General features: G+C 45.1%; 1 protein-coding gene across 5 annotated transcripts; it reads right to left on the reverse strand.

The window, feature by feature from the left end:
* Nucleotides 1–11072: 11072 nt before the first annotated feature.
* On the reverse strand, nucleotides 11073–95689 carry LOC137532215 (CUGBP Elav-like family member 3-A). Of its 5 annotated transcripts, none has more exons than XM_068252466.1 (13): nucleotides 95098–95689; nucleotides 78982–79064; nucleotides 44895–44943; nucleotides 41798–41926; nucleotides 40419–40498; nucleotides 38134–38277; nucleotides 35553–35712; nucleotides 29902–30051; nucleotides 29736–29801; nucleotides 28996–29094; nucleotides 28761–28904; nucleotides 28496–28632; nucleotides 11073–15327 (listed from the first exon to the last, which is right to left on the reverse strand). In XM_068252466.1, the coding sequence occupies exons 1-12, from the start codon at nucleotides 95240–95242 to the stop codon at nucleotides 28505–28507; spliced, it is 1377 nt and encodes a 458-aa protein (XP_068108567.1). In that variant the 5' UTR covers nucleotides 95243–95689; the 3' UTR covers nucleotides 11073–15327; nucleotides 28496–28504. The 5 variants fall into 5 exon arrangements, with proteins under 5 accessions (XP_068108567.1, XP_068108566.1, XP_068108565.1 ...); XM_068252465.1 differs by having other exon boundaries at nucleotides 29893–30051; XM_068252464.1 differs by having other exon boundaries at nucleotides 38122–38277.
* Between the last annotated feature and the right edge of the window lie 48490 nt (nucleotides 95690–144179).

Below are 144179 nucleotides of genomic sequence, written 5' to 3' on the forward strand. Positions count from 1 at the left end.
TTTATGTCTTTAAATCAGCTTATCAGCTCCGATTGTGACTGACAGGCTGAAGACGAAGCTCCGCTTTGTTTACAGCAGGGAACGGGTGCTCGAGCGAGCGCTCATTTCCTGCAAATCTCGTTCCTGGGGAGATCACGCCACCTGGCGTGAGCAAAGAACGAGTAAGCCACTCTGCCACTTGCAATCCTGCGTTAGGCGGTCGCAGAGTGGTTAAACTGATCTGGAACTCAATTTGCACTTCATTGCAGCCATGGCGACAATACTCTTCTGAGTACAAACTGCGTAGAAACTCAAACCTTTTTGGAATTAGAAATTGATTGCCTCATACAATTCCTTTTAAATAGTGCCTGTATGCTTGTATTTAGCTAGCCAGTGAGTGATTAACTTAAGTTAACTGTAGTCAGTGACACACTGATTCTACTGCTCTATTACTGTATACTTGTTAGCTAGCTAAGCCAGCCAGCCAGTGATCAACTTCAGGTAGCTGCATTCACTGCCACTGTTCAGTTACTAAGTTTAGTCAGTGACATTGTACTGTTCTATTAGTGCAGGCAGACCGCTGTCCACTAATTTTTTTGCTCTTTATTATTTTACTGTATATCACTTGTATTCAGCTCTTTAGCCAGTTATCAACTTCAGTTAGTTGCATTCACTGCCACTGGTCAGTCACTAAGTTTAGTCAGTGACATTGTACGTTGCTATTAGCGTGCAGCCTGTTACTTTGCTGTGCACATAGTGCAGTAAGACCGCGGCGCTGTCCAGTGATTTTCGTGTTGTATTACTGTATTCAGTATTTGCGCTGTCTGCACATTTGTCTGTATTTTTCTTTCTTTTCTGAAAAATCTATAAAAGCCCCCTGTTATATTCCATCTGTCCCCAGACCCACACACATATTGACTGTAAAAAGCAGCACACTTTCTCTACCTTGAAATTTTGTGCATAGTATACAGTACATGTCTGGCAGGGTTCGTGGGTGTGGCATGAGAGTAGGCGCTCAGCTGTAGGGGGTGCAGCAGAGAGGCGACTATCCGCAGCACAGCCTGGGCCGAGTCAACCGACGCTAGTGACACCCATTTTCAGCACCTTGGTCGTTCAGGAGCTTGTATCACAGGCATTGATGGGCATGATGATGCAGGAGCAACCCATCATGAGTTTCTCACAGACCTCTGCTGTGAGCAGCACTCCCTGCAGCAGCAGCAGCCAGCGCCCCACACTTAACATCCACCCCACAAGCCAGTGGTCAGCAGCCCTCCCTGGACGAGAGCGTTCTGCCACTCAGTCAGGGCGTCTGGGCAAGTATTGATGGCTACCATTGAGATGATGGGACCTGATGTAGAGGAGGAGCTTGGGTTCGGGACAGCATCCCAAGTTTATTTTGAGGACGATGAGGCGTCTGTATCTGGGGATGTTGGGGTGGAAGAGGTGGTGGGGGGGTCAGGAGAAGAGAGGTTTTCTGAAGAAGCGGATGATTATCAAGACTGTACTTATGTGCCTGATGGCCCGGAAGACAGCTCGGAGGAGAATGAGACACCTTCACCTAGGCAATTGTATCGCCAGATGTCAGGCAGGGGCAGGTCCAGCAATGGGCATGGAAGACAGGCCGCTGCTTCAGCAAGCACCACCACCAGCAGAACCACCACCACCAAGCAACCCCCAACCAGAGGTAGAGCTGCTGCAGCCTGTGCGTGCCGTAGGGGCCAGAGCCCCAGGTTCTTTACATCCCCAATCTGGAATTTATTCACAGTGTCAAGCCAGGATGAAACATATGCATTGTGTAACTCCTGCAGTAAAAAATTGAGATGTGGGCGCAACCTGATAAAGATGGGTACCTCCTCCCTCCAGGCCCACCTGAAGAGCACCCACCACAATGACTATGCAGAAATCAAGAGGCTGCAGGACCAGAAAGGGGGTGGTCACCGAGAAGCGCTTTTGTCTGTCTAACGACTGTGGACAAACTCACCTTCCTGAAAATTAACCAGGCTTGGGTGCAAGGTGAGTTCCTGGCCCCTGCTGTCGGCCACAGGGGGGACATGAAGTGGCTGCTGCAATTTTTTATCAATACCTGCCTTTCCAAAGCAAGTTAGAACCTGCCTGGTACTCATAATTGGCCTGGTTCAGTTCATTTTTTGCTGTGGTGACACCAGTGAGGTGCCATGGTCGTTCTATGCTGCCGTGCTGACTGCTTAGTCCTGTTGTTGTATTTTACTACTAAAGTATGTGCTCCCACTGCCTGGTTCCATGGTTGCTTACAATTTTTGGGCATAATTATGCTGAGGTACCACCAGTTAGCTGCCATGCTCTTAAGTGCTGCTGCTGACTGAGTCCTTAGTCCTCCTCCTCGCTGCTGCTGCTGATGTTGTGTTTTACTACAAAAGTCTGTGTACCCACCACCTGGATCCACGGATGCTACAAATTTGGGGCTGATTTATCGTGCTGTGGTGCCACCAGTGGAGTGCCATACTCTTCTTCTGTACTACCGCAGAGGGGTGCTTAGTCCTTCTGCTGCTGCCTCTCATGTCCTATTTAGCGACAACAGCAGTCTGTGTACCCACCTCCGAGGTCCACGGATGCTACAATTTTTGGGCTAATTTATCTGACTACTTTGCTGCCATGTCATTGCTATCGATGCTAAAAAAAAAACATTTACAAAAACCTCTCTGGGTGTTTTTGTGGCGTCGCCCACTCATCCTCCTTCAGTGGTACCTCCAGGTGCCATTGGAACTCGACATGTGCCATTGCTTAAAGTGTATTACCCTGTTTAAAACCAATTATTACCGATTAATAGACCCATTGAAAGTGTTGATTTAACTTTTAAATCCATTTTCTCAAAAACTAATGCAATTTGGGGATTGTAGAATGTATGGGGGTTTTAATAAAAGCGTAAACACTATTCTGTGATCACAGCCGTGATAAGGCGTGATTGCAGGAAAAAGAGTCGCATTCGTGAGTACACAAATCAATCATGCCGTTTCCGGATTTTTTTCAATCACGGCCGACTAGTCAAATCCGTGATTGGAGAGTATACGAGCATCACTGCCGAAATTAGAAATTGCTTTGTAGCTCTCTCCTAACTTGTGAGCAGCCGCAATGCGCAGCTGCAGGTCCTTACTGAGTTCCTTAGTCTTAGCTATGACTGTCCACAAACCAACTGCAGAGAGCTGCTATTTTTGCCCTGTTGAGTTGATTAAAACAGCCTTTTTTGATGAGCTTTTGGGGCTCCCACCACTAGAGATGGCCCGAACGGTTTGCACGCGAACTTATTCGCACAAACTTCAGTGGTTCGCGTTCGCGGTGAACCGCAAACTAGATGCAAGTTCGACCCGCCCCCTATACTACATCATTAGGGTCAACTTTGACCCTTTACATCACAGTCAGCAGACACAGGGGTAGCCAATCAGGCTACACTCCCTCCTGTAGCCCCTCCCCCCCTCCTTATAAAATGCAGGCAGTATCAGCCTTTTCACTCACTCATGTGGCTGCAGTAATTAGAGAAGGGAGAGAACCTGCTGACATAGGGAAAGCTTAGTTAGGCCCTTGTGTTAAGGCCCCGTTTCCACTATCGCGAATCCGCATGCGTCTTGCGTATGCGGATTCGCATAGACAATATAAGTGAATGGGCCTGTTTCCACTTATGCGTCTGCGGGAGCGTTTTATTGTGCAGAGAAAATCTGCACGGAACACCCTGCAGAATTCGCCTGTGTGTGGAATGCAAGCGAATCGCACACAATGTATTTAATAGGGAAATCGCATGCGTTTTCCCCATGCGTTTTTTGCCGCGAATTCGCATGCAAATTCGCATAGGTACCAATGTAAATTCACACAGGCAGTGACATGGTTAAAATCGCATATACCCTCACCTATGCGAATTCGCATGCGAATTCGCGGCAAAAAACGCATGCGGAAACGCATCCGCATGCGATTTCATCAGTGGTGGAATCCAGGCGATTCCGCACCGCAATAGTGGAAACGAGCCCTCAGGCTTGTTAGGTTGCTCCTTCTTGCTGATACTTATTGCTAAAAAACACTCCTCATCCTCAACAGTTCTTGTGATCTATTTTACTTTTTTTTGTGTGTGTCCCGCAGACACTTGTGTTGCATATACAGCCCTGTCAGTCAGTCGCAGCTGCTAGACCTTGGCCCCTTGGTAGTTCCTACTGTGCCACTGCCAGGCCCAGCACATTCAGTGACTACCTGTGTGTGTGACAGCTGCACATTTGTAATGCCAATCACTGCATACCCACCTGTTCAGTGCACCTACCTACCTACGTGAGCACACGCAGTGTTATATACCACCAGTCACTGCACCTGTTCATGGTACCTGTGTGTGTGACAGCTGCACATTTTTAATACTAATCACTGCATACCCACCTGTTCAGTGCACCTACCTACCTACGTGAGCACACGCAGTGTTACATACCAGTCAGTCGCTGTACCTGTTCATGGTACCTGTGTGTGTGACAGCTGCACATTTGTAATACCAATCACTGCATAACCACCTGTTCAGTGCACCTACCTACCCACGTGAGCGCAGTGTTATATACCACCAGTCACTGCACCTGTTCACGGTACCTGTGTGTGTGACAGCTGCAAATTTGTAATACTAGTCATTGCATATTTGTTCACAGTATCTGTGTGACCGCACACTGTTTAATATACCAGTCTGTGCATACCTATTAACTGCCCGTGTGTGACAGCTGCACATTGTATTGTAATACCAGTCACTCCATACCTTTCACTGCACCTGTGTGACTGCACATTGTATTAGTCAAGTCAGTGCATACCTTTCACTTCACCCCCCCCCCCCCCCGATATGGACAAAACAACAGGCAGAGGCAGGCCACCCGGCAGGTCTGTTCGAGGTTGTGCTGACGTGATATTGTGTGGCCCTGGCACAAAGTATAGTGCTCTGAAGAAGGCACATCCCATCAACTCCCAATATTGTCAGGACGTGGTTGACTATTTAACACAGAACACCTCATCTTCCACAGCCACCAGCGCTACTACAAGCACCACATCTGCTGCATTTGACACTTCGCAGGAGATATTTGGTGGAAAATAGTGGAAATTTTTTTGTGTGTCTGCCTTAGATCAGAACAATGCCATCTGTTCTCTCTGCCGCCAAAAATTGAGCCGTGGAAAGGCCAACAGCCGTGTAGGGACAAGTGCCTTACGAAGGCACATGGAGAAAAGGCACAAACTGCAATGGGATGGCAACCTGAGGAAAAGCAGCACACAAAAGAAAATCCACCCTCCTTCTCCTCTTCCTCCTTCAGATGCATCATCTTCAGCCACTTCTGCCTTGCACCTTCACAATCACAGCCACCCTCCTTTACTCCGCCTCTCACCTTCAGCGGTTCCAGCTCCTCTGCACACAGCAGCAGCCAGGTGTCCATGAAGGAAATCTTTGAGCTGAAGAAGCCAATGTCTGCCAGTCACCCCCTTGCCCGGCATCTGACAGCTGGCTTGGCGGAACTGCTAGCTCGCCAGCTGTTACCATACCAGCTGGTGGACTCTGAGGCCTTCCAAAAATTTGTGGCCATTGGGACACCGCAGTGGAAGATACCAGGCCGCAATTATTTCTCAAAAAAGGCGATACCCAAACTGTACCATGAAGTTGAAAGGCAAGTGGTGTCATCTCTGGCACACAGCATTGGGTCAAGGGTCCATCTGACCACAGATACCTGGTCTGCCAAGCACGGTCAGGGCAGGTGCATTACTTACACAGCCCATTGGGTCAACCTGATGACTGCTGGCAAGCAGGGAGTACGTGGCTGTGCAGCGGACCTAGTTGTGACACCTCCACGGCTTGCAGGCTTGTTGTCTTTTAGTGCATGAATGAATACCTACCCTAGTGGTTTGTCCTTTAACCTCCTTAGCGGTATGCCCGACACTGTGTCGGGCATACCGCTCTCTCTCCTCAGGGGTCCCCCAGGACTAATTTAACTGATTGCCTGACTGTAAAAGCTTTAGCTAGCACTAGGTTAGCTAGTATAGGTAGCCGGCACCACCCGATCGCCCCCGATCCAGCCAGTTAATACATTACCCAGCCTGGCTCCAGCGATCGGCGCAGCCTCCCCGGACAGCTCTGGTCTCTCTATGGGGAGAATCGGGACTGTGCATGACGTCATGTGCGATCCTCCCTATAGAGAAGTGCAGAGCTGTCCGGGGAGGCTGCGGCGATTGCTGGAGCCAGGTTGGGTAATTTATTAACTGGCTGGATTGGGAAATCGGGGGCAATCGGGGGGTGCTGTACCTATACTAGCTAGCCTAGTGCTAGCTAAAGCTTTTACAGCCAGGAAATCAGTTGAATTTGTCCTAGGGACTCTAAAGCTGAAAAACCTCCTGAGCGGCATAACGCTCAGGAGGTTAAGGAGGTAAGATCCTTGTTACTCCTAATATATATATATATATATATATATATATATATATATATATATATATATATACACACCTGATAGTACAAGACAAGACAAGACAAATAACATTTATATTGCGCTTTTCTCCTTGCGGACTCAAAGCGCCAGAGCAGAGCAGCAGCCACTAGGGCGCGCTCTATTGGCAGTAGCAGTGTAAGGGAGACTTGCCAAAGGTCTCCTACTGAATTAGTGCTGGCTTACTGAACAGGCAGAGCCGAGATTCGAACCCTGGTCTCCTAGTAAAATATAGGGCGCCTCCTACTGTGTATCTCTGCTACTGCGCTGGTGCAGCTTAGCTGTACATGAAAAGGATCGCGTACATGAAAAGGAACCTGGTCATGGAACATATCTGAAAAGCTCTTATGAATAGGGATGCTCAAAATTGAATATGTATCAGGCTTTAGGTTTTAGAGAAAAAAACTTTTGTCGCATTGCTTGAGTTTGTTGTCCTTTGCTCTGCTTGGCTAAAAGGATACCCAAAATGACATGTGACATGATGAGATAGACATGGGTTTGTACAGTGCCTAGCACACAAATAACTATGCTGTGTTCCTTTTTTTCTTTCTCTGCCTGAAAGAGTTAAATATCAGGTATGTAAGTGGCTGACTCAGACAGGAAGTGACTACAGTGTGACCCTACCCTATACCGCTGTCACCACACGCCGGCCGCCTCGCATCATCACGGCGGCCAGTGTGACAGTATGGCGCATGCGCGATTAAACCGTGCATGCTCCGTACTGTCACGCCGGCTGCCGTGATGAGGCGAGGGGGCCGGCGTTTGACGACAGCGGTGACGTATAAGGATGAAGGAGCCCGACACTCGAGCCCAGTGTCGCCGGGCAGCCGCTGGCCAGCCATTTCTGGGCAGGCCTTGGGAGAGGAGCCAGGACGCCGCCGTGGGACGTCCCAACCTACACTCAGGGCCGGATTTGTGGGAAGGCCCCCAAAGACCAGGACTAGGGCGCCGAAATTACCTAAAGTCCGTGGGGCGGGTGACAGGTTAACTGCACCTGTCACCCTTCATAAACGTGATTTAACCATGAGCCCCTCGCTCTGCCTGAAGTTCTCAGCCACCCACCCACTTTTATCTGTGAGTGACTGTCGTGTCACATGGGCAGCAGGTCAGGTGGAGGCTGTCGCGGTAGCTGGCTGCGAGGAGTATGTGCTCTATGAAGTGAAGCTGAACTGGAGGCAATGGGCACATCACATGACGTGAATGCGCCACGTGACAACAGCTCCTGGCTCACAGGAGTGTGAGGTGGATGGGAGGACTCACGGTGCCGCTGGGGCTGATGGATACTTGAGAGCCCCAGTGTGCAGGCACTGAGTAGAGAACCCCTCTGCCTCTATTGAAAAATGTATCTGCTGCCAGCGCTGCGCACAGCCCTCCAGCCGTAGGTGTTTCCTTCTCTAGGCAGCTGTAAGTGAACTTCTGCACTTTAAAATAACAATGTTTTTACTAGTAGTGATTACTGTGTCTTCTCCCCTTCCCTCCCACCCTGGGGGCATCTTACTAGTCCCCATACTCTTGATTTGCTGTGGTCCCCTGTGCTCTATCCTCTCCATGCCCTGTAATATCATGCTTCTACTCAGCTGTGCACAGCAACTATGGCTGAGAGCGTCCAAACTGCGCATGTTTACAACACTTCAGGATGCAGCTTCTGTGCATACCCATTAAGCTGCAAGAACCTGTGAATCGCATGTGTGAGGGTAATGGCTTTTTGCCCTGAATCAGGGGGGAAAAGTTCTATTTTACTTACCTGGGGCTTTTTCCAGCCCCTTGTAGCCTTACAGGTCCCTGGGTTTCCTCCCGGTCCATTACTTTGTCCCACTGTCCCCCTCCAAAAGCACGCCCACTAGAACAGTCATGGGCTACTGCGCATGTGACCCAGGCTGCTCGCCTGCTCAGTTGTGCTCCCGTGACCTGGATGATTTTGTGCATGAGCAGAAAGCTCCCAGCCACCAAAGCAAAAACAAGAAGATGCATGCGCTGTAGCCCACGACAGGCAATCTTTCAGATGGGGATAGTGACACAACAGAGAGGACCTGGAGGAAACAGAGGGATCGGTAAGGCTACGGTGGGTGCCAGAAAAAATCCCCAGGTAAGTAAAATCTTTTTCCCATCTCAGGTATGCTTTACAATCAGACTGCCGTTTTTCCTTTGTTGGGAGTAGGGATGAGTGTTATGATTGGTACTGGTGTTCCGAATGCTTCTGAACAGATCTCAATCTCAAATTTAAATTGTTGTGCATGGCAGCAGGAGGGGTTTAACTCACCCTTGCTGCTGCCTCCGTGCGCTGCCCTCCATGTTAGGTATCAGCTCTCCAGCTACATCTTTCTTCTGGCTAAAGGAGAAATTAGCTGGAGAATGCACAGAAGTAGTGACAAGGGTGAGTTAACATCCCCACCCATGTGCAACAGTTTAAATTTGAGTTCTGTCCTGAGGCTTTCGGAACACCTGTACCTGCGATGCTGTTGGTCAGGGGCGGCTGGTGAAAGTGGGCCTTGGGCGGCAAAAAGTACAAATCCGGCCCTGCCTACACTGGGCTGCAGAAAGCCCCATGTGAGTACTAATTTCGTATTTATTTTGAGCTCGGAGTCCCTTTAAAAGGAAATATATATTGCAGCCTCCATAGCCCTCTTGCTACAATTGTCTGTAGCCATCTTGCGAACATGGCTATTCAGTACCTGTACAAAGTATATTCTGTGTGCAATCATATTTGAGATTTGTGGTTCCATGAAATCAGTTCTGAAACGGTTGATTGCTAAATACTTTGCATAGCTTGCCGTTTGCAGTTTTCCCCTCCTGCAGCAAGGTGGATAATTCATTTCACCAATAGGAGAGCAGCTTTTATACTGTGGACATTTTGTAGCCAATGAGGAAAATCTGAGTCTCAGCTCTGAGAGGAAGGAATGTTCCAGAAAAGGAGCAGAGGAGGCTGGAGAGAGATATCAAGGATTACACAGTGTTACACACACAGAACTGAGCTGCCTGTGAGGTGAAATTCTTTCTTCACTTTACTTTACATAGCTGCCTCATTCTACCTCATCTGAAAAAACTGTAAGCAAGCCATTGACCAGCTAACAGTGAATCCAGTTTATTGGTATGCTTATCTGCCTGCATAGCACCTCTTGCAGATTCACAGAGCCAGATTTGAGTAAGTGATTAATATTGGATTGTGACCTTCGCATGGTCAAGCCTCCCAGGGTCTTATTCAATGCAGTTTGTAGTGGGGACTAGAGACAAAAACTGTCATATTGGCCTAACAATCTGCACTGAGGTGTCTAGGCCTATCAGAAGAGGAGCTCCTTGTGGATTACAAATACTATAAATGCTGTATGTATATATATATATATATATATATATATAATATATATATATATATATATATATATATATATGCTCCAACTGCCGGCCTGCTACTTAGATTAACATTGGCCAGTGTTTAGGGAAATTAGCTTAAATGTTTATCTGAGTTTGATTGAGCAGACTGTTTATACATTTGTCATTTAGAGTGCACGTAATGATTTACTGTGATTTTAGGGATTTCACACCTCTGTATTTTCTGGTGCCTCTTTGAGCCAAACCCTTTCCAGAGACTTTGGAAGTGGCATTCTCTATTGCATTCCTTTGTAAGCAACTTTTGGTACTCCATTATTGCCATAACTGTGAGTTCAGATGCTATGACCTGTTAATTTTATCTTTATTACTGGGTCTCCAGCTCCAATAAAATTGCTTAGCATTATACTGCTGATTTATGTGCATCACTGGAGGTTGTGGGTGTCCCCAGAGTTGGAAAAGAGCAGGACCCATCTAACACCGCTACACCTATGGGTGCGCTACACTTCCTTCAAAGGAATTCAATTTGGACTAGCAGCTGCTCTGACTCCGTACTGTCCCAGTGTTCTTCCCAGATTTTTTTCCTGCCGGGTGGCATGAAAAAGTAACCAGGTGAGGCACAACAGGAGAATGCAGGGCTGATGCAACTCTTCTTCCAGTATCGGAGGAGGATGAGGAGGTGCGCCTATGACAGCCGGGTGGCCATCAAAATTAGCCGGGTGGAGTACCCGGCTAAAAGACTCTAGGTAGAACACTGCTGTCCTTTATACATCCTGTCCTTTGCTTTTTTGGGGTACATGCTTCTAACTCATATTATTAGCAAGGTGGTTTTTGCGATGCAGTAAAAGTGTATCGAATTGACCAATTCCTTTTTATGATAATTAGTTTGAAGCTTGTGTATGGTTACGGCTGCTGCTGAATTGTTCAGTGGTTAGGATCAAGTAGACCTGAACTCGGGAAAGAAGAAAACCAGAGAAATGCACCCTGTATGTATTTTAAAGAGTTTAGCCTTTAATTCCCCCTCGTCTGTGACTGATCACAAGTTGTAATTTGATCGCTCAGCTGTGTTAGCTGCCACGGCAGAGCAGCTAATTTGTAAACACAGGATGTTAACCCTATGTCTGCTTCCATGAAAGCAGGAAGTAGACACACTGAAGATTTATTGCAGGATTTGTATCAGCTGTAACAAAAATGTTTTTCTTTAAAGGTTATTATGCTGTTGCTTATCGTTTAGAACAGAGAGGAAGTTCTGAGTTCAGGTCCGCTTTAAGCTGGCGCCCATAGCTTAAATGTTAACAAAGTCACAAAAGGAACCAGCACTATTCATGAAATTTATTTTTCATTTAAAACAGAAAAAATTAAATAATTCAAAATAAACATGAATAAATAAGAAATAAGTTATGCCTTATATAATCATCAGGAATTACTCTTATACCCCATTTTCCACCCTCCTGCCCTCATTTATATTAAAATACCCTTTACCCCACTCCCACAAAAAAAAATAATAATAATAATAATTCCTAGAGTCTGACGATAGAAGGCGGAGATGCACAAACTTCTGTACAGTTCCGGGAGTTTTACTTTTATAGATACTGTAAACATATTCCATCTTTCTGAGCGAAAAAAAAGTCTGTGCGCTGATTGGCCAGACGCGACCTTGTGATATGCAGAGTGTCTTGGCTTCACCCCAGCCGTATCCCACAATTCATTGCAACAAAATTATTTCAAGACATAAATATATATTTATATATTCTTCATAATTTTTTTTTTCTCCCTGCTAGCAACCATTGTCCCCATGTCTCTATGGCTACGCGGGAGGCCTGCGGTTCTGTGGAATTTCAGAGAAACAAAAAAAAAAATGATGATGGAGGAGTGGTTTGAAATGTTTAAAGCAGAATATAGTGAAAGGTTTGGCTTACAGTATGGGCTCAGTGTGTGTTCAGAATCGCCATGGTCTTAGGTCGATGAGAAATGTGCCTTTGCAGGCAATATGGTGGAATGGGACACTATGCTGCTTATACCACCCCATAACCAATATTTCCTAGCAAGACGCAGGGATAAATCTGGCTTTCTGATTTTATTTCCTCTATTGCAGGTTATACAGTCCACTGTTCACCTCTTTCTTACACCATCTCGAACATAGCTTCTTGCTTTAAGAGCATTTCCTTGTGTTGGCCACCAGGAGGTGCCAGCATGATTTTTATACACCACATTATGAGACTATCAAGGCCTTTCTTATGGGCACATTTCCCTTGGCAACTTAAAAGAGACTTCCACCAAGCTTTAAACAAAAGTATCCCCCATTGTAACAGCATTTTAAAAACAATTTCCTTTGCTCATAGTACGTTTTAAGGTTATCCTTACAATTGCATTTTAAGCCCTTGAAAGGGTTTTGTGTCATGGGCCTCATACACGTGCTAGACGGTTCTCGGCCGATACGGTAGTCTCTGCCGGGAATGTACCATGTGTGCGGCGGCCCCTGCCCCTCCCCAGTGCGTTGACTAGAGATATGGAGTGCCGGAACATCTTATCCGAACACCGGCCGAGGACATTCTTTGCCCCTTCCCAAGGCTGGATGTTTTTCATGCAGCAGCACCCCTCCCATTCCATGTGCAGCCCCCTCTTCCAGGTGTATTATTCATGTACTGTAGCCCCTCTTTCATGAACAGTTCCCCTGGGCATCAGTTTCCCTTTTCCATGTGCTGATTTCCATTTTCAGACTGCTCTTTCATATGTAGCATCCCTACTTAAATGTTTAAGTGCCCTCTTTGGCTGCATCCGCATAAGGCCTAGGCCTTTGTGGCCTGTCCTGAAATACGGCCCTGCCCGCTCTCCCGTGTGCCAATCTGTCATCTAAATCCCCCCTCCATAGCAAAAGAGTGAGTTGCTAGCCTCTAGGATAGCAACATGTTTGTACTGAACTGTCGCCCAAAGGGAATGAGTCTTGATCCCTGTGGGCATCAATAATTGTGTGTTTCTATGCACATTAAGCAACTGTTGTGTCAACAAAGACGAGCAAGTTCTCCTAGACAAAACCCAGCTATTCTGTCCTCAAAGTGGCGCAGATATCATTGGATCTGTCAGTTACTGTAACAATCGCTCTCTCTTTGGTGAGTTATTCCAAAGAATTAAGCAGAATAATGACTAAAGACAGAGTCTGAAAAGCTTTCGTAAGTGGAGCTGTTGACAGAGTTTAAAAAAATAAGAAATGTTTAAATAGATACAAATGTATTTAGGGCCCAGTCCCTTGAGACTTAGTAGAATACTCCTTTAATGAACATATTTTGGAAATGAGGGATGAGTGGTGCATGTCATGGGGGGGGGGGGGCTAAGGGGCACAAAAGCCTTGTACACATGCTAGATTCAGGTCACCCTTAATGACCCTTGATTGTTAGGGCAAGGTTTTGTGGAGGGAGGCGTGTCATTTGTCAATAGCCAATTAGAATGTGCCATTCAGTGGAGAGGGGAGGAGGGACGATGGGTGGTGAAGGAGCGAGCAACATCCTGCGGTGCGGGAACAAAAGGACGCGATGCATTCGTTTTTTGTTTAGTAAACCTCTGTGACGTATCTCTAAACAATGTTGTAGGGCAGCTCTACACATGCTAGATTCTCAGCTGAGTTTCCTGCAGCATGTGTAGGAGGCTTAAATCTGAGAATTTCAGATTTTAGTTGTGGTTAAGGAATGTGCAATTTGAAAAGCTAAGTGCAATGAGATGAAGTTTTTTTTTTCTTTTTATGGTCATGACATGATGTGCAAATTAGGTCAGAATTGCACTGCGAATGTTCCTTCCCCACCCAAAATGCATACAAGAGAACTTGCCGCCACATCATGACATGATGTGCAAATTAGGTCAGAATTGCACTGCGAATGTTCCTTCCCCACCCAAAATGCATACAAGAGAACTTGCCGCCAGGAGACTGCTGCTGCACAAGTTCCCGGCGGCGTTAATTACTATTCCCTCTCTGGGTCCACGTGGATAGTGGGGAATGATGTAATTCAGCTTCCAGCTATTGCTGGAGGCCAAATTACAGTGTTTTACAAGTAACTTCAGTTCAGTCTTCTGACAGCGCCGAAGTTACTCACTGTGCGCCGCTATAGCTGTAATTCCTATTACGGTCTATGGTGGCGCCGGCTGCACCCAAGGCTCCTGCGCCCAAAACTATACAGATGCCCCTCTATGCACCCTGTGCAATTGGCCATTTGTCTGGCTGATCTTTTAGGCCTACTATTGGCTTTCAGATGAGCAGATTTGGTCACTTAACCTAAATGTTTCTTCATTTTGTTTTGGGGGGGGGGGGGGTGTCTTGGCAGCAGCTACTGCTTTTACTGGATAGATAATTGCCTATGAGGCAGTTATGAGAGGCCTTGCAGCTGTTTTCAGAAGCAGCTTACAGAACCTCACAAGTAACTACGGTATTTTTTACGTATTTTTGTTCCCACACAGGCTAATTTTCTGATGAGAAACATGAAACTTTTGCTTGTTGCCGAATACTTCTGCACCCACCATGGTCTACGTAGAGTTTGAGTGGGCACGATAAATACTTCATGAGCCTGTCCAAGCATAAGAGAACAAAGTGGGTTAAAAAATTCTGTGGAATTTATGATTTGACTCTTCTTATTCAGGGTTTGACGTTAAAGCAAAGGCGGGTTGACCGTGTTTGACGTGGCAGAGCCAGATGTTTGTAGCTAGTTGCTGGTGATGTCCATGACCTGAAGGAAAGCTGGATGTGAGGGGTTTTTACTTGGGGGGGGAGGGAGACCATAGCAAACACAGCACAAGCCAGGAAGTGAGGTGTGAACGATAAGGAGATATTGCACTGAATCCCGCAACCTCCGTTAAATCGCTATTTACATGGTAGCTCTGACAGGTTGTACGGTAAGGACAAAGGCCACTTGCCTCCCTGCCCTCCCTCAGTCACCAATTTCTCAGAGCTTTTTTTTATCTTAAAATAATAACTCTACCAGCATTTATGCGTTTCTTAGATATCTGAGGATGTGAACTCAAGTCAACTTTTTTTGTCTTTTTCTTTTTTAAACAAGAATCTCTGAGAAAAGAAATAAAAAAAACAAAACAAAAAGGAACCTTATTTCTAAAGCGGGTCCTGTGCCCTTTTTTTTTTTCAACGACGCTTCATCTCAGTCCTCGGCAGAGTCTCCTGCTGCTGCCGCATTAAAACAGTTCATAATTTTTTTTATTTTAATTTTTTTCCAATTTTTGCTCAATGCTTAAAAAATAAATCCAGCGCTTAGCTGTTGAGCTTGAAAGCGGAACCGTACCCTGCCCCGCTTCCGTTACACCTGTGTGCAGTTCCAGGAATGTTCCGTCACGCCGTCTCTCCAAGGGAGGAAGAGCCGGCGAGTCTTGAGTCCGGTGGTCCTTGCTGGTTAAAGGTTGGGAGATTCAACCGGATTCAACAGTTTTTGAGATTTTTTTTCCCCTGAAAAATGTCCGTCTTGGTCCAGCAGCAGTTAGAGGAGTTTTTGGAGTCTTTTGCAAGGTGTGGAGAGAAAAAGGGGGAGGAGAGGCTGGAACCAAGATCCCCTCAGAACCCCCAAATCAGGTCCACCTGCTGAGAGAGAAAAAGAGGAACCCGATTAACGTAAATAATGTAGAAACCAACATTTAAAATGTAAAGCCTAAAGGACAATTTAAACATGCCATCTACTATCCCTTCCCATCTGCATTTGAATCCTGGGGAGACATTGATGCAAAAAATGTTTCAGTGGTCTATTTGATAGAAAAATAATTCAATGATTTAATCTATCTAAATATAAATAAATGTATATAAAAATTCTGCAGTTTTTATAAGAAGTGTGATGGAACCATCCTCATTGCAGGTGATGGTTTCAAAAACTTCTGGTCCATTCAGAGAAGCACAAGTGGTAAATTGTTCAAGTTCCGAGTAGAATACTATAACACTAGAAGCTTTAGACGTATTGTCCATCATCCTTATGGACTCAAATCAAACCAGAAAGAAGGGAACCGGAGTGTTCTAGTATTTTTTTGTAAATTTTTTTCTTTTAAACGTGCAATGATGCAGGTTTCCAAGAGTTTTATCAGATCCTTTCAAGTCAGGAACATCTAAGGAAAGCCCCCTGAGATATCCTGTATAATATGACGGAAGGAAGGGGAGGAGAGGGAGGCGGGGTTTCAACGCAGACCTAGAGCCCGTTTTGAAACGGGCTTAGGTCTACTAGTCTACATATGAAACGAGAGGAACGACATATAATGCCAAACTCTGAGCTTTGGTGTACAGTTCGGCTGTGGTTATTAAATGCCTATTTCAAAAAGGCTATTTGTAATTCTAAGTGGTTGTGTGTGCAGAGGCTGAAGCACATGGGGAGAGAGTTGCTACATGAGAAGGAGGAGGAGAGCCCCTTAGCCGGGGAGATCGAGTACTCACTGGGCGAGCCACATGTTCTTTCAACTGCTCCTGTGCCTGACTGTACGCTCGGCTCCTGTACTTTCACCGCCCCTCCACCCCACTGATAGGCAGGAGGTGAGAGGAGGGCGGAGAGTGTGTCTGAGGGATAGCGGCCGCTGCAGTGACACAGCTGCTGCCCGCTGTAGTGAATAGAGCATGCAGAAAGGCAATTCTACCACGAACCTGGACTAGCAGGCATGGCGCCCATGGGTGCTTTGGCGCCCATAGCACTAGCCATGCCTGCACCCTTGTAGATACGCGTCTGTGTGTGCCCCCCCTCCCTTTCAAATAGTGTCAGTCCTCGGTATTTTGTTGGTGAATAAGAACCAGGTTTCATTCTCTTTTACCTCCATGGATAATTAGGATTGCTCAATTGTCACCATGCGTAAACAAAAAAATAAAAGAAACTCAATAAAAGGATAAAAATCCAACTTGGGCAATTGTACAAAGACCAATTGTTTTAATGCAGTTCTCATCCAGCATTCAAAGAAGCAGATGGACAAGGAGATAGGAATTACAGTACAGACACATAACCCATTCATGGAAAATGTTGCCAGAGAAGCCACAATGACTAGGCAGAGGGCTCCGATTGCTGTCCTCGTGTCTACAAGTGGCATCCTGGTGGTTTTAAAGGTTGTGCACCATCTACAATACCTAAAACCTCCATCACAGACTCCCTCTCTCTAGCCCTCACACCTAATCCTAAGGATTCAATAAAAAGGACACTTTTCAATTTTGATAAATCCACAGTATTTTCATATAGGGTCATTAAAGTGAACCTAAAGTCAAAATGAACTTTTGAGATAATGAATTGTATGTGTAGCACGGATCATAAATAGAACATTAGTAGCTAAGAAAAGAGTATCTTATACTGTATTTATTTTTAGTTATATAGCTTTATCTATATCATTGCATCAGACTGTCACATTTGCAGTTTAGAATCCACACTCTGCCTTTTAAAGAGAACCAGAGACCACAGAAAAAAGATGTTATACATACATGGGGCTTCCTCCAGCCCCACCAGCCTGGATCACTCCCACACCGCCTTTCTCCACTGCCTCTGTCCGCCGGTACCGTGTCCCGTCACTTCGGCCAGTCGAGCCAGTTGACGCAAGCGCAGTGCGCTCCCTCCGTACTGCGCAGGCGCATGCGTACAGAGCCGGAGGGAGCCCCTGTGCATGCGGAAGACTGGTCACATCTGCCGGAAGTGACGGGACCCGGTACCGGCAATAGAGGCAGCGGAGGATGGCGGCGTGGAATCGATCCAGGCTTATGGGGCTGGAGGAAGCCCCAGGTATGTATAACATCTTTTTTCATTTTTAAGAGATCGTTCATCTCTGGTTCCTTTTAAGCTGTAAAAAAAGCAGAACAAATAACAGGTTAACTTTCCTGCAGTAAAACCTTATCTCAAGCATTCTCTCACTGTTTCTTGGCTGCTTAAGCTTTTATTTGCTGTTCAGAAAACTGGACTGACTTTAACAAGCTGTCGACAAGCTTAGAGAAGCTCTTTTGCATAGATAACTTGATTTTTTATTTTTGTTTGTAACTCTCCCTGTACTGGGAAACAGAAAAGGAATTCACATAATTTCTTAGTAGGGGTAGTATCATATGTGTATAGGTTTATCTCATCATGTCCTTTTAGGTTCACTTTAAGGAACATGGATATAGTCAACGTTAATATGAGTTTGCGGAATTGGTAGATACAAATACTTTGAAAAGTATATTTAACATCAGACTAAAAAAAGTATGACAGTGTCACTTGACCATAATGAAATCTGCCAAATGCCAAACTCATCATGGTGGTAAAATAATTATTTGCAGGTGTACGGTTGCTTTTTTTTTATTGAATCCAAGCATTTATTTAGCTTCAACCCCTTTAGCAGACAAGTTCATAGCCTGTTTCACCCAATGAAAAGTGCAGAGGAGCAAGTGTACAAACAAGGCCAGAAACAAACCATCAACAGGCCAAGCCAATCACCGAGACAAACGTTTGGTTGCATCCAAGTCCCAGACCACAACCAATAGTTCAGGCGCTCTGGAAGGGAGCAGACAGCCTGCCGGGGCAGCAGAGAGCTCAGTAGTGAGGTTGAGGCGTAGACAGAACAACAGATACAGACATTCTGAAGTCTCATGCAAGAAGAAAAGGTGGAGAAGAAACACTGAAGATGGAGACAAGACATTGACAAATACTAAAGGGGGGGCTCCGGATTTTTCTCTTTCTTTATACCCAAGGATCTACACCGATACCATCTGCTTAACCAAGTCCACCCTTGCCTTGACTATTCCTGTGACCAAGGTAGAGTTTTGTTGTTTTTTAATGGGTTTGTGTAGTGATTTTCTTTTTCATTTATTTATTGTGTTTACTATTAAAATATTTTTTCCTAACCTGGATACTATTCTGCATCGCAATGAACATATGGTATCTGTACAGAGTTTGCTGGTGGTTTGAGGGGCATGCTTTGAACATTCAAGAAAAGCCTCATTTACTGCAGACTAAATAAGATAGATGCAAGGAAAACAATAGGGGCCAGTCATCAGTAGACAAGTCCGAGGACTCCTGTAATGTAAAGGTGCCCATACATTATGCGATGTATGGGCAGATCGACCATGACAAGTTTTGAGCCCAGGTGGCTCTAAATTTTGCTCGGTATATTTGCTCGGCCTTGTGAGCTCCTCACATGATGGTTATCAACCTGATTGAGCGACTACCAATTTTTTTGCCGTAGATCGACCAGGAGACAGATCTCTCTGATCAAATCTGATCGGAGAGAGATCCATTGCCTGCCCATACAGTGCAGACCTGTTTTCTGATAGATCTCCGCATGAAATCTATCATAAATCGGCCTAGTCATGCAGCCTCCACTTCCTGCCTGGCCACTCCCAGAGTATAAAATGTTCCTCCACCACTACCCCCCCCCCCCTCACTTGTCCTGCTGGCGCAGCTCCCGGTCTCCTCCTCCATCACCCCCATGTCTGCCATAAATGTGAGCGCCACCACATGACATGTATATCACGTGGCACATGTGTGATGGGGAAGGGGGGGGGGGAGCATTTTACACTTGAGTAAGGACAGCCGGGGGTTTATCACATACGTCAGTCGTCACACCATTACCGCCGCACCCCTCATCGACTGTGTCGGACTGAGATTTTCCAGCATGTCCAATCGATGTATTCAAACAGTATTGGCCTGATATTGAGTCATTGATCAGGTGGACATGCTACATACATTTCCATCCAATTCAATAAAATGAATAATGGTTGATTGGGCCACAAAATCATTAGATTTATGAGCACCTTAACCACTTCAGCCTACAGTGTTGTTTCACCTTATGCATCCGAGCAACGATCACCTCCCATTCATTCACCTATAACTTTATAACTACTTATCTCAATTAATCTATATCTTGTTTTTTCCACCACTAATTAGGCTTTCTTTGGGTGGTACATTTTGCTAAAGAATTATTTTTTTCTAAATCCATTTTAACAGGAAGATTAAGAAAGAAATGAAAACATTTCATTATTTCTCAGATTTTGGCCCTTATAGTTTGAAATGAATTTGAAAAGTTTGAAACGTAATTAAAACTCTTGTATTTTATTTGCCCATTTGTCCCGGTTATTACACCGTTTAAATGATGTCTCTATCACAATTTATGGCGCCGATATTTTATTTAGAAATAAAGGTGCATTTTTTTCAATTGAAAGCTTATAATATAAATATAATACTATACTCTCTTGACATGCATATTTAAAAAGTTCAGACCCTTAGGGCCCTTTTCCGCTAGCGTTCGTGCTAAACGCTAGCGATTGGGATTCAGTAAAAGTCCAAAATTTCCCGGCGATTTCCCGACGTTTGCGATCGTGATTTTGCTATGCTGTGCACTGCATAGCAAAAGCACGGGAAAAAAAGTTCTGCGGCGCGATCGCGATTTAGCAAACCGTAGCGATTTTAAAATCACTAGCGATTTGCGATTTTGCGATTCAGCAATCGCAAACGCTCTAGTGGAAAAGGGCCCTGAGGTAACTATTTATGTTGGGTTTTTTTATTGTAATTTTTTTTATTTTTTATTTTAATTAAAAAATGTATTTGGGTAATTTTTGGTGTGGGAGGTAAACAGCTCATTTAAAATGTAATATAATGTAATTATTTAATAAAAAAAATGTATGTGGGTGTAGTTTACTATTTGGCCATAAGATGGCCACAGTCCTGGAAGCAAACGATCTCGCTTCCAGGAACAAGAAAGAGGACAGGAAACCTTTTTTTTTTTGCAGAAAGACAGCGGCCTCTGATAAGAGACCGTCGGTTTTTCTGCGGGGGACTTAGATCGATGACTGGGATGTATATTCCCATTCATTGATCAGGGGGGCTAACGGCCGGCAGCGGGAGCGTGCGTGATCGCGCGCCTCAGGCAGCAGGAGCAGCACAGTCTATCTGGACGGATATATCCATCCAGATAGACTTAAGTGGTTAAAGGACATCCGAGGTGAAAATAAACAGATGAGAAAAATAATTGTATCTATCCTCCTTCTCCTAAAAATGACTTTAGATGTCCCACGGTTTTATTTTATTTTTAAATTTAGTTCTTAAATTTTTACTGTTTCATTGTCTCTGCTCAATGACAACTTCATTGAAGTATGCTAGAGCTCAAATCTATGAATTAGTGACCCTCTTTATCTTTTTCCTGCTCCAGGAAGCCATTTACTAACAGAAAAGTATTTTATGGCTGTAATTACTTATCGGTGAGGGTTATACTATAGTCTGACCCAGTCTGGCCCACTCCTGACCCGACTAGAAACTGTCACTTGCATGCCTGATGTTTAACTCTTTCAGGCAGAACAAAAAAAAAGGAACACAGCATAGTTATTTGTGTACTTGGCACTGTACATACACATGTCTATCTCATCATGTCACATGTCACCTCGGGTATCCTTTAAACCTTTAAAGCCCTGTACATAAGGACTTTTGAAAGCCAAAAATGACTTGTCTTATCTAACTTCTGCATCTGACATAACATTGGCTATTGCTTGGTTCAGACCATAGAAGGCTGACTCTTTCAGGAGGAGATGACATTGTGTTTTTATCTATTTATTTAAGTAGTTCCAAGCAGCAAGGGCTTACAAGGGTTTAATAAAAACCATTAAGCCAACCGTAGGTAACCGGGAGAAAGCTTTTGTGATTCTCAAGTTGGGTTAATTTATATGTAAAATGAAGACTGAGGAGGAGGCAGAACCGGCTGATGCGCCGTCACCCATGTGACTCCACTGCCGAGAGCATGTGTGCGGAATGCTGAGGACTCTTGTGCCCGCCCAGCTGCTTTGAACACTGCCATCTGCCTAGACTCTGTTCGCTGTAACCCAAAGGATCTGCAGAGGCCCCGCCAATCTGGCGTAGTGGTGAGCCTACAATTGTTCTTCAGAGAACTGTGTCCACTTTCAAGCAGTCTTTACATGCCTCAGAGGTGCTTTGAGGATCAGCAGCACTGTGCACGTTATAGTCGGCTGTGTGATGGCAGCTGGATGTGTTGTGCAGAAGTATGGGACCGGTCAAATAGGCAGGATAGTTAGCATGTGGGGGGCATCAGCCAATTCACGACTTTAGGTGGTGTGGGATTTATGGGGTTGCGCCTTGTACTTTTTACACGCCTTGTGTAGCACTGCATGAATTTCCTGTTACCCTGCTGGATATTTGTGTACTATATGTGGTAGCTCTCACAGTGGTGGTATGAATCATACAGAAAGGTAGTGCTCGTATTCATTATTATCTTTAAATTTATATACAGTTCCCTCCTCCGATCCTCCAGCAACCCCCACTTCTCTGCAGGACTTTTCAAGAGCTGGCCCACTCTCTGGAACTCCCTTCCACCACCTATCAGGCTTGCCTTATCCTTCAACACCTTCAAACAAGCCCTCAAAATGCGCTAGTTCAAGATTGCCCACCCCGATGCATCAATGACATACCGTATTTTTCGGACTATAAGACGCACTTTTTCTCCCCCAAAAGTGGGGAGAAAAAGTAACTGCATCTTATAGTCCAAATGTAACAATATACCTGTCCGGGTGGGCACTGTGTCAGCAGCAGCAGCAGTTATCTGGCGCCGGCGGTGTTCCGTGGCAGCATAACAGCAGCTGCAATGAACGTTATGCTGGTGTCCATTGTCCTGCTTGTCCCTCCGAGCGGCGGCAGTGCGATCAGCTGTACAACTCCCTGGGTGGCATAGCAGCAGCCGCTGCAATCATCTGCAATGTCTGTGTGTGTCTGCCAGCTTGTCCCCCGAGCGGCTCCAGCAGCAGCGTGATCCGTGATAAGTCCCCAGGAGGCATGGCAGTAGGTGCTAATAAGATCGTTTGTATTCCCCTCTTCTGCCCCGCATCAGCCACGCGTCATTGTAATGCAGGCACAGCGGGACATCTTCAGCCACGTTACCATCAGACGCTGGCAGAGACCTCTGAACTGCTTCCTTATTGGCTCGCCACATGACCCCGGCGCATGTGCGACGCAGGTCATCAGAGGGCACCAATAAGGAAGCAGTTCAGAGGTCTCTGCCAGACGCTGATGGTAACGTGGCTGAAGATGTCCCGCTGTGCCTGCCCTGCATTACAATGACGCGTGGCTGATGCGGGGCAGAAGAGGGGCATGCATAAACTATCTTATTAGCACCTACTGCCATGCCTCCCGGGGACTTATCACGGATCACGCTGCTGCTGGAGCCGCTCGGGGGACAAGCCGGCAGACACACACAGACATTGCAGATGATTGCAGCGGCTGCTGCTATGCCACCCAGGGAGTTGTACAGCTGATCGCACTGCCGCCGCTCGGAGGGACAAGCAGGACAATGGACACCGGCATAAAGATCATTGCAGCTGCTGCTATGCTGCCACGGAACACCGCCGGCGCCAGATAACTGCTGCTGCAGCCTCACCTCACCAGGAACCTCATTATGATGGGTGAGCTTTCTTAAATGTAATGCTTAGTGTAGCTATTAGTGTAGTTAGGTTGGAGGTGGGGGGAGGTGACAGGGGTTTGTGTAGTGTAGTGAAGTGTAGTGTAGTGTAGCTGGGTGGGGGGTACATCAGGGGTTAGTGAAGTGTAGTGTAGCTGGGGGTGAGGCATAGTGTAGTGTAGCTGGGGGTTAGTGTAATTGGGGCAGAAGTGGTTAGTGTAGCTGACCAGTATAACTTAGATAGAAACATCTTAGGGGGAGATTAAAGGTCTATAGGAGACTCCTGGACCATAGATGCACCTAGATTTAGTATTTTTTTATTTTTTCCTGGTTTTTGCCCTCTAAACCTAGGTGCGTCTTATAGTCCGGAGCGTCTTATAGTCCGAAAAATACGGTAACTTGCACTGCTGAACATCTATTACGCAACCCAAACCTAGTGAGTCCCAACCCTCCCCTCCCCACCTTTAAATTGTAAGCCTCTTGCAGCATCCTCCCCCTAGTGTATCCAACTTGATCATGCACCCCTTCATCCAAGAGTCCTCCCGCAGACTGATTTGGAATTGAACTATGTGATCTCTAAAGACTTAAACTCCACTACATGATATTGTGTCTTGTATCTTGTTGTCTTTCTCCCTATTTATCTATTGTGCAGCGCTGCGTAATATGTTGGCGCTTTATAAATACAATAAATAATAATACTACAAATGTTGTCATATATGTGCATAATTAGATCTTAATTCAAATCTTTGCTCTTGGTTTTTTTATTGTATGGAATGAGGAGGTAATCTAAAGCTGTAAAATCATTAATAATAGAGATAAAGGAGGTTGCACTGCAGAGTTTATTGCATTAGGCCCTGTGTGTCTACGTGAGGCGGGACCTGTAGCTTACAGAAGTAGGTGTGACCAGTTTTAAAGCAGGATTGCTATTAAATCAAATTTGTGTTTATTATACAGTCTACAACCTGACTCTGCATTCCAGTATAATCATAAATGTTTCTGCTATAATAAATCTTATCTCAGTCAGCCTGGCTCTATTTGGTGCATTGCCGAGCAGAAGGAAGCTTGTTATCTCCCCTCCCACATTCCTGCTCCTCACTGATTGGCTGAGGGCAGTTCAGTGTGACACGAGGCTGAGAATGGAAATAAACCTCACCCCTCTGCAGATGCTGCTGAAATACAATCTATGCTGTGCTCATATGTATTTACAAAGCAAGCAAGATGTGGAAGTGCAGTTTCTAGGAGAAAAATAGAGTAAGGGAGGAAATGACGTCAAGATTGGCTTCAGTCAGAGGCAGTAAAAATGGAAAATGCCTGAAACAGTTTTCTCTTTATTTACTATATACAATTCACTGAAATTAAAACGTGGACAGTACAATACAAATGTTATTTAAGTAGAACAAGTATTTATCTACTTATATATGTGTTTTTTTCTCTGCTGCTTTAAAGACCTAAACTCTGGTAATAAAAAAAATATCAAGCTAGACATGATAGCTGCACAGCTGCAGCAACTATGGCTATGCAAAATGTTAAAGATATACAATAATCAACATGATTACTTTCAGCATTTGCTTTGTATAGTTTTGGATGTAGTCAGGCTTTGATTTGCATCATGTAAAAAAATGAAACACTCTGCAGAGGGAAGTAGATTACAGAACATTAGAAGACATGAAAGAGACACATGCAAAAAACAACACAGTCCTACAAAAAGTTATCGCCCCCTACTGCAAGGGTGAGGAAAGACAGACAAAAAACACAATGAAGAGTTTGGGGGAACAGCTGGAAGCATGAGATAAGGTGCACAGTCCACAGCTAGCATTGCCAATGCATCAATCAGCACAGTGAGAGTCCATAGAGGGGGTGCCACATACATGTACAGATGACCGGGGGGGGGGGGGGGGGGGAGGTCAGTAGATGGATTATTACATGTAACGTTTCTTTCATTATTTGCCAAAAGTAGGGACCTCCTTGTATAAAGTGCATCCGAAGAATGACGCAGGCTAAATCACTCACTAGATAGAAACTGGACCTCCCAGTTGAAACTTGTTTTTAATTCTTAGAGTGGGTAAAGATCAAAGGATCTACTTCATATTACGAACTATCCCTCTCTAGATTAAACCACTCCTCATTCTTAGCTGTCTCACCAGTAACAGGGGGCCTGGCAAGCAAATCCTTACAGGGGCTTTTAAATCTGTTCTTACACCTTACATACTGGTGATTTAGCCCCAAAAGGTGCCTATCAATGATACAATCTTGATTGTACAATTTTACCAAGTTTATGTAGTAGAAGGGTAAACTACGTGAACATACTTTGAATGGATACTGTATTTTTTGGACTATAAGACACACTTTTCTCCCCCAAAACTGGGGAGAAAAGTCAGTGCATCTTAAAGTCTGAATAAAACATATTCGGACCCACGACAAGTGTGTTTCTTGTGTCCTCTGTCCCCCTGTGTCCTCCAGTGTCCCCCGTGTCCTCTGTCCCTGTCTTCTCTGTCCCCCATGTCAGTGTCCTGCTCCAATCTAAGGAAGTAGCTGCAACAATTTACAAATTGGGCGGAGGGTGCTGCCCTAAACTTCCAATCACGCCACTCACTGCTCCTTTCTTAATTGGAGACGATGGTCGTGAGGGCGGGACCAAGGCTCCGTCATTGGGGCCAATCACTGCACTCCCCATATTACATAGATGTGGTAAGATTGTACGTTGAGTATTGAGATTGTATAATTGGTGGGCACCAAAAGAATACTCAGTGTTGTTTTTACCAGCTACTAAAAAGCATGGCTGCCTAATCTACCCATGTGAGAGTTTAGGGACCTCTTCACTCTTTCAAGCGAGGTAAAATAGAGGGTTTATCTAGTAAAATTTAAAATAATTTAGCCAATGATTTATTACTTATAATTCAGTTGTAATGTTAATTGTATTTTCATTTTGTAGCTTTAGAATAATAATCGCCACTTTAAATCAACAGCAGAAAATCCACAGGTTGTTTTTTTTTTTTGGGGGGGGGGGGGGGGGGAGACTTGCAAATATCTTAAGGATGCACTTTTTAAAAGGATGGCACCTGCTGGATTTCATGATGCCCTGTACAGTCTAGTAAACCAGTCAGTATAGCACGGCACATAAACTTCAACATTTCACAGCACTCCATGCATCCTAAACACCACCGAAACCTCCCTTGGAGTTGCTCCTCAGGGGCGGGACTTGAAGGAGGAAGAGTAGGTAGGAGGGTGAGGTAGTTAGGGAGGAATCTCAAATACAACACGGTCATTCCAGTGGATGCAACTTACAAGGGGTGGTGCTACGAGTCCCAGGACAGCCAATGGATGCTAGGTATACGTCAAAGCGACAGAGTCATCTCATGATTTGATTGGACCCTGGCACGAGGTGGGCGGGTTTGAAGCGGCAGAAAAAGAAAAGCTGTTTTGTTTTGGTTATGCGGTTAATGTTTGTTTAATTCCCTTCCTTCCCTTTTTATGCAGGTAAGCTCCTACTTTATTTCCTAGTTTTAAATAAACCGAATAGTTAGAAATTCTCAGCAAAGAACATAAATGAACCTTTAGTTTTCCTCAATTATGGGATTGTATGTGGTTTAAAATTTATATCTATTAAGGTGGTGTTTATATAGTGTTATAGCACAGGATTTCCGTTACCTTCGTTTTGTAGGATGGTCTGCTAGAAATATACTACCAATACTAGGGTACAAAAGAGAAATGATTGCGACCCAAGAAATTGTTGGTTGTTTTGGGGTCAGCATAATCTGGAGCTCCAATTAAATCCTTTTATTTCCTAATTAAAAGTTGACGGTTCTGATTATTGGCTTAGTTAGATTTTTAAATCACATGCTCTGGGAACAAAAAGTACTATTGCCAGACCATATGTTCCACTTACATTCCTAGATAAGACGTTTAGGATCATTGGGCTTGTGATATCACATGTTCCGGATTTCAGGTGCTAGGTCACATGTTCCAGGGCTACATGGGCTGGTGACATCACCTGATTAAAGTTTATGTTCAGGGATCAAATAGAATGATACTGTTTCTAGATCACATATTTAAGGATCTAGGAGACTAGTAACATCACCAGAACATATTATGTGACCTCCCAAGGACCACAGGGCCTTGTTACATCAGTAGATCACATGTTCAGGATCAGAGGGGCTGGTGACATCTTTGGTATGTATACACTTTCCAGATTTAAGGGGGTTAGTGGCATCCCTAGGTCATCCCAAAACCATGTTCCCCTTTGCTAGTGACCTATCTAAATCCCATGTCCCAGGATCATGGTGACTGAAGACACCACTCAAGGTTCTAAAGGTGACATCCCTAAATCAAATGTTCTTGGATCCCAGAGGCTGATGACATCCATAAATTAAATGTTCTTGGATCTCAGAGGTTGGGGAGATCCTTAAATAAAACATTCTGAGATCACAGGGGATGTTGATGGTCCATATTTCAGGATAATGGGCTGGGAACATCCTTAGATGACTTCACTAGATCTTATAATGTTGGCATCACAAGCCTCTAGCGTTATCACTAGATCCCATAATTCAGCCTCCACTGGCATTACAGGTTCACAGAATCTAGTGATTTCCTATGTCATATGTTTGGAGATCACAACCTCCAGTTTCATCACTAAGTTGTGTTCTGGAATCATTGTTTTCACTACTAACAATACTAGGACAAATTCTGTAGGCAGATATCCTCTAAGTGTACAGTTCAAAGATCAAAGAGAAGTGCCTTCATGTCATTGCTAGGTCACATTAAGATTCTGAGGCACAATCTCTGGGTATGCTACTGGATATATAATGTCTAGACTATATAGTGGGATTTTAGGAAGGTTTCTAAGCAATAGAAGGAATTTGTAGGGTTGTACAACCCAATGAGGTAATATAAATATACTGAGAAGTTCTAAAAGCCACTAAAGTCGCCTGAGATGAGATTCTCCTCTGTGTGGGGCCCACATGGAACCATCAAACAACTGTAATCAGCAATAAATAACAATAACAAATGGAGAATAAACACCCATGAATAGACAAAGAAACTGCTCTGAACACGAAAAAGGAAACAGAGGGGGGCACAAGAACCACATTCATCATACCACGCCTAGTATCTCTATCTGGAACCTTTACCATGTGATTTTCACCAATCATGGTAGTGGTAACATTATGGTAAGGTTGCATGGAAGGCCTGAAGTTATGTTAGAATTCCCATTTCTTCCAATTCGTCCTTGTCAAGATATTATTGCCCAAGTCGAATTTGTTTTCAGAAGGTTAAAGAGATTCACACATTAATGGGAGTCTTTTTCTGAACCCAACCTACGGTTAAGGGTGAGGGTCCCAAGTAATGGCCTAGGTTGGCTGTCTTCCTTTCGTACCCACCTGAACTCCTTAGTATGGCCGGTTGGCATCTTTTGGTCTCTTTAGTTGTACTTTCAGTCTCTTCATGCCAATCTGGAAACCGTTCATGGCCTGAATGGCAGCTTGGGCACTGCCGGGATTGTCAAAACTTACAAAGCCTGTGGAACGATTGTGAGATAACAAAACAATGTAAAGAGGAGAGTCTCATCTGAAGTGGAAATATGTTTCTCATACATTAGCCAACCATTGTGCCATGTTGACCAAGACTAGGCTGGAGTCCACTTACCGAAGCACTTGCTCTGATTGGTGGCTCTGTCTACAAACACTTTGGCAGAGATGACATTGCCGAATGGGAGAAACATCTGTAGGATCTCCGAGTCGGTGAATTCCTGGGGCAGGTGGTAGATAAAGATGTTGCAGCCTTCTGGGCCTACAGCAGAAATGGGCAATTAGACATTAGACATATTGAGGGCAGTCATGCTTTAGTCTTTTTGGAGACCATTGCAAGATGGAATACTCACCCTCCCTCTGTTGCTGTTGTTGCGGGGGCTGCTGGGGTAATAATGGCGGAGGCTGCGTAAATGCTGGGCTCACCAGTCCATAGGCAGCAGGGTAGGCAGCTGTAAACCAAGTACATGTATAAGAAAAACATAAAGGATTCAGCACTCCCCACAATGGTATACCATCTTTGTGAGCTTAATCGCCAGGATCTAGGCTTAGGGCAAAGAATCAGAAGCATTAACAATGGCCAGTTTGTTACTACTGTTCCTGGCCAATTCCCCATCCATTTTTTGTTAAAAAGATAGAAGCAGCCTTTTTTTCTGCACTTTGTCCTGCTTTCTAATAGCTGTAGGAGCTGCCATTCCACCCTCTTCTCACTCCCGTCCCCTGCCCTTATTAATCCAGGGGAAAGTGTGAATGTAATCAAGTGTGACTTCTCTAAACTGTTTGAAGTACAGTGTCCTATCCCCACCCCACCCCACCCCGCAGATGAAATAATTTATTGTGCTCATTGCTACTGCTAATTTCAGCTGCCTAATCTGCATGTTATTTTTGCGGACATGGAAGTAAAGCAATAAAAGTCTCTAACAAACAAATAAATGTAAAAAAAAAACGGTAGAATGGATTTTTTTTATCAATGAGCCACAATGTTAACATGCATTTTTAATGTGCCACTGATAAACCCTGGGGGCTAAAAATGCTGCTCAGTTCACTTGAACATTTAGCTGTAGTACCACAACTTGCCTGCCACCCAAGTTACCTGTGTAGTGCTGCATGCCCGCATAAGCTTGCTGCAAAGGATCCAGCTGGGTGACCGGACTCTGGGCTTGGGGGAGGAGAAAAGAAAAACCTTCAGTGAAAAATGTTTATTATGGCACAGCAGATTTTTTGACCAATATGGAATTTAACATACATACCAGTATTACCTGGATACGGGTGAAGGCCGTTGGTGTAGATGGCCTCCGAGCTTGGCTGCACGCTGCTCTGTGTGGGCACTGCACTGTAGCCGTTAACTCCCAGTGTGGCAGGGATGGCTGATACTGGTGTGGCAGCTAGAGTGGGGGGAGTACTGGTACCTGCCAAACAGAGATGTGGACAATGGTATGTCAGTAGCCTAAAATGTAGCGGGTCTTAAAGTGAACCAGAGACGAAGCACACTCATGTATTTTACCATATATATCAGTGGGAACATTAGAAAAAACACCTATCCTCCTCTCTGTTTCATTCATCACTGCTCAGCCTGCTTATCAGCCCTGATAAAATCCCCGACTGAGCATTCAGTCTGGCTTTGCTCAGGAATCATTATAGCTGAGTCATTATAGCACAGCCAGAAGGGGGCAGGCTTGGGCTTGAAAAGACATCAGAGAAGACAGACTCAGCTATAATGATTCCTGAGCAAAGCCAGACTGAATGCTCAGTCGGGGATTATATCAGGGCTGACAACAAGCAGGCTGAGCAGTGAAGGATGAAAGAGAGAAGAGAGAGCAGGTAGGTGTTTTCTCTAATTTTCCCACTGATATATATGGTAAAATACATGAGGGTGCGTCGTCATGTAAAATACATGAGGGTGGTTCACTTTAAGGTACATACACACGTGCAACTTAATGCACGACCAACTTGTTGTTTGCACGACCATTACATATACACATGCTGACCAACTTAACAACCAACTCATTTAACCACTTCCGGATTCTCGGTGCGTATATATACGCCCCTGAATCCTGAAGTGTATACCGTTCCATGTCAGCTCACGGAGATCTTCCCCGGTGTTTACATGTATACGGCGCTGCTGCGCAGCAGCGCCGTAGAGGAGATCGGCGATCCCCGGCCTCTGATTGGCCGGGGATCACCGGCATCTGATAGGCTAAAGCCTATCCCATCAGGCGCAGGACGGAAATCCGTCCTGCGCCGCTCACAGGGGGAGGGAGAGGGAGGGAAGGGGAAGGAGGCCAGGAAGCGCTGCGGAGGGGGGCTTTGAAGAGCCCCCCCCCTCGCAAGCGCAAGCAGCCGGCGGCGATCAGACCCCCCAGCAGGACATCCCCCTAGTGGGGAAAAAGGGGGGGAAGTCTGATCGCCCTGGCTGCTAGCTGATCTGTGCTGTGGGCTGGAGAGCCCACGCAGCACAGATCAGCACACAATTTCATGGTGTGGAAGTGGTTAAATACTGCGAGTGCACACCATATCCACATTCAAAAATCAGCATCATTAAAACTATTTGCACACACGTGGCCAACCTGCATGATAGTTGGTTAGTTGATCCGCCGGTTGGATTGGGCAAACCGCCTCTTATCAGTGGCTCATTTAGTCATTTGCTGCCCAAGCTATCATCCAACAGAAACATTTGGACGATAGTTGGGCAGAAAAGTTAGAAAAGTTGCATGTGTGTACGAGCCTTTAAGCCTCATCTACACGGGCAGATGAGGCTGCGATCCGGCGGCTCAATTAGCCGCCGGATCGCCTCTTCCGCGTGCCCGCCGCGTCCCCGTTTGCCGCGCGTGCGCCACATTCGATTCCCCGCTCGTCCCCGCCGGCGCCGCTTATCTTCCGCTCGATTCCCTGCCATTGTCCCCTCGCGGGGAGCGAGCAGGGAATCGGCGGTGCGGAGATCCGTCCTGTCGGATCTTATCAATCGAGCCGCATCAACGGCTCGATTGATAAGGAGCATCGCGGCCGCATCTACTCGTGTAGATGCGGCTTAACACTCAAGAAAGACAAGATTACTTTCCTAATTACCGTGCCATAAAATGTAATGGCCTGCAACTCCCAAGTACTTTCCACATGGTATCACCAAACCTCTCTGACCTCTCAACTTTTTTTGGATAAATCTAGTCCTAGAATCCTCTGATTTGAGCGTTGCTGCTGGGATCCAGAGATGAACCTCAAGCATATAGGTGGCAAGTTCCATGGAACAGCCCAAGGTTTATAAGACTCTGTCCTCAGTTCATTCAGCCTTTGCCTTTGACTGCCAGCAGAGTAAACTACACAAACCCACAGAGTGCTTCCAAGTATGCAAATTCTGATAACCCTTTTATGGTTTACAGCTTACATATTTTGCATTTATTTTAAGAGGTTTTTTACAAAATCATTTTCAAAAAAATTAAGAAATAGCCAATCGCGGTTTTATGTAAAACGGTCTATGATACAGGAAACCTCACCTTCAATTTGGGATCTGAAAGAAGAACTGAAACACTTAAAACATTGAAACCTTTCCTAGTGAAGGAGATTCCAACATTGGATCTACAGCGCTTCATGTCCCCCTTCAAATATACAACCTGGTATGCCGCAGAACAACTGCAGGTCATCTTGAATTAGGTCTTATAAATGGGTGGAGGACAGCGAGCTTAGGAGAAGTAAAATAGGAGAAGAGAGTAAACAAGGAGGAAGATGGGGAAGCTCCATGAATTAAGGGAAGAGGGAGAAGATGGACTACTGGGGGGGGAGGGGGGGGGGGGTTAGTTCTGTTATACCTGTTAAACCTGCTGCAGTTCCACACTGCTCTTGCTCATGCGAAGCAGGAATACTTTACCAAGCTCATCTGAGCACAAGCTTCCAATCCCCGGCGTCTTTTTGGCACCTTCAACTTCCTGCTTAAACCCACCCCCCCACCTTCTGTTTCCTCCCTCTCTGCCACAGATTTAGCCACCCACTTCACCAACAAAATAGTCTCCATCCGTCAGGAAATAATCAATCTTCAATCTTCACCTCCCACCCGCTCACAACCAACTCCTCCTCCACGCTATCCTCCCCTCACCTTCTTCACTCCTACTACCACTGAGGAAGTCAACCACCTACTGCAGACTTCCCATACCACTACCTCCCCCTTTGACTCTATCCCTTCTGATCTACTTCAGCCTCACTTCTCAGATCTGGCCCCAGTCCTCACTACCCTGTTTAACCTCTCCCTATCCACAGGCACGTTCCCCTCAGACTTCAAGCAGGCCACAGTACTGCCCCTGCTCAAGAAACCCTCCCGCGACCCCTCGCTACCCTCCAACTACCGCCCGATCTCCCTCCTCCCCTTGGCCTCAAAACTCCTTGAGCGTCTGGTTCACAAACGCCTGACCCAGTACCTCAATGCCAACTCACTACTAGAACCAATGCAATCTGGATTTCGGCCTGCCCACTCAACTGAAACGGCTCTCACCAAAGTGGTCAATGAACTTGCCTTAGCTAAAACTGAAGGTAAATACTCCATTCTCCTCCTCCTTGACATTTCAGCAGCTTTTGATACAGTAGATCATCCCCTACTCCTCCAGTCCCCCCAATCCATGGGCATTCACGATCTCGCCCTGACCTGGCTTTCATCCTACCTCTTCAACCGCTCCTTCACAACCTCCTTCAATGAGTCCTCGTCCACCCCCAACCAACTCTCAGTGGGAGTCCCCCAAGGCTCGGTCCTTGGCCCCCTACTGTTCTCTCTATACACATTCTCCATTGGCAAGGTTATCTCCTCCATGGGTTTTAACTATCATCTGTATCTGCAGATGACACCCAAATCTACCTCCATACCCCTGACATATCCACCACTACCATGGACAAGGTCTCCTCCTGTCTATCTGCCATCTCCTCCTGGATGTCCGCTAGGTTCCTGAAATTAAATCTAGACTAAACGGAATTTATGATCTTCCCACCCCGGTCATCCCTGGACCTCCCAGATGTGCAGGTCACTGTTAATCCCACTACCATTCACCCTACCTCTCAAGCCCACGGTCTGGGTGTCACCCTGGACTCCGCACTCTCCTTCACTCCCCACATCCAAAACCTCACAAAGTCCTGCAACTTCCACCTTCGTAACATCTGTAAGATTCGCCCTTTCCTGACCCCTGCCACCACCAAACTCCTCATCCATGCCCTCATAATTTCCCGCCTCGACTACTGCAATGCTCTTCTGTCTGGTCTCCCTAAGACCCAAATAGCCCCACTGCAGTCCATCATGAATGCGGCAGTCAGAATTATCCACTCCTCCCATCGCTCCACCAGGGCGGCTCCCCTCCGTGAATCCCTCCACTGGCTTCCTATCCAGTCCAAAATCAGATTCAAGATATTGTGTCTGACCTACAAATCCGTCCACAAAACCTGTCCAACCTACATTTCTGATCTTACTCAGAGATACACACCAAGCTGCTCACTCCGCTCCTCCAATGAACTTCGCCTGACCGTCCCCCGCATCACCCAGTCCTATTGCACGCCTCCAAGACTTCTCAAGAGCCGCTCCAACACTATGGAACTCCATACCTCCACCCATTAGGGCAGCCCCTTCCTTCAACACCTTCAAGATGGCCCCTAAAACTCACCTTTTCACTCTGGCCTACCAACCCTCACAATTGCTCTAAACCCACAGCTGAACTCTGGTCTCCTACCTCTCGTGTCCCTACCTCTCCCTCTAGATTGTAAGCCTTTGGGCAGGGTCCTCCTCCTTTTGTGTCCTACCTGAACATGCACCTCCATTACTGTGCACCCATGCTATGCATTTGATAAACCTAACTTGCCTAATCTCCATGCTCCCCTCCAGTGACTGACTAAGCATTACCTTGTACTCATACTGTGCTGTGTGATCTGGTTTTCTTGTATTCCTGTATTGTCATATTGCTGTTTGTCACCCCTAAATATTGTCTGTAACCTAAATTAATATACAGCGCTGCGTAATATGTTGGCGCTTTATAAATACAATAAATAATAATAATATTAATAATATACAGAGAGTCGGGACCTTATGGGTCGTACGACTTTGCAAGTTGGACATATCTTGTGATTTAAAGGACACCCAAAGTGAAAATAAACTAATGAAATAAACAATTGTTTCTATCTTCCTTCTCCTAAAAATGACTTTTTAAGATGTTCCACAGTTTTATTTTATGTTTAAATCTACTTTTTAAGTTTTAACTGTTTTATTGTTTTTGCTCAATGACACATTCATTGAAGTATGCCAGAGCTAAAATCTATGAACTATTGACCCTTTTTATCCCTTTCCTGCTCTCAGAAGCCATTTAGAAAAACACTCGGAAACACCGCTCACTCGGATCAGGACAGTGCTGGAACCAGGATGGCCAAATCCATGAATCTGTAACAGAAGAAGGGGAAGGTCCGCACGTTGTCCTAAACGAAGTCCTTTATTGTGGACGTATCCAAAAAATCAGCACACACAATCACACATCTCCAGCTGACATGTTTCAAACCTGGTGGTCCTTAATCATAGCCATTGTCTGCTAGGAAAGTGTTTTATAGTTGGAATTTCTTATCAGTGAGGGGTACATTGTCAGGACTGAGTCAGCCACTTACATACCTGATATTTAACTTTTTCAGGCAGAGAAAAAAAAAAAAAGGAACACAGCATAGTTATTTGTGTGCTAGGGACTGTACATACCCATGTCTATCTCATCATGTCACATGTCACCTCGGGTATCCTTTAAACATTGATGCGGTCTTAAATTTTTTCTCTCCATCTGCCCTTAAAGAGAACCCCCTATCCATAATACTGAAGTTCTCAGTTTTCCTTTCTTGTTTTAATCAGTATCCCACCATGATTCGGACTCCCAGAATTCTCTAGTGTCATCCCGGCACCGAGCCTTGTTCTCACCTGAAGAGGATGTGATTGGGGTAATTGGTGTGATGGGGGTGGCTATGATCCCGTTGGGGTTGATTGTCGCCATTTGCTGCATCTGGACAGCTGCCATGGTGGCCATAGGGTTGAGGTAAGCACTGTGCGCGGCCACCAGGGCGGCCTGCTGCTGCATAAGCTGTGGGGGACGCAAAAACACAAACCGGTATTAGACAAGAAGAACGTGACAGGTAAGGGTGACAATACAGATGTGGAATGGTAGACAAGGCTAACACCATGAGAGCGAGTTACTAAATATTTAGTAAATTATTTTTTAATTTCACGTATTGTACAAATGACAACGGTACATAAGATGCATACAGAGGGATGTCCTTTTTACCAACAATATGGTATAATTCTTTATTGCAAAAATGGTTAAGTTGCAAAATAGGGCAAAGGCTCTGAATGCTCTTTTCAATGGTCTTGTTGGCATTATCTACTTACCTTAGTAAGTGGGATTGAAGCTCACGAAACACACTTTGTCTACCAAGTGCAAAATAAACTGTTTTACTGGCAACTAGGCATGGCCGATGAGTTGATGCAGGATTCTGCACATTTTGTATGCAGCTTTAAATGGACCAATCAAAACTCCACCTTGGTGAGATTCGATTGGTCCATTTTCAAGATGTAAAATTAGCATAATCCTGCATGAATTCAGAATTATTCTCATCTCAATGACCATCCCTTTTGGCAGCCAATACTTACCTATCATTTTTAAACTGTGTTTGTTTGTTTTTTTTCCACCATTGGCAGCTCCTTGATCTCTCTGATCTCTTTTGGGAGGTCTGTTTATTTACATTTGTATCATAATAATCTTGTTTTTGGGAGTAGCAACCACATTTGAAGAAGATCTGCCTGCCTGAATTGGCCCGAGTTTTCCCACACATGCTAGTCTACACAACCACTATGGTTGTGGTCTGGCAACCTGGGTTTTGGAGTTGAGTATGTATTGCAGTGCAGCCTGGTAAGTTAGGTTGCCGAGTGGTGCCAATAGTGAAAATATAGGTAATATAACATTACCATTATTTTGCTACAGACTTACCTGGCACCCTATTCTCCCCCTAACCCCGCTCCTAATGCAGAACACTAAAATCACCTCTTAATGCCTAACACTAACCTCTCAGCGCCCATACAACCGCATCTCTCAACCAAGTAATAGGCAATCGGCTACTAATAGCTGATCAGCATTTGGAACTACTAGCTAGTGAAAATCATAGCCTAACTCTTAGACGCAATACTTGATAACCGGCTACTAACAAATGATCGCCTAGACCAGTGATAGGTAAACTTGGCTTTCCAGCTGAAAAGGAACTACAAGTCCCATAATGCACTTGCCTTAATGAATCATGACTGTGGCTGTCAGACTCCTGAAATGCATTGTGGGTCTTGTAGTTCCTTAACAGCTGGAGAGCCAAGTTTGCCTATCACTGGCCTAGACTATTCTACGAATTACGTATAGACGACTGGCTACTAATCACCGATCAGCTAATGAAAACCATAGCCTAACTGTAACGATTAGATGCAATACTAGACGATCGGCGACTAATAGATGATCGCCTAGTCACACTCAGTATAGACTATCTTCTTCTACTGAAAGCCGACAGGCAAGTATCTGACACATTTGTGCACCCAACTCACCATCTCGGTGCCCTGTTGCCTATAACTTGAATTGGCATCTATCTTTGTTGCGAGTATCCCTCACCTTTAACTTGCCGTATTTTTTATGTGTTTTTTTTTTCATTTGGAAGGTGACTGAGTCCCAGTATATCAAACTAGGAAAGAGTTCTTTATAGTCCATGTGGTCAAAAAGGACCTGAACTCTTGCACAGGACAAAATAACCTGTATGTAATTAGAGAGTTTAGCCTGTCTAACTTCCCCCTCATCGGGGACTGTAATTTGATGCTTCAGCTGGGTCAGCTCAGGGAACTCCTCTGCCATGGCAGAGCAACTAATTTGTAAACACCGGATGTTAACCCTATATCTGCTTCTATGAAAGCAGGAAGTAGACACACTCTAGATTTATTGCAGGATTTGTATCACATGTAACAAAGAAATGTTTCTTCTGTAAAGGTCATTATGCTGTTGCGTATCTTTTACAGCAGAGAGGAAGTTCTGAGTTCAGGTCCGCTTTGAGTTTTGGAATAAGGATGGGTTCTTCCCAAGAACTGTTGTGTTTTATGGTACGAGGGGTGAAGATGTGGGATGATTTATCCCACGAGGCAGTAATTGTAAAATCAATAACATCATTTAAAAAAAGCGACAGCAGATGAGTTTCTTCTATTTAATATGACCCATAATTATTGCTACTAAGAGACAGTGAAAGGCTGGAAATGTCATTGCTTTTTGTGAGGTCAGGGAGGGATTCCCATCGTCGGGGGGACGGTGAGACAAAGAACGCAAAGATTTTCTCAACCTAATTGTGGAATAACAGAATCATGCAAAGTCCTAGTAACCATGGTGATGATAATGATGTCACAGCTAATCGGTGATGTCATGCAGTCACAGTGGAACATAGATAATTGTATAGAAGGAGCGCATTGAATTCACCTGATCACTTACTGCCTGTGTGTACGCGCTGTACGCTCCAAACTGGAGGGCGATGGGACTGAACATTCCGAGCTGATTGGCAACTTGCTGCATCCGGCGCAGTCCCCGCTCCTTCTCTGTGTCTGCAAATTTTACAACCAGACTGGAGGAGGCGCCCTGCAGACAGAAAGCGTTACATGAATGGGACAATTCAGCATAATGTCATTCCCACTTCCACACCCCACACAGTGCACAGTACTACTTCCACATTCTACAATGCACATTACCATTCCACAGTACAGCACATGTTACCACTTCCACAGTCTACACAGTGCACAGCACCACTTCCATATTTTACAATGCACATTACCATTCCACAGTCTACACAATGCACAGTACTACTTCCACATTCTACAATGCACATTAGCATTCCACAGTCTACATAATGCACAGTACCATTCCACAGTACAACACATGTTACCACTTCCACAGTCTACACAGTGCACAGCACCACTTCCATATTTTACAATGCACATTACCATTCCACAGTCTACACAATGCACAGTACTACTTCCACATTCTACAATGCACATTAGCATTCCACAATCTACATAATGCACAGTACCATTCCACAGTACAACACATGTTACCACTTCCACAGTCTACATAATGCACAGTACCACTTCCATATTCTACGATGCACATTAGCATTCCACAGTCTACATAATGCACAGTACCACTTCCATATTGCACAATGCACATTAGCATTCCACAGTCTACACAATGCACAGTACTACTTCCATATTCTACAATGCACATGGTCATTCCACAGTAAAGCACATGTTATCACTTCCACTATCTACACAATGCACAGTACTACTTCCATATTCTGCAATGCACATTACCATTCCACAGTCTACACAATGCACAGTACTACTTCCATGATAAGCAATGCACCTTACAATTTCACATTACAGCTTCCATTAGATACAGTACATGTTACCACTTCCACAGTCTACACAATGCACAGTACTACTTCCACAATCCACTCCACACACTGTACTACTTTCAATTCAGCAGGACATTACTGTGCAGGGGGTCTATGTATAAATGGCATACAGAAATTATTTAGACTTTGCCCGATATTCTAAACCTGTAAGCAGCAATGGGATGAAAGTAACCATTAATAATGGATATTGAAGGCTGTCTACCTGTGATGCAGCAAACAGTGAGCTGATTCAGGCACTATCTAGGTGCCCAGTACATATTATCCTGGCGCTCAGCCTGTTGGGCGCAGGAAGGTAAGCTTAATGATGGCTCACCCTGCTGCCGCTAAAATACCGGATGAAGTTAAATACTATTCCCCCTCCGAGTAATAGCAACTTGGAGGGAGAAGTCATTTGGAGTCCGGCAGGCAGATGTGAGTAGCGCTATGATGTTCTCTGGATATTACTATGATCCACGTTCGTTTGCTTGGCACAATAGTGATTTAGCACTCTCTACTTTAGCATCTTCCACGTCTTCACTTTTTCCTCCTCTCCTGACAAAACCCCCTTTAAAGGGTGAAACATGTAGGGTCTTTTGGGTGTTTCACAGTCACTGTTCATCTAGTACATTTAGATCGTCACAGATAGATAGTGACCTTGTTCAGCATGCCGGGGCCTACACCTATTTTAGTGCACTAGCCGTATGAAAAACTGCTCACCTTGGGGTTGATTTACTAAACCATGCTAATTCATAGCACGGCCGTGCCAGCGTTTTGCGTGCGTTATAACGTGCTAACGTTTTTGTGCGCAATCGTGAATTTTCACATGCTAACGTGTATTTTTGCATGCAAAAATTCGCGTTTGCGTGCGCAAAACGCTAGCGTGGCCATGCTATGAGTTAGCACGGTTTAGTGAATCAACCCCCTTGTTCTTGTAATTACTATTCCCCCTCCACTATTCCCCCTCCAGGCCTCCATGGACTGTGGGGTAAAACGTAATTTGGCTGCCAGCTATTGCTATTGTTTTTATCGTAATTTGGGAGCCGTGTATTGCCGGTACCAAAATTACTCCCTGAGCACCAGCGTCTGGTGCACCCAAAATTTACAAAGGCATTTTTTGCCTAACTCTGGATAAAGCTGCGGAACCATTAGTGCTGCCACCTCTGGACTCTTTCCCATAATCCCATATTACTGGAACCATGGGACTGGTGCTGTCCAGTCACATGACCTTCCTGCAGGAGGATAATGCTGCTGAAAGACCATAGCTGCCACCACGCAAGACACACAGGACTCCCACAATGCCGAGGGATAGCGAAGTTGCATCTGGTCTTACCGGAAGTGTCCGACTCCCATGAAGCGCGTTGATGGCCGCTTGCGCCTCCGAATGTGTCTGAAACTTCACAAATGCACAACCTAAGCGCGGGAGACACCACATTACTACACGACACAGGGGCGCCACTGCATCACAACACAGTCATCACAATACTGGCACAAAATGGCTGCACTGCACCACCTAGGATTACTATGATAGGCCAACTAGGGGCTGGGAAAGATGTGGGGCGGGAGTTAGGGTCTACATGATTACATCACTACTCCACTCAAAACTCATAGCTAAGTGACTGCTAGGGTAGGCAAACACTATTTGAGATTTTAGGTAGATTAGACACTTGATTCAATACAATCTGCAATTCCTGGTGGTGGGGGGGGGGGGGGGGGGGGGGGCAGGGCGGTGGGCCTGTGTGTGGTGGGGGGTGCAGGGTCATGGGCGTGGTGGGGGTGCAGGGCCAAGGGCGTGTGTGTGGTGGGGGGGCTGGGGTGTGCGCGTGTGTGTGGTGGGGGAGCAGGGCCGTGGACATGTGTGTGGTGGGGGAGCAGGGCCGTGTGCGTGTGTGTGGTGGGGGGTAGGGGCCATGGGCATGTGTGTGTGGTGGGGGAGCAGGGCCGTGTGCGTGTGTGTGGTGGGGGGTAGGGGCCATGGGCATGTGTGTGTGGTGGGGGAGCAGGGCCGTGGACATGTGGGGTGGGCGGTGTTGCCAACTCATCCCTTTAAATACTGACACATCTAAGTTATACAGGTTCTGGGGCTTCTCACACATAATCAGTGCCTAAACTGCCTCTAACTAGCAACAAGACATGTACAATTCCTAAGTGTCAGTATGTAAAAGGGATGAGTTGGCAACACTGGTGGTGAGGGGCAGGGCCATAGGTGTGTGGCGGGGGAGCAGGGCCGTGGGGGTGTGTAATGGGGGAGCAGGGGCGTGGGCGTGTGTGTGGTGGGGGAGCAGGGCTGTGGGCGTTTGTGTGGTGGGAGGGTAGGGGCCATGGGCATGTGTGTGTGGTGGGGGAGCAGGGCCGTGGATGTGTGTGGAGGGAGCAGGGCCATGGGTGTGTGGCGGGGGAGCAGGGCCGTGTGTGTGTGTGTAATGGGGGAGCAGGGCCATGGGCATGTGTGGTGGAGAGGCAGGGCCGTGTGTGTGATGGGGGGCAGGGCTGTGGGCGTGTCTGTATGGTGGAGGGCAGGGCTGTGGGCCGTGTTATGCAGTCTATAAATCTTTAAGGTGTGAATAGTGCTGTCCCCCTCTTTGCAGGGTAGCAGTGGTAGGTGAGTCACCAGAATACATCCGATCCTTTCTATCTATGAAGTCGCTGTCTAAATTCAATCTACAGCCACGGAAGCAGTGAGAAGATAATCAGTCTCAGGCTTATATCTACCTTTGCTGGTCCCATCAGGCCCCCGCAGAACCGTACACTCGTCAATATTCCCAAAAGGCTCAAACATCCTGCGCACGTCTTCATCAGTCTGCTGCTTGCCCAGCATCCCGACAAAAAGCTTGCGGTCTTCTAGATGATGGAGAAAGGAGGTTACTGTACAGCTAAGGGAAGGGTGAGGGTGTTGCTGTGTAATGGGTGGGGAAGGGGGGGGGGGGGAGAGACAAGGGAAAGAAAGCAGAATGGAAATCTTATCCACATTGAACTACTGTACTGATTTCAGACCTCTGAAAGGGCAGATGCTTAGAGAAACATTTAGGACCACAATTATACTTTATGCCCATCTAGGCCAGAGATCTTATGTTGCCTTTCTCCTTATGCACTGTAGTGAAAATGACAAAATCAATAACATTTCTTATGTTTTACAATATTAATTTATAGACTATTTAGTCAGTGTTTGCGCATTCTAAAATCTTTCCTCTCCCTGATTTACATTCTGTAATTGTATCACTGGTGGTGACATCTTTAGTTCTGCCAGGTGATCTGTCCTGAATGTTCGTTACTGAGAGTTCTATGTACAGAGGGAGATCTTGCTTGCTTGGCAGATGAAAAAAGCCATTATTTCCCGCAATGCAACAAGGTTCACAAACCGCAAACTGTCAGGAGCATATTCGAGACATCACACTGTGGCCCCATTCACACTTAGAAGCGCAAAACGCCGGCGTTTTGCGGGAGTGATCTTTCTGAGATTTTACGTGGAAAAATCACTGGACAGTGCAGCGATTTCTTCGCGATCGCATTTAGCACTTCTATAGCACTGCAACGCGATCGCCGGGAAATCGCCTGAAAATAATGCAGGCTATGCGTTTGCGTTTCGTAATTTTAGGCGATTTGCGTAAATCGCCCATAGGGTTTTATCACACTAGCGCTTTCAAAAGCGCTAGCGCTTGAGCGTTTTGCCGAAATCGCCGGCAAAAGGCTCAAGTGTAAATATGGCCTGTGGGAGGGGTTTACCACAATATCAGCTATACAGCGCCCCCTGATGATCCGTTTGAGAAAAGAAAAATATTTCTCCAGCTACTGATTGGAATCAATGGAAGTTCAATCCTGGGTTAAAGTTTCTCTTTAACTGATAGAGATACAGTGGCTGCTATATTTTTTGGTACTTTTCCGTTAGCCGGGCGCATTAACTAGGTGGCGTTAATTACTACTATTCCCCCTCCAGGGCGCCATGGATAGTAGGGAAAGATGTAATTCTGGTGGAGTTTTATCGCCACCTAGTGAATGCACCCGGCTAACAGAAAAGTACCATTTTTTTTTCCTTTTGCTGATCATTCTGGCATTGGTCATTAGGGATGGTCAATGAGATGCAAATAATTCCAAGTTAATGCAAGATTATGTAAATATTATGTATGCAAATTTATGCAGCTTGGAAATGGACCAATAAAATCCCACCAATTTGTTGTTTCTCCATTTTTAGATGCATAAATTTGAAAATATAATTTGCATAATTGTGCGTCAACTCAGAACTATTTGCATCACATTGGCTAGAAATCCCTATTAGTAGTGTCCTAATTCACACACGTGAAACAAGCCTTCAGCCACCTGATCTGCATATGCATCATATGCAAAATCACAACGTGCAGGTAAGCGCCTGGAGGTGCAAAACGAATTATGCACAAAATCACAAAACGCTGGCGCCAGCGATTGAGATTTATGATGTGAACAAGGCCTAAAAGTATTAGAGGCAGAGGATCAGCAGGGCAGCCAGGAAATCTGCATTGTTTAAAAGGAAATAAACATGTTAGCTTCCATATCCCTCTCACCTCGGGTTCCCTTTAATATGTCATTGCTAGTCCTGCATCCCTGTGCAGAGCACCCCTCCCCCCCTGACACTCTCTAATGCCTTCCTTGTACACCACAACATGGGGGACTGATTGGGAACATTGAGTAACGATGAATATTAGATGTCACACCACCCAGAAATGATCATTCAGTGTTTGATGGTTGCTGGAGAGATAAAGCACCCAATGCTTTCATCTGTCTCTTGCAGAGACGGGTAATCTTTGTGTCCTTGAGTTCCCAGCTCTACATTTTTGCTGCAGCCATTAAGGCGGACCCCCCTCCCCCTGCCGGAACGCTGCCAGGCTAGACGGAACAAAGATACTATGGTGGGGGCAAGACTGGTTCTAGGAATAACGAGGCCCTGAGCAAAAATGAAGCTGGGGGCCCTTACATATTCCTACTGTACTGACAGTAAACTTGTGACCCCCACAGTTCCTGACTTGTGGGGTCCCTAAGGAGATTAGGGCCCTGGGCAGCTGCCCAGTTTGGCCCTATAAAAGCAGATTTCAGCCTGGAGCAACCAAAAGCACTAAAAAGCAGGGAAGAATGACATTTTAAACTGATGATAAAATATCACTTTTGGGTGGAGTGACCCTTTATCCCATTAGCAGTGTCAATAGAGTTATCTTGTTTGCAATAAGTGCACTGCTTTTGACCTCAGTTGGCAGAACTCGTGCTGTAAATTCTTGGAATCCTTTGATCTCTCTCTACTAGCAGACAATATAGAAACTGAAAGCAGAAGTCCTCTGTTACTGTCTCACACCACCCCCTAGGGACAAGTGGCCATAAATACACATTACAGCAGTACTAATTGGAAGCAGGGAAATGTAAAAAAATAAGATATAAATAAATGTGCTAAAATAAATTGGCCTGGAGAATTTGCTAAATAAATTGGCTGCTAAAAGGTTAAAATGATTAATGTATATTTATGTTAAAGCTAGGTACACACCATGCAATTTCCTGTTAAATCGATGGGTCGAAACTGATCATTTCCAACATGTCCGATCTGCTCCCGATCGATAATGGGATTGATTTTGTGCAGTAATGATCTGAAAATGGATTAAGTTATCAATCGGGGGCAGATCGGGCATATAGAGAATTATCGGTTCGACCCGTCGTTCTGACGGGAAATTGCATGGTGTGTACCCGGCGTAAAGGTACATTTTGGAGTAGGGAGCCATGTGAAGATTGGAAACAATAACAACAGATAAAACAGCAAACGGTATTGTGATTGTGCAGAGTTTAGTCCACCTACCTCCTCGGCTCTCACTGTCTGCTGGCTTCACCTGGATTGGTCGATTCATCTGGAAGAAAGTACAAACAAGAGGACCACTTGAGTATCTGCGTCTCTGTATGATAAGAATTATGTCTATCCTCGTCCATAGCCAGCCACACACATTCAGCCATTCAGCTGTCGCTTATTCCTTTCAGACAATTGTATGGATCAAAAAATTAAGGTGGCCATACATCTATTGATCTGGCGGCCGATCGACCATCCGGTTCTGTAATTATGATCAAACTGGAAGAAAATCGGTGCCACGTGCATGCCTGACAGATGTTGCAACCAATTTCAGGCCGAGCATGTCGATTGGACACACTGCAAGATGTTGGGCTGTTGTGATCGATCAGGTGGGTGGCGGTAACAACAAGCGATATCGGGACTAGCAACGAACACGATGAAACCCCGGCACTGTCCTCCCTAATTGCAAATGTCCCCGGAGCAATTTATCTGTCCGTGTCAGGCGCTGGCTCCGCCTATACATGTGCCCCAAGTGGTTACCAGAGTAACATGGGCACGTGTGACATCACACACGCCCCCGTGTACGCCGGCAACCATGTGGGGTGTGTGTATGCGGACTGCGGACAGAGCCTGGAACCAGCACCTGACATGGACAGGTAAAGGGCACCTTTGACTTTAGGGGGCACAGCGACAGGCCGGCGAGGCGGTGGATGTGGTGCCACAAGGCAGAAATGAAATCAGCATGAAATCGATCGTGAATTGGCCTGTGGTGTATGGGCAGCCGACAGATCTCTCTCTATTCATTTTCGATCAGAGATTTGACTCTTGGTTGAATCTGCCCATCATCGCTAGATGTATGGATACCTTTAGTGAGTGACCCTCTGACAGGCAGGGCTGTGGAGTCGAGGAGTCGGAGCAATTTTGGGTACCTGGAGTCGGTAGTTTCATAAACTGAGGAGTCGGATGATAATTGAACTGACTCCGCAGCCCTGCCGCCAGGTATCTCTGTCATTGCACAAGGTCAATAGATCAACAACTGTAGGAACTGTACAGAGATCTACTGGTGTGGGGCCCACAGATTAAATCACACAATTACTAATCTACTACCAGGGCTGCTTATAGAAATAGGCGAAGCAGGCATGTGCTTAGGCCACATACACACATCAGACCATAGTCTTTTGAAAATGAAAGATCACAGACCAATTTTACCCCCTTCCATGTAGTATGAGAGCCATACCTAACAGTCTATTCTATGGAGCTGAACTCCCCATCAGAAAAAAATCTTTGCAAGATGCTGCACACAAAGATGCTGTACACATACAACAGATCAGTATCTGCAACAGATCTGTTCCTGCAAAATGCATTCATAGTCTATGATATCTGCAGATCATCATACACACCTTTTTTTAACAGACATTCATCTGCAGATCAGACAATCATCTGCAGATCTGAAGATCCATCTTGGTGGATCTGATCTGCAGATGAATGTCTGTTAAACAAGGTGTGTATGATGATCTGCAGATCTCATAGACTATGAATGCATATTGCAGGAATGGATCTTGTGCAGGAACAGATTTTTTGTGTCTGTACAGCATCTGTGTGTGCAGCATCTTGCAAAGATTTCTGTCTGATGGGGAGTTCAGCTCCATAGAAAAGACTGTGTAGAGTATGGCTCTCATACTACATGAAGGGTGGTAAGATTGGTCTGTGATCTTTCATTTTCCAAAGACTATAGTCTGATGTGTGTATGAGCCTTTAGAGAGGCAAGACTCCTTACTTTTTTTGGGAGACTGCCAGCAGTACAAGGTTGCTGCAAAAAAAAGACTTCACCTGAGGCTGGATATACATCGCTGAAGCCTATAGGAACAGATGTTCTGGCACCATAAACCCGCCCTCCATCGAACCAATGAACCCGCAATGGAAATGCACGCCGCTACCGCGCCTGCCCTACCACTCTTTCTTCTTCCCGGTGTGCCTGCGCTCACCATCCCAGAGCCGAGCCGGCGTCACCGCCACCGGAGCATGGAGACCCAGATGGGTGGGCTGGATGGGCAGAGATGCCCCAAAAGCAAGACCTCTGGAGGAAGCCATTCCTTCTAACATCTCATATCTGGTGCAGAAGCTTCAACTGAGCATATGAGTCAGAATCAGAGATAATATGGCATTTCAGTGTGGTGTGGTCAGATACTGCATAATACAGTGCAATAAGTTAAAGGATACCCGAGGTGACATGTGACATGATGAGATAGACATGGGTATGTACAGTGCCTAGCACACACATAACTATGCTGTGTTCCTTTTTTTCTTTCTCTGCCTGAAAGAGTTAAATATCAGGTATGTAAGTGGCTGACTCAGTCCTGACTCAGACAGGAAGTGACTACAGTGTGACCCTCACTGATAAGAAATTCCAACTATAAAACACCTTCCTAGCAGAAAATAGCTTCTGAGAGCAGGAAAGAGATAAAAAGGCTGAATAGTTCATAGATTTTAGCTCTGGCATACTTCAATGAATGTGTCATTGAGCAAAAACAATAAAACAGTTAAAACTTAAAAAGTAGATTTAAACCTAAAATAAAACTGTGGAATATCTTAAAAAGTCATTTTTAGGAGAAGGAGGATAGATACAATTGTTTATTTCATTTGTTTATTTTTGCCTCAGGTGTCCTTTAATGTAAATGTTTAAGAATGTTATGGCAGTTTTCTGAGCTTTGATCCTGCTAAAAAGTATTTAGGTATTTATAAGAGCAACTGAATAGTAAATGAGTAAAAAAAGGGTTTGCTTGGAACAAGTACACAGCCAGGGGTGTCACAGCAAGCATGCAGCAAGTCACAGAGGGAACAAGCATGCAGGCAGTGGAGTCAAGCCAGGAACAAGCATGGAGCTAGTGGAGCAACGCCAGGAACAAGCACGCAGCCAGCGGAGTCACGCCTGGAACAAGCATGCAGCCAGTGGAGTCACATCAGGAACAAGCATGCAGCCAGTGGAGTCACACCAGGAACAAGCATGCAGCCAGTGGAGTCATGCCTGGAACAAGCACGCAGCCAGTGGAGTCACACCAGGAACAAACATGCAGCCAGTGGAGTTACGCCTGGAACAAGCATGCAGCCAGTGGAGCAACGCCAGGAACAAGCACGCAGCCAGTGGAGACACACCAGCAACAAGCATGCAGCCAGTGGAGTCACGCCTGGAACAAGCATGCTGTCAGTGGAGTCACACCAGGAACAAGCACGCAGCCAGCGGAGTCACGCCTGGAACAAGCATGCAGCCAGTGGAGTCACATCAGGAACAAGCATGCAGCCAGTGGAGTCACACCAGGAACAAGCATACAGCCAGTGGAGTCATGCCTGGAACAAGCACGCAGCCAGTGGAGTCACACCAGGAACAAACATGCAGCCAGTGGAGTTACGCCTGGAACAAGCATGCAGCCAGTGGAGCAACGCCAGGAACAAGCACGCAGCCAGTGGAGACACACCAGCAACAAGCATGCAGCCAGTGGAGTCACGCCTGTAACAAGCATGCAGCCAGTGGAGTTACGCCTGGAACAAGCATGCAGCCAGTGGAGTCACGCCTGGAACAAGCATGCAGCCAGTGGAGCAATGCCAGGAACAAGCTTGCAGCCAGTGGAGTGGAGTCATGCCTGGAACAAGCATGCAGCCAGTGGAGTCACACCAGGAACAAACATGCAGCCAGTGGAGTTACGCCTGGAACAAGCATGCAGCCAGTGGAGCAACACCAGGAACAAGCACGCAGCCAGTGGAGTCACGCCTGGAACAAGCATGCAGCCAGTGGAGTCACACCTGGAACAAGCATGCAGCCAGTGGAGCAATGCCAGGAACAAGCACGCAGCCAGTGGAGACACACCAGGAACAAGCATGCAGCCAGTGGAGTCATGCCTGGAACAAGCATGCAGCCAGTGAAGTAATGCCCGGAACAAGCATGCAGCCAGTGGAGTAACACCTGGAACAAGCACGCAGCCAGTGGAATCACGCCTGGAACAAGCATGCACCCAGTGGAGTCATGTCTGGAACAAGCACATGGCAAGTGGTGTCACAGCTGGCGCAAGCATGGACCCAGTGCAGTCACACCTGGAACCAGCGAGCATCCAGTGGAGTCATACCTGGAACAAACATGCAGTCAATGGAGTCACACCTGGAAAAAGCATGCACCCAGTGGAGTCACACCTGGAACAAGCATGCACCCAGTGGAGTCACACCTGGAACAAGCATGCAGCCAGTGGAGTCACACCTGGAACAAGCATGCAGCTAGTGGAGTCACATCTGGAACAAGCATGCAGCCAGTGGAGTCATGCCTGGAACAAGCATGCAGTCAATGGAGTCACACCTGGAACAAGCATGCACCCAGTGGAGTCACACCTGGAACAAGCATGCACCCAGTGGAGTCACACCTGGAACAAGCATGCAGCCAGTGGAGTCACACCTGGAACAAGCATGCAGCCAGTGGAGCAATGCCAGGAACAAGCACGCAGCCAGTGGAGACACACCAGGAACAAGCATGCAGCCAGTGGAGTCATGCCTGGAACAAGCATGCAGCCAGTGGAGTAATGCCCGGAACAAGCATGCAGCCAGTGGAGTAACACCTGGAACAAGCACGCAGCCAGTGGAATCACGCCTGGAACAAGCATGCACCCAGTGGAGTCATGTCTGGAACAAGCACATGGCAAGTGGTGTCACAGCTGGCGCAAGCATGGACCCAGTGCAGTCACACCTGGAACCAGCGAGCATCCAGTGGAGTCATACCTGGAACAAACATGCAGTCAATGGAGTCACACCTGGAAAAAGCATGCACCCAGTGGAGTCACACCTGGAACAAGCATGCACCCAGTGGAGTCACACCTGGAACAAGCATGCAGCCAGTGGAGTCACACCTGGAACAAGCATGCAGCTAGTGGAGTCACATCTGGAACAAGCATGCAGCCAGTGGAGTCATGCCTGGAACAAGCATGCAGTCAATGGAGTCACACCTGGAACAAGCATGCACCCAGTGGAGTCACACCTGGAACAAGCATGCACCCAGTGGAGTCACACCTGGAACAAGCATGCAGCCAGTGGAGTCACACCTGGAACAAGCATGCAGCCAGCTGCGCCATGCCTAGAACAAGCATGCAGCCAGTGGAGTCATGCCTGGAACAAGCATGCAGCCAATGGCACGCCGGCAGCTTCCTGACCAAAAGGGGCCTTATACACTGTACAAGAAAATCCTCTGCAGCCATCCACGTGCCCAAGCCTAAAACTCCCCCCAATTCACCTGGCATTAAAGTGGACCTGAACTGAGAACTTCCTCTCTGCTGTAAGAGATAAACAACAGCATAGTGACCTTTAAAGAAAAACATTTCTTTGTTACAGCTAATACAAATCCTGCAATAAATCTGCAGTGTGTCTACTTCCTGCTTTCAGGGAAGCAGACATAGGGTTAACATCATGTGTTCACAAATTAGCTGCTCTGCTGAGGCAGCCAAGATTCCTGTGCTGAGACAGCTGAGAGATCAAATTACACAGATGAGGGGGGGATTAGTGCATTTCTCTCTGTTTTCCTTATGTCCTGTGCAAGAGTTCAGGTCCACTTTAAGGCAGTATGGCGTACAGCCTTGCCACCTCCGCATTGCTGAGTCCTGGCAAGTCACAATAGTGAGATCAGAATTTGACTAATGACTCCTCTGCTGTATTATCTCGCTCCCCATGTGACATTCGCCTGACTGTAGAGTTGGTGTACAGTGCAGGTAATGTTGTCACCGCATGGCCAAGAAGGCGGAGTGTGGCCTGGGCTAAGAGCTATGGGCCCATATGCAATTCATTTCTCCTCAGTTCTCTCCTAGATTATTTTTCATCTTGTATTTAAAATAATTTTTCAGCACTTTGCAATTGACAAAAGTACCAAAAAGTAAGTGAAAAAGTACTGTCAGGCTTTGTTCACATATAAAATCGAAATCAATGACACCAGCGTTTTTTGATTTTTTTTTGCACCTTTTTTCCTCCCTCCCAGCACTCCACTGTGCGCTACGATTTTGTACAAAGCGCTTTTGTAAGCGCTTTTGCAGAGCGATTCCGTATTTTCACTTCCTGACGTAAGTCAGGAAGTGAACTTTTTCACCCGGAAATAAATAAATACAATGTATTTATTCATAAAAGCGCAAACGCCGGATAAAGCGATTTGTGAGCGTTTTGCGGTTTTCCTATGCCTTCCATTGTAGCAAAATCACCCCGAAAATGGTACATGCAGCGCTTTGCTGAGCGGAAAGCAGACAAAATGCGCTGATATGAACTATCCCATAAGGAATCATTGCACTAGCGATTTCAGGGCGTTTTTAAAAATCGCCGGTGCTAAAAAAACAAAAACAAAAAAAAAAAACCGCAAAATGCACTAGGTTTGAACAAGCCCTCAAAATCATTTTAAAGGAATACTTAAGTCATCTAAAAAAATGACTTTTACTCACCCGGGGCTCTCCTCAGCCCCCTGCAGCTGAACCGTGCCCTCACCGTGTCCCTCCGATGCGCCTGGACTCGCCGGCGGGCACTTCCGGTTTGGCCGTCACCGGCCGACAGGCTGGGAACGCAGCTGATTAGCCGCGTGCCCGGCCGCAATAGCGCCCTCTATAATGCTATTGCGGCCGGGGACGCAGATAATCAGCCGCGTTCCCAGCCTGTCGGCCGGTGACGGCCAAACCGGAAGTGGCCGAGTCCAGGCGCATTGGAGGGACACGGCGAGGGCACCGTTCAGCTGCAGGGGGCTGAGGAGAGCCCAGGGTGAGTAGAAGTCATTTTTTTTTTGCTGACTTAAGTATTCCTTTAAGTATTTTCTTGCTTGCTGGTGATTTAAAAAGTATTTTATTGACAAGTTGTGAAAATATCACTTAGGAGAAAACTAAGGCCAGGAACCCACTAAAAAGCGCAAAACGCTATTGCAATCGCTAGCAATTTGTGATAGTGTTTTGCAAGCGATCTTGGGAGTGATTTCCCTGCTCCTATACAATACATTAGGATGGAAACGCTCCCAAAATGCTGCATGTCCTGCGATTGCGACTTCCTTAATCGCAATCGCTCTAGTGGAATCTGTCCCATCCATTTACATTGGCGGAGCGTTTAGGGAAATCGCTAGCAATTGTAAGCGCTCCCTAAACGCTCAAAAAACCTTTCTAGTGGGTTCCAGGCCTGAGGTGAAAAAAGTTAATGGCATATGGACCATGGTGAGACCATGAGAGATGGGTAAAGCAAGATGTGGACATTGCTGGGCTTCAGAACCAAAACATCCAGCCAAAGAAAGACAACTGAGTCAGCGAGGCCATTTTTCCTTAAAGAAAGGAGGGAACTTTTTTGGAAGCACTTTGTTTTAAACATGGATCAGCACTGCTAGTTTTGTTAGGCCTCGTTCACATCTAGGGCACTTTTAAGCTGACACCATGCATACCGCCGGAACGGCAGAAGGGCATAGACTGCCCTTCTACCGTTCACATCTACTGCGCTGCGCAGCAGTACGATGCGCTGGGAAGCGCTTGCATAATGCTGCCTGCATTTTGCCCGGAAGCGGAGAGCTGATCCCAACACTGTCAATGGATGGGATCAGCAGCGCAGATGGCATGCGATCGGATGCGCTGCGTTCGAATCGCACGGCCATCTGCGTTAGGTAGATGTGAACGAGCCCTAACTCTTAGTATAAGCACAGAGATACATCTTATACTGAGGTAGCAGCTTACAGTAAGGAGGTCTTAGACCCTCTTTTAGGTTTTTATTACTGTCTATGTCCAATATTTCCTCTTATAACACATGCAGTACTGTATGTACTCACATATAAGCCAATCCGTGTATAAGCCGAGATACACATTTTTCCCTCAGAAACCACGAAAAAGCGCATAAGCCCCATCCCCAGTATAGCCCCCTCCACAGTAGCCAGATGTGCCCCCAGTACAAGTCAGCACCCCTCCCCATAGCCAGATGTACCACAAAGATGACAGTTGTGTCTCAGATTGCCACTAGATGGGGTCATAGAGATGAGACAGCGAATGCCATACAGGAAGAATCTCTGATCATTGCACCGCTGACACGTTGTTTGCACGCTCCGCTCCACAAGCCAGAAGACACAGGTAGTCTTGAGCAGCGCACTCTGCACACCATGTTGCAGGGGATGCAGGGCACAGACACAGCAGGGAGCCAGCTGGCGAGAGCAGGATCACTAGAGCATGGCCCTTACACCCCTCTGCCAGTAACAAAACCTGCTCCACCTTCCATTCTGCTCAACTGACTCGCATATAAGCCAAGGGAGTAACTTTGCAGCACATTTTTTGTGCTGAAAAACTAGGCTTATACGCGAGTATATACAGTAAACGTTATAATCGCACAACTTAAAATGTATCGCTTTGTTTATTGACTTCACTGTTGCCTGATCCTCTGTTGGAGAAATCCCAAGTTGTTTTTCTTGGTGGCACTCTGACTCGGAGAGGAAATGAGACAAAATCCCAAGAGGGAAGGAAGCTAAATTAGCAACTACAACTCTGATGAGATTGCACCACCCTGCAGGGTTACTCACACCTGAGCCATGAAGTATAAAAAAAAAAACTAAGTACGGATATAGTGTAACGAAAAATCTGCAACGCCGGATGGATTGCGGAAATATGGTCGCATCCAGTCCGGCAAGCGGACCTTCCAACGTGGGATGCGTAAATTCGTCCGCATCCGGTGCGCAAACCCGTCCGAGTACTCTGCTCCAAACTCACCAGCATGCTGCTCACCAGGGCTCTGCCATCTTGCCTCTAGGGGGCGTGCGCGCACGACAGACACGCCTTTATACTCTTAGAAAGCGTGTCAGCTGACCTGGAGGTAAGCTGACATTTTAGCCTGCTCTGATTGGTTGCTGCCTGGGGTGGAGACTTCTCTCCCAGGCAGTATATAAGGAAGTGCTTTTCAGTCACACTTCGTCTGTGTTTGCGATACCCTGTGTCAGCACTCAGACCTAGTCAGCCTTGTCTCTGATATTGTGTTATATATTGGTTTATCGCCAATATATACACATATTATTCTGTTTGATTTATCGTGTATGATTCTGTGCCTGTCTTGACAACTCTTCTGCTTCCTGATTCTGTACTTCGCCAGCCCGTACCATTATCGACTATTGGCTTTATTTCCGACTATTCTCTTGTCTCACGTTTCTGTACTGCTGCCGTTTGATCTGTTGCCGAACCTCATTGTTGTCTGACCTTTCTCCCTTCAGTGCAACGTCTCCCACTGTAGGGTTCTATCAGAGGCTTGCCTCTTTGAGATGACCGTCACTAGCAAACCCTTGCTGCTAGAGGCCGATACTCCTCCACTCAGTCCTTTGAAGGATCTCACACACAGGGTTCCCATTCAGAGGTAACCACACCTCTGAGGAATTACAATGTGGTGGATATTTCCACAGACTTGAATTTACGCTGTATATTATTATTGTTGTCTGCTGTTCCAGCTTGCTGGAGGTTGTATCTCTGTGCCCTATAGAGATACTCTATGGTACCAAGCACCTTCTTGCATACGATTGTATCGTGTCACGCTATACTTGCATTATTGGTGATTCTGCAGATCACCATATAATCAGGTATAGCATCTGTATTATTGGTGATACTGCAGATCACCAATAATCAGAATATCTGTGCTTGCTGACACCAATCGTTACATATAGTTATGAACTATGAACGCTCCTCTGCCTCCTCCCACCTCCCCCTCCTTACAGCAAGTATACAAAACTGGTTAGTATTAGTGTTTGTTATATGAACACACCTCTGCTTACAGGCTCCTCCCCTCTATGAACACACCTCTGCTTACAGATCCCTCCTCTGAGGAACAACAGCATTTCTCCATGAGTATTTTTACTGACTAAAAGACCATCTTATTGCAACTACTGTTTCTGGGGTTTCCACACAGAATGTGGGTCACCCATACTCAACCACTTCCCCATCCAGAACCACAGGTAAATAACATACCTGGATCCCAACAGTCCAACTTTTGGAAGCAAATTCCTTATCCCCTCATTCTTCTAAGTTATCCCAATTAAATCTGATGTCCAGGTCTATATTAAGGTGGCCATACACCATTCAATTTCTATTTTTAAGCAATCATTTTTGTAGATTTATAAAACTGTGCTTTCCACCATGCCCAATAAGTCATTTTATAGAATTTTTTTTATAAAATTCATCAAGATTTGTCAATTGAATTTATTTCAATTTTTCTTTACAATTATTGAATAATGAAACGATTTGGTTGTGTATTGCCAGCCACCTTAACGAAATGTAATGTAAGTTTTTTTAAAAGAAGCTTATGACATAAGCAGACTTTTTCCACCAATGTAATTATGAAAATTTAATGAAATTTAATGAAAATTCCGACTGATCTCTAGTTTGATAGGTTAAAGTTTTCCCACAGCAGGCATACGAGTCCATTGGCTCTCCTGGTGACTTCCCAGTAAGCATCAGTCATTTGCAGGGTCATACAGTGCGAGATGCCCAGATCCATCTGTATTCACTGGTACATCTGATCCCTCAACAGCTGATAAATAACAAAATCATTCATTGGTTGTTGCCCGTCGCTTCTGATTAGCAGACAATGGGCCTGATTCACAAAGCTTTTCTGTTAAATTATCTCACCTTATTTATTAACTCACAATTTATTTCTCCTTAAATGACTTAAAGAGAAACTCAGACCAAGAATTGAACTTTATCCCAATCAGTAGCTGATACCCCCTTTTACATGAGAAATCTATTCCTTTTCACAAACAGACCACCAGGGGGCTGATATTGTGGTGAAACCCCTCCCACAAAGAAATTCTGAGTATGTACTCTTGGCAGTTTCCTGTCTGTGAACCTTGCTGCATTGTAGGAAATCGCTGTTTACAGCGGTTTCCAACTGCCAAAAAAACATGCATCAGCTACATCACCTGCCAACAGTAAAAATTTCACCATGTGATAAATGTCAGAATGTAAATCAGGGATTTAAAAGATTTTACAATGGGCAAACACTGACTAAATCCTTTTATACATAATTTATTGTAAAAATGAAGCACTTTTTTTTATTACATTACTAGCCGATTGCCCGGCGTTGCCCGGGTATGTATTTGGGTGGTGTTGGCTCCACCCACTTTTTCTAACCCTAACAATTACTCAATGACCAAGTTTGTGAGCTTTGCAGTCTTTGGTATCAATTTGCATTAAAATGAAAAAAATCTGATTGGCTGTTTGTGGCTCCACACCCTTTTCTAAATTTGAACACCAGTCACCCAATGACAAACTGTACCAGGTTTGAGGCCTGTGCTATTAACAGTTCAAGAATGGTAGCAATTAAATATTTCCCTTGAAAAGCAATAGGTGAAGTTTGATTCACTTTTGTAGGCTCCACCCACTTTTCTGAATATTAATCCCAGTCACCCAGTGACCAACTGTGCAAAGTTTAAAAACCCTGCCATTAACAGTGTAAGAATGGCTGCAGTTTACATTTTCCCAGTGAAATTTATATTTGTCTCCACCCACTGATGACCCGGCGTTGCCCGAGTATGTATTTGACTGGTGTTGGCTCCACCCACTTTCTAACCCTAACGCACAAACACTCAATGACCAAGTTTGTGAGCTTTGGGGTCCTTGGCATCAATAATTTGTATATTCTCATAAAAATTAAACAAATCAGATAGGTTGTTTGTGGCTCTGCCCCTCTCCAGCATTTGAACCCCAGTCACCCAATGACCAACTGTAGCAGGTTTGAGGAATCTGCTATTAACAGTGTAAAGATGGCAGCAATTTAAATATTCCACTTGAAAATCAACAGGTGAATTTTGATTGGCTATTATAGGCTCCACCCACTTCCCTGAATATTAATCTCAGTCACTCAGTGACCATCTGGGCAAAGTTTGGGAACCCTGCCATAAACAGTGTAAGAAGGGCTGCAGTTTACACTTTCCTAGTGAAATTTGTTTTTGGCTCCGCCCACTTTTCGTAACCTGGACACAAAGTCACTACTTAATGCCCAAGTTTGTGAGCTTTGGGGTCCTTGGCATCAATAATTTGTATTTTCCCATGAAATGAAACAGATCTGATTCACTGTTTGTGGCTCTGTCCCCTTTTCTGAATTTGAACCCCGGTGACCCAATGACCAACTGTACCAGGTTTGAGGCTTGTGCCATTAACAGTGCAAGAATGGCAGCAATTTTAATATTCTCCTTGAAAAGTGACATGTGATTTTTGATTGGCATTTTTAGGCTCCACCCACTTTTCTGAATATTAATCCCAGTCCCCCAGTAACCAGCTATGCTAAGTTTGAGAACCCTGCCATTAACAGTGAAGAAGGGCTGCAGTTTACAATTTCCCAGAAAAATCTGTTTTTAACTCCACCCACTTTTTGTAACCTGGACACACAGTCACTCAATGATCAAGTTTGTGAGCTTTTGGGTTCCTGGCATCAAAATTGTGCTAATGGAAGCAGTTTATCCAGCAAAGAAATCTGGCTGGTTTTGGCTCCGCCCCTTTACTGAATTTGAACCCCAGACACTTAACGACCGACTGTAGCAGGTTTGAGGCCTCTGTGAGAATGTGTGAGAATGGCTGCAATTTCAATATTCCCCTTGAAAATTAATAGTTGAATTTTGATTGGCTCTTGTAGGCTCCACCTACTTTTCTGAATATTAATCCTAGTCACCCAGTGACCAACTGTGTGAAGTTTGAGAACCCTGCCATTAACAGTGTAAGAAAAGCTGCAGTTTACATTTTCCCATGTAAAAAGTTAGTTGTTTTTGGCTCCGCCCACTATTTCTAACCTTGACATACAGTCACTTAATGATCAAGTTTATGAGCTTTAGGGTCCTTGGCATCAATAAGTTGCATTTTACCATTGAAATTAAACAAATCTGATTGGCTATTTTTGGCCCGCTCCCTTCAGAATTTAAACCCCAGTCTCCCAGTGACTGACTGTAGCAGATTTTAGGCCTCTGCCATTAACAGTGCATGAATGGCAGCAATGTAAATATTTCCCTTCAAAATCAAAAGGTGAATTTTGATTGGCTGCTGTAGGCTCCACCCACTTTCCTGAATATTAGTCCCAGTCACCCAGTGGCCAACTGTGTCACGTTTGAGAACCCTGCCAATAACAGAATGGCTGAAATTAATCTAACAAATCTGATTGGCTGTTTGTGGCTCCACCCCTTTAGTGAATTTGGACCTCAGTCACCCAATGACTGACTGTATCAGGTTTGAGGCCTCTGCCAGTAACAGTGTGAGAACGGTAGCAATGTGAATATTCCCCTTGAAAATCAATAGGTACATTTTGATTGGCTGTTGTAGGCTCCACCCACATTTCTAAATATTCATCCCAGTCACCCAGTGGCCAATTGTGTAAAGTTTGGGAACCCTGCCATGTTAAAAATGCAGTTGTTAGCACCGCCCACTTTTTCTAACCTTGACATACAGTCACTCAATTATCAAGTTTATCAGCTTTGGGGTCCTTGGGTTCAATACTTTGTATATTCCCATTGAAAAATAAACAAATCTGGCTGTTTGTGGCTCCGCCCCCTTTCTGAATTTGGACCCCAGTCACCCAGTGACCAACTGTACCGGGTTTGAGGAATCTGCTTTTAACAGTATAAGAGAATGGTAGCAGATGGAATATTCCCTTTGAAAATCAAAAGGTGAATTTGTATTGGCTGTTGTAGGCTCCACCCACCTTCCAAAATCTTAATCTCAGTCACCCAATGACCAACTGTGCAAAGTTTGAGAACCCTGCCATTAACAGTGTAAGAATGGCTGCAGTTTATATTTTCCCAGTAAAAGTTGTTTTGTCTCCGCCCACTTTTTGTAACCTTGACACACAGTCACTCAAATACCAAGTTTGTGAGCTTTCAGGTTCCTGGCATCAAAAATGTGTGAATGGAAGCAGTTTATCCACCAAGGAAATCGGATTGGCTGTTTGTGGCCCCGCCCCTTTAGTGAACTTGGACCCCAGTCACCCAATGACCGACTGTAGCAAGTTTGAAGCCTCTGCCATTAAAAGTGTAAGAATAGCAGCAGTTTAAATATTCCCCTTGAAAATCAATAGGTGAATTTTGATTGGCTGTTGTAGGCTCCACCCATTTTCTTGAATCTTAATCGCATTCACCCAGTGACCAACTGTGCTAAGTTTGAGAACCCTGCGATTAACAGTCTAAGAATGGCTGCAGTTTACATTTTCCCATTTAAAACGAACGGCTGAAATTTGATTGGCTCTTTTATGCTCCGCCCACTTTTCCTGGATTTGTAACCTCGGTCACCAAGTGACCAACTGTGGCAAGTGTGGGGACTCTGGCTTGATTACTGTGAGAATGGCAGCCTTTTACATTTTTTCCATTGACTTGAATGGGTGAAATCTGATTTGCTGTTTGTAGCTCCGCCCACGTGTGCAGGGGGGACCCGAGACCCCCAGAACATATCATCCCAGGTAGTAAGGGATCTGTATACCAAGTTTCGTTCGAATCGGTCAAGCCGTTTTCGCGTGATCGCGGCACATACACACACACATACATACATACATACATCCGATTTTATATATATAGATTTTCACTGGAGTTCCTCTTTAACTCATGATTTACCTCCCCTTATCTAACGTAACTCATGATTTACCTCTCCTTATCTAACGTAACTCATGGTTTATCTATCCTTATCTAATGTAATTCATGGTTTAGCTCTCCTTATCTAACTTAAATCATTGATTAGCTCTCCTTATTTGACATAACTCGTGGTTTAGCTCTCCTTATCTATTTATCTCATGAATTATCTCTCCTTATTTGTTTCTCTCATGTATTAGCACTCCTTAAGGTGGCCATACATCATGCGACTTGGCGGCCGATCGACCATCCAATTCGATTATTATAATCGCATTGCATGAAAATCGGTGCCCCCAAGTGCATGTCCAACCGACAACGCGACCAATTTCGGGGTGGAAATTGGTTGCATGGTCGATCGCGCATGCCGCCAGATGTTGGCCCGAAGTTGTCTGGTTGGGCGTGTGGCGGTACGGCAGTGATTTCCGGAACGTGCAACGAGACAACAAAACCCCCGCCGCTACCGTCGCTATGTATAAATGTGCCCGGTGTGTGCATTTATACGTTACCTGTCCTGTAGCAGCCCCCGTGTGGTGTCTGTAACCTCCGGGCGGCTCTCCATACATGCTACTGACGCATAGTGTCTGATGTCGGCGCATAGTGTCTAACGTCAGACGCTATGGGCCAGTAGCATGTACGGAGAGCCGCCCAGAGGTTACAGACACCGCGTGGAGGCTGCTACAGGACAGGTAATGTATAAGTGCACACACCGGGCACATTATACATTGGGGGGCAGCGGGCTCAGGCGATTCCCTGAAGATTTCATGCTGAAATCGGGCGGGAATCGGCCTGTAGTGTATGGACAGAATCAACAAAAAACAAATTTATCTCCAATCAGATTCGATTAGAGATAAATTTGTCTCTTTGTCGAATCTGCCCATAATCGGCAGATCTATGGGTACCTTAAAGAGGAACTCCAGTGAAAATAATGTAATAAAAAAAGTGCTTCATTTTTACAATAATTATGTATAAATGATTTAGTCAGTGTTTGCCCATTGTAAAATCTTTTAAATCCCTGATTTACATTCTGACATTCATTACATGGTGACATTTTTACTGTTGGCAGGTGATGTAGCTGCTGCATGGTTTTTGGCAGTTGGAAACAGCTGTAAACAGCTATTTCCCACAATGCAACAAGGTTCACAGACAGGAAACTGCCAGGAGTACCGCGGTCCTCAGAGTTTCTTGTGGGAGGGGTTTCACCACAATATCACCCATACAGCACCCCCTGATGGTCTGTTTGTGAAAAGGAATAGATTTCTTATGTCAAAGCTACTGATTGGGATAAAGTTCAATTCTTGGTCGGAGTTTCTCTTTAACAGTTAAGGTGAAAAATAAGTAACCTTTGTGAATCAACCCCAATCTGTTCATTTTAATCAGGTCTTTTATTGATCAGTAGGGAATATTGCCTCATGTATAATAAAGTGCCCATATATCTAGCGATGTATAGGCAGATCGACCAAAAGACAGATTTCTCTCTGATCGAATCTAACCAGAGTATGGACTGTTGAGTGCCCATACACAGCAGGCCTGATCGATTTCAGCATGATCGGCTTTGACGATGTCCTCCAAATGTAAAGGAGTCCCCCGTGCATTAAAATACTTTACCTGTCTGCTGTCGCCGCTAGTGTCCAGCTGTGCTTCCACATTCTTGCCCCATGTGAAGGTGTATAGCATGTGGCGCGTGTGTATGACATCACAGGTGCTATGCGCCAGCAGCCACGTGGGGCGCCAATACGGAAGATGGAGGGCTGAACACTAGCAGCGACAACGTATAGGTAAAGTATTTTAAATAGATGAGGCCGGCACCATCTGTATTGTAAATGAAGTATTGAAGTATTTCCATATCAGGCTGTCACATATAATGCGACGTTTCAAAGAGTAGTTCTATATCAAGCATGCGACAGTCGCAAGAGACAGTCGCAAGAGACTGTCGCATGCTTGATAAAGAACTACTCTTCGAAACGTCGCATTATATGTGACAGCCTGATATGCAAATACTTCAATAAAAGAGCATTTACAATACGGATGGTGCCGGCCTCATCTATTGCAAGTATTGGAATCGGATGGTGACCGGACGGCCTGGCACATCCCATCTTACTTAAAAGGAAGGAGTGCCTCCTCTTCTGCTTCTGCCAGGGTCTCCGTCGCTTGTCCTGATATTGCATGCCGCTACTGCCGCGCACCACATCGGCCCGAGATTTCCCAGCATGTCCAATCAGTACATTCGACCAATTTTTGTTCAAATCATCGATAAAGCATGCTTGTTGCTGCACTGATTTTTATCTGAATTGACAATGATCGAATTGTATGGTCGATTAGACGCAAAATCGGCAGATCTATGGTCACCTTTACTATTGTGCTAAACTTTACGATCATAATCTATATTATTGCTTTTATTGACTCCAAATGCTAAAGCAGTGATCACAGAAAGGACCAGTGTGATCTAACAAATTAAAATCTACACATTTTTCAAGATGTGTGAAGTTATAGGTGTGGTGAGAAGGTGACTGGAGGTGTTATCTTTTAAGATTAGGCAGTTTAGGTGTTTTTTTAAGGTTAGGTGTAGGTGGGGTTTTTTAATTCCTGGAGGTGTGGTTAGGGATAGGCATCAGAGGGGTGGGGTGTGGTTAGGGTTATGCTGGGAATACACGTTTCGTTTTTGCCTTCGTTTTAGCCTTCGTTTCGTTCAGTAAACGAATCGAGTGTTGAAAACGTATGTGAAAATAGTCATAATCTCATTATAGTTTCGATTAATAGACCCCAAAAACGAACGACTAGTGATCGAACATGTTTGATATTATCTCTCTTTATCCATCTAATCGAGCCATTGGTAGGCTTGATGGCTGTTCAGATCGATTATATGTTCGTTTATGTTAGTCCGTCCCTGTAAAAAGGGATTTTCGTTTCGTTTCTTTGCAGCCTTCGATTATTGGAAAAACGAAACCATCAGAATCGGAAAAAAAACCGAAACCGTGGGTGGTGATATTAACCGTACGTTCGATTATTTCGGGAACGAAAAGGACAAAAGGCACAATCGAAACGAAGGCTAAAACGAAGGCAAAAACGAAACGTGTATTCCCAGCATTAGGCTTTGGAAGGGTGGGGTGTGGTTAGGCATCTGAGAGGAGGGGTGTGGTTAAGGTTAGGCATTGGAAGGGTGGGGTGTGGTTAGGCATCTGAGAGGAGGGGTGTGGTTAGGGTTAGGCATCAGAGGGGCAGGGTGCGGTTAGGGTTAGGCATTGGAGGTGCGGGGTGTGGTTAGTGTTATGCATCAGAGGGCCGGGGTGTGGTTAGGGTTAAACTTTGGAGGGGCAGGGTGTGGTTAGGTATCAGGAGGGGGGTGTAATTAGTCATCTGTATGAGACTAGGGTTAGACCAAGGGAAGTAAGGGAGGAGTGACAGCTGGGCCAGCCAGCATACTTGAGGTACGGTTCAGTGGGGGGTTTGTAGGGTCATGAAGGGCAAAGTCTAAGGTGCCAGGACATCTGTGCCTATAGGCTCCTGCGATGTAAATCCGGGACAGCGTATATATCAAACTAAAACTCTTTGTCATCTAAAAACACTGACAGGTACGGTGACATCTCAGGTGTGCGGGGGGCTCAGGTGTGTAGGGGGCTCAGCTGCACAGCGGTGGTGATATGCTGAGTGGATATCAGTGTGTCAGTATGTCAGGGTGTGAGTGTGTCAGTGTGTTGCTGTGATGTCACCTCCCATCACTTTTCTATTTTTGTCTCTGTGTATAATTAACACCCTAGCCTGTGATTATCAGGAAGATATCACCAGAGGGGAAACTGAGCTATCATGAGCCCGACACAAACTGCCAATTATTTGCCTAGACTGCCCTGCCCTGCTTGGAATATACACTGCTCTGTACACTGGAATAGGCACCATGTTGTACACACAGGTCTGTACACGAGAGTGTATGCACTGTACAATGGGAAATACAATACACGGTCCCTGCTTATATAAACTCATCTGTACATTGTATAATGAAATATACACTTCCCTGTACACTGGAATATAATGTACGGTACACGTGCACTGTGCAGTACAAACCGAAATATGCAATACACTGCGTGACAAAATGTACTGTTGTGTACAATGTAATATACATATATTTTATTGTATACTGGTGTATACACTGCACTGTACACTGAACTGTACACTGTACACTGAACTCTGACACACACTGGACATAGAATTAAATATACATTGCTCTTAATACAGAAAAAAAACTGTTGGGGTGCATGGCAGAGAAGGGGTATTCTGACCATTGGGGTGTCTCGTAGGGAACAGGAGTATAGGGTGCTGAGGTTTCTGGCAGTGAAGGGAATACAGTGTGTTACAATATTTGGCAGTGAAGATCTGTATAGAGAGTATAGTTGCCTCTGGCAGTGAAAGGGTGCACAGAGGGATGAAGCAACTGGCAGTGAAGGGGTGCAAAGGGTGTTGGGGGATGTGGCAGTGAAGGGGTGCACAGGTTGATGGAGGGTCTGGCAGGGAAGGGGTGCACAGGGTGTTGGAGGATCTGGCAGTGAAGGGGTGCACAGGGTGAAGGGGTGCACAGGGTGTGGGAGGATCTGGCAGTGAAGGGGTGCATAGGGTGTGGGAGGATCTGGCAGTGAAGGGGTGCATAGGGTGTGGGAGGATCTGGCAGTGAAGGGGTGCACAGGGTGATGAAGGAACTGGCAGTGAAGGGGTGTACAGGGTGTTGCGGGATCTGGGTGTTGGAGGATCTGGCAGTGAAGGGGTGCACAGGGTGATGGAGGATCTGGCAGTGAAGGGGTGCACAGGGTGTTGTGGGATCTGGCAGTGAAGGGGTGCACAGGGTGTTGCGGGATCTGGCAGTGAAGGGGTGCACAGGGTGTTGTGGATCTGGCAGTGAAGGGGTGTACATGGTGATGGAGGATCTGGCAGTGAAGGGGTGCACAGGGTGTTGTGGGATCTGGCAGTGAAGGGGTGCACAGGGAGTTGGGGGATCTGGCAGTGAAGGGGTGCACAGGGTGTTGCGGGATCTGGCAGTGAAGGGGTGCACAGGGTGTTGTGGGATCTGGCAGTGAAGGGGTGCACAGGGTGTTGGGGGATCTGGCAGTGAAAGGGTGCACAGGGTGTTGGGGGATCTGGCAGTGAAAGGGTGCACAGGGTGTTGGGGGATCTGGCAGTGAAAGGGTGCACAGGGTGGTGGAGGATCTGGCAGTGAAGGGGTGCACAGGGTGTTGGGGGATCTGGCAGTGAAGGGGTGCACAGGGTGATGGAGGATCTGGCAGTGAAGGGGTGCAAAGGGTGTTGGAGGATCTGGCAGTGAAGGGGTGCACAGGGTGTTGCGGGATCTGGCAGTGAAGGGGTGCACAGGGTGTTGCGGGATCTGGCAGTGAAGGGGTGCACAGGGTGTTGGGGGATCTGGCAGTGAAGGGGTGCACAGGGTGTTGTGGGATCTGGCAGTGAAGGGGTGCACAGGGTGTTGGGGATCCGGCAGAGAAAGGGTGCACAGGGTGTTGGGGAATCTGGCAGTGAAGAGGTGCACATGGTGATGGAGGGTCTGGCAGTGAAGGGGTGCACAGGGTGTTGGGGATCTGGCAGTGAAGGGGTGCACAGGGTGTTGGAGGATCTGCCGGTGAAGGGGTGCACAGGGTGTTGGAGGATCTGGCAGTGAAGGGGTGCACAGGGTGATGGAGGATCTGGCAGTGAAGGGGTGCACAGGGTGTTGGAGGATCTGGCAGTGAAGGGGTGCACAGGGTGTTGGAGGATCTGGCAGTGAAGGGGTGCACAGGGTGTTGGGGGATCAGGCAGTGAAGGGGTGCACAGGGTGTTGGGGGATCTGGCAGTGAAGAGGTGCACAGGGTGATGGAGGATCTGGCAGTGAAGGGGTGCACAGGGTGTTTGGGGATCTGGCAGTGAAGGGGTGCACAGGGTGATGGAGGATCTGGCAGTGAAGGGGTGCACACGGTGTTGGAGGATATGGCAGTGAAGGGGTGCACAGGGTGTTGGGGGATCTGGCAGTGAAGGGGTGCACAGAGTGTTGGGGGATCTGGCAGTGAAGGGGTGTACAGGGTGATGGAGGATCTGGCAGTGAAGGGGTTTAGATGGTGTTTTGGTGTTTGGTAGTGAAGAGTTGTTTGGGTGCCTGTGGTCCTGATCACGGAGGAGGGATAGTTGTCATGGTAACCAGCTCCACATCCAGTCCCTGCAGTTGCTAGGATACAAGTGATACCCCACTAATGCATGCCAGTCAGGGATCAGAGGCTGGAAGGCATGGAGGGGCCAGTGAAGGTTTTGGGATATAATTTAGGCAGTGATAAGAAATTTCTGTTCCCCTCTATCTTCCCTGTAGTGTTTTCCTCCCCCAACAAACCTTCCATCCTTCTACAGAGATGCTTCTAGCGAATCATTCACACAGAGCCAGATGCTCAGTTACCATGGAAACCACAGAACACGTTCCCTGGCAACCACCCACTTGCCCAGATTTATCCGTAAAGTTGCCGGGTAACCACTCTGACATCATCACTTCTCCATGTAAACAATAGGAGGAGGGGGAGGGGGGGAAAAAGGAAAAAATTGGAGGGGTGAGCGATACAGGGACTCTGTTAGAAAGCAAAACACCTGTGTGATCAGGCTCTGGTGGAAACGGCCACTCCCTGTCTCCTGCTGCGTACCAAGATCAGGGCATTAAAGCTAGACCTGCTCCCCCAGTCACCGTCCTGAGTATCCTATGAGCCGGGGATTCTGGGATTCTGGGTCATTGCAGAATTTATTGCATGTCATGCTGGAAATTTCTGCAGAGTCACTGAGGGAAAAAAATGCAAAGAAAAAAAAAAAAAAAAAGGCATAGTGACCCAACACTGAACAATGACTGATGATTGGCTGCTATGGGATACCCCTCCATACACATCACTAATTAAGAAATGCAATCACTCCCCCCCCCCCCCCCTTCCCTCAAAGAATCAGTGTACAAAGCATCTGGATTGCTGCAGTACCTGGCGGAGGGGCAATTACTGTCATTTATCCAGAATGTCAGATCTCCATTTAATTGCACACCTGTTAGTGCGTCGCTCACCTGCGCGTGATTACGCATACTATACCAGAATCTTCTGCATATTTCTACCGTGGCTAAAGTCATCATTCTAACTGACACGGAAAAATACTGTGTCTGACACAAGCAATTACCCCACGGATGTCATGTGGAGTCCATCAATTATCACACAGACTGCAGAAGCTGGTGTCAAAGGTCAAATATAATATCACCAACCAATTATCCCATCACTGACCTCTCTAGAGATCTGCAGAACATTGCTATGCCCATCCCCTCTTGACAGATACATATTGACATAAAATGATGATTATTCTATTACTGAGCTCTCTAGAGATCTGTAGAACATTGGTCTGTCCCATCTACACACTGACAGATACATATTGTATATATTCTGCAGATTATCCCATTATTGACCTCTCTAGAGATCTGTAGAACATTGGTCTGTCCCATCTACACACTGACAGATACATATTGTATATATTCTGCAGATTATCCCATTACTGACCTCTCTAGAGATCTGCAGAACAATTGCTCTGTTCCATCCACCTCCTGAAAGATACATATTGTATATATTCTGCAGATTATCCCATTACTGACCTCTCTAGAGATCTGCAGACAGGGCCGAGGCATAGGCTGGAGAGGCTCCAGCCTCAGGGCGCAGTGTAGGAGGGGGCGCACAATTCATTCAGCTGTCATTCCTAATTGTGTATGAAGCAGATACATAGCAGAGACTGCAAGCCAGATAACTAGAGATTAAGGTGTTTGGGTGGTTGGGGCCCTGTGGCCCTCTTAGTCTAATAGCAATCAGTGTGTGACGGCTGGGGTGGGAGGGATGGAGAGGCGCACTTTGGTGTCTCAGCCTTGGGTGCTGGAGGACCTTGTCCCTGCTCTGTCTGCAGAACATTGCTCTGATCCAACTACCTCCTGACAGATACATATTGTATATATTCTGCAGATTATCCCATTACTGACCTCTCTAGAGATCTGCAGAACATTGCTCTGCCCCTCCTCCTCCTGACAGATACATATTGTATATATTCTGCAGATTATCCCATTACTGGCCTCTCTAGAGATCTGCAGAACATTGCTCTGCCCATCTACCTCCTGACAGATACACATTGTATATATTCTGCAGATTATCCCATTACTGGCCTCTCTAGAGATCTGCAGAACATTGCTCTGCTCCAACTACCTCCTGACAGATACATATTGTATATATTCTGCAGATTATCCCATTACTGGCCTCTCTAGAGATCTGCAGAACATTGCTCTGCCCATCCCCCTCCTGACAGATACATATTGTATATATTCTGCAGATTATCCCATTACTGGCCTCTCTAGAGATCTGCAGAACAATTGCTCTGTTCCATCCACCTCCTGACAGATACATATTGTATATATTCTGCAGATTATCCCATTACTGACCTCTCTAGAGATCTGCAGAACATTGCTCTGTCCCTCCCCCTCCTGACAGATACATATTGTATATATTCTGCAGATTATCCCATTACTGACCTCTCTAGAGATCTGCAGAACATTGCTCTGCCCCTCCCCCTCCTGACAGATACATATTGTATATATTCTGCAGATTATCCCATTACTGACCTCTCTAGAGATCTGCAGAACATTGCTCTGCCCCTCCTCCTCCTGACAGATACATATTGTATATATTCTGCAGATTATCCCATTACTGGCCTCTCTAGAGATCTGCAGAACATTGCTCTGCCCATCTACCTCCTGACAGATACACATTGTATATATTCTGCAGATTATCCCATTACTGGCCTCTCTAGAGATCTGCAGAACATTGCTCTGCTCCAACTACCTCCTGACAGATACATATTGTATATATTCTGCAGATTATCCCATTACTGGCCTCTCTAGAGATCTGCAGAACATTGCTCTGCCCATCCCCCTCCTGACAGATACATATTGTATATATTCTGCAGATTATCCCATTACTGGCCTCTCTAGAGATCTGCAGAACAATTGCTCTGTTCCATCCACCTCCTGACAGATACATATTGTATATATTCTGCAGATTATCCCATTACTGACCTCTCTAGAGATCTGCAGAACATTGCTCTGTCCCTCCCCCTCCTGACAGATACATATTGTATATATTCTGCAGATTATCCCATTACTGGCCCCTCTAGAGATCTGCAGAACATTGCTCTGTCCATCTCCCTCCTGACAGATACATATTGTATATATTCTGCAGATTATCCCATTACTGGCCTCTCTAGAGATTTGCAGAACATTGCTTTGTCCATCTCCCTCCTGACAGATACACATTGTAGTATATATTCTGCAGATTATCCCATTACTGACCTCTCTAGAGATCTGCAGAACATTGCTCTGCCCCTCCTGACAGATACATATTGTATATATTCTGCAGATTATCCCATTACTGGCCCCTCTAGAGATCTGCAGAACATTGCTCTGTCCATCTCCCTCCTGACAGATACATATTGTATATATTCTGCAGATTATCCCATTACTGGCCTCTCTAGAGATTTGCAGAACATTGCTTTGTCCATCTCCCTCCTGACAGATACACATTGTAGTATATATTCTGCAGATTATCCCATTACTGACCTCTCTAGAGATCTGCAGAACATTGCTCTGCCCCTCCTGACAGATACATATTGTATATATTCTGCAGATTATCCCATTACTGGCCCCTCTAGAGATCTGCAGAACATTGCTCTGTCCATCTCCCTCCTGACAGATACATATTGTATATATTCTGCAGATTATCCCATTACTGGCCTCTCTAGAGATTTGCAGAACATTGCTTTGTCCATCTCCCTCCTGACAGATACACATTGTAGTATATATTCTGCAGATTATCCCATTACTGACCTCTCTAGAGATCTGCAGAACATTGCTCTGCCCCTCCTGACAGATACATATTGTATATATTCTGCAGATTATCCCATTACTGGCCCCTCTAGAGATCTGCAGAACATTGCTCTGTCCATCTCCCTCCTGACAGATACATATTGTATATATTCTGCAGATTATCCCATTACTGGCCTCTCTAGAGATTTGCAGAACATTGCTTTGTCCATCTCCCTCCTGACAGATACACATTGTAGTATATATTCTGCAGATTATCCCATTACTGACCTCTCTAGAGATCTGCAGAACATTGCTCTGCCCCTCCTGACAGATACATATTGTATATATTCTGCAGATTATCCCATTACTGGCCCCTCTAGAGATCTGCAGAACATTGCTCTGTCCATCTCCCTCCTGACAGATACATATTGTATATATTCTGCAGATTATCCCATTACTGGCCTCTCTAGAGATTTGCAGAACATTGCTTTGTCCATCTCCCTCCTGACAGATACACATTGTAGTATATATTCTGCAGATTATCCCATTACTGACCTCTCTAGAGATCTGCAGAACATTGCTCTGCCCCTCCTGACAGATACATATTGTATATATTCTGCAGATTATCCCATTACTGGCCCCTCTAGAGATCTGCAGAACATTGCTCTGTCCATCTCCCTCCTGACAGATACATATTGTATATATTCTGCAGATTATCCCATTACTGGCCTCTCTAGAGATTTGCAGAACATTGCTTTGTCCATCTCCCTCCTGACAGATACACATTGTAGTATATATTCTGCAGATTATCCCATTACTGACCTCTCTAGAGATCTGCAGAACATTGCTCTGCCCCTCCTGACAGATACATATTGTATATATTCTGCAGATTATCCCATTACTGGCCCCTCTAGAGATCTGCAGAACATTGCTCTGTCCATCTCCCTCCTGACAGATACATATTGTATATATTCTGCAGATTATCCCATTACTGGCCTCTCTAGAGATTTGCAGAACATTGCTTTGTCCATCTCCCTCCTGACAGATACACATTGTAGTATATATTCTGCAGATTATCCCATTACTGACCTCTCTAGAGATCTGCAGAACATTGCTCTGCCCCTCCTGACAGATACATATTGTATATATTCTGCAGATTATCCCATTACTGGCCCCTCTAGAGATCTGCAGAACATTGCTCTGTCCATCTCCCTCCTGACAGATACATATTGTATATATTCTGCAGATTATCCCATTACTGGCCTCTCTAGAGATTTGCAGAACATTGCTTTGTCCATCTCCCTCCTGACAGATACACATTGTAGTATATATTCTGCAGATTATCCCATTACTGACCTCTCTAGAGATCTGCAGAACATTGCTCTGCCCCTCCTGACAGATACATATTGTATATATTCTGCAGATTATCCCATTACTGGCCCCTCTAGAGATCTGCAGAACATTGCTCTGTCCATCTCCCTCCTGACAGATACATATTGTATATATTCTGCAGATTATCCCATTACTGGCCTCTCTAGAGATTTGCAGAACATTGCTTTGTCCATCTCCCTCCTGACAGATACACATTGTAGTATATATTCTGCAGATTATCCCATTACTGACCTCTCTAGAGATCTGCAGAACATTGCTCTGCCCCTCCTGACAGATACATATTGTATATATTCTGCAGATTATCCCATTACTGGCCCCTCTAGAGATCTGCAGAACATTGCTCTGTCCATCTCCCTCCTGACAGATACATATTGTATATATTCTGCAGATTATCCCATTACTGGCCTCTCTAGAGATGTGCAGAACATTGCTTTGTCCATCTCCCTCCTGACAGATACACATTGTAGTATATATTCTGCAGATTATCCCATTACTGACCTCTCTAGAGATCTGCAGAACATTGCTCTGCCCCTCCTGACAGATACATATTGTATATATTCTGCAGATTATCCCATTACTGGCCTCTCTAGAGATGTGCAGAACATTGCTTTGTCCATCTCCCTCCTGACAGATACACATTGTAGTATATATTCTGCAGATTATCCCATTACTGACCTCTCTAGAGATCTGCAGAACATTGCTCTGCCCCTCCTGACAGATACATATTGTATATATTCTGCAGATTATCCCATTACTGGCCTCTCTAGAGATTTGCAGAACATTGCTTTGTCCATCTCCCTCCTGACAGATACACATTGTAGTATATATTCTGCAGATTATCCCATTACTGACCTCTCTAGAGATCTGCAGAACATTGCTCTGCCCCTCCTGACAGATACATATTGTATATATTCTGCAGATTATCCCATTACTGGCCCCTCTAGAGATCTGCAGAACATTGCTCTGTCCATCTCCCTCCTGACAGATACATATTGTATATATTCTGCAGATTATCCCATTACTGGCCTCTCTAGAGATGTGCAGAACATTGCTTTGTCCATCTCCCTCCTGACAGATACACATTGTAGTATATATTCTGCAGATTATCCCATTACTGACCTCTCTAGAGATCTGCAGAACATTGCTCTGCCCCTCCTGACAGATACATATTGTATATATTCTGCAGATTATCCCATTACTGGCCTCTCTAGAGATTTGCAGAACATTGCTTTGTCCATCTCCCTCCTGACAGATACACATTGTAGTATATATTCTGCAGATTATCCCATTACTGACCTCTCTAGAGATCTGCAGAACATTGCTCTGCCCCTCCTGACAGATACATATTGTATATATTCTGCAGATTATCCCATTACTGGCCCCTCTAGAGATCTGCAGAACATTGCTCTGTCCATCTCCCTCCTGACAGATACATATTGTATATATTCTGCAGATTATCCCATTACTGGCCTCTCTAGAGATTTGCAGAACATTGCTTTGTCCATCTCCCTCCTGACAGATACACATTGTAGTATATATTCTGCAGATTATCCCATTACTGACCTCTCTAGAGATCTGCAGAACATTGCTCTGCCCCTCCTGACAGATACATATTGTATATATTCTGCAGATTATCCCATTACTGGCCCCTCTAGAGATCTGCAGAACATTGCTCTGTCCATCCCCCTCCTGACAGATACATATTGTATATATTCTGCAGATTATCCCATTACTGGCCTCTCTAGAGATTTGCAGAACATTGCTCTGTCCATCCTCTGTCCATCCTCCTGACAGATACATATTGTATATACAGTATTCAACAGATGATTCCATTAATGGCCTCTTGAGATCTGCAGAACATTGCTCCGCCTGACAGATGCACACAGATTGCTGATTGCCGCGTAGAGAAGGAGGTAATAAGACCAGCGGAATATTTGGTTTGGGAGATGGTGGTGGATGGAGTGCAGTCTCCAGATCAGAAGCCACCTGGGTACTGATTCTTCGTCTAATCGCCTGCACAAAATCCTGAGAGCCCCCGCTAATCCCAGGATTATCCAATCACGTCGTAATCTCTAGGCGTCCCAGCATGCCATGTGCTTCCCCAGATTATGAGTTCAGGGCTCCGACTAAACCACATCAGAAAATGTACAAAACATCATCAGCCAGACTTTCGGCAGCAACGGCAAATGCCGAGGACAGAATAATGGTTGCGCAGAAGGAGGACTATGGCCACAGAACATACAAAATAATTTTTTTATATAATCTGGGGATGGAGTAGTTCTTTATGTTCTACAGTTACGGCCTTTCTTCCTTCTCAAGGACCCCAAAATATGCTTTTGCATAGAATTGTAACAACAAATACTGCTGTTAAAGTTTCATATTAAATTGCAATCTGAAATACTGCAAAATGGACAAAAAACGAGGAAAAAAAATTGGCTAAAACATCTCTGGTAAAAGCCTTGCCCATTTTTGGCTGAACTCCTCCCCTTTTTGTAAAACCAAGCTTATCTCACAGAAATCAGCAATGCTTATGATCTCACTTTTAGTCATTGCTGTGACTTTGTTAATGCTGTCAAGGATAAAAAAATTAAAAATGAGAGGTGAAATCTACAACCTTCCAAATACAAATGCTGAAGACGCAATCATAAGTCGTTCGCAGCCTTTCACGATTTTTCCTGTCTGTCCGAGCGGCAGGTTGCCTAGCAACCCATCATTCTACTCCGCCAGTCACATGACTCTCTGGGAATACAGATTTGGAATGGGAGGAATCCTCTCCTCGGGAAGGCTTTGATGATTCACAGCCGACTACAATATCAAAGTCAAAATCTGTATCTAAAGCCCTGCTACGCGCAGTGCATTAGCGAGAACAAGGGCAGATTACCCATCGCTATTACACATGCTTTATAGCTGGATAAACTATATCAATATATATTTACCCCAGAATGCATTAATATATATTTACTATTATACTGAATATTATATATTTACTTGAGACATGTGGAATACATTTATATATGAATACTTTTCTCTGTGTAGCCATGCATGGCTTACAGGGGCATAACTTCAAATCAGGGGGGGGGGGGCAGCAATGCTTTGAAGGGCCCCCCATGTTCACACCCTTTTTCATGCCTACCCCTGTGACCCTCACAGCCTGGGGGCCCATATTGCAAGGGTCATAAAACAAGTGTCACTATCCAGGGGCGTGACCATGGGGGAGCAGTCCCTGCGACTGAGGGGGGGTTGGGGAAGGGCAGAGCTGTAATGGGACCCCAACTACTACATTACTCCCTCTGATAAAGGGGTCCATCTCAGATCAGGTGTTTTTGTGGCTACCAGGGGCGTCGCTAGTCCCAGCGATCAGTGGCACGTGCCCTGGATCTATTCAGGGGTGCCCTGGATGTCCCCCAGGCAGAGTCAGCTGTGGTGCCTCAATTGAGGGCATGCTGGGAGCTATGGTGCATCAATTGGGGTTTTGCTGGGTGCTGTGCTGCCTCTATGTGGGCATACTGGGGGGTGTGGTGCCATGCTGGCCACTGTGATGCCTTTATGGGGGCATGCAGGGAGCTGTGGTTCTTCTATGGGGGCATGCTGGGAGTTGTGGTGCCTCAATGTGAGGCCCGTGGAAGCATGGGAGGGGGTCCACTAGAAGATCAGGGAATGCTACTTAGAGTGCTGTTAAGTTCATGTAAATTTGGCTCCACCCATGACCACACCCACATTCTGGTACATGGCCAAACCCATTTTCCGGCAGGAGTGCCCAAAAGTGCCCCGGATCTCTTTGGATCCTAGCAACACCTATGGTGGCTACACTCATTATGGGTGTGAAAATGATGATGGCCACACTTGTTCTATGCCCCTTGCAAGATGGGCTCCCAGACTGGGAGGGTCACAAGGGGATGGCAAGTAAAAGGGTATAAACATTGGGGGGGGGGGGGGTTCAGCAAAGTTTTGCTTGGGGGGGGGGCATAATTTATAGTTACGCCCCTATGACTATCATAATCTTCACACCCATAACAAATGTAGCCACAAAAAAGGATGGACCTCTGTATTGGAGGGAGGGAAGGTTAGTAGTTGTGGCCTCTCCTTCGCACCTCTGCCCCCCCTCCCCCCCCCCCCCCCCTGCAGTTGCAGAACCTGCTAACCTATGGTTACACCCCAGATGGCTTATGGTCTTAGCTGTATAGGTAGGTTTTTAATGCCACATGTCTTTTGCACGTATTGTACCATGTACGAGATGCAAATAATTCTGAGTTGATGCAAATGTAATGCAAACGTATGCAGATTAGAAATGGACCAATGGATCAGCTGCTGCATTTGATGCATCTCAAGTTTTAAAATGTTGAGTATAGCCTTATGTGAACAGATGGGTTTTTATATGCATATATAGTATACGGCTGTTGCTGTTGGTTTGTAATGCCTATAAAGTCTATTATGCTGTACGGTTGTATCTGTTATATCTAATAGCCTTTGCGGTGGAGTAGAGGTTAGTTTATAAATGCCGTGCATGAATCCTGATCTGTTCAGCGGCTCTTTGATGCCAGGTATGGAACATAACTTGTGCTTTTTATTTGCTCTGAAGTATTAAATTAACCACTTGCTGGCAGATATTTTATACAGGACAGTGTATGTTGCAAGTACGGTCTCCGTTAGCAAACAGTTAAATCACACGCTGCTAAGCAATTAAAATTCACACGCACTGCTGGCCCCTTGTGGATCTGGCAAGCACACCTGCCGCCTGGTGAGACAGTCTAGGCTCCGCCCTCCCCCAGGTGACCCTTGTTCGTCACTTCCTGTGGTTCACCGTTGCAGGAAGCCAGACACTACACAGCTATAGACACATTCACAAGAAAACGGCACAGACACTTCTAAGCACCACCAGAGGCACAGAGATACGTCATGCGCACATCAGATCCGAAATAACCTAAATAAAAAGACACAACTCACAAACGGGGGGTGGTGGACACCATGCTCTGGAGGCCTGAGTATGAGAGGATCAGAGAGAGGAGGGGGTGAGGGTTAGACAGCATCATCTTGTTGTGTCACACTTATCGGTGTAAGCGACACGCAGCACAGGCACACATGCATACACATCCGCTACGCCTGGAAATGGACAGAAGTCGGGTGGGGGGGGCAGCTTTGGATCTTGAGAGGATTATGGGATGACGGACTGATAAGCTTTTTATATCAATTAGAAGACAGAAGCTAGAGCGAGAGAGAGAGAGTGGGACCACTGGCCCTCACTGACCCATAGTGATCCTCATTCCATCAGTACCAACATAGTTCATGGCACTGTCCTCCCGAAATACCCGTCCTCCCTAAATACCTGTCCTCTTTGGCTGGGTTGTGTACTGGTTAAGGGCTCCGCCTCTGACACTTGAGATCACTGTTCGAATCTCGGCTCTTCCTGTTCAGTAAGTCTGCACCTTTTCAGTGAGCAGTCCTTGGGCAAGACTCCATTACACTGCCACCATCAATAAAGCACACCCTAGTGGCTGCAACTCTGGCGCTTTGAATCCGCCAGGAGAAATGTGCGATATAAATGTTCTGTGTCTTGTCTCTTTATCTGAGGACTTTGTACCACCCACACCAGGTCTTCCAGTCTGTTATCTTGCTCTAGTCTCTAGCCATGTCCCTAAATCCAAGTATATGCCAACTCCTCCAGTACTTGATTACTGGATTGTTTTCTCTTATCTTTCTCTTATTGTTGGAGGTCTGCCTTTGACATGTTTGCACTATATCTACCTTAACACCCTACTCCTTGCTTTCAGTAACAGTAACTTCCTCCTCCCTCCTCTGTCCAACCTATCCCTGCATCCATCCTCCTGTCCTCTCTACCCTTTACCTGTCCCTGCAACCACAGCCCTCTGCATTCTATACACCTGTCCTTTCTATAATTCTCCTTTCCTTTCTAACTAACCGCTACCCCTTTCTTCCCATCTCCCTCTCGATCTCCTCCCTACTATCCAGCCAGTTTTTGCATTCCCTCTCTGTCTTTGCCATTTACATTTTGCCCATCCTCATGATCTCCCCTTCAAACTCTTGCCCCATCTGCCTTTTTCTGTGTTCTACCCAGCCCTTGCCCACACCATACCCTACTTTCTATCCAACCCCTATGCATAACACTCCCCTCCTGTCCTCTCTACTCAATAATGGTCTTCACCACTCTCTTACTTCCCTATCTACCAGTCGCCTCCTCTTACTCTCCCACCCTATCCTGCTCCTACCTCCTCTGTTCTCCTACCCTCCATATGTTGTCCATGTCACTGTCATCCATTGCCTGACTTCTCTACACAATCCCTGTTTTTCCACTCCAAACCTTTTACCAACCAGCCTAAGCCCTTTCCATCCTCCTCATGTCCTCTCTAACTAAATTGTTTTTATCACCCTCAGTGTTACTCACTGTGCTGATTCCATCCTCTCTTTACTCAACCTTGTCTCTACCACACCCTCCCTCTTGCCCTGCCTACCCAACCTCGGTCTTTACTATCGTCCTAAAACCCTCACTACCCACCTCCCATTCTCACTGGCCTTCTCTTACCCTTTCCACCAGTCCCTGTCATCCTTTCTTGCCAACCACATTCCTTCTACCTCTCTTACGTCCTTTTCACAAAACCTCTGTTCCTACCATCTCACTCATGTCCTCACTACCCAACTGCTGTCTTTACTATCTCCCTCTTCCCATTTGCTTTACCTTGCTTATCTCTCTTGTGTGCCCAGTCCCTGGCCCTATTATCCCCCTGTTACCCTTTCTGAAACAATTCCTGCCCCTAGCATCCTCCTCCTGCTTTCTCTACCAAACTCTTTCCAAGGCAATCTCTCACAGTGGTAAATGAGGGGGAGGAACTGTCATTTTGCTGAAATCATGTTTTGTGTGTACTTGCTCTCTACACTGATATTCAAGTCTGTAAAGAATTAGGCAGACCTCTAGTAGGAGGGACAGAAAAGTGTATCACAAGTGTATTTTGGCGCCCAGGCATTCAGTTCTTAGTCTAAGCACCCTAATTTGACCTGAGGAAGCGGTTTGAGCCACGAAACGCGTAGTCTGAAGTGCTTATGTCAAAAAAACAACTTAATTCCTTTACTAAGTGAAGTCTCCTTATATGAGGTAGGCAAACTATTTCACATAATTTTAAATGATACCTATAAAGTGAATGTAGAATACACCACAAGGGTGCCTCCTACCTTTCTCGATACTACTCTATCACAAGTGTACTATCACTAGTACCCCCCCCCCCCTATATTCACAACCTTTCCATTGCCTATCTCCCCGATATTCATAAAGTTTCCCTTGCCTATCCCTAGTGACCCTCACAGCCTGGGGGACCATCTTGCAAGGGTAATAAATCAAGTGTGGACATCATAATTTTCACACCCATAATAAGTTTAGCCACAAAAACCGAGAAGGGCAAAAGCAGCATCGGAAATTTGGGTGTGAATTACGGCTCAGACAGTAATTTGGGCGTCGTCAAAAGACGGAGCCCAAATTACTATAAAAACAGCGTCATTCGGCCGGCAGCAGTAGCTGGCAGCTGAAATACATTTTACCCCTGAGTACTCGGCATGCTGGAGGAGGAACAATAACTAACCCTGCCGGGACTTTTGCAGGAGCAGGGTGAACCGTTTGTCAGCTTTGCCCTGTGCCCAAATTTCCGGGCGCCTTAATTACATGCATGCCACAAAAACACCTGATCTGAAGGATGGACCCCTTTATCGGAGGAAGTGACGTATTGGTTGAGGTCCCCTTACAGCTATGGGCCCCCCTGCGGTCATAAGGGCTGCTTCCCGCCCGGTAGTTATGCCCCTGGTAAGCGGGAATATGGCATATGCAGAGTGCAGAGTGTGTGGATCCACCTGTCTAGAGTTATTCCTTATACAGTAAACTTTCTAAAACCCTGCAGAGCTTTCGAGATATCCTAGAGCATCTTCATGGGCGTGGCCTCCAAATTACCCCCTATACTACTTGGCAGGTCTCACCCTTCCCGCACACTGAATATATAGCTGGGATAAAAAGCGGGGCTACTGTAGCATCTCCAGAGGAAGGGGGTGGGGGGTGTATTTGACACATCTGTGGTGTAGAGTCACCAGAGGCTCTCCTCCTCCTTCCCCGACACTGACACTTCCACAGCACAATGTTAATTATAACTGACTATTTATACTTAGCATGGATAGGGGGTGGGGTAGGGTGGCGGGAGCACTCAGTAACATGATTAACCACTTTCCTTCCAGTAAAAACTTACCCCTGGCAATGTCTTCTGCTCATGGAGGGCGCTTTGCGCCTTTAACGCTGATTCCCGGGCACAGTATGTCAGAAATGCGCATCCTGCAAGAAAAGGGCAGAAATGTTCATATGATTCTTAGTCTACGGTCCTGTCAACTCTAATAATATCAAGAGCCCCATTTATTCGAGAGTACAGAAGGGAAGTGTTACTGTGCAGAGTCCATACATACAGGAAGACAGGTACAGGTACTGGGAGCAAATATTGAGAGTTACACCCAGCATACAGGACAAGAGACGTGTTACTGTGCAGCCTGGATACATACAGAATAAGAGCAGATACTGAGAATTACACCCGGCATACAGGGCAAGAGACGTGTTACTGTGCAGCCTGGATACATACAGAATAAGAGCCGACACTGAAAATTACACCCAGCATACAGGACAGTGCAGTGTCCATACATACAGAAAAGAGCAGATACTGAGAATTACACCGGGCATACAGGGCAAGAAAAGTGCTACTGTGCAGCCTCCATACATACAGAATAAAAGCAGATACTAAGAATTACACCCAGCATACAGGACAAGAGAAGTGTTACTGTGCTGTGTCCATACATACAGAATAAGAGCAGATACTGAGAATTACACCCAGCATACAGGACAAGAGAAGTGTTACTGTGCAGCGTCCATACATACAGAATAAGAGCAGATAGTGAGAATTACACCCAGCATACAGGACAAGAGAAGTGTTACTGTGCAGTGTCCGTACATACAGAATAAGAGCAGATACTGAGAATTACACCAGCATACAGGAAAAGAGAAGTGTTACTGAGCAGTGTCCATACGTACAGAATAAGTACAAATATTGAGAATTATACCCAGTATACAGGACAAGAGAAGTGATACTGTGCAGCCTCCCTATATATACAAGAAGAACAGATACTCAAAGTTACACCCAGCATACAAGACAAGAGAAGTACTACTGTGCATTGTCCATAACGAACACTTTACTGTAAGGCATTTTTTTTTCCTAATAACAAGAACAACCCCCATCCCCATCCCAACCCCCCTTCCACCATCACCACTCCTGGCTCTTTCTACATCTTCCAGCTGCTGTAAACAACAATAGGGAGCTTTTTCAGTAAAAACCCTTCTGAGCGGGGCTTACCGGCCTGAGGGTTACTCATAAATGAATTGCAGGAACTGAGCTGATGGGTGTCTGTGTGTGTTTGTGTCCTGAAGCTGTTATTCACTGAGGGGTTACGCTGCAGGTTGGGGACAGTTCAGTCATTGGGATGGGGGCATAAAATATGCATTCGTGTAGCTCAGTCATCCTTTATAATAAATATCAGCAACAACTGTGAATGTGTCCCAAAAAAGGACATAAAGTGGTGAAAATACGGACAAAGGTGGGCCGTTCCGCTTGCTCGACTTCAGGATGTTTGAGGGTAGGAAAACACGAGGCAGAATCGCTAGCGTTGCATAAAACGCCAGCGTTAACGCGCATAATGTAAGTTATAGGCTGCAGGGAAAAACGCATTTGTTCGCGCTCTGCAATGTGCATTTTTGAAACGCAGAACTTGCTGCATATTTTTCCAAAACGCATCTAAAACACACATAATGTATGTCAATGGTGGCGCAGAGGTATAGTGTTTTATTGCGTTTTATATGCGTTTTTGTAAAAAAAAAACAAAAAAACTTCCTGCTGACTTCCTAGTGATGAGCCAGAGAAGACATCAAAAATGTGTTTTTATACTGGCCACATTCCCAAAAATTTGCATAAAACGCACATCAGAAACGCATACAAAACGCACAAAACCGCACTTGCGATTTATATGTGAGAGACGCAAACGCAGTAAATAGCAAGCAAAACCCACGTGCGAAACGCAAGCGCACTCAAAACGCACTTGGACAAAAAACGCATATGCAGCTATACGCAAACTTTCACGCATCGCCTTAGGTCTGGAGAATGCCCTTGACTGAACATTAACCGGTCTCTCTGGTGATGAATTATAAGATCTAGCAGTCACAGAGCCAGATTAATATTGTATAACTTGCAGCGTATCTGTATCGCGTATTTTGGCTTCATTGTCCTTAGATGGAAACTTGTGATGTCGACACACTCTTGGCAATTCTATTCATTTTTATTATTTTTGATGGGAAACAAACACATCGATATTAGGGTGCCCATTAACGGTATAATTTGTCCTTCAGAATCAATCTTTCATGCGGTTTAAATGATCAAAACTAATCAGAAGGCAATTATCGATTGTTTCCAATAACGGAACGATTTAAGAAGTTTTTACATTCCGAGTCGATCAAAAAATTCAACCTTCGGATGAATATTTTTCCTTTTCCGATCGACCAAAGAATCGTTTCGCATTGATTTGTGTCACACACAGCGCAGTTTTCTAGACAATTTGATCATAAAAATTTGCGTCAAAAGATATCTGAAGGAAAAATTGGATCGTTTTCGCTCTGAACAAAAGATCAGAATGCATACAGACAATAACAGAAAGGTCATAATTCAAACATTTCGCTTTCAAACATTGAGAACAAACTGATCGAGCTTGAAGAAAAAAGCGGGGCATCACTCCTTAAAAATCCCTTTATTCCGGTGGGGGAAACAGCAGGTACATGCAGTGGGGGTATCAAGTGCCTGACAGCTGTTTCGCTGGTCTAAACCAGCTTCTTCGGAATAAAGGGATTTTTAAGGAGTGGTGCCCCGCTTTTTTCTTCAAGCTCGATTGGATGGTCTATTTTTCTGGATGAGCACGCTCTGCATCCTGGTCCCAGTCCTGGTGTGTCTGCCCTGCTACATTTGGTGCCAGGTGTCGTTGTTTCTCTTTGTATTTATACCAATTGAGAACAAACTGACCAGAAAACTAAATATTCATATTACATTTTAGGTAGGTAGGTACTCAAATGTGTCTGATGGAACAGAAATGGAAACAATCGACGTCTTAAATGACAATTTTGATCAAATTTTTCCAGCCTTTAAAGGCAGATTATTTATTTATCTAACGCACCAAAGTCATCGTTTTATGTAAATTGCATGAATTTTCAGTGACAGGCAATGTAATGGCAAAACTATAAGGGTGCCCCCTAGCTATAGGCAGAGATGGGTTAATATGAAATGGGGCCCTATGCAAGGTAGTATCTGTAGCTCCCCCTTCTGGTCCTTTTGGTAATCTCAGGTAAAGAGGGGTCAGAGAAGGTGGAAGGTGGGCCCCTTGACACCCATTGGGCCCCAGGCACCTGCCTAGGATGCCTAGTGGATGCTCCTGCTCTTGCTATAGGTATCCCTTCCCCACCAGTATATACAGGCAGCCAGGAAAACATTAGGGACACATTTGCAAACCCTCACAGTAATTGTTTTTCCTTTACGTTAGACTCCGCCCTGTTAATGTTGACCTCTTTAGGCTCCACGCTGTTTAGCATTAGTGTGGTGATTTATATTGATTCTCTGTTGCACGAATGTGAAAATATTTCAAAATGTGTTTTTTTTCTTCTGTGCGTGAGATTTGGACGATTTGCCTGTTATTTTCTATGCGAGGGGGTGGAGCTGGGTGTGGCTGTACACTGACGCTTACACGCCAAGTTCCTTGTGACAGCTGTGCCTAGGCAAGTGTTCTGCATGCAACTTCTGTATGAAATAGCCCCATATGATATCCTTTTTATTATGTGAAAGCCTTCCTTTTCCACACAAGGAGAGATTTGAGCTTTATCTTTTGAGTGTGTCCACTTTTTCTCCTGCAGCAGTAGTAGATGACCGAATGGGGCCCTATGTATTCTGTTGTGGGTAATCTGTGGCGTCACTCTGCAGGACATGCGTGAGCGGGAGGACGGGGGGGAGCGGGAGGCTGTCAGACACACAGGGGTCTATTTATAGAAGGTCAGGATTGATTTTGTAGGGTTTTTTTTTCTCAGAAAGTATCGATTCCGCCAATGTCGTTCTGTTGCCCGGCCAATATAAAGGCTTGTTTAAGCCAAGTTTGAACAGATTTGGGTTCTCCAGCAGGGTTTGACCCAGCTTGTTTCTGACGAAAAAATGTCTTGGATCTTTACCAATCCCCTTCCATATCATATCTACCCTGATAGCACCCAACTGTCCCTCTTTTGGAACAAAATCCCTCTTTCTTCCTCATTTGTCCCTCTTTTTCATGTACAGATCTGTGTAAATATATGTATTTTTCTCCTTAAAAACCTGTTTAGTTGACTTTAAACTTTACTTGCATCCTTTAAATTGATATATTTCTTATTTTCATATGCTAATATGAGGAAAAACAAACCAGGATAGAAAGGTCCAGTTTGGTTTGTATTATAAAAACACAGGAGAAGTATACCCTTCCCTGCTTCTGTGATGTAGATACAGAGACAGCCCAATACATTTCCAAGTTACCTCCTGTAGTAGTTCCAAATATCTGGCTTTTCCCCATACATGTCAAATGATCAGCCTCAGCGCTGCCATAAGAGACATTGCACATATCACATGATTAGCCTCAGTGCTGTCGTAAGAAACATTGCACATGTCACATGATCAGCCTCAGTGCTACTGTAAACACTGCCGTAAGAAACATATCACATGATCAGCCTCAGTGCTGTTGTAAGAAACATTGCACATATCACATGATCAGCCTCAGTGCTGCCGTAAGAAACATTGCACATGTCACATGACATGATCAGCCTCAGTGCTGCTGTAAGAGACATTGCACATATCACATGATCAGTCTCAGTGCTGCCATAAGAGACATTGCACATATCACATGATCAGCCTCAGTGCTGCAGTAAGAAACATTGCACTTATCACATGATCAGCCTCAGTGCTACCTTAAGAGACATTGCACATGTCACATGATCAGCCTCAGTGCTGCCGTAAGAAACATTGCACATATCACATGATCAGCCTCAGAGCTACTGTAAGAAACATTGCACATATCACATGATCAGCCTCAGTGCTACCTTAAGAGACATTGCACATGTCACATGATCAGCCTCAGTGCTGCCGTAAGAAACATTGCACATATCACATGATCAGCCTCAGTGCTGCCGTAAGAAACATTGCACATATCACATGATCAGCCTCAGTACTACCTTAAGAAACATTGCACATATCACATGATCAGCCTCAGTGCTGCCGTAAGAAACATTGCACATATCACATGATCAGCCTCAGTGCTACCTTAAGAGACATTGCACATGTCACATGATCAGCCTCAGTGCTGCCGTAAGAAACATTGCACTTATCACATGATCAGCCTCAGTGCTACCGTCATAAACATTGCACATATCACATGATCAGCCTCAGTGCTGCCGTAAGAAACATTGCACCCACCGGCATCTCTTTGCAAGTATCTCACCAGAAGAGATTATTCCAGTGCAAAAATAATTGCTTTTCTCCTATGTTGCTGCCACTTACAGTAGGCAGTAAAAATCTGTCAGATCTGACAGGTTTTGGACTAGTACGTTCCTCATGGGGGTTCTTACGGTTTTCTTTATATTTAAAAGCACTTACTGAATGGCAGTTGCTTGGTTCAACGGCCAAAATAGCTGGCAAGTGAGTAGGGAAGCAGCCCGGCATCCTTACTTAGTTTCTTTATAGGGGGATGTTTTAGTAAAGATTAATAGAAACACTGAAAATCCCCCATGAGGAGATGGACTGTAACTAGTCCAAAGCCTGTCAGATCAGTCAGATTTTTACTGCCTACTGTAAGTGACAACAACATAGAAGATTTGTAATTTATGGTGCATTTAACTCGGGGAGAAATATACTTTTTAAAAATATGTATTTTACATTTTACCATTTTTCATGATAGTGGTCCTTTAAGGAATGGCTGAACACACCATATCCTAAGCCAATGGGCTAACTGTAACATGGGCTTTTGCTCAGTGCAGACATTTTGAGAAAAAAGGGGAGTGGGAGAAGGGAGATTAGAATGATATGCAAACAACAAATATGCCCACAATGATCAGGTCTGCCTCAATAGACCAAACTACCAATTATGAAATAAAAACTGTGATGTCACTTCTGGTGATATTGTCCTCCCTCCCCAATAGCAGAGCTGGATAACTAAACAATGATATCAGCCACACACCAGCCAATCTCACGTCACCCCTACAATCCTAAGAAGAAACATCTGAGGCCTAGAAGGTCTCTCTATCCTCTGTGAAAGAGACACTGAAGCGAGACTAAATCTCGCTTCAGGTCTTATATATAGCAGGGGCACGTGTGCCCCTGCTAAAACGCCGCTATCCCGCGGCTTATTATTATTATTATTCTTATTATTTAGTATTTATATAGCGCCGACATATTACGCAGCGCTGTACAGTGTATATATATATTTATATCTTGTCACTAACTGTCCCTCAAAGGAGCTCACAATCTAATCCCTACCATTGCCATATGTCTATATTATGTAGTGTAAGTACTGTAGTCTAGGGCCAATTCTTAGGGGGAGCCAATTAACTTATCCGTATGTTTTGGCTTAACAGGGGTCCCTTCACCCCCAACCCACCCCCCGCAAGAGATGGTCGGCAAGTTGGTTGTGGGGATTTGTCTTCCTGGAGGCACAGCTAACGGCTGCAGCCCTGCCTCCCAGCGCGTCTATCAGACGCGCATCGCCGCCTCTCCCCCGCCCCTCTCAGTGAAGGAAGACTGAGAGGGGCGGGGGAGAGGCGGAGATACGCGTCTGACAGACGCGCATGGGGCAGGGCTGCGGCGGTTAGCCCTGCCCCAACCAGGAAGCGCTCCCCTGCTGCACGGAGGGGGTTTGGGGGGACAGGGACCCCCGTTAAGCCGCGCTATAGCGGCGTTTTAGCAGGGGCACGCATGCCCCTGCTAGCTATGAGGTCTGAAGCGAGATCTATTCTCGCTTCAGACTCTCTTGAAGCAATAGGTACAAAGCTCCCAACTGTCCCTATTTTGGAGGGACAGTTCCTCTTTGGGAAATCCCTCTGTCCCTCTTTCTTCCTCATTTGGCCCATTTTAGGAGTGATGTACACATCTATATAAATATATGTATCATTCTACTGAAAAAAATGTGTTTTATTGACTCTAAACGTTATTCTCATCCTTTAAATTGATATATTTCTTTTTTCCATATGCTGATATAAAGGAAAATGAACCAGGATAGAAAAGACTAGTGTGGTTTGAATGACAAAACAAGATCATTTTCATATGAAATCTTTATGGTACGTGTGACTAGGGTTGTGGCAAGGACGTGATTAGGGGTGTGGTGTAAGTGTCCCTCTTTCTTAAAGGGCCACTATCGCAAAAAAAGTAGGCAGTTAAAACAGTAGTTAAAACGCAACCAACAGGTTTTGGGCCAGTCCATCTCCTCATGGGGGATTCTCAGGGTTTACTTTGTTTTGAACAGCATTTCCTGAACAGCAGTTGCAAAGTCTAACTGACAAAATAGTGTGCAAGTTATTAAGGAGGCTGGCATGCATCTTACTATTTTGGCAGTTAAACTGCTGTTCAGGAAATGCGGTTGAAAGCAAAGAAAACCCTGAGAATCTTCTTGAGGCGATGGACTGTTCTGTCAGATTTTAACTGCCTACTTTTATTCACGATAGTGGTCCTTTAACTCAAAAAGTTAGCATGTATGTAGGTAGTGCAGACAAACCCCATTTCTACTTTTTCCGCCCCTAGGCCAAGTATGTTGGGGTTCCCATTCCATGTGCAGCCCCAATTGTATGTGTAACATTCCTAGAGCTGCAGCCCCTCTCTTTCATGTACAGCTCCCTTGGGCATCAGCTTCCCTTTCATGTGTTGCTTCCAATGTGCAGCTGTCTCTTCCATGTGCAGCAGCCCCTATTTCACATCCAGGTGCCCCCTTGAGTTGCAGCCGCCCAAGGCCTCAAGCCCTTATGGCCTTTCCAGAATCCGGCCCTGGGTGCAGAAGTCGTCACCACACCAGGGCCTGACAGTTATAACTTGAGCAGATGTTAGACTGAGCCAGTAGGAGCCACCGGACACAACCTAAAAGCTTATTAAAGTTTATTCTTGTCTAAAAAAAAAAATGTGTCAAATAAAAAAAAAGAATAGTTACAACGGGGTAATGTGTGAAAAAAAATGCCGAATTATCTAAGCGCTGGCTCAGCACTGCCCCATTTGGGAGATACCCAAACGCACCTGCCATGTATGCCTAGAAGATAAAAATGTAAGTCTCTAAGGCATACAAAGAAGAGGAAAATAAAAACAATAAATGAACTGGAAATGTTTCTTTGCTTTCTCTATATCTTGCTGTTTTGGGTTTGCCATTTTATATTGTCTGTGAAATAATTTAGGATGACCATAGCAGCCACAACCTAAAGAAAACCTGATTCAAAAAAATGTTGATATAATGAATTGTATGTGTAGTATGGATAATGAGTAGAACATTTGTAGCAAAGAAAACAGTGTCTTATTTTTATTTTCAGTTATATAGTGGGTTTTTTGTTGTTTTTTTGCATCATTCTGTCATATTTGCAGTTTAGAAACCACACTCTGTATATTCAGTTGTAAAAACAAAGCAGAGTGTGCTTTTGAACTTTCCTGCAGTAAAGCCTTATCTTAAGTTGTCCCTCACTGTTTCTTGGCTGTTTAAAGAGGAACTGAAGCGGAGAAAAAAAATATATGATATAATGAATTGGTTGGATAGTATAGATAATTACTAGAACATTAGTAGCAAAGAAAATATTCTTATGTTTTTATTTTCAGTTATATAGTTTTTTTTTAAATAACATTGCATCATTCTCTAATATTTGCAGTTTACACACTACTCAGCATTCTAAATGATTTTACAGAGCAGGCTAGTGAACTTTTGAACTGTCCTCTGCACTACAATACACTAACTGACACTTGAGATAACAAGCTTCAGAAGACAGAGCTCTCTGCGACTTTGAAAGTCATGGAGCTCAGTGGCTCATTTGCATAGATAACAACTGGAGTTTCTTAACTCTTCCTGTACTGGAAACAATATTAGACTTATGTCTCTGCTCCTAATGTTTTATTTCTTAGCTGTACTACACATACAAATCATTATATCATATTTTTTTTCTTCACTTCAGTGTCTCTTTAAGTGTTTACGAAATCAGGACTGTATTAGACCCAGTGGGTCGAATAGCTCAGAGAATCTATTTTGCATGGATAACAACTGAAGTTTTTTTTAACTCTTCCTGTACTGGAAAATAATATGAGACTCTTTTCTTGGCTACTAATGTTCTATTTCTTAGCTGTACTACACATGCAATTCATTATATTATAAGTTGATTTCCCCTTCAGATTGCTTTAAAACACAAAGATATGATGCAAACACTGTAGAAAGCCTTCTTCCCTTTTCTGCAGAGAGAAATGAACTGTGCCCATTGTGTCCTGTAGCAATGTGCCTGAAAGAATGAGTTCTTGATATCTTGTAAACCTACTAAACAGCCCAATAGTCTTCCAATCATCACTGCCGGCGTACAGATGGTTTCTGTCTCTTGCAGTTACGAAGCTGTGTACATGATAGCCAGGGGCCTCCGAGAGGTGACAGTGTCTCCACCAGACAAGGTGTGCTAGGTACTGAGGATGGTCTGGCAATCAGAACCAAAAACAGCAAAATGCCTTGTCATCTATTGACGTCGCGGGACTATTTCACATTGTATGGGCAAACCTAGAGACAAAGGATGAATAATCATGGCAATAATGATTGCAGATCATCTGAGTGTAAGTTCCTCAGGTGCAGAAACCAATGTGAGTAGATCAATGATCTCTGTATGGTGTAAACAGCGGGAAAGAGGTGTCCAGGTTATAATAAATGGGTGTTTAAAGCAATAAAAGGAGAAAAGGGAGATGGTTTACCTCAGGAATAACATGGAAATAATGCAAAAATTTTATTTTATTTGCAATCTGGCAACGCATTTCGTGGGGATATAAGACTACTTCTTCAGGCCAATTTTCAGTGCCTTCCGTGGAAATAGTGGAGCACTGAGCACCTCTGTACGGTGCTGTGGAATACGAACGAGTGATATCAATTCATGATAATAATAGTGTGTGACTGTAGTGGGAAAATTAGAGCATAAGCTCTTCTAGAGAAAAACTGATGAGAATGATCACTGTTCTCTGCACAGCACAGCGTAATATGTCAAAGCTATATAAATGTATAATAATAATAGTGTGTGACTGTGGTGAGGGCATTAGAGAGTAAGCTCCTCTGGTGCAGAGACTGATGGGAATGGATCAATGGTCACTGTACAGGGCTGTGGAATTTCAGAGCCATAGGGTTTGGCAAACTAATACTGCACTTAGGGGCCCCTATGGGCTGTCCAGGAGCCAATGGGATATTTTTAGGAAGCCAGTTTACACTTAAAACAAAGAAAATCTCAAAAGTTAGGTGCCAGCTGATCTTTGGATCCCAGATAAGATGCTCTGACGGAAAGACCCTTTAAAACGGTCCTGAACTCAGAACTTCCTCTCTGCTCAAAAATATACGCAACAGCATAATAACATTTAAAGAAAAACATTTCTTTGTTACAGCTGATACAAATCCTGCTATAAATCTGCAGTGTGTCTACTTCCCGCTTTCATGGAAGCAGACACATTGATAACATCCTGTGTTTACCAATTAGCTGCTCTGCCACGGCAGTCAGCTGCCGCAGCTGAGGGATCGAATTACTGTGGTGATTAGTCACAGATGAGGGGGAATTAGACAGGCTAAGCTCTCTAAATACATACAGGGTGCATTTCTCTATGTTTTCCTTCTGTCCGGTGTAAGAGTACAGGTCCACTTTAAAAGATATATGAGCCCTCTTCCTCTCAGTATGACTGGGCTCTTGTGGTGTGTTTGTTATTGCTAAATTATTCACATCAAGGCAGTCTATGTAATCCAGCAGACAAGCATCGCCTCACATGAGTCATCTCACCTTGATACAAAGCCTTCACACACTCACACAGACACACGGAGCACAAGGCAGGCACAGCGACACTGAATGCGTGCCAATGCGTGGCTACGTGGCATGACCTCCCCGCCGGGGTGCTATAAAGGTCGGGAGGTCAGGATTCTAGCCATGTTATACAGAATAGCAGCATTCTCATGCATCTGATAACAACACAATTCACAGGGCAATAACCATACACATCAACTGTAGAGAAAGCTGGGATGGATAAACATAGACAGACACACAGTGAGGGAGCGGTATCAAGGTAGCCATAAATTACACCATTTTCCATCGAGCGATTAAGCGATCGACTTAATTGGGCGATTGATCAAATGTCGATCGACTAGTGGCCCACCCCACACACTACAAACGCGATCCTATGTGGTTCTCCTTCACTGATCGAGTTGAACGATGCCACCCCTCTTGTGTCAATTAAAATCATGTGAACTATAGCCAATTCTTTTACAATTGGCCGATATTTTCCATTCTGCCCAATTGAGTAAATTGATCGATTTGACCGGATACCAGCTAATATCCATTGATCGAGCAGAATGGAGCATAATCAATTCGCCCCAGAACTCATTAAGTTATTGAATCGATTGGTCGATCGTGCAGAAAAATTGAGTAATGTATGGCCACCTTAGAGCCTGGTACACACCTTCCATTTTCACAGGCCAATGATTGGCCAATTTTACCACCACCATGTAGTATGAGGATCAACAGATTTTAATATGAACAGATTGTATAGGTAAACTCTCATACTATGTGGAGATGGTAAAAGAGGTCAGTGATTGACCAATTAAAATTGAAAGTGTGTACCAGGCTTAAGACTGCTGAATAAGAATCAACAGAGAGCATTTTCTGTTGTGTTAGTTGGAGAGAAGAATGGGCACCTTTAGAGATGATAGATCAATGGATAGATAGTAGATAAGTTATAAAAGATTGGATGGAGAGACAGAGAGCTCAATAAGAGGTAAATAGACTGACACATCAATCAAGACAGAGAAATCGATGGATAGACAGAGGCACACAGGTTTCTGCCCAATGTGGCAAACTGATCAGATTCAGATCAGAGAGGGAACGATTCCCCCCATACACTGCACACAGATCTTTAGTAGATCTCACCATGAAATCTATTGCATCTCAGCATTGCACTGTTCAATACAGACCGATGCAATTTTCTACCAGATCGACGGTCTAATTGATTATTTTCAACAGGTCCGATCTGATATTCGATTTTTTTCCTGATCAATTTTGAATAGAAATGGTCGGAAAATCGATGAAAAAGATGATCGGAAATCAGATCAGACCTGTCGAAAATAATCGATTTGACCGTCAATCTGACGGAAAATTGCATCGTGTGCACCAGGCATTGTGCTATTGGCCGTCGATCTACTGCCACTCTGCTGCCACAACCGATATACTGAAATTTTCCATCCGGTACAATCATATTTTCGATCAAATTTTTGCTGAAAATTCACTTAGATTACAATCCATGCGGTATTTTGTACTATAGATTTCTGGCAGATTCCATCAGGGTGATCGAATCTGCCGTAAAAACTATACGTTTATGACCTCCTGTAGATAGATGAATATGAGACATAGATAGATAGATAGATAGATAGATAGATAGATAGTAGAGAGAGAGAGAAAGATAGACATTCTCATAACCTTTGTATCCTATTAAAGATGGCCACACACGATACTTTTTTAAATTACTTTTCAATTCAAGGTTTACAATTTACAATTTTACAATCTACCCTACACCATTAAATTTTCAGAAAAATTGATCAGAAAAATCCACCACTCCCAATTGACTTAAAAACGGGAAATTCGATCAAATTTCTTGCTCGATTAAAAAAAAAAAGCTTTAAATTTTTGGGGAACACGACACTGATCGTTTTTATCGAATTGCCGTAAAATCGGATCAGTTTATTGTATCGTGCTTGGCCACTTTCAAAAAGACCAGAATATTACTTTATACATATATTTTTTTCTGATGTCAGGAATCTGAGAGCCTTTCCCATCTGTTTCAGGGAGGGCTTTGGAACATTTGAAGGCAGCCACATAAAATATTAAACCTACAAACTTCCCCCCCCCCCCCCTAAACTTGAAAATGTTAATCACCTCATCAGCTTATTTGAGGAGTTGGGGGCAGACAGGTCCTATGATGTGTCATCTGGCAATAATCACCAACGGAGTGACAGAATCATTTCACTCTACAAAATCCACATTGTCAGAAGCCATTTTGTCACAAACATTTTTTTTTCTGCACAGATCTCCCACCACCATCAACACACAGGGACCCAAGAAGAAAATATGGGGGGTCCCCTCTGATGATGTTGAAGAAATTTCTTTAAAAAAAAAAATGTGTCGCATGGCAACCATGCCATTGTTTGATTTACTTATAATTGGGAAAACTGGCAATTTTGTTTTTCTTTTTGAAGTTGGCCACTAAATCTTTCTGTGGACAAAATAACAAAGCTGGCCAAAATGTAGATAAAATGTCAGTGATGATGGGGGGGAGGGTGTAGACGGGGCCTCCCCGGCTGTCAGGCTGGTGGCAGCATGTAGGTGTGACACTGCTCCAGTGTTCAGTGTTGTCACTGACAGGAACACAATGGCACACAGAGAATTATTCATGAACCTTTCAGAGCTTTTAAAAACAACCCTCAGGATCAGGTTTCCCCTCGCCTGAGATTCGGTTGCCAGGAAAGGCCGAAATGTACCAAACACCTGTCAGTTTAGAGGTTCCAGGACCCCAGACCCTCGCTTCCCAATCACAGCTTCCATTAGACCCAATTATCCCTTCCTCCCTCTCACATAAGCCCCCCTCTGGGAATGGGAGGCCAATGGTTACGGCTAGAGAGATGCAACATCTCTCAGGTAGTGAGGGGTTAAACTGAAAGCCAATTAGGAGCTCCTCAGTCTATTAATGGTGATGAGATTCTGCCTAAAAAAAGAAAAAAAAAAAGTGAGAAGGCCGCTAAATCATGTGGACAAGGCAGGTGACAGTGTAATCGGGGGGAGGGGGAGTTTGAGAACTACAAGATCCAGCATGCCACTCTTCTACTGTACAGGGACTTGTAGTTTTGGCAAAAGACTTGTCAATCTATTCATTTACAATGGCTTACCTTACTGCCAAATTCTTATGATTGAGGTCTCTGAGTTTGCAAGTGCTACAAGAAGCATTGGACGTTACTACAACAACACGTAACCATCAAATTTATTCATTGAGGTGACACAAAAGATGAGAGTGATGAAGAAAGAGTGGTAACCCATAGCAACATCGCCTCTGAGTACCACACTCTCCGTATCACTTTTGTACAGCCTGCTAAAATAATGAGAGAGAGAGAGAAAACTATGGAGCTGAGGAGAGAGCATCATCTGAGCCAAAGAGCTGACAATCTACCAGATGATTAAAGATCAAACACCAACACTGAGTTCTGTGATTTCAAATGGCTTGTACTGGACTGAGTAAAAGAAAAATCACAGGGATGCCAGAAAGGCAGTATTTATTAACTATTCCAGATATCTCGTGAGCCATCAATTACACTGGCTTCCTGTTTGATTCATTCAGTGGAGACTGATCACCGACATGCCCAAAGGATTACACTCAACTAATATTCCAAGAGACCACATCTTATTTACAGTAATCTGACAGTGCTGCAAAAGATTAATGTAAGGATGTCAGGATCTGCTATCAGGGCGATAGACTTGTACAAGGAGCTTACATTCTGGGGGTATTACCAGCATGGTGACCCAGGAAGTTTCAAAATGGTACAAAATGGGGCTTGTCCACAAAGGCTACAACCGCCATCAAAGGCCAGGAGCATTTATGGTGTCCTGTTTAATATAGGGAATTTACTATTCTGTAGTCTTGCTTGAGAAGCTTGCAATCTACAGGTATGATAATGCAACAAATGTCAAATTGAGTAGAGAGCAAACAGAAAAAAAAAGTTTAAAATGTAGTGGCATTGTAAGATTTCCTGGGAAAAATGTCCAGTTTAATGACACTACTAAAGCCTTGCCGTTAGTGCTTGCAGTCTAGTGGTATAACAGAAATACATCTTATAGGATAATTTTATAATCTGAGGAGTATATAATCTAAGGAAAGGGCAGAAAGTCTAATGATAGTAGTTTGTTACAATGTACATTGGGATTCCTTCCCTCTCAGAGGCTCAGAGAAACATCACAGATTATGGCAGAAGATTTTGCCCGCCATTGAGGGAGATGGGTGGGTTGGTGGATCTTGGGGTCCAGAGTGGCTTTGAGGTTTAGGCCCCTTAAAATTAGGGAGCCAGTTTCCCCAACAGCAGAGATATGACCCTCCTCCCTATCACAGCTTAACCACTGTTTGTTCATTAAGTGTCCCCTGATCCCCCCCCCCACCACCACCACCCCCTCTGCCATCTGTCACACCATCTTCCTCAAATATCACACTTCACCCTGCCCCCCACATTCCCATCAAACCCCAAGCCTCGCTCTCTGATCTTCTGTGCAAAGAAGGGGACATTTTCCCAGCATTGCCCTGTATCCCCTGTACTCAATGTCAGTCTGCCCCCATTGTTCCACAAGCTTCGGCTCCAGGCTGTTCCTTTGTCTTGTTTCGCTCAGAGTTCTTCCAGCTAATTCCCCATCCAGTGTGCTGTTATTATCACCCTGACATCTGGGAATTCTCTAACTCCTCTCCCTCTCCTGGATATCAGGATTTTTCTTTGTTCCATCCGTGCTGCCTCTTCACCTTGGGAACCTCTCCCAGCTCTCTCTGACCTTCCTGGTAGCATCAATGTAATGTGGTAGCAGCTGTTACACCAAACCTTGATCAGTAAGTGGCCACACATCTCTAGTTTTTGGGGGGACACTGATCCAAGAAAATAAAATGGAAGCAAAGCTGCCCCAGGCTTCGACCTAAAGTCCCCCCTCCTCCCCCCCCCCAACACCCCCTTTTCTATCCTTCCTCTTGCCTAAAGAACCAATGTCTGTTTCTGTGACTTTCCTAATATAATTAAAAGAGGGGCTGGACAGTCTTACCATAAAAAAACTGTTTTTTCAGCAGGACAGCATTGTCTGTAGAACAATGATGTGTGGACATTTACACTGTCAAAAACAAAATCTATATATCCATACGCATATAAATAAACATTCAAAATTAGGACCCCAATTCCATAGACTTGCCTCGAGCTACCTCCACCCAGCACCCCCAACCTCTTGCCCAGTGTTTCCCTCCTGGCCTTACCTTTGTGCACTCCAGTGAATTTGTCTTTGATGACAGTGAGTTCGTAGATTTTGCCAAACTGCTCGAAGATGGGTTTGAGGTCCTTCTCTTCCAGGTTCCTGGGTATTTGCCCAATGAAGAGTTTGATGGCATCTGGTTCCTTCATTGGGGCGAGGAGGTGGGTAGGGGGGAAGGGGAGGGTGGCAGAAGGCACTTGTGCCCAAAAATAATCAAAGAACCCACTGCCCAGGTGTAGATGGTCTCCCCTACAAGATGTCACCCAGTTCAACCTGACTTGTGGGTTTGTTTGTTTTAAAAAAAAAAAAAAAAGAAGGGGAGGGGGTCTTCTTGCCTGTGCCCCTGGTGGAACTCTCAGGACTTGATGAATGCCAGGCCAGTCAGTCAGAGAGGTACCCTGTGCTCCTGTGATGCAGTTAATTAGGGTATTGATCCCAGAACCTTGTGATGGTCACTTCAAAATTCTCCTTCTACTTTTCAATTTTTTTTTCTAGTTTTAGTTTTGGGGAGGTGGTGGTCAGCACCCTCTCCCCCTCCCCTCTTCTGGTCCCAGATGCTCCTGCTCCCTTTAGTGAATCTTGAGGTCTGATTCAAAATCTTTTCTTTCCCAACAGATGCCCCCTCCCTGGTGCCCAAGCGCCCGCCCCAGCCTGACAAGGGGATGATGTCAGAGCAAGGGGCCGGGGATAAAGAGACACGCACGCCCACAAACGTACACAAGCCTTGTTGAAAAAAAAAAGGGGAAAGGGGGGAGAGTTAGATTAAAGGGACGCTGAGAGTCTACTGATTGGATGGCAGCAGCTGTGCCCCATGCAGGGAGCCTAAACAGGTCCTGTAACCCTTTAGGTGCCAAGGGACTGGCAGCTAAGAAAAGGCAACTTGCCCATTTCAGAGAGACCCTTTTTTATATAGTGCTGTTGTTTAACACCTTCACTGGACAGATGGCTCCCTGGGACCTTTATTAGTATTTTATTGTCTCTCTGGGACTGTCCATCATATTCCTCTCCTCTATGAGATGTGTAGGGGAGGAGGGGTGTAGGGAGGGTCTGACAAGATCTGTGAGGCGTAGGAAGGTATTGATGGACCTGGCAGGGCAGACAAGGGGCAGGGGTTGGGGACTCATTGGTCCTGGTTTGTGTGTTGCCAGAGGGGGGCACACAGCGTCCCTGCTGAGGGGCTGGAGGAACAGAGCTGCCCCTGCTGAGGGAGATGACACTTGGCAGACGCTCCCTGCCTGGCCCATTGTTCTGAGCTCTCCTTGGTGCTGAAGCTCGCCGTGCTGGGGGAAGGGAGGGGAGGGCATAGTAGGAACTGGGAGGAGGATGGGATGAGGAGGGGGGTCAAGGTGCGTGAATGCAAAAAAACAAGGAGGGGTGCCGAGCCTGGAAGACCTGGGGGGTCTCTGCCTTGTCATTGCAGAGCAATGGTTAATTAACCCTGTGCACGCCGAGGCCGGGGCTTCCAGGCAGGTGGAGCAGAGGGGTGGATCTTTCCCTGTATTCGGAGCCCAGTCCAGGGTTCAGGTGGAGTCTGTGAAGGGGAGGACCCGTCATCTGACATGAGCCCTGTCCAAGGTGCTGAAATAGTTCATATTCTCCAGCCGAAAAAACGTCATAGACAGGGGCGTAGCAATAGGGGTTGCAGGGGTTGTGACCGCATCGGGGCCCTTGAGCCAGAGGGGCCCCAAAGGGCCCTCCCTCAACTGCATTATCAGCTCTCTTTTGGTGCTGTGCTCATAATAATGACTTCTATAGATACTTTGAATAGTGGTAATCACTAACAAACTGTTCCCCATCCCCTTCTTGCACCTCTGACACTGTAGTTGCCATTGGCAGGTTTTGGTGCACCGTATCAATTGTTATGTATAGAGTGCTTGGGGGGCCCTATTGTAAAACTTGCATCGGGGCCCACCGCTCCTTAGCTACGCCACTGGTCATAGACATACGTCCATCGAGTTCAACCAGAGAACAAAGTACAACTCCAGCCTGCTCCCTCACATATCCCTGTTGATCCAGAGGAAGGCGAAAAACCCTTACAAGTCATGGTCCAATTAGCCCCAAAAGGGAAACAATTCCTTCCCGACTTTAGATGGCAATCAGATCAAATCCCTGGAACAACATCATTAGGCATTACCTAGTAATTGTAGCCATGGATGTTGCACACTAGTCTCAGCAGCTGCTCACCCCTATACCTACTGACACATGTACCAGCAGTACCGCCCCGATTCCCCCCCCCCCATTCATACTGACACTGGTTCAAGCAGCCCCCCCATACACAATGACTCTGGTCTCAGCAGCTGCTCACCCCTATACATACTGACACTGGTCTTAGCAGTCCTCCCCCCCCCCCCCCCCAAACACTGACATTTGTTTCAGCAGCCCCCCCCCCCATACACAATGACACTGGTGCCAGCAACCCCCCTACCCCCATACACTGACATTGATCCTAGCATCCCCCTCCCCATACACACTGACACTGGTACCAGTAGCTACCCCCCACACTTACACACACACTCACACACTGACACTGATGCCACTGACACTGGTCCCAGCAATACTCCTCCCATACACACTGACACTGGTTTCAGCAATTATACACCGACATTGGTTCTAGTAGCTCCCCCCATACACGCTGAGACTGGCGCTAGCCCCCCCCCAGACATTATTGTCAGATCTCACAAGATTAGTTACATGCTTGTTTCTGGAGTGATTCAGACACTACTGCAGCCAAATAGACCAGCAGGATGCCAGGCAACTGGTATTGTTTAAAAGGAAGTAAATATGGCAGTCTCCATATCCCTCTCGTTACAGCTGTCCTTTAAGGTGGCTATTAATTCCCGCTTACAAGACTTCTCTCGGTCCTCTCCCCTCCTCTGGAACACTCTCCCTCAACACATTCGCCACTCACCCACACTTACTCTTTTTAGACACCATCTGTAAACTCACCTCTTCAGGCAAGCATACTCTCCTACCTAGGACACTGCCCCCTGACCACCATTTCTACCACTCCACACACAGCTTCCCTATACAGTACCTACTGACTGTAATGCCTTTTGGCCAGGGCTCTCTTCCCCTTTTGTCTCCCAATGCTGTGTAATGTGTGTACAAACCTCCCACCCGTGTAAAATATGTAGCTAATTTGTTCACTGCATTAGCTGTTATCCGCTTTTGTCTTGTCTGTTGTATTGCTATACCCTGTATGCTGTTGTACAGCTCCACGGAAGATACGGGCGCTATATAAATCAATAATAATAATAATAACAAGGTCCCATTATGCCACTAGATTATACCACTAGATTGTAAGCTCCTTGATCAGCACTTGCATTATTCCATTAGACTGCAAGTTTCTGAAGACACAGACACAGCATATTATTTTTTTCTATTTTATTGTAGCGTACAAACATATTACACATTGCTGAACAAGAAATAGATGGTGCAAAAGTCAAACCTCTTATATAGCAAATTCAAAATATGACACGAGAAGAAAAAATGATCACAGGACTGAATGTTTCTGTTACAGGGTCTCTATCATGTGACTGCAAGCTCTTTTGTGACAGAGTCTTATCATACTACTATCTGACCTTAATAATTATTTGCTGATATAATGCCCCCCCCCCCACCTCGGAACATAGTTACCTGCAGGAAGATGGTGGTCTTTGCAAAATCTTCATTAATTACAGGGGAACAATGACATGATAACTGGGCTCTACGGCAAGCGCTTCTTGTGCCCACCATTTTGTCAATCTCAAGCTGTTTAAAGTGGATCCAAGATAAGCTTTTACTCATTGCATAATTGTGTTCCTTTCATATAGTTTATAGGGCTTTCCTCAAGCCAAATACTTTTTTTAAGTTTTAATACTCTAATTCCCTATAAACTAAACAAGCCTCGCCCATAGCTTTTCCAGAGTGCCAAGGCACTCAGTCCCAGGTAACAAGGGCTTATGGGAGCTTAATCTGGGCAGGAGGAGGAGGAGGTTACTAGCCAGAGATTTCAGAGGCAGGGAGGAGGAGAGTGGACTGAATTTGTTACAGGCTGAGGGCTGGAGATGCTATCAGCTTGCCTGTGTGTAATGATCACAAACAGAACATGGCTGCTGTCATTGTATCACAGGAAAAAATAATCATATTCTGTTGAAGCTGTTTGCAGCTAGATTTGCTGTGTACACTATCTAAACTTTAGATAAGATATATAGACAAGTTACTTGTTATAGTTGGTTTTTCATCTTGGATCTGCTTTAATTTTTTATTTCATAACCGATTACTATTTACTTTTTTACTATAGGGCCCAAAAGAACCCTAAAGTGTGCAGAGCAGTGCCAGGAACCAGGGGCTTAGCTAGAGATCATGGGGCCCCATAGCAAAACTTTCATGGGGCCCTCAGATGTAGGCACTCTTAAGCAATGCCACCTGCCCCTACCATTTGGATATGAGTTAATTGGGCAATTTACATTCTCATTCAGTCAATGCTGCACATAGTCCATGGGCACTGAGACAAAGTCAGAAGGTGGAGAAACACAAGAAAGTTAATGGTGAATACATTAAGTACCACCTGGGTCCCCTATGCTCCAGGGCCCCATAGCATCTGCTGTGGCTAGTTTCAGTATCAGAAACACTTCTTAGTGATAATTAGCCTAAGCTATGGGGTTACACAGCCTGCTGCCCCAGAGCACTCTGGGAAATCAGGTGTTGTTTCTGTTCACTTTGGAACACACAACAAACAAACAGCCTTTCCACAGTTATTCTCCTTCCCACTTCCCAATTTTAATCATTAACTAGCATTCAGTAAGTTTCCGCAAAGAGTTTACACACCCAAAAATAATATTTCTGTTCCAAAGTGAACAGAAACAACACCTGATTTCCCAGAGTGCTCTGGGGCAGCAGGCTGTGTAACCCCATAGCTTAGGCTAATTATCACTAAGAAGTGTTTCTGATACTGAAACTAGGATAATAATTTAAATTTGGTATCGTGAATAATATATTACATTCTACTATATGTCATTGCCGTGCCTATTTAAGCAAAATATTTAAATGAACCAATGTAAACAGGGGGAGAGGTTTGGTGGATATTAACATAGTATTAGGAGCTAAAAATACTGCACAGAAGTGTGATATTTCTTTGGAGCACAGTAAAAAAGTTGTATGGGAGTGTTGAAGTAGCATATTATTACTATTACTAATTGACCTAAGCCCGTTTAAAAACGGGCTGTAGGTCTCTGTGACACCGATGACACCGCCGCATGGTAGTGCGCATGCGCGCAGACCCTATCCGCCGCGCGTGCACCCTGTCCGCCGCCGCACCCGTGCACCCGTCCACCGCGCACCCGCCTGGCTCCCTGGCCCTGTCCTAACGGCTGTCCGTGCGGCACATGCGCAGTAGCGCAAATGCACGGACACAGGGACAGGATGACGCAGGGACAATTAGGTTTTATTAGGTAGGATATTATATTATTATTAACCTAGGATTACAAGATACTCGCATGGATTTGTTCTCCCATCCCATGGAGGGTTCACAGGACTTTTTTAGGGTATTGGGAGTTCGAGATACGTTACTAGTCCATACAGATATCCATTTCAGAATTCTGAATCACCGAAATAAAGACATACAGTTTAAGTACCAATATCATTAGGTTGATGTACCAACTGACATGTAGAAGAGAAAAGTGAAAATTTAGGGCTCTGGGGACAGTGAATTGGGTAAACTCACCCCTTATATATAGTTTTTTCAATACATTTTATATCCTGGTTATTGATTTTGGAATACTGAAGAAGAATGCAAGTAGATGTTATCTGAAAAGAGTAGGAGATTGGGTATATTACCACTCTATAACAAGCATACATATGAATTGGCCACCGGGAGACTTGGGCGCAGGAGACACCCGGTATATTGCTTATCCTGCTGCTGCACAGGTTCCCGGCGGCATTAATTACTATTCCCCCTCCAGGTCCATGTGGATAGTGGGGAATAATGTAATTTAGCTTCCAGCTGTTGCTGGAAGCCGAATTACAGCGTTTTAATTGCAACTTCAGCTCTGTCTTCTGATGGTGCCGAAGTTACTCACTGAGCACAGCTATAGCCATAATTCCTATTACAGTCTATGGTGGCGCCGGCTGGCGTCTGCGCTCAAATCTCCTGTGCTGTAATTACAGCGCTAAAACCACCAATTTCCCTACCATTAATTCACAGAAATATGGTTTCCATGCTAGGGAGATTGGGAGCACAAATTTTGGGGTTCTTGGGAGGATATAGGAAATTTTAATCTTTTCACCCCATGCACCTGTATTATAAGTTTTTTTTTAGTAAATTTGACACCCGATTTGGTTTTTGGAGGAAGTAGACAGTCTGGGTGTCAGAAATTTTTTTTCTCTCATTTTGCAACAAGGCCAGGTGAATATTGCTGCTGCTACAACAAGGCCCATCAGAGCATAGCTTTAAGGGACGTAGCGAGGATAAACAATCTAAGTTCCTTATGACTGTGCCCATCTTTCAGTTAATTATTTTGGCGCTTCCAGATACTGTCGCCATGGTGACCCAGTTCTGGAGCACAGTGAAAGATGGAGGTTTGGGGAATTTGAAGAGGATGAGAATTTGGCAATCTCGTTATGAGAGACGGTGTCCCTCTGGTTGTCTGGCACCCCACAGTCGCTGCCCGTTAGGGAGCCAGGTCTGGGGGAACACAGGTCAGGTGGCAGTGTTAGGTGACACAGCACCGCCGGTGCCATCAGAATATAAAGGTCACAGAGACGCCCAGGGGCCTAGCAGCCGTCTCCACCACCAGCTGTGCGCCTTGCGAGCTGTGGCGTCTCTGGGGACGGGCTGTGTGACATTGACAAACACTTATAAACATGACATTTGAAAGATGGTCCCCAAGCCCGGGGATGCTGGTCTGCATCAAAATGAAAGATTAGGAAGCAATAATCCTGCGAACGCTGGAGTGTGGGGGGAGGGGAGAGAATGACAGGGAAGTGCCTGGGGCGCGGGAAAGCCACACACACACACACCACGTTAGCAGAGACAGCTGAGCTCACACACTGTACGCGCATTCCAACGTCATGTGTGCCGCGCACGACAAGACATTTCTAGGGACGCTGACGCCCCTTAGGCCTCAATCACGCGTACTAAGGCAGGGGGTGAAACACTTCCATTTAGCAATTTAAAATAAAAGTCCATCCAGGATTCTCTCGTCAATATTCTATAATATCAGGCAAGGTGCTTTGGCTGATCCTTTCTGTGACTGTAAACAGCAGCGAATATCATGGATGCCCTTTTGGCACGACTACAAGAGCTGTTAAAGTGGACCTGAACTCTTGCACAGGACAGAAGGATAAAATAGAGAAATTCCCCCTGTATGTATTTAGAGAGTTTAGCCTGTCTAATCCCCCCTCATCTGTGTCTAATCACAACTGTAATTTGATTTCTCAGCTGTGACAGCCCTGAAATTCTCTGATGCCTCGGCAGAGCAGCTAATTTGTAAACAAAGGATGTTAACCCTATGTCTGCTGCCGTGAAAGCAGGAAGTAGACACTGCAGATTTATTGCAGGATTTGTATCAGCTGTCACAAAGAAATGTTTTTCTTTAAAAATGATGTTGTTGTTTATCTTTTAAAGCAGAGATGAAGTTCTGAGTTCAACACTGCTTTAAATTGTACCTGTAATCAACAAAATATCAGTGGAATCTTTCATGATTGTTTTGTTACATTTTAGATAGCACAAATTTATTGGCTGTCATGCTCATCCGGTAGCGCCACTGCTTAAAGTGGTATTGTCATCAAACTAATCTGACGTCTAACAGCTAAAATCATCTGACTGGTTTTCAAGGGTTAAAACTCATGCTTTACACTTCATTTAGCTTCTAATTGATATGCCTACCTTTGCGACCAGAATGATCAGATTGTACTAGAAGTGTATGCAGTGTGTAAACAAGGCAGAAACGTTTCTGCTGTATCCAGGGGGAGAGCGGGGAAATTTATCTCCTTGATATGCTTACTAATTACTTCTCTACGGGTACATCTGATCATCAGATGTCTTCAGACAGCATTGATATCAATCAGCATCAGTGAGGTGTGAATATGCATTCAAAAGACATCAGAGCAGTCTCACAATGTTTCATCTAATTTTTGTTCTGTGTTTAACCTTTTGGGGACCGCGTAAAGTAGATCCTACGCCGCACTTGTGGCTGTTCTAGCCTGATGCGGCGTAGGATCTAACCACCCGCTGTTTCCGCTCCCGATGCGATCGTGCGCACCCGGAGAGGGGAGATTAAGCTGTCATATGACAGCTGACATCTCCCCTCAGTGATCAGGAGCCATCGCGTATGGTTTCTGATCACTATGATCACCGGCGGATCATAATGATCACTTTGACAGCTGCGGTGGTAGGGGGGAAGAAGAAGATCCACTCACCTCCCTGCCGTTCCCCCGACGATCGGCACCCCCCCTCCGCTCTGGCCGGCAACTCCGTTCCCTCTGACGTAAGCGCCGGGTCCTGGCTTGATGACGTCATCAAGCCGCGACCCGGAACTGAGCAGCAGTACAAACGGAGATGCCGACCGGAGCGGAGGGGTCCACAGCGGCTCATCGCTGGAGCCTGGAAGGTGAGTGAAGGCTGCTGCGTGCAAGGAGGACATCTGGGGAAAGGGGGGACACCATGCCCAGCATGCCACAGAGGGGATCCGGCTGCCTGACCCCCCAAAATGCATCCCCCATCCCTGCCTGCAATTTTACTGGTCCTTAAAGTGGACCCAAATTAAAAATCCAAGATTTCAGAAATAAAATCTATTTTCTAAATAATAATAAATAGCAGCCTTTTTTTCAGCTGCATCATGATAAATATAAAATATTTCACATTTATTGGAGGAACCCCTCCCTTCCTTTCATATTGCCGGGACAGAATCCGGCAGACTGGTGGAGTAGGAGGTGTCCGGCAAAGGAGGAATTGCTAATGGCTGCCACCTGTATAACGCCAGTTATGAAAAGAGAAGGGTGAAAAGCATGCACTAAAATGGTCATAGGCTTGAAGGAGTGTTTATCTTTGTATGTGTCAGAGTGGTGCAACTAAATATTTTGAATTAAAAAAATGTTTGGTTTGGGTCCACTTTAAAGAGAATCTGTATTGTTAAAATCGCACAAAAGAAAACATACCAGTGCGTTAGGGGACATCTCCTATTCCCCTCTGACACAATTTCGCCGCACCCCGCCGCATTAAAAGTGGTTAAAAACAGTTTTAAAAAGTTTGTTTATAAACAAACAAAATGGCCACCAAAACAGGAAGTAGGTTGATGTACAGTATGTCCACACATAGAAAATACATCCATACACAAGCAGGCTGTATACAGCCTTCCTTTTGAATCTCAAGAGATCATTTGTGTGTTTCTTTCCCCCCTGAGGGGGGAGTGCATAGCAGAACCACAACACTGAAGAACTTGGCAGCCTTCCAGACACAGGCTGACAAGTCTGACAAGGGAAAGATACATTGATTTATTACAGAGACAGTGATAGTACAAAGTGCTGCAGTAAGCCAGAACACATTAGAATAGCTTTTGGAACTTGTAGGATGATAAAAAACAGGATGCAATTTTTGTTACGGAGTCTCTTTAAGGGTGGTTAGGCAGCCGGTCCCCAATAGGTTAATATTTTAGATGAAAACATTTTTTTATGACAACAGCACTTGTCACTGACCCAGACAGGACTGGATATACAACATGGAGACCTATAGGCACAAAAGTTCTGGTTACTTAAAGGGACTCCGAGCAGTGCGGAAACTATGGAAAGATGCATATCATTTTAAAGCTCTCTTTCTCCTCTTTCCAATGATATATAAACCGCCGCCCTACGCCTTTTAGTTTTTGCGATTTTCGCGATTGAAATTGCCGCGGCCGCGATTTCAATCGCGAAAATAAAGAAAACTAAAAGGCGTAGAGTGACGATTTAGGGGTCGTCAGAAAGAGGAGAAAGAGAGATTTAAAATGATATCCATCTTTCCATAGTTACATTGTATTACACAGGGTGACTTTTTCTGCTGAATGGAGCTGCTGACTCTGAGAAAAAGTCGCCCTGTGTAATACAATGTAACTATGGAAAGATGGATATCATTTTAAAGCTCTCTTTCTCCTCTTTCTGACGACCCCTAAATCGTCGCTCTACGCCTTTTAGTTTTCTTTATTTTCGCGATTGAAATCGCGGTCGCTGCAATTTCAATCACGAAAATCGCAAAAACTAAAAGGCGTAGGGCGGCTGTTTATATATCATTGGAAAGAGGAGAAAGAGAGCTTTAAAATGATATGCATCTTTCCATAGTTTCCGCACTGCTCGGAGTCCCTTTAAACTCCATCCATTGCTGAACCCACAAACCCAAATGGTAATGCGGGTTTGCAAGCCGAACCACACTAAGTGTGCTGGCAGCCCTCGTTCCCTAGCAGTCCCTTCTGCTCTTTGTGCCCATGCTCACCATCCAGTCAGTGGCGTAGCTAAGGAGCTGTGGGCCCTGATGCAATTTTTTCTATGGGGCCCCCCAATCACTCTATACATAACAATTGATACGGCGCACCAAAACCTGCTAATGGCAACTACAGTGTCAGAGGTGCAAAAGGTGGACGGGGAACAGTTTGTTAATGATTACTACTATTCAAAGTATCTATAGAAGTGATTGTTATGAGCACAGGACCAATAGAGAGCTAATATTGTAGTTGAGGGAGGGCCCTTCGGGGCCCCTCTGGCCCAAGGGCCCCGATGCGGTCGCAACTTCTGCAACCCCTATTGCTACGCCCCTGCATCCAGGAGTCACGCTGACATCACTCACTCATTCGGATCATAGAGAGCAGTATGGGCGGACTATGCTGCATGCAGATCCAGGCTGGTCACCGCTGAGAAGGCATAGATGGCTGGATGGGCTATCTAGCACTCTATTCTCCAGGGGCACTGACATCAGGGTGGCTCCAGGATAGTGAGTACAAATTCACAATTGCATTACAGCCACCTCTCTATACTGGTGCCTCTAGGCGTGTGCCTTGGGTGCCTAGTGCAAAATCCATCTCAACCTGCATGCTTTTTCCCAGTCACTAAGGCCTAGTGCACACCGGAGCGTTTCCGCTGCGGTTTGCGATCTGCTTGCGGGTGCGGATCTGCTAGGGTAATGCATTTCAATGGGGTGGTGCACACCAGAGCGGGTGGCGTTTTGCAGAAACGCATACTCCCGGGCTGCAGCAGATTTTGGATTGCGGATGCGTTTCTGCCTCAATGTTAAGTATAGGAAAAACGCAAACCGCTCTGAAAAACGGCACTTCAGAGCGGTTTGCCAGGCGTTTTTTGTTACAGTAGCTGTTCAGTAACAGCTTTACTGTAACAATACATGAAATCTACTACACCAAAAACGCTACACAAAACCGCAAAACGCTAGCTGAAACGCTGCAGAAAAATAAGAAAAAGCGTTTCAAAATCTGCTAGCATTTTGCGGATCTGCTAGCGGTTTTTGGTGTGCACCAGGCCTAAGTGTGCAAGCCAGTGGATGAGCATGACCTACTCAACAACAAGAATCAGACCAGCAATAGCGCCACCCATATTTCCTTCAGGACAGGTGCATGTTTGTGTCTCTGCACCTGCCCGACGACAAAGAATGATTTGAAAGATTGGCTATTCAATAATGGAGGGTCAAAGGTCATGGAGAAGAGAGAGAGAGAGAGGGGTCATTATTCAGATGTATGAACAACAGTGTAGATTTATAGTGAGATACGTCACTTTGTCATCATCTTTAACCCTTTCCCTGGTCACTAAATGGTGACAAAACTGAGGTTCTTAGTGTTGGGAGTCGGTACCAGCGCCTAGCAGCAAAGAAGCTCCACACTCAGTTGACACCAGTGAGGGTAGGGAACTCCGGCCTTATTAACTTCAACACGGAGTGCAGCCTGGGTGTACCGGTTGATTTTTTTTTATAAGACACGCTAACGCTAATAGGGCATGTTAACTCCGATAAGGTGTGCTATCTCTGATAAGGCATGTTAACTCTGATAAGGCATGTAAACTATGATAAGGCAAACTATTTGTTATAGTGAATCAACCCCAATGTATCAAGTCAGATAAACAAAGTGGAATAAATTGTCATTCCTCACAGCAACCAATCAGAATCCTCCATTCATGTCACAGCTGAAACCTGATTGGTTGCTCTGAACAGCTGCTTTGTTCACCTTGATTAAGGAAAATCTGGATTTAGTTTTTTCAGGGTATCTCTAGAAGGCATGATGAATCTTGTTTTGCACTCCGCGCACCTCTTACACCTGTTTGCACACGTCTTCCTGGCAGAAGAGCGCTGCCATTATAAATGTTAATTTATAGTTGTTTCTGAGATGTGACAGGAGAGGTGACAGCAGCGTCACTCCCAGCGAAGGGACAATTTATGGCCAATTCACATCGGCGTTGCTAGGTGAGGCCTAGCGGATGGAATCCAGCCTACAAGGCCACGGAGCACGTTAATCCTTATCTGTCCCCGACACTTCATGTCCTGCAATTAGACGCTCTTTATAGACCCAGATGGGGACAAGAGGGACTGTGGTGACACAGTGACACAGTAAATATACCTGCAGTCACTGTGCAGAGCAGACTGTCAGCCAGCTGCAGAATACCTACATGGCCCAGCACGCTCAGTTTCCCTCTTAAATACTACTCAAACCATCCATGCAAATAGCAAAAAAAGATCGGACAAATCGAGTGTGAATAGCGGGCTTATTTATTTTACTTATTTATTGTATTTACAAAGCGCCAACATATTACGCAGCGCTGGACATTAGTTTAGGTTACAGACAATATTTAGGGGTGACATACAGCAATAAGGCAATACAGGAATACATGCAAACCAGATCATGTAGCACAGTATGAGTACCAGGTAATGCTTAGTCACTGGATGGAGCATGGAGATTAGGCAAGTCTAGGTCACTCAGATCCATAGGATGGGTGCACGGTAATGGAGGTGCATGATCAGGTAAGACGGAGAGATAAGGAGGAGGACCCTGCCCGAAGGCTTACAATCTAGAGGGAGAGGTAGGGATACGAAAAGTAGGGGACCAGAGTTCAGCTGTGGGTTTTGAGCAAGTCTAAGATGTTGAAGGAGGGTGCAGCCCTAATGGGGGGAGGTAGGGAGTGCCATAGTGTTGGAGCAGCTCTTGAGAAGTCCTGGAGGCATAGCTCCCAACTGTCCCTTTTTCGGAGGGACAGTCCCTTTTTGGGAGCTCTGTCCCTCTGTCCCTCTTTCACCCTCATTTGTCCATCTTTCAGGACTTTGTCCCTCTTTCTATGTAAATATATATATTTCTCTACTAAACATGTGTTTGATTGACTCTAAACTTTTTTTCCAACCTTTAAATTGATATATTACTAATTTTAAAATGTTACTATGAAGAAAAATGAACCAGGATAGAAGGGACCAGTGTGGTTTGAATTATAAAACAACATATGTTTCTTATGAAATCTTTATGGTATGCGTGACTAGAGGCGTGGTGAGGGTGTGGCAGGGGCGTGGCTTAAGTGTCCGTTTCTCTCATCTCAAAAAGTTGGGAGGTATGCTGGAGGCGTGTATGGGACTTGGTGATGCGGGAGGGGGAGGGGTAGTCAGGTGAAGTTCATTGGAGGAGCAGAGTGAGCAGCTAGGTGTGTTCCTCTGAGTAAGATAGGAAATGTAGGTCAGGCAGGTTTTGTGGACAGATTTGTATCTTGAATCTGATTCCGGACTGTAATGGAAGCCAGTAGAGGGATTCACAGAGGGGAGCCGCCGCCGTGGTGGAGCGATAGGAGGAGTGGATGATTCTGGCTGCCGCATTCATGATGGACTGCAGCAGGGCAATTCGGCTTCTCAGATTTTATTGCTAAAAGGGCTACTCTACCCAAAATTTGATGAAAGGGGCAGATAAACTACTTCGTAGATTCTTCCATCTCTCAGGGACACTGGTGGTGGGGGTCTCTGCATTCATGAGTTCCCAGCTCTGTACAACTACATTACCCATAACGAGGGGCTTCCCCTCCCCCTGAGGGCCTGTTTCCACTACACACAGATTTGATGCAAATTTGATGCAGATTGGATGCAGAATGGATGCAGAAAAACGGACTCCAATGAATGCCTACGGGCCTGTTTCCACTAAACGTGATTATTCTGATGCAGATTTTCCCATAGACATTCATTGAAATCAGTTTTTCTGCATCCAATCTGCGTGCAGTGGAAACAGGCCCATAGACATTCATTGGAGTCAGTTTTTCTGCATCCATTCTGCATCAAATCTGCGTGTAGTGGAAACAGTCCCTTATAGACTCCAATGAATGCCTATGGGAAAATCTGCATCAGAAAAATCGTGTTTAGTGGAAACAGGCCCTGAGAGAAGGCAAACTGTGCAAGAGGAGGGCGAGAAACACTGCTGAGAGCTCCTACCACTGGAGTACTCAACAGACAACAGAACCCCGCAGGATAAGGGTGCGTTCCCACTAACGCGAATTCGCATGCGTTCCCCGCATGCAAATTCGCATAACCAATAAAAGTAAATGAGCCTGTGTCCACTTGTCAGGAAAACGGAGCGTTTTCTTGTGCAGGAAAAATCTGCTCAGCAGAGTCATCCGAATTCGGACACCGCACACACGCATGCGATTCGCATACAATGTATTTAATAGGGAATTCGCATGGTGTTTGAATCCGCGGCGATTTCCCACTGCACTAGTGGAAACGCACCCTAAATGATCAAACTTTAAACTGAAACATCATTTTTGGAATTTTACAAAAAAAATGTATCAAAATGAATTGTAGGTGCTCTGTATTTTATTAAATATATAAGCCCTTATTCAATCCATTTTTCTCATATGTTTTCTCCTAGGAGATAATGTTTAATCTCCTGTTTAAAATAACTTTACAGTTACTACAGTTAGGCCTGGAACCCACTGAAAACCGCAAACGCAAAACGCAACCGCTAGCGTTTTGCCTGAGCGGTTTGCAAGCGGGTTCATGCGCGTTTTTGGTCGTGTTTTGCAACATTGTATTTTTTTCCCCAGCGGGTGCCTAGCGTTTTGCGTTTTGCGTTTTTATCCTGATTGGTCCTGTGAATTATTTTTCATTTTGTTACAGTGTGCTGAACCGCAAAACGCTAGCAAAACCGCTCAGTTTAGGTTTTGCTGAGCGTTTCCGTTAGCGGTTCAATACTTTACATTGAAGCGCTAACGCTCCCAAAATGCTGCATGTCCTGCGTTTGCGTTTCTGAGAAACGCAAACGCTCCTGTGTTTAAGTTGCCCCATCCATTAACATTAGCCCAGCGTTTTGGCAAACTGCTAGCGTATCGCAGTGCTGCCAAAACGCTGCCAAAAGCGCTCCTGTGGGTTCCAGCCCTTACTCTGCATTTGAAAAAGTACTCCCCTAGGGCGGCGCTGTTACTATGAGATGGAACGCAAGACAGGAAGTAAGTACACACGGCGTGTGGATCCTGGCAGTGTAAGTATTTTAACCTTCTCTGGCTCTGCATGTGCCCCTCCTCCCCCGCCTGGCTGCCTATACTGGGGGCACCTATGCCTGGCTACCTATACTGGGGGCACCTATGCCTGGCTACCTATACTGGGGGGACCTATGCCTGGCTAACCTATACTTGGGGCAACTGTACCTGGCTACCTATACTGGGGGTACCTATGCCTGGCTAACCTATACTGGGGGCACCTATGCCTGTCTACCTATACTGGGGGGACCTATGCCTGGCTACCTATACTGGGGGCACCTATGCCTGGCTACCTATACTGGGGGGACCTATGCCTGGCTAACCTATACTTGGGGCAACTGTACCTGGCTACCTATACTGGGGGTACCTATGCCTGGCTAACCTATACTGGGGGCACCTATGCCTGGCTACCTATACTGGGGGGACCTATGCCTGGCTACCTATACTGGGGGCACCTATGCCTGGCTAACCTATACTAGGGGCACCTATGCCTGGCTAAACTATACTTGGGGCAACTGTACCTGGCTACCTATACTGGGGGTACCTATGCCTGGCTAACCTATACTGGGGGCACCTATGCCTGTCTACCTATACTGGGGGACCTATGCCTGGCTACCTATACTGGGGGCACCTATGCCTGGCTAACCTATACTAGGGGCACCTATGCCTGGCTACCTATACTGGGGGCACCTATGCCTGGCTAACCTATACCGGGGGCACCTTTGCCTGGCTACCTATACTGGGGGCACCTATGCCTGGCTAACCTATACTGGGGGGACCTATGCCTGGCTAACCTATAATGGGGGTACCTATGCCTGGCTAACCTATACTGGGGGTACCTATGCCTGGCTAACCTATACTGGGGGGACCTATGCCTGGCTAACCTATACTGGGGGCACCTATGCCTGGCTACCTATACTGGGGGTACCTATGCCTGGCAACCCTGGCAACCTATACACATGCAAAATATCAATTCATGCAGTAAACCAGAGAAATGTGTTTGTAGTCTATTTACTTCCTTCTTGTTCATGCATGCACTGTGCACTCAAAAGTAAAGAAATATATAAAATAGAAAGAAGGCAATAAATGGACTACAAAAGCATTTCTCTGGTCTTTTGTATGAACTGATCTTTTGTATATTGTCAGCATCTTTGGAACCATCTGCCCCTCAAACCTTCCTGACAAACCTTTGTGGCAGATTGATTCCTCGTCTGCCAAAGATTTTTATCTGACATCTGTACCCAGCTTAATAGGTCTGGAAAGGGACTTGTCAAGACAAGGCAAAGAACATTCATATCACACTTTTCTCCTGGCAGACTCAAAGCTCTATAGGCAGTTGATGTGTTAGGGAATCTTGCCCAAGGTCTCTTCACTGAATAGATGCAGGTCCCCTGTGTCGGAGGCAGAGCCCTTAACCAGTCCACTATCCAGCCTCTGACATGAAAAGAAAAAATACACCGCCAGGATCCTCACAACAATATAAATATTTATTCGTTTTTTGTAGAGGTTTGTTTAGATGTCTTCCAGTACATTTTACCACACAGGACATGGAAAACCCACACGTCCGGGTGGGACACAGGTAATTATGGCTGTGTTCACATATGACATAACGTGAAAGACTGCGTTTTATGCCATGTTTTATGTTGTGTGCGGTTTTACTGCCTTTTTTTGGTGCGTTTTCATGCATTTTAATGCGTTTGCATATACAAAACACATATGCGTTTTCCATGTATTTTTATATTTCCATTTATGCAAATCACTTGGAAGACAACAGGAAGCAAAAGTACAGCAAAAAAATATTTTGGGGAAAAAACTCATATAAAAATGCATGTAAAACGCGTTCCTATTGATTTGCATTATGTGTGCTTTGGCAGCGTTTTTATATGCGTTTTTTTCCTGCAGCCCATAGACTTCCATTAGCGGCAAAAATGCAGCGTTTTCCGCAACACTAGCATTTCTGCTATGTGTGCAGCCAGCCTCAAAGTTAGAAAACTGTTAAGTTAAAGACCCACCACCACCCCAAACAATGTACTGAATTTCAAAAGCCGATAAATCCCATTCATTCTCAGCTGATGGCACGGGACTCTCCCACCCCCACCCTCCGGCCGCACGCACCCCATCCTCACCTTCTCCGCTAATTGGGGGTCATTTGCATACTGGGGCCACTTCAGATTGGGAAGGGTCTGACATTAATTATGCACATGGTGAGTGTCCGAAATTTTCCGGGGTCACCATCTGCCGGGTGTGGCTGTGGGGGAAGGGGGGTTATTCATTCATGCAGGGGCTTTCATCTCTCATCAATGAAAACCAGGCCTAGAGGAAGAGGGTCTCTACGCAGCACAATGCCCCCGTTTAACCCTTCGTTGCCCATCGCTGTTCTGGTAACATTCAAAACAATAGAGAACGTTCAGGATGGAACAGAAATAGGTAAGAATGTTGAAGATGTCGCCATTTATAGCAGTCAACCAATGTGGCAAGAAAACACATCGAACGTGGCAAGAATAACCATCGAACGTGGCAAGAATAACCATCGAACGTGGCAAGAATAACCATCGAACGTGGCAAGAGACGGACTTGGGAAATACAAATGATGGAGAAAACTCAACGCAAATTGTGAATTTGAAATTTCTGTTTAAAGTGCACCTGAACTCAGAACTTCTTCTCTGCTCTAAAAAGTAAGCAATAGCATAATAACCTTTGACGTAAAAAAAATGACTTTGTGATAGCTGATACAACTCTGCAATAAATCTGCAGTGTGTCTACCTCCTGCTTTCATGGACGCAGATATATTGTTAACATCCTGTGTTTACCAATTAGCTCCTCTGCCGTGGCAGCCAGCTGACACAGCTGAGGGATCAAATTACAACTTGTGCTTAGTCACACATGAGGGGGGATTAGAGAGGCTAAACTCTCTTAATACATACAAGGGGCATTTCTATATGTTTTACTTCTGTCCAGTGCAAGAGTTCAGGTCCACTTTAAAATGTGTCCAAATGGAACTATAAGAAAGAAACCAAGCAACAGCACAATACCCTTTAAAGAAAAACATTTATTTGTTACAAATTCTGCAATAAATCTGCAGTGTGTCAACTTCCTACTTTCATGGAAGCAGACCTAGGGTGTGTTTTACAAATTAGCAGCCCTGCCATGGCAGAGGATATAGCGGACCTGACACAGCTGAAGAGATCAAATTACAACTTGTGATTAGTGACTGATGAGGTGGAATTAGACAGGTGTAATTGGACGGGCTAAACTCTCTAAACACATACAGGGTGCATTTCTCTATGTTTTCCTTTTGTCCTGTGCAAGAGTTCAGGTCCACTTCAAGGCAAGCACACAATCTAACCTAGGCTATGCCCTTCAGCCTCTGACGAAGCTCTGCTTCTTATGCTAGGTACACACTATGAGATTTTCTGGTCAATTTACTGTCAGATCGATTATTTCCAACACGTCCGATTTGCTTTCTGATTGTTTTCCGAGCAGTTTCCGATTGATTTCCGTTCACTTTAATTAGAAGATCGATCGGAAAATGCTCGGATATCGATCGAAAAGCAAATCGGACATGTTGGAAATAATTGATCTGACAGTAAATCTGCCGGAAAATCTCATAGTGTGTACCCAGCATTACAGAATCTCACCACCTCCAGATATACAGGTTATGTCTCATTCCCTCCCTATTCCGGTAGATTGTAAGCTCACAAGGTCAGGGTTCTCTGCCTTTTGTAATCGCAGCATGTTTTGTTAGAGAGTATGCGTCACTGTGACATTTATGTACTACCTCTGTATTATACACCGATGCCTGTATTATGTACCTATTACTGTTTCTCACTTTATATAGCACTATAGAAAGATGAGGGCACTATATTAATCAATAAGAATGTTAATTAGACTCAACTTCATAGGCTTCATTTACTAAAGGTTCGTATACACGTCCGATAAAGATCGTTCGTTACGAACGATTCGTGACGTTTACACGATATTCAAATTAGACGGAAAAGATCGTTCGTAATGAACGATTGTGTACACACGTGAACGATATAAGTATAAAGTACTGAACGACGAACGATTAAAAAATGCGTGCGCAAACGGAAGTGACGTTATGACAGGCAATAAGAACATGCGTTATCGGACGATCTTTGTACACACTGCAACGATTGAACGATTATCTTTCGAAAAAATCCGCCGGGTTGGATCGGTCCGATTGAACGATAACGATCGTTATCGTTCACAAAAACGATCGTTCACACTTTTTGAACGCACGATTATCGTTCCGATTGTCGTTATCGTTCGTTTTTGAACGATCGTTATCGTACGTGTGTACTCAGCTTTATACTACAACTAATCCCGGTACACACTTTCAATTGTGATTGGTCAACCACAGACTCATTTTACCATTTCCATGTAGTATGAAGGTCAACAGATATTGAATACAAGGAGCAGATTGTGTAGGGAAATCCTTATACTACATGAAGGTGGTAAAATTGGTCAGTGATTGGCCAATCATAACTGAAAGTGTGTACCAGGCTTAGGGCTTAAACCCACTAGAACGATTTTGTGAGCGTTTAAGGGAGCGATTCAAAACTCTAGTGATTTCCCTAAATGCTCAGCTAATGTTAATGGATGGGCCAAATTCCACTGGAGCGATTGCGATTACCAGTTACCACAAATCGCAAACGCAGGACATGCAGCATTTTTAGCATTTAGCGGTTAGCGTTTCTGCAATGTAAAGTATATAAACGCTGGCGTAATCTCTCGTCAAAACCTACACAGAGCAATTTTGCTAGCGTTTTTACATTACTGCACACTGTAACAAAATTAAATTGAATTGAAAGGACCAATCAAAATTAAAAACGCTAATTGCCAATCGCTACCCAATTGCTGCCATAAAAATGCTACCAAAAACGCCAGCAATCGCTCATAAAATCGCTTACAATCCGCTCATTTAAAATGCTAGAAATTGCGATTAGCGTTAGCGTTTTGTAGTGGGTTCCAGGCCTAAATCCAAAGTGTACCAGAGCTGAACAACTAAAAAAATCGATACTTACCCGCTGCTTCCTCCAGCAGCATAAGCCTGTCTGAGTCCCATGCCGTCCTCCCGCGGTCTGCCGTTCAGCCGCGATCAGCCCCGGTAACTGGCTCAGACGGGTCCAGTCTGGGTCTCTGCGCATGTGCAGACCTCCCGTGCATGTGCAGTAGACCCGGACTGATGCGACTGAGCCCATTACCGGGGGTGATCGCGGCCGAACGGCAGACCACGGGAGGACAGCGTGGGACTCAGACAGGCTTATGCTGCTGGAGGAAGCAGCGGGTATTGATTTTTTAAATTTCGTTCAACTCTGGTTTACTTTAAAGACAGTCTGAAGCGAGAATAAATCTCGCTTCAGACCTCATAGATAGCAGGGGCATGCTATCCCGCGGCTTAACGGGGGTCCCTGATCCCCCAAATCCCCTCCGTGCAGCGGGGGAGCGCTTCCGCATTGGGGCAGGGCTAACCGCCGCAGCCCTGCCTCCCGCGTGTCTATCAGACGCGTACCTCCGCCTCTCCCCCGCCCCTCTGTCTTCCCTCACTGAGAGGGGTGGGGGAGAGGCGGCGATGCGCGTCTGATAGACGCGCTGAGAGGCACGGCTGCAGCCGTTAGCCCTGCCTCCAGGAAGAGCAAAATTTACGACCAAGTTGGTCGTTGATTTTGCAGGGGGGGGGGTTTGGGGGTGAAGGCACCCCCGTTTAGCCGCGGGATAGCGGCGTTTTAGCAGGGGCACAAGTGCCCCTGCTAACTATGAGCTCTGAAGCAAGATTTATTCTCGCTTCAGAGTCTCTTTAAGCCTGGTACACACATCCAGTTTTGATTGCCAATCATTGGTCTACTGCCATGTAGTATGAGAGCTCACCTACACAATCTGTTCATAGTATTCAAAATCTGTTGGCCCTCCTGCTACATGGGGGTGCTAACATTGACCAGTCATTGGCCAATCAAAATTGAATGTGTGTATGCAGCCTAAAGCCTGTAGTTACTGCTTTAGCTCTTGCCACTGTGCTGTAGTGGTAATGATGATCTCCTCTGTACGTAATTTGGATAGTGGGAATCAATAACAAACTGTTCCTGTTTCTCTGCTCTCCCTCAGGCCCCATTCACACTTAGAAGCGCAAAACGCCGGCGATTGTTGCCGGCGTTTTGCGGGAGTGATTTTTCTGCAATTTCCCGCGGGAAAAATCACTGGACAGTGCATCGATTTCTCCGCAAATGCGTTTAGCGCTTCTATAGCACTGAAACGCGATTGCCAGGAAATCGCCTGAAAATGGTGCAGGCTACGCGTTTGCGTTTCGCGATTTTGGGTGATTTGCGGCGATTAGCGCATATCGCCCAAGTAAAAACGGACCCAAAGGGTTTTATTACACTAGCGCTTTCAAAAGCGCTAGCGTTTTAGCGTTTTGCCGAAATCGCCGGCAAAACGCTCAAGTCTCACACAGTGCCTGTCCTTGGAAGGCCGTTCTTTGTTTTCTGTATCATACAATCCATGCAGAGGGGGGTAAAATATAAACGGGCTCCATAGCTACACCACTGTGTAGTAATAATAAGGTATTATGGACTGCACTTTGCAGAAGGAAGAAACATCACGGTAATGCAGCCCTCCCCCCTCCAGGGTCCCCAGGCAGGTGTGACAAGCGCTAATCCAAGTTCAATGTGGATGGAGAGGCTGGGATAGCTCTCCGGGGGATGGGAGATGAGATATTAATAGTGCGGTGGTACGGAGGGCGACGGGTGGGCGTCCAGAGTCAAGTTGAGGCCAAGGCGACATCTGGACAATCGTCATTATCAGCAATTACACCTGTCATCAGTCATCATTGTAACACAGGCACTCCCACTGGACGAAAGTCCTCCCAAATATTATCAAACTTTCTAATTTAAGAAAGGATAAAAAAAAGAGCTTACTCTCTGCTATAAAGATACGCTAATATTATGCTAATAACCTTTGCAGAAAAACATTTCTTTGTTACAGCTGATAGAAATCCTGCAATATATCTGTGTGTCTACTTCCTGCTTCATGGAAGCAGACATATTGTTAACAGCCTGTGTCTACCAATTAGCTGCTGTGTCGTGGCACAGGAGACTCCTGAGCTGACACAGCTGAGAGATAAAATTACAACTTGTGCTTAGTCACAGATGAAGGGGAATTAGACAGACTAAAGTCTCTAAATACATACAGGGAGGATTTCTCTATGTTTTCTTTCTGTCCTGCGTAAGAGTTCAAGTCAAAAGAACAAGACAGACCGAAATAGTCAAACTTGGCACAGAGATCTTAATAAAAGGTAGCCATACATTACTCAATCTTCTATTGAGCGATTAAGCATCGACTATGTTAGCAGTGTAGGTGATCGAAAGTTGATAGACTAGTGACCCAAACACTACAAGCGCGATCCTATGCGCAACATGGTGGTATAGTGGTTAGCGATCTCGCCTTGCAGTGCTGGGTCTCCGGTTCGAAGAGCGCCAGAGCGCTATCTGCATGGAGTTTGTATGTTCTCCCCATGTCTACATGGGTTCCCTCCAGGCACTCTGGTTTCCTCCCAAATCGCAAAAACATACAGATAACTTAATTGGCTTCCCCCTAAATTGGCCTTAGACTATGACACATGCACTACACGATACATACATAGACATATGACTATGGTAGGGACTAGATTGTGAGCCCCTCTGAGGTGCCTGGCTCTTCTACTGACCACATATGCTATTGCTCCGTTGTTATTGCCTGATGAAGCGGGATCAAACCTGCGAAACACATTGCATATTTGGAGTTCATAAAAAAAATATATTGACTGTCTTTACTACAGTCGTTGTGTGTCTACTTGGAGGAGGTAAGTCCACCACTACCTCCTCTATTTACCAAGAATTAGGTTTTTAAGCTCATTTAGCTTCCTTTTATCCTTTTGGCGCCTCTGTTCTCCTGCATAATATTGAGGCCACCCTGGGTGGAGGGTTGAACCCCCTTTTTCTCATCTACAGAGAGCGACTTCTTATTCCTGAGTGGGGTCAGGAAAATCTCCCTACCTGCCTTTACAGTGGTTGCCTAATGGTAACCCTGGTTTGTGAGTATTAATATTTACTCTATGGTGTAGATGGGGCTTTAAAGAGAAACTGAAGAGAGAGGTATATGGAGGCTGCCATGTTTTTTTTTCCTTTTAAACAATCCCAGTTGCCTGGCAACCCTGCTGATCCTCTGCCTCTAATACTATTAGCCATAGCCCCTGAACAAGCATGCAGCAGATCAGGTGTTTCCGACTTTAAAGTCAGATCTGACAAGACTAGCTGCATGCTTGTTTCTGGTGTTAATATTCAGATACTACTGCGGAGAAATAGACCAGCAGGGCTGCCAGGCAACTGGTATTGATTAAAAGGAAATAAATATGGCACCCTCCTCTTACTTCAGTTCCCCTTTAAGATTGCTGAATAAGAATCACCAGAGAACAGAGAAATGCACCCTGTATGTATTTAGAGAGTTTAGCCTGTCTAATTTCCCCTCATTTGTGTATAATCATGACTGTAATTTGATCTCTCAGCTATGTCAGCTCAGGAATCTCCTCTGCCACAGCACAGCATCTAAATGGTATACACAGAATGTTAACACTATATCTGCTTCCATTAAATCATGAAGTAGACACACTGCAGATTTATTGCAAGATTTGTACCAGCTGTAACACAGAAATAAAAATAAATGTTTTTCTTTATTATGCTGTTGCGTATCTTGTAAAGCAGAGAGGAAATTCTGAGTCCCGCTTTAAAAAGTTCTTCGTGAGTTGCAGCAATCTGGCTATAAACATGAGTTTAGTGGATTGTTTTCCCTTTGTTGGGTAGGAGAAATTTCCCACAGACGTTCCATAAATGTAGAAAAATGGCGATCGTTTACATTCAGCCTCCATAACTTAACCAATTGCTGGACAAGGGACTCTGAGGCTGCGACTGCGGTGTATTCTGTGACTGGCGATGTTCTATGGGGTCTCCCATCTGGGATCGGAGGGGTTAAGCCTCTGTCTAATCTATAATTAAATTGATCTCACCAGCTGTTTCACCCGGGTGGGGGTGATGCCCCCTCGGCCCAGCGCCCCCTTCCCCCCTCCCCCACCTTGGCTGGGAAAATCGCAGTCTGGGGTCCTTGTAAAAGGCTGTTAGGGCAAATCCAGTCAGGGAACAACAAAGCATCACTGGCAGCTGCAGGAGGGACCCAGAGTCGCCCCACATTAATTAATTTACCCTTAATTAGAGATTTGACTCTTTCCGACCGTCTATGAGAAGAGAACAGAAGAGAACAGAGAAGAGACCATATGAGGCAGCCACACACACACACATCAATGTCAAATCCTTCGAGAAGAGCAATCAAAATTGTGTGGCAGGAAATAGTCATTCTTCTCCCCAAATAACACAACAGAAAATCTATGTTTACCTTCTGTCCTGTGCATGAGCAGGTCCACTTTAAGGGCTGGAACCCACAAGAGCGTTTTTTTGAGCATTTTGGCAGCGCTGCGATACGCTAGCGTTTTGCCAAAACGCTCAGCTGATGTTAATGGATGGGGCAACTTCCACAGGAGCGTTTGCGTTTCCCAGAAACGCAAACGCAGGACATGCAGCATTTTGGGAGCGTTAGCGCTTCAATGTAAAGTATTGAAACGCTAGCAGAAACGCTCAGCAAAACCTAAACTGAGCGGTTCTGCTAGCGTTTTGCGGTTCAGCACACTGTAACAAAATGAAAAATAATTCACAGGACCAATCAGGATAAAAACGCAAAACGCAAAACGCTAGGCACCCGCTGGGGAAAAAAATACAATGTTGCAAAACACAACCCAAAACGCGCATGAATCCGCTTGCAAACCGCTCAGACAAAACGCTAGCGGTTGCGTTTTGCGTTTGCGGTTTTTAGTGGGTTCCAGGCCTAAATGTTTTTATTCCACTTGGGGATTTTACCAGAAAACGTAGGCCACTGATCAGGGGAGATGTTTTTACACTCTTTATCACAACTTTATATACAGATTTTTATCACCTGGAGATGGAAAAGCTGTATTGTAATAATTGGTTTATGCAATCAGGGCTCTTAAGGGAGATGAAACACTACAACAAATCTAATGCCTGGTACACACCATGCAATTTCCCATCAGATAGATGGGTCGATAGATGTTTTCTGCAAATCGATCAGAAAAACGATTGGAAATCAGATCAGACCTGTCGGAAATGATCGATTCGACCCATCTATCCGACGGGAAATTGTATAGTGTGTATACAGTATAAGGCTTATGCTTGGAATACACGACGCGTTTCTGCTGCTCGATTCTCGGCTCGATCGTTTTTGCCGCTCGATTCTCTTCCGCTTGTTTTTCTTATCTTTTTCCATTCACTTTGATGAGAAATCGACCAGCAAAACGATGGAACATGAGATTAGACATGTCGGAAATGATCTATTGAACCCATCTATCTGCTGCAAAAATGCATTGTGTATTCCCAGGAATCCCAGCATAAAAGATGGTATTGGGAAGAAAAGCCTGGGCAGTTTTCTTTGATGGGTGGAGCTTAGCTAAAATGCAGCTAAAAATGATGCTTTGGTAAGAAAAACAAAGTTCTGATGCTGTGAAACTGTTAAAGAAACACCCGGCCTTTTCAGTGCTGCTGAGTAGATTTTTAGCCCGGAGGTTCACTTTAATCTCTAGTTATTTGGCTTGCAGTCACTGCCATGTATCCCCTCTCCTACCTCTGCCCGGCTCTACCAACTACTAACCTTCCCTTCCCCTGATACAGGGGATTATACTCCAGATCAGGTGTTTTGTGGCTATACTTGTTATGGGTGTGAACATCATGATGGTCACACGTGTCCTATAATCCTTGTAAAATGGGCCCCAAAGGCCCTGAAGGGGAGGCAAGGGAAGGGGTGTGACCATTGGGGGTCCCCATCAAAGTTTGGCTGGGTGGCCCATGAATTGTAATTACGCCCCTGTACAGCATCTTCATCTTTGCACAGTGCAAAATAAAACAGAAATATGGGCAAAGTTTAGCTACATACACACATACGATAATTGTTGCCTATCGGGGTTCAGGAAACGAATGATCACTCTGGTGACAATTCAGGGAACGATGTCATACAGACACATCCCTAGCCTTGAGGCTAGCGATGTGTTCTGCTGCTATGGAGAGGGTGGAGGGACCACGATCTGTGCACGGCGGCGTGGTTACCATCATTCAGGAGGGGAACGGGGGTGTTAAAAAAAAAAGTTGTGATCTCTCCTGCGTGGGGCATTGTGTGTAATTAAGGATCAGACACGACAGATCCTTAAAGTGTAACTGTCGGGCATAAAATAAAAAATCAATTCTTTATTTTTATCTGGTAAACAAGTAATGAGGATGCTAACCAGGCAATCCTAAAGTTAAAATCAGTATTACTTTTCTTGTTTATAAATGATCATTCCCCAGTTTACCTGACTCTTATTTGGTACATTGCCCCAGTGGCGTACCTAGGGCATTTGGCACCCGGTGCTGGGTATTAAAAGACACCCCCCTCCTTAAAATGGGCGTGGCCACAACCTGCGGCATGCTTCGCGGCAAAAAATGGGCGTGGTCATGACCAGATGAGGACGGAGCTAACTGTAATTTAAAGTATTAGCTAGTATAGTTGCCCCAGTATAACTAGTATAGTTGCCCCCAGTATAGCTAGCACAGTTTCCCCCAGTATAGCTGCCCCCAGTGAAGCTAGTATAGTTGCCCCCAGTTAAACTAGTTGCCACCAGTATAGTTAGTATAGTTGCCCCAGCCAGTATAGCTAGTATAGTTGCCCCAGCCAGTATAGTTGCCCCCAGTATAGCTAGTATAGTTTAGTTGCCCCCAGTATAGCTAGTATAGTTTAGTTGCCCCCAGTATAGCTAATATAGTTGCCCCCAGTATAGCTAGTATAGTTGTCCCCAGTATAGCTAGTATAGTTGCCCCCAGTATGGCTAGTATAGTTGCCCCCAGTATGGCTAGTATAGTTGCCCCCAGTATGGCTAGTATAGTTGCCCCCAGTATGGCTAGTATAGTTGCCCCCAGTATGGCTAGTATAGTTGCCCCCAATATGGCTAGTATAGTTGCCCCGAGTATGGCTAGTATAGTTGCCCCCAGTATGGCTAGTATAGTTGCCCCCAATATGTATAGTTGCCCCCAGTAAGCTAGTATAGTTGCCCCTAGTATGGCTAGTATAGTTGCCCCCAGTAAGCTAGTATAGTTGCCCCCAGTAAGCTAGTATAGTTGCCCCCAGTATGGCTAGTATAGTTGCCCCCAGTATGGCTAGTATAGTTGCCCCCAATATGGCTAGTATAGTTGCCCCCAGTAAGCTAGTATAGTTGCCCCGAGTATGGCTAGTATAGTTGCCCCCAGTATGGCTAGTATAGTTGCCCCCAATATGTATAGTTGCCCCCAGTAAGCTAGTATAGTTGCCCCCAGTATGGCTAGTATAGTTGCCCCCAGTAAGCTAGTATAGTTGCCCCCAGTAAGCTAGTATAGTTGCCCCCAATATGTATAGTTTCCCCCAGTAAGCTAGTATAGTTGCCCCCAGTAAGCTAGTATAGTTGCCCCCAATATGTATAGTTGCCCCCAGTAAGCTAGTATAGTTGCCCCCAATATGTATAGTTGCCCCCAGTAAGCTAGTATAGTTGCCCCCAGTAAGCTAGTATAGTTGCCCCCAGTAAGCTAGTATAGTTGCCCCCAATATGTATAGTTGCCCCCAGTATAGCTAGTATAGTTGCCCCCAGTAGGCTAGTATAGTTGCCCCCAGTAAGCTAATATAGTTGCCCCCAGTGTAGGTGCCCCAGGAGTGGGAAGCAGGGCTAGATGGAGGGGCTGTGGAGGGTTCCCTCACCTGGGACCCCTCCTTCTGCCTCTATCTCCCCTCTCCAGAATAGCGGCGACAAGTGCGGGGCGGCTTGTCCGTACGCCTCCGGCCGCCCCGCCTTTGTCGCCGCTAATTTCTGGAGGGGGAGAGAGAGGCAGAAGGAGAGGTCCCAGGTGAGGGAGGGGGGGGATATGTCCCCCCTCCCCACCGCTGCCTCCCCAGCCCCTCCTTCTAGCCCTGCTTCCCCCTCCTGCTGTGCTGCTGTCGGGGGTCGTGGCGACACCCCCCTGGGTGTCTGACACCCGGTGCGCCACGCCCCCCTGCGCCCTATGGTAGGGACGCCACTGCATTGCCCCATAAAGGAAGTTGCAGGGCATGCTGGGTTGTCCTTTTTTGCTTCTGTACATTAGTTTAGTCTGAGGGGAAATAAAGAAGCAAAAAAAGACAACCCAGCATGCCCTGCAACTTCCTTTTTGCGGCAACATACCAAATAAGAGTCAGGTAAACTGGGGAATTATCATTTATAAACTAGAAAAGTAATAGTGATTTTAACTTTAGGATTGCCTGGTTAGCATCCTTATTACTTGTTTACCAGATAAAAATAAAGAAAAGATTTTTGATTTTATGCCCGACAGTTACACTTTAATGACTCCTGATGCCTGAGCAGGATCAATCGGGGGCTGCTGTGCACGAAGAGCGATCGGCAGCTGAAACAGTCATTATCAGCCTTTTCAGCCGACGGTTATCACGTGTGTATGTACCTTAATGGACCACTATCGCAAATAAAGTAGGCAGTTAAAATGTTAAAATCTGACAGAACAGACAGGTTTTGGGCCAGTCCATCTCCTCATGAGGGATTCTCAGGGTTTTCTTTGTTTTCAACAGCATTTCCTGAACCAGCAGTTTAACTACCAAAATAGTAAGATACCAGCCAGCCTCCCTACTCACTTGCAGGCTATTTTGTCAGCTAGACTTTGCAACTGCTGTTCAGGAAATGCTATTGTAAACAAAGAAAATACCCCATGAGGAAATGGACTAGTCTAAAATCTGTCGGTTCTGTCAGATTTTAACTGCCTACTTTTTTCATGATAGTGGCCCTTTAAGAAATGAACCTGGCAGATAAAGTGTTCCCTTAATACTGCTCAGCAGACCTACAAGAAAAGTAGAAAGACAATAACATGAGCAGGTAGATTAAGTTTGTTTTGAGGAAGTAACCTATACAGTGTCCAGTTGTAAGAGTAGCAAAGAATAATTCAATTTTGCAGCTGCTGTAGTTAGTCATCGCTGGCTGCAGGGTGAATCGGAAAAGGTCATTTTCAATTAATGACAAAGTGTGTTGTGTGCCAGTAATGCATGTCAGAACCTATATGTTGTATTGCTGGCAGAGAATATATATTAGGTCGCTGGCACAGAATGTATATATTTCACTGTCAGACAACAGATAATAGATCACTGGTGCTGAGCGGATAATGGATTGCTATGGGAGAATGTATAGGGGATTGCCAGTGGAAATGTATGGTGCATTCCTAGTTGAAAAAGTTTTGATCTTTGATGGTTACCTGTCTCTGAGGATGAGAAAGACCAGAAGCCCAATGGTGCAGTATTGTTAGACAAAGGGATGTAAGCACAGTATTATACTCAGGAGGGTGGGATGCAAAACTTGCAACCACAGTCTGAGGCTTGGGACCCACTACAAATCACAAATCACTAGCACAATCGCTAGCGTTTTGTAAGCGATTTCATGAGCGTTTTCTGCTGATTTTGGTAGCGATTTTAAAAAGTGGAAGCTTTTTGCCTGTGATTGGGATAGCGATTTGCAATTAGCGATTCTAATTCTGATTAGTCCATTCATATTATTATCATTTTTTACAGTTTGCAGCCACTTAAAATCGCACACAAATTGCTTTATGTAGCGAACTGTGAACGATTTGCCAGCACTTCAAATCTTTACACTGAAGCAGGGCCGGCCTTAGGTTTCACAGCGCCCTGAGCGAAACCTGATATTTGTGCCCCCCCCCCCCTTCATGCTCTTCGTGCACACACGCACTCACACACACACAGGCCCATATGCAATTCACCTTTTCTCCTGAGATACTTCCTAGGACAGTGGTTCCCAACCTTTTTGATGTCGTGAGCTAGTGACACATCACGCCAAATGCTCAGATCTCTGTGACACGTCACAAATGTATATAGAAAAAATACTATGAATAACCACAAATGGATGGAAAGAGCGCATTCTCCTGAATATACTTAAATGAAGGCTAGAAGCTTTCAGGAATATTAATAAAAACAATCAGTGGGACAGTTAGCCGCCTCCCCCCCCCATTTAGAATGATAGCATAGCATCAACAATTTGCACCACGCATTATAGCCGCAGTGCGCTCCCCCTAAAAAAACACCCTCAGACTCTGTATAGGTGGGTAGCCAGGTATAGGTGCCCCCAGTATAGGATCTCATGTGTAGGTGCCTCAATGTAGGTTACACATGTAGATACAGCGTTTGTAGAGTGGCACTCCCTGTCATACAGACTGCAGGTGCAAAAATGTAAAGATTGACAGGCAAATAAAATGTTTCTCTCACCCTTCCTCCGATATCCCTCTGATGCTTATAGGCTCAGACGTGTGCACATCGGATCAGCAACTTGAAGAAGAAACAACAACTACTATTGTAATCAGGAAGAAAAAAGAGGACATCCGGGCACCTTCCGTCTTCTATTTTATTACCAAGTGATCACATCAATTCGGGTAACATACCACTGGTGCGTTCAACTGGTGGTCAGTTAGGTGGTAGTGAGTAGGAGGTGGGGGTGCCGGGCATCAGTTGGGGCTTGCGACGGCCGTTTCGCATCTTGCTAGACGCTTGGTCACGCTGTGCTCCAGTAACTGGGGCGACATGCAGACTTCCGGTATATGCGGTGGTAAACCCCGCCTCTTCCGGACGTTGCGTGCGCCCATGCGTGGAAACCAATGAGAGAGGACGATGGAAGCCGGATGTCCGTCCCCGGGCGGAAAAACTACATTGCCCAAAAGTGTATGCGGGTGGAGGGCTGAGAGCAGGCGGTATGTCTCCGCCTCTCGTATTATCACCAATGGCAAGCGGCAAGAGCCGCTGCCTCCATCCTATAAGCATTGGCCTCGCTGTCCTGCATAAATTTTAGCAGAACCTTCGGTAAAGGGCAATAGTTTATTGTGTATTTTACAAGTATCCACATCGGAGATAAAACATCTGGACCAGCATATCTCTCTGTATTGTGTGTTAAGTGACAGTGAATAACACCATATTTATTAAACCATATTTATTAAAAGCACACACGTTTAAAAACACACAAGACCTGGGGAATTAAGACCTAGCTGCAGCCAACAAAGCGAATTAAGCTACAGAACACCAATTCCAAATGTATGCATAATAAATAATTAACTACTGGAAAGATCTCAGGGCCGCAATAATTATTAATTCTCAGGGATGGACAAAGGAACTTGTGGAACACTGGGAATTGCCACTATGAGGGATCCCCAATTCCAACACACCAACACCTTCCTTATCAGCATACTATACACACAAATATCCAAAAAGAACATCATTCTTATATTACAGATACCAAAGAGATCAAGTTAATACTTAATCATAGTTAGGGATCCAACATACAAGCCAATTCTATTTTATCATTTAGACCTGCTGGTCCCATGGCTTCAGTACGTAAAATTATGCATGTCTCCCTTCTGAGGAGTAACTTCTCCCTGTCTCCCCCTCTTCTGGAGGCTTCAATATAGGTTGCCAAGCATAGGTGCCCCCAGTATAGGAAGTCAGTTGAAGGTCTCCATCCCTCCATAGGTAGCCAGGCCTAGGTGCCTCCAGTATAGGTAGCCAGGAGTAGGTGCCCTCCCTCAGTATAGGTAGCCAGCTATAGGTGCCCCCAGTATAGGAAATCAGGTGTAGGTGCCCTCAGTATAGGTAACCAGCTATAGGCACCCCCTTGGAAGCCGGCAAGTTAAATGCCGGCTATGCACTGAAGCGCAAACACTCCCAAAATGCTGCATGTTCTGCGATTGGGATTTTGCTAATCGCAATCGCTACTGTGGAATTAGTTACATTTATTTACATTGGCAGAGCATTTAGGGAAATCGCTAGCGATTTAAAGCGCTCCCTAAAAGCTCAAAAAAGTGCTATAGTGGGTTCCAAGCCTGATCCTGTGGGAATATAACCTTCCCCGCTCTGTGTCCCATTTCTCTTGGTGCAGATGCTGCTCAGTCGCTCTCCTGGATTAGTTGTGAGGAGTAAAGGAAAGGTCCTCGTGACTAAAAAAAACCCTATGGAACATGGACTATACTAAAAAATACTGGTGATGATATGATAATATTAGACGTTGTATACTGTATATGAGAAGCATCATATTCTTACCTTCTCAGAAGGACAAACCATTATTTAATGGAAAAACTAATGATTATTCATTGCATGGTAGACAACGCGTTTCACAGGTCTTGGTCCGCTTCCTCAGGTCAATACAAGTGCCTGTAGAACTTTTGGTCACGAATGTGAGGGCCTGAAAAGATTTGCTGCTGAAAAACATCCCCACAGCGTGATGCTGCCACCACGTTTCACTGCGGCGATGGTGTTCTTGGGGTGATGGGATGTGTGGCGTTTGCACCAGACTTAGAATTTTCCTTGGCAGGTGAAATGTTAAATTTTAGACTCATCAGACCAGATCACCTTCCTCCATATATGTGGAAAGTCGCCCATGTGCCTTTTGGCAAACTCAAAAGTGCCTTTTTATTTTTAACTTAACGCGGTTTAAAACCCTGACATAATATTCAATAAAAACATGTTTTCCTACTTTTTATATGCTATACGGTTATCATATTTGCATTTGTGCATAAGTATTATTATTCATTTAGAAATTATAGGTTCCCAAAAGTACAGAATTTTGCTTTGTGAGCTGACTTTGCATTTTATTAATAACTGGTTTCATTCATTATGTATTGAAGGCAGAAATGCTTTGAGTTTCTGTCTGTGTCCAGCAGCTTCTGCACAGTCAGAGAATGTGTCACATTCCTCACTTGATACATTTAGGTAAACACAAGATAACATAATCTACAACTTCGGATGCGTCCACATTTCACTGCACTGAACTTTCAAGCTCTGTGTGTTATGCTGGGCATACACGGTTAGATAGTTCTTATCAATCGAGCCGCTGATGGCTCAATTGAAGATCCAACCTGTCCGATCACCGCGGCGGATTGATACCGCGCTCGATCCCCATGGGCGGACAATAAAAAAATGAAGCGCTGATAAGAAGCACCCGCGGGGATGAGCGGGAATCGATCCGTGCACACGCGCGGACGAGCGGTGACACGCCGGCATCGAGCGCGCCAAGCATAACCCTTCGAATGCTGGTCTAGTAAATAAAAAAATGCTGTTTGCATATAATATGCTGTAATAATGTTTTAGAGAAAAGTTGAAATGCTGGGTTATATTCCGCTTTAAGTAATGGCTTTTTTCTGCCCAGTCTTCCATAAAGCTCATCTTTATTGAGTGTTTGGCTTATTGTGGTCCTATAGACAGATACTCCAGTCTCTGGTGTGGAACTCTGCAACTCCTGTAGGGTCACTTTTGGTCTCTGTGCTGCTTCTCTGATTAATGCTCTCTTTGCCTGGTCTGTACGTTTTGGTGGGCAACTCTCTCTTGGCAGGTTTGCTGTGGTACCATGTTCTGTCCATTTGTAGAGGGTGGATTTGATGGCGCTCCAGGTGATATAGGTTATATTTATTTTTTAAAAACTCATCCCCTACTTCTCAACAATATTGTCCCTGACTTGTTTGGAGAGCTCCTTGGTCTTCATGGTGTGATTTCCCTTGCTTAGTAGAGTTGAAGCCTCTGGGGCCTTTCTGACAGTGTGTTTCTACTGACAGATCATGTTTTTAGAGGCTATGTGGCAGTGGCGTACCCAGGGATTTTGACACCAGGTGCTGATTATTTACAGACAACCCCCCCGTGTGAGAGCGATAACACCAAAACATATATCAGATCACTGGCAGATGACATATAACTTATCAATGGCAGAGGAAATATAACTGATCACTGGCAGAGAATATATAACTGATCACTGGCAGAGAATATATAACTGATCACTGGCAGAGAACATATAACTGATCACTGGCAGAGAAGATATAACTGATCACTGGCAGAGAACATATAACTGATCACTGGCAGAGAAAATGTAACTGATCACTGGCAGAGAACATATATCTAATCACTGGCAGAGAAAATGTAACTGATCATTAGCAGAGAACACATAACTGATCACTGGCAGAGAACATATAACTGATCACTGGCAGAGGACATATAACTGATCACTGGCAGAGAACATATAACTGATCACTGGCAGAGGACATATAACTGATCGCTGGCAGAGGACATATAACTAATCACTGGCAGATAAAATGTAACTGATCACTGGCAGAGAACATATATCTAATCACTGGCAGAGAAAATGTAACTGATCATTAGCAGAGAACACATAACTGATCACTGGCAGAGAACATATAACTGATCATTAGCAGAGAACATATAACTGATCGCTGGCAGAGAAGATATAACTGATCACTGGCAGAGGACATATAACTGATCGCTGGTCTCTGGCAGAGAATATATAACTGATCACTGGCAGAGAATATATAACTGATCACTGGCAGAGGACATATAACTGATTGCTGGTCTCTGGCAGAGAATATATAACTGATCGCTGGCAGAGAATATATAACTGATCACTGGCAGAGGACATATAACTGATCTCTGGCAGAGAATATATAACTGATCACTGGCAGAGGACATATAACTGATCGCTGGTCTCTGGCAGAGAAGATATAACTGATCACTGGCAGAGAATATATAACTGATCACTGGCAGAGAATATATAACTGATCACTGGCAGAGGACATATAACTGATCGCTGGCAGAGAATATATAACTGATCACTGGCAGAGGACATATAACTGATCTCTGGCAGAGAATATATAACTGATCACTGGCAGAGGACATATAACTGATCGCTGGCAGAGAAGATATAACTGATCACTGGCAGAGGACATATAACTGATCGCTGGTCTCTGGCAGAGAAGATATAACTGATCACTGGCAGAGGACATATAACTGATCACTGGCAGAGGAAATATAACTGATCTCTGGTCTCTGGCAGAGAAGATATAACTGATCACTGGCAGAGGACATATAACTGATCACTGGCAGAGAACATATAACTGATCACTGGCAGAGAAGATATAACTGATCACTGGCAGAGGACATATAACTAATCACTGGCAGAGAACATATAACTGATCATTAGCAGAGAACACATAACTGATCACTGGCAGAGGACATATAACTGATCATTAGCAGAGAACATATAACTGATCGCTGGCAGAGAAGATATAACTGATCACTGGCAGAGGACATATAACTGATCGCTGGTCTCTGGCAGAGAACATATAACTGATCACTGGCAGAGGACATATAACTAATCACTGGCAGAGGACATATAACTGATCACTGGCAGAGGACATATAACTGATCGCTGGTCTCTGGCAGAGGACATATAACTAATCACTGGCAGAGAACATATAACTGATCACTGGCAGAGGACATATAACTGATCGCTGGCAGAGGACATATAACTAATCACTGGCAGAGAAAATGTAACTGATCACTGGCAGAGAACATATATCTAATCACTGGCAGAGAAAATGTAACTGATCATTAGCAGAGAACACATAACTGATCACTGGCAGAGAACATATAACTGATCGCTGGCAGAGAAGATATAACTGATCACTGGCAGAGGACATATAACTGATCGCTGGTCTCTGGCAGAGAATATATAACTGATCACTGGCAGAGGACATATAACTGATCGCTGCCAGAGAAGATATAACTGATCACTGGCAGAGGACATATAACTGATCGCTGGTCTCTGGCAGAGAAGATATAGCTGATCACTGGCAGAGAATATATAACTGATCACTGGCAGAGAATATATAACTGATCACTGGCAGAGGACATATAACTGATCGCTGGCAGAGAATATATAACTGATCACTGGCAGAGGACATATAACTGATCTCTGGCAGAGAATATATAACTGATCACTGGCAGAGGACATATAACTGATCGCTGGTCTCTGGCAGAGAAGATATAACTGATCACTGGCAGAGAATATATAACTGATCACTGGCAGAGAATATATAACTGATCACTGGCAGAGGACATATAACTGATCGCTGGCAGAGAATATATAACTGATCACTGGCAGAGGACATATAACTGATCTCTGGCAGAGAATATATAACTGATCACTGGCAGAGGACATATAACTGATCGCTGGCAGAGAAGATATAACTGATCACTGGCAGAGGACATATAACTGATTGCTGGTCTCTGGCAGAGAAGATATAACTGATCACTGGCAGAGGACATATAACTGATCACTGGCAGAGGAAATATAACTGATCTCTGGTCTCTGGCAGAGAAGATATAACTGATCACTGGCAGAGGACATATAACTGATCACTGGCAGAGAACATATAACTGATCACTGTCAGAGAAGATATAACTGATCACTGGCAGAGGACATATAACTAATCACTGGCAGAGAACATATAACTGATCACTGGCAGAGGACATATAACTGATCACTGGCAGAGGACATATAACTGATCATTAGCAGAGAACATATAACTGATCGCTGGCAGAGAACATAACTGATCACTGGCAGAAGACATATAACTGATCACTGGCAGAGAATATAACTGATCACTGGCAGAGAACATATAACTGATCACTGGCAGAGGACATACAACTGATCACTGGCAGAGGACATATAACTGATCACATATAACTGATCACTGGCAGAGATCATACTGTATACCTGATCACTGGCAGAGGATATATAACTGATCACTGGCACAGATCATTTATCTGATCACTAGCAATGAACATATATTGCGTTCCTAGCGGGGAATGTGAAGCTGTCACTGGGGTAAAGTTAATTTATTTTGAAATAAAGAGACAGAGCAGCCCTTATTTTCGGGTCCCTACGGAGACGATGAGATAGTTTGACCCCAAAGTGAAGATTATCCCCTAATTGGTCAGCACTGGATAATTGCGGCTGGGAGTGGGATCGTCAGTAGGCCGCTGTCAGGCGCCGTGCAGCGGTATGTTGGGGATAATGGACACAGCAGAGCGGATGCTGGAAGATGATGGCTGCTATGTGATGGCAGATTACAGCCATCTGCTGCTTCCATCCCCCCCCCCCCCTCCTTCCGCCAATACTTGAATGTTTACTGAGCAGTGGGGCCTGTATACACCTGCCGGGCCCTTCCCCCCAGCCTGTGCACTTCCATTAGACACAATCAGAGTGATAAGAGGGCTGAGTACACAGCACAGTAGCAGATAAGATCAGTGTAGCTGCCACACAGTCACAGGGCACCATGGGAGGCGCCGCACTGTGACCAAATAGCTGCAACAAGACAAAGAAACAGGAATATACACAAAGACACACGTACACACAGATGGACAAAGGCACAAACATACAAAAAACACACACAAAACTGCACAAGAAGACGGACTAACCGAAGACATTTAAAGGAAGCCATACATCAGGTGACTTGGCGGCCGATCCACCATCCGATTCAATCATTGATCATTGATTCAGATGAAAGTCGGTGCCGCCATGAGCATCATGCCCGATCAATGATGCAACCAAATCCCGGGCCGACATTGGTAACATTTGTCGACTGGAGATGGTACAAGATGTCGGGCCGTCATGGTCGATCGGGTGCGTCATGGTAATGGCGAGCGATGAACGCAACAAAACAGTTAGCACTGTTCCCGCAGTGTATAAATGTGTATGTATGTGTGCATTTATACATTATCTGTCCTTTGTCGCGGTGCCCGTCCGTCTTCCGTATCCGCCGCTCTTCCCTACACCCGCAGCCGGTGCATAGCACATGGCGCGTGGCCAACGTGTGTAGGGAAGAAGGGCGGATACGGAAGACGGACTGTCTTGTTCCTTGGTCAAATCTGCCTATCATCACTAGATGTGTGGCTACCTTAAAGAGGAACTGCCGCAAAAATCTTAAGATTTGAAACACATACAAATAAGAAGTACATTTCTTCCAGAGTAAAATGAGCCATAAATTACTTCTCTCTTATGTTGCTGTCACTTACAGTAAGTATTAGAAATCTGACATTACCGACAGGTTTTGGACTAGCCCATCTCCTTATGGCGGGTTCTCAGCATAGCCTTTATTCTTCATGAAGAAGCTCCCTGAAAAAGATTTATACAAAGATGCTGACCAGCCTCCCTGCTCACTACACAGTTTTTTGGCAGTTGGACGGAGCAATTGCTATTCACTAAGTGCATTTTGAAAATAAAGAAATCCCTGTGAACCCCCCATAAGGAGATGGGCTAGTCCAAAACCTGTCGGTTCTGTCAGATTTCTACTCCCTACTGTAAGTGACAGCAACATAGGAGAAAAGTAATTTATGGCTCATTTTTCTCTGGAAGAAACGTACTTCTTAATTGTATACGTTTACATATATTTTAAATTTTTATATTTTCGCAACAGAGGTCCAAATCCCCCAAAACTGGCCATTGCACATTTACAAAGCAAAACTGGTTTTACGCCTTGAGGTGCATGCGATTTGCAATTGTTACATTCAGCACATTGGTATTGTGCATCGCCGCTAGGCACATCATCACATGATGGGGTACACAAGTTAGGGACAACATGCTCATCTTCCTTTCTACAGTATTATATGGCGGCCATCACGACATGACAAATATAAATGTGTGCAGTGTAGGCTGAAAAATGTGTGCACAAAAGACGTAAGCATTATAAATTATTATTATTATTTAGTATTTCTATAGCACTGACATTTTCCCCAGTGCTGTACAGAGTTTATTGTCTTGTCACTTAACTGTCCCTCAGAGGGGCTCACAATCTAATCCCTGCCATAGGCATAAATCTATGTATGCAGGACTATGGAGTCGGAGTAATTTTTAGGTACCTGGAGTCGGAGTCGGAGGTTTCATGAACTGAGGCGTCAGATAATTTTTGTACCAACTAAACAGCCCTGGTAAGTATTAGACTAAGGAGTCGGAGTCAATTTTGGGTACCTGGGGTCGAAGTCGGTGATTTCATAAACTGAGATGTCAGAGACAGATGATTTTTGTATCGTGTAGTGAATGTATCATAGTCTAGGGTGAATTTAGAGGGAAGCCAATTAATTTATTTGTATGTTTTTAGGTTATGGGAAGAAACCAAAGTCCCCGGATGAAACCCACGGAGACATGGGGAGAACATAGAAACTCCATACAGACAGTGCCCCTGGCTGGGATTTGACTCGGATTTGAACCGGGACCCATCGCTGAACCATCAGGGAGAATTCAGCATTTCCGGCAGTAGTAGTCCAGGCCATATTTTAAGCTAAATACTCTAAGATCCCCCACCTCTTGTGGGGAAAAGTGGTAACACGTACAGAAGGAATACGTACAGCTGTGCCAAACGTGGTTACCAAGAGATGCAGAAGCAGATAGAGCCAGTAGCGTGACAGGTTCACATGTAGCATGTCACTTCAGCCGTTCCACCGAGAGCCGTAACAAGGGCATCCAAGCATGGACTAGGCACAGCTGGTCACCCTCTCCTCAAACAACCTCTCAACGAGAGGACATCACTTCTCATCCTCTGCTAGGCTAGAGAAGAGATGGCTGAGGAGATAGTTGGGAAAATGGGGGAGTAAAAAACCGGAAAAGATCATGAAGGCAATGGCAGAGGAGCTAGTAGACGACATGGTATAGAAGATGGTGAAGTGGAAGAGATGGCATCAGAGATGTAGAAAATGGTGAAGAATAAGGAAGAGAATATGGTAGATGAAATTTCAGAGGAGATTGAATGGTAGAGGAAATGGTGCAGAAGATAGTGGGGGAAATGGTGGAGTAGAAGATGCAAAAGATGGCATAGGATAGAAGAGGAGAGAGTGGAGGAGACAGGAGGGGAGGGAGTTGTATAGGGCAGGGGGGGGGTGGGGTAACGGCAGAGGAGATGGTAGAGGAGGCGGAGAGAGAAATGGTGGAAGTCTGGAAGAGATGGTAGAGGGAGGCGGAAATGGTGAAGGATATCACAGAGATAGTAGAGAAAATGGTGGACGGAATATAGATGAGATGAAAATAGAGATGGTGAAAGAGATGGTAGAGGAAATGGTGGAGGGGATGGTGAAGGAGATGGAGAAAGAAATGGTAGAAGAGATGCAGAAAGCAATGGTGAAGGAGATGGCAGAGGAGATGGTAGAGTTAATGGTGAAGGTGATGATAGAGGAGATGGAGAAAGACATGGCAGCAGAGGAGATGGTGGAGTGGATGGTAGAGGAGACTGAGAAAGAGATGACAGAGGGGATGGAGAAAGAGGTGGTGAAAGAAATGACAGAGGAGATGGTGGAGGGGGTGGTAGAGGAGATGGTAAAAAAAAAAGACGTGGCAGAGGAGATGGCAGAGGGAATGGTGGAGATAATGTAGAGGAGATGGAGAAAAAGTTGGTGAAAGTACTGGCAGAGGAGACGTTGGAAGGGATGGCAGAGCGAATGGTCAAGGGGTAGTAGAGGAGATGGACATGCCAGTTGGTAACATGCTTACAGTTGGGTTCTACCAGAAAGTGTTCTTGGGAAATGAGAGACCTGTCCAGTCTCAAGAGAATTGCATAAAGAATCTCTAAACTACACACAGAAATTGAAACCATCCACTCTAAACTACTAACCGATATCGCAACACACTGAGCAAAATCTGGAAGTAACAATAAAGGCACCTGATTGTGTGCACATCTGGGTTCTCGCAGGCAATACTCCTTAAGTTGGCCATAGAATGTAATTTTATTTAAAATTATCACATTTATCAGGCTAGTAAAAAAACATTCCAGTAAAAACATAGTCAGTGTTTTGACCCTTATAACTATGAACATGATTAAACAATTAAGATTGAATTGTGTTCAGGAGCGTAACTAGAGGGGAGCAGCCCAGAGCGGTGGGGGGCTCCATCTACTAACATTCCCTTCCTCCCATACAGGGGACTATACTCCAGATCAGGTGTTTTGTGGCTACACTTGTTACGGGTGTGAAGATCATGACGGCCGCACTTGTTTTATGACCCTTATGAGTCGGGCCCCAAGGCCGGGAAGGGCACCAAGCAGAGGCAAGGGAACATTGGGGGGGGGGGAGGGTTCATTCAAGTTTTGCTGAGGGACCCCATAAATTGGAGTTACACCTGATTGTGTGCATCCAAAGTTACATTGTCCACACACTTTACAAACTGATTGTATAATCCCTGAGCAATCTTACCTCTCCTAACTATGGCTTAGTTTGAGGGTCAACTGATTGAAAGGAATTTGAACAGGTTTGACAGGAGGACTCTCATTCTGCAACTGTACAGATGTAGAAAGAATATGCAGAGATTTTTTTAATCATATTCCAAGATGTGTTCTGCTTAAATCTTGGGGGGAGGGGGGGGGGGGTAGGATGCAGGCGCCCAATGTGTGTCCTATTTTAGTGTTTCAAAATATAAATAAAAATAATAAAAGAGATGTAACCACTTACCCCTCCAGAAGGTATAGACACCAGTTGGAGACTGGAAATATGTTTTATTCAAAAAGCAATCTGACAACGCGTTTCATGGGTCATGGCCCGCTTCCTCAGGTCAATACAAAATGCCTTGATAACATAGGAGATAGAGTGTAGGCGCATCTAATAATAATAACAGAGGCGGTATTGGTTTTTGACCCTGCATAATTTGGCATGAGAAAGCAAATGCGTATTTCCATGAGCAATGCCTCATGATAAGCCAATTAGGCCAAATTTGCAAAGCCAGATTTGTTAGGGTTAAACTTCGTGTTTGATGTGCGCATACATTTTCTTGTAGTAAGTATTTCCATAGTTGTGTCCTTTGGAGGCAGGTGGTGGATGGCTTGTTCTAGGTGGTGTGAGCCCTGGAGTGAGCTGTCTGCGCCTGTCCTCCCCCCCTCTCTGGAGTGTTGCATGTAAGCCAGCCCTGAGCTCTAAAGCTCGGGGTGACCCATGCTTTACTCCTTTCCCATGTGGTGCTCCAAAGTTATGCTCATGTAGCAGAACGCAATTGACGTTAAGGTAAGTGCCTGTTTTTAATATTGGGAGGTTGGAGCAGACGGCCTATCCCGGCGCTGGCCACGCTTGGGGGGGGGGGGGGGTCGCCTGCACCCTCCAGCCTCCCCCTCGGGGGTGCCACTGTGGTTCCCAAACAGTGAGAGGACTTGGGGCCCTGCGGCCCCCCGGTTGTATGGGGGCATTGGGAAGCCTCCCCGTGGTGCTCCTGGATAGTGCTAATGTAGCATGAACTAATTCCCGCAGGGCAACAGCTTTGCGGTATTGCTTTTTGACCCTGCATAATTTGGCATGCGAAAGCAAATGCATATTTGCATGAGCAATGCCTTATGATAAGCCAATTAGGCCAAATTTGCAAAGCCAGATTTGTTAGGGTTAAACTTGGTGTTTGATGTGCGCATACATTTTCTTGTGGTAAGTATAATAATAGAGGTGCTTACACCCTATCCCCTGTGCTATCAAGGCATTTTGTATTGACCTGAGGAAGCGGGCCCTGACCCGTGAAATGCGTTGTCAGATTGCTTTTTGAATAAAAACATTTTTCCAGTTGAACTGGTGTCTATATCTTCTGGAGAGGTAAGCGATTACCTGTCTTATTATTTTTATTTACGGTATATTTTAAAACACTAAAATAGAACACACCTTGGGCGCCTCCATCCTACCCGTTACCAGTCAGACCTCCTATGGAGGAAATAGTTTTGCAGTTTTTCTGGAAAGTCTATCATACTACAGGAGAGCGACCATCCAGCATTTAGCAGGACCTGGAGTACCGAGCAGTGCTACAGGAGAGCGACCATCCAGTATTTAGCAGGACCTGGAGTACCAAGGAGTGCTACAGGAGAGCGACTATCCAGTATTTAGCAGGACCTGGAGTACCAAGGAGTGCTACAGGAGAGCGACCATCCAGTGTTTAGCAGGACCTGGAGTACCGAGCAGTGCTACAGGAGAGCGACCATCCAGTATTTAGCAGGACCTGGAGTACCAAGGAGTGCTACAGGAGAGCGACTATCCAGTATTTAGCAGGACCTGGAGTACCAAGGAGTGCTACAGGAGAGCGACCATCCAGTGTTTAGCAGGACCTGGAGTACCGAGCAGTGCTACAAGAGAGCGACCATCCAGTATTTAGCAGGACCTAGAGTACCGAGCGGGGGATGGTTAATTCCCTGCAGGCCTATATGGTGGTTGCAGGAACTGCAACCCACATTTGTGAGTATATATCTATATAAGTTTACCCTCCCTACGCCTGACGATACTGCGCCATTGGTCTCCCGGTCTCTCCCTACTTCTCACCTAGGTATTCTTGGTCCCTACAAGAATCACCAAAGAAACCCCCCCCCCCCTCAAATCATGGGTCATAGCTCTTCAGCACCCAAGCTTAATTCTTCCCCACAGAGTTTCTGATTTTATCAGCAGAATATGAAGATATTTGCTGAAGTGTTCCACATATATACTGAGAAATGTATGGGATCAAACATGGCCGATAAAAAATCAATCACAGACTAATTTCAGTCATATGCTTAATAAAACACTGACTGTATATAACTTATCCAAAATAATTGTTCGGTATAGAAATTAGCACGCAAGCAACACAGAGTCCAGACAAAGATGACCAAACTTTTCCTATCAGCCAAAGAAACTGACTTCCTGCAGAAGATTTGGCCAAAACGAATAACATTTGTAAGTGTTTACAAGCAATTTTTCACCAATTACCGAAACTTGGTCCTTGTGGGTTAGAGAAGAAGTTAACAGTTGAGAACACATCAAGTAATGTGTGTGAAAAGAGCATACCATCTTCCCACAATGCAACCACAGATTGAGGTCAACCAAACGGGCTTTTTTTTTTTTTTTTTCAAATTTGCACAAGTCGTCTTTCACAAATTGCTAAGCCCTGGTCCCAGTAGGTAAGGGAACAGGCGAAAGGCCAGTGACAACTCTTCTAATGTGTGCTGTGGACTTGTATATTCCAGGATTTCACATCCTTTTGTGTTCACAGCCATCCCTACCCCAGAGCCGATAGAACAAAGGAATTTAGGACAGATTGGGGACAGAGAGGGGATTATACAGCGAGGTGTAGTGTTGCCCTCTCCTGGGGTAGATAGGGAGAAAGCCAAGGGCAGATGGGGGATTAGACAGAAGGGAAGAGAGATCCCCCAGCTGCGGTGAAAAGGAGGGGGTGACTGGCGTGTGGGGTCAGCTGGGGACACTGTGATGAAGGACCACAAAGACCAGCACGTGTCATGTGACATTTTTCCATTGTTATGTAACATCCCCTCCTTGAAAGGCCGGGGGAAGCAGTAGTAGGACAATGGCTGGATGTGTCAGACAAATCAGATACGGGAGAGCTTTTTTAGAAAAGGTTCATCTGAGCTTTGGGAGATTTTTTGGAAATAAAATGCACTTTTTGTTCCATGAGTACACAAAGAAAAACAGAGATCTCTGACAGCCAGCATCAAAGAACTTTTTCGGTAGTCATTAAAAGTTATCATTTCTTTATTCTAACTGAATATTTAGTTTTTAAAAGGTATATTGTTCTTTTGGCTAGAATGGTACAAGACAATTTTTTTTCAGATTTTTTTGCAAGAATTTCATATCACTGACCAATAGCTTCACAGAGAAAAATCAGGATGTTTACAAACCATAGTGTCCAAACATACAGAATCTGAGCCGTTAAGATTTGCTCAGGTGTTGGCAATACCACAGCCGAATTCTTAAAATTCAACAACAAAACATTTGTAAAGTGCTTTTCTCCCATAGGACCCAAAGCGCATAAGCTTGCCTCACATTAGTACGTAGTGATGTGTACAAGGGAAAAAGTTATGTGATCACAAGTGCCAGACTAAACAGGTGGCTTTAAAGTTTTTTTTAAAGATTTAAACCCCTCCAAGGTTGGAGCAGCTGTTTTGGTTAACCTCCTGAGCAGTATTCCCGACACTGAAGCTGCAGCGATCGCTGGAACCAGGCTGGGTAATGTATTAAGTGGCTGGATCAGGTGATCGGAAGCGATCGGGGGGTGCTGGCCACCTATACTTGCTAGCATGGTACTAGCTAAAGCTGTTGCAGCCATTGGATCTAATAAGCATGGGGACACAGGTTAGTAAAACCTCCTGAGTAGCGTAACGCTCAGGGGGTTAAATGTGGCAAGGTGGTCCAAAGGGTAGGGGCAGCATGACAGAAAGCTCTGGCTCCAAAGGTTTTTAGTTGGACTCTGGGGGAGGTCAAGTTTTTAGATCCTGAGGTTGTAGGAAGAGTGATGCAGTTGCAACAAATCCTTCAGGTATCCAGGTCTTAGGTTGTGTAGAGTTTTGAATGTTAGCATGCCAATTTTGAAGAGGACTCTCCATTGTATGGGTAGCCAGTGTGGTGAGCAAAGTATTGGTGTTATGTGGCAAAGACGGGGTTGGATTATTAACAGCCTTGTGGCAGCATTCTGTACAAGCTGCAGGTGGGGTAGTTCTTATGGAAGGCCTGCAAAGAGGGCTTTGCAATAGTCCAGCCGGGATGTGATGAAGACATGAACTAGGGTTGGAAGATCCTTTGAAGAAATTAGGTGCTTAATTTTTGAAATGCCCATTAGGAGAAAAAGGGAATGTTTCACAACAGCTTAAATTTGATTCCTGAAGTATAATTCCCCATCAATCAATAAACCCAATTTGAGCACACAGCTACAGATATTACTGGCAGCATTATATTGTGTGGTGTTCTTTTTTTCGTTGTTATTAGAAGGGAACTGTTAAAGTAGGGGACTTTGGCCAAAACAATAAAACCATTGGTATCTTGTTATTGTCACATTATATTTTAAACACAATTAACATTTTGCAATTGGGAGACATTTTTTCCTTATTTTTTTATTAGCTGATAGTAAGTATTCAATTTTCCAGTTGGGGAAAGTGGCTGCCTTGTGGTATCGTTCCTTTCTGTGGACACCCACTCCCATAACGTCTTCTAACACACGGCTCCAAGACTTTTCTAGAGCTGCACCCACTCTCTGGAAATTAATCCTCCACTCATTATTCTTACTGCTTTAACATAGTTACACAAGCATTACAAACCAACCAAACCAAACTCCATTCCTCTATCCTAACCCTTCATTATTGAGTAACCACAATTTCACTACTTCACTCCCCAGAAGTAGGTATTAGGTTTTCCAGTTGGGTAAAGTGCCCCCATTGCAGCCTCCCTCAATTCTGTTCTCCTGCATGCCTCCAAGACTTTTCTAAAGCTGCACCTGCTCTCTGGAAATTACTCTTCCATCCATTATTCTTGCCGCTTTAACACATTAACACAAGGCTTAAAAACCAACCAAACTCGGTTCCTCTATCCTAACCTTTCATTATTGAGTAACCACAGTCTCACTGCCTCACTTCCCGGTGTTAAGTATTACGTTTTCTATTTGGGGAAAGTGATCCCTTTTGAGGACTCCCTCATCTCAGTGAACACCCACACCCATGGTGTCTTCTCATGCATGCCTCCAAGACTTTTCTAGAGCTGCACCTGCTCTCTGGAAATTAGCCCTCCATCCATTTACGCAAGGCTTAAAAACCAAGCAAATCAAACTCCGTTCCTCTATCCTAACCCTTCATTACTGAGTAACCACAGTCTCACTGCCCTACTCCCCATCTCTTTCCCCAAGCTATTGTATGCTGCATCCCCCAACCTCATTTACCGTCAGTTCACTCTGACAGTGCCATAATTTACACTTCGTACAGCTGTGGGATTGTCTTTTATAACCCTTATTAGTTATTTTCCAGCACCCTTATTATTTATTTTCACAGTACCCTTATTGTTTATTTTATAGCACGGTGCAATATGCTGCTACTTTACAGCAAAAACAAGCATAGCTGTTCGGAGTGGTAGTAATAATGATACATAATGCTTATCCTATAATGGATACATAGCGCTGAGAAGCAAGCTCCGTACATAATGTTCAAAGGATTGGGTGGTTGGGGCGGCAGAGAAACAGAAAGAGAGGGAGAAGGGCAGGGAGATAAGGGGGGGAGAGGGGGCATGGGGGGGGGGAGGGAGAGAGTAAAGGGAGAGGAGGAGGGGGCGAGAGGATTTAGGAAAAGGGGAGTTGATTATCACAGCAATTGTGCTGAATAAATAGCATAGGGACATAACATCAGACAGTGCCCTTATTAGCGGCAGGAGCTGGGCCTTCCATACGGAGGAGGGAATAATAACACATTGTACATACATTACGACGTATATGTGACAGATGAGACAAGCCCATGAAAGAACTATAGATTGCTCTATTAGAGAGCGCTCAGTATAACAGCCAGAGACATTCCATTATGTCCCGCTAATAAAGGCAGGCGATGTGCAGGTACATCATATATGACACACCACACTGCAGATAGCATATATGGGATATACGCTGGTAATTGTGCACATTGTATACTGTTAGGCACAATCATCCATCAGTCTTACAAACAGGCCTTTTCCCAGCATTATTCTCCATGGAAGTCAGCTATAGGCAACATTATAAGATAGCCACAAATACACATCAGGGATATATTATTACACCCAACGCACATACGTCATCTTTTATTCTTGTACACATACACACCATACACATATAATTATAGCATAATTATATACACATTGTTATATACGTGTGTACACAGAGCTCTCTTTATACACACAAGCAGACATTATCCACAGAAATCCGATTTACCGCAACTCGGTGGTTTTAGGCCAATCACAGCCCTCGGGAGCTTTCAACCAGAGAATGCAGAATTTTTAAATCGGACTGAAGCGGAAATACCGAGTATTTTTGAGTTTCCGATTTACCGCGAAATCGGAAATACTTGGTAGTGTTGGACCAATCAGAGAATGCTGTGATTTACCGCGCAAAAAAAATCGGAGAGCCTCGGAAATTTTAGGCGAAGACTCAAAAATACTAGTTGGTATCCGAGGCTTTTGATTGATCCAATTTCCGTTTTAAAAAAATCTGCATTCTCTCATTGCTTCTGAGTTTGTAAGTATTTAACCAATTAACTGTTTACAAGTAGATTGTAATGTTAAGTATTGGTTTTTAACAGAAGCCACAATATTTTGCAGATGTCACAAAAATTAAAGCCATCCGCAAAATATTAAGAATTTCGTAATAAAGAATCTTTAAAAAAAAAAGAATTTCGTAAATACCCAATACGTTTTCTGAAATCGCATGGTATACCATGGTAACGGAAATCGTCATTCGCGGAAATTGAAGTTCCTACAGAATCTGAATTTACGACCATCCCTATCTGCATGGAGTTTGTATGTTTTCCCCACATTTGTGCGGCTTTACTTTGGGTAATTGCTTACATCCCACACACCAAAAGTCATTGGCCACCAGATCGACCATCCGACAGGTTCCTCTCTGATCGAATCTGATCATAAAAGGATCTATTGTCTGCCCACACACTGCACACCATCGTTCAATCGATTTTGGCATGACATCTATTGAAAATCTACCTAGTGCCGTCGCCTCAAGAAAGAGGACAAGGAGGACAGCGAGGGGTCTACTGGGATGGAAGAAGCCCCAGGTAAGTAAAAAAACACTATATTTGACTCGGGTATCCTTTTAAAGAGCAACTGAAGTGGAAGAATAAGGAGTATCTCATATTTATTTCCTTTTAAACA

The sequence above is a fragment of the Hyperolius riggenbachi genome, chromosome 9, assembly GCF_040937935.1.
Source record: "Hyperolius riggenbachi isolate aHypRig1 chromosome 9, aHypRig1.pri, whole genome shotgun sequence".
Taxonomy (NCBI): domain Eukaryota; kingdom Metazoa; phylum Chordata; class Amphibia; order Anura; family Hyperoliidae; genus Hyperolius; species Hyperolius riggenbachi.

Coding starts and splice junctions, on each gene's coding strand:
- LOC137532215 (XM_068252463.1), bottom strand. CDS start 95,242: ATGAAGGAACCAGATGCCATCAAACTCTTCATTGGGCAAATACCCAGG. Junction 30,052..35,552: donor CCCAATCACATCCTCTTCAG/GTGAGAACAAGG, acceptor TCTGTTTGGCAG/GTACCAGTACTCCCCCCACT. Junction 29,095..29,735: donor GGGCATGCAGCACTACACAG/GTAACTTGGGTG, acceptor CTTGGTTTACAG/CTGCCTACCCTGCTGCCTAT.